Here is a 120,685-nt window from a genome sequence, read left to right as displayed (position 1 = left end):
AGAATATTACGTTACCTTTTTGAACTGGGCCTCGACATGTTTATTTTTCAAGATTGTTGAATTCACACATTTAAGTGAAGGAAGATTTAAAAGAAAATTTAGTGTATATTTTATAAAAACTCAACAAATTCCTTTCTTAGCCTATTAATGGTAAAGTGTTTTTATAGTATATAGTAAAACCAGAGCCAGTCCTAGAAATTTTGCCACCTGAGGTCCATAACTTTTTGCCGCCCTTTGGATATGACTATCTGAGAAGAGTTTAGTCTTCACGTCTATTACCCTAATACAATGTTTCCCAAAGTGTGGGTCGTGACCCTCTGGGGAAGGGCAGATTACACTGATGAGTTAGAGTTGTGGTTCTCAAACTTTGTTCACTTGTGGCTCCTTTGCCATGACAACGTTTATGCGCTGCTCCCCAGAATAGTCTAAAAAACATTTCAAAGCACTAAATAGGCAGCCGTAATCAATGTCAACAGCTTGCCGATATGTCCTTGACAAAGGTTGGAGACGCCTATTAGAGCAGCGTCATACACTTTGATAAACACTGGTCTAATCCTATAGGAAAGGCACAGACAATAAATAACCTGAAAATTTAAGGTGTTCTTTGTCGGAGACAAACTTGGCACTAATACTGTATAGAGTCGACGTTTCTGGCGATATTTTGGGCTGTCGAATTACAATATGGCAAAAAAAGTTTAATCAAAACAAGCAAAATATTATAATATATATCCTTTTTTTGAAGCATCGTGAAGACCGCCAGACAAATGATATAAAGCTAGCGGCTTCTCGTGGCACCTTATTTGCATAAAAAAGAGTCCATCAGACGATCCTGATAACAGACTGAAGGAGAACAGATATAGGTATAGGCTTCCCAGAAGCAGCCTAAAAAAGAACCACTTCGAAGCAACGGACAGGCACATATGAATATTGCAAGCTCAACTCGACGTCCCTAGGATCCGTGATGCTCACTTTCAGAATCACTGATATATAAAAACGAGCAGTCAAAACATTCGTGAGCCGAAACAGCACCACGTCGTGCCTATCTCTAGTATGGTGGTGGTCGAAAGAGAACAAGGAATTGAAACTTGTTGAGGTATTCGGCCAAAAAGAAAGTCAACTGGGAAAATTTTTGTATTTTTGATATAGTTAAATATGTATTCGACATCCATATTTTTCATATATGAGCATCTTTTTTTCAACCACCTCTTGGGAATTTTGTCTGTTGCGGCATTTGTATTTAAAAAGATCTTTTCAAAGAAGAGAAGGAAACTAATTTTTCAGAAACCAGCGAGAGACCTGAAGAACCTGATGCACTCAAGTTTCCATCACATGCGATTTTGAACCTTCCCAAAGAATCTATGCAACTAGGAAAGATATAGTGCGGCGGTGGCCGGCCTATGTGTGGAGACGGGGCACTTTTTGCAAGTGAAGGAAAGGAGGTATATCGAGATGAATTGGGCATTGAATAGCAAAGAATTGGATATCATTCCAAAAGTTCTTTGCTTGCGCTTATTTACCCACTCATGCTTTCCCCGCAAAATGGTTTTGATGTATTAAAATCTGCGAGAATGAAAACACCGTCATGAAGGGGCCCCACACACGTTACGGAAATCCTCTGAGGAAAAATTGATTCGGCCTGAATACTCTCTCCGCCACACACGCTCCGGAATACCTTTCAATTCACTGATGAGCATGTATGCGAGAAATTCCCAGCTCATGTTGACTGGACCGTAGCCTCAACCAAACTGAACTGAAGCAGCACTGCACACACTCCACTCAGCCTGTACAGTTCGAGAATGCAGACTGCGCAGTTATTCAGAATCACTTTTTTGATCAGACCATTGTTTTCTTATCAGGACACCTGAAAGTTCACCAAATCTGAGCAGTTTTCCATCACCTACGTTCCGGAAATACCTTGAGATACCCAGACTATTACACAGAGTGATTTAAGCACATTGTCCCATGGGAACTGGGGTGCCTCCGCAGATTTATTGAATATTAAAATTGCATCACTGGCAGCAAATACAAATTTCCAGAAATACCGAAGGCCAGGACTGCACAATTTTTTCTCAGAGGATTTCTGGATCGTGTATGGGCCCCCCTTAACAAACTGTCATAAAAAATGCCGCCCTAGGTGGCTGCCTCGTTGCTTCATACCTGGCGCCGGTCCCGAGTACAACCTCCCTATGTGAGCCGATCTACCTGTTGTCTTGCCACAGAAAGCCACAGGCCTTTACAACGAAAAAATTACTTAATCATTATATCATAGTTAAATTAATTTGATGGCAGATAGCAGCACTACACATAACAAGCAAACAAACTTCACGTTGGGTTCACAACACGTATACGCATATTCTAGCATGTACTAATTCGTTGGAAATTCCGTAGAGGAATGTGTACGAGGTGCATGTACGGTTAATAGTAGTCTATCTTGGGACAGAGTGGGAGCCATGTTCTGGTTTGGTGGTGGTTAATAGTAGTTGTAGAACCTCCCTTATCTGGAATAAAGGAACAAATAAAAAGGAATCTATAGAGCAGAACTGGACAAATCTATTGCCCGACATGCCGGGGCATGTACTTTTGGTGGATTCGAATGATGATTACGTTCGCAATAGGTTATGAAAATATGAAATATTGGGAAATTATCTATGATTTCCGAAAGCCAAAAGTGTATGAAAATTGGAAGGCCTTATCCTTCTGGTACTTGCAATGGAATGAGGTAGTAGAGGGGCCTCCCCTCCCCCGTTAAGTTTTAAAGACATAGTATATTGAAAGATCAGACTAGACGGAAGGCCTGAAGGTTATTTATCACAGGGTTGTTTTCTTTTGTGGGGGCCACACCGGCGGATTGAAGGTTTGGGGGTGGAGAAGGGCAAATGTTCAATGAAGTTTTTAGTTACTAGCATTCAAAAAAATTTCGAATTAAAAGAAATTTATTAAAACAACATATAAAGGAATTTTTTGTTTGACAATACTTTTACAATTTTTTTTATGCAATAATATTTTAATTTTTTTTGTTTTTTTGGGGGGGGGGGGGGCAACTGTCTCCCAGATAGGGACCAGTAAAAGTCTCGGAGGCTTTAATAAGGCTTTTTGAATCGAGGTCATAATCATCATTACTTTGAGGGACAAATTACTCGGGATGATCCCAATAGTAATCAATGTTAAAATTTATGATTAATTACTGTATTATGATTCCCCATTACTGTAGAAATGGGGAAATTCGGTGGGGTTTTCCGCCACATCAATAATCACAAAAATTGAAATATTAATTTTTGTAATATTAAGTTCGCTTATAGATGTACGAAGCTGATAAAACAAAAAAAAATGATAATAATTAGCCGGAACTAATTCCCCGTTCGGCAGTTTTAGGTAGGAACAAAGAACACCGTTGTAAAATTATCGAATTTTAAAGTTGCGGAGGACATGAATGAATGAACGCCAGGGTCTCTGCCACCGGACTTATCCCGTTGCCGAGATCTCTTCCAGCCCAGTTTCGTGGCAGAGTCTGGAACAAAGTGAGTGCAGCTAACAATCTGAGTGTGTAGCTAGCGTTGTGTATGATATTTCAGTGCTACCATCTATACTTCAAATTGTGAGTGAAGTGTAATGATTGAATATTTGTAACGTTGTAGGCCTGTTGCTCTCTGTGGCGAGACTTTTTAACGGGGAGATCGGCTCGCATTCGCGCCTTGAAGTTGGGAACCACAGAAAACCAACTTCAGCCGACCACCACTGTGGCGCCGGTGGGGTTCGAACCCGGATCCTCGCATCGCGAGTCCGTCACTATGACCACTCGACCACCACAGCGGCAGTTGCGGAGGACAGCAAAATCGTTTGCCCCGAGTGGCAAAAATCCTAGTTACGGCCAGTGGTGGTAACTAGGTATACTTTGAGTATACATATACAGTGAAACCTGTACAAAACGGAACGTCAAGAGACTGAAATAATATTACGTTTTAGACAAATTTCCGTTTTCTAAAGGAGCAAATCAAAACACTAATCGTTTAACAGACTATATTTTGATTCCGTTTAAGATGAGTTTCAGACAGTGTCCGTCTTAGGTTTCACTGTATATACCGTAACATCTCAATACTTTTGAATCAGGGTTTAAGCTAGATAAAAAATTCCTTTAGCGAAAATGAAGGGAAAAGCTTTAGCAAAATGCTACAATGCTAATGATTAATGGTTGGATGCATTGGTGTACGCAAAGGGGGGGGGGGTTCTGACCCCTCTTCAAGCCGAGATTATGGTGTTATTTTGCAGGGAAAAATGTAAACTCCATCCCCTTCCTTGAGAAGAAAAAAAAATTGAAAGCCCCGGAAATTCTTCGTATGCCTATGGTTGGATGTCTACTCGTTTTGTACCTCCTGTACGCATTTTTGCGAAAGTGGCTATTACTTCTTTCGAATTCTACGATTTTCTTTCGCATTTTTCGCAAAATGCGACCGTAGCTTAAACCCAGTTTTGAGTAGTAACATATCCATGCAATAACATTGTGATTTAAACTTTTTATTTATATTTTCTCGAACACGAAAATGAAAATTAATGTCTCCGTATTGTCTTTCAATATCTGACTGCTAAAATCCATATAGTTTAGGATGTTTTAGAATTGTTTATGGGTCCATAAAGTACATTGAAGAAATTCTACAGATTTCACTAAGCATTTTTTGGAGCAAAAACAGGCAGATCAATGACTGAAAAACAATTTTCAAGGTATCTAGCGCTCATCAAAAAGAAAAAAAAAATTCATTTCCACTGTTCCTTGATCTACATTTGCTTCTTTCATGAGCCGCGTAGGAAGTCGCCAAGTCGCCATATTGGTTACCTTGGATTCATGTCCCCTCAAAGAATAAGGGAGATATCATGTGACCAAAAAAAACCTCATTTCGCTGACAAAAGAGAGATTCAGTCATCGAGCTCGATGGGGTCAGTGCTTTTCTTACTTTTGCTGACGGAGAAAGAGAAGGGGGGAGGGGTGTCAAAAATAACCGCAATTCTGCTGACGTGCTTGCATGAACCCGAAATATGTGAAAAGAATGGGGACTTTTTACAAGAAAGTCGGGATGATGAAAGTTACCGTGATGTCCTGGGAAATACTGCATTTATGGTCACGGGACGTCGACACCCCACGATTATTTCATAATCGAAACCATTAAAATAACGGTCCTAGTCATCGAGCTTATATTACGGGATTGTGTATGACGTCTGCAGTCCCTGTCTTGGCAGTGCCGAGAGAGAGATATTACCTTCTGTATATCTCTAGGAGATAATGACTGAGAATGGTGTCGCCACCATCATTCGTCGGAAGATCACATGACAACATACACAATCCCCGTTATTTTCTAATGGCATAAATAGGAGTTTAAAACGATAAACGAAAGAAATAATTTCAGCATCGATGAGATAATTCCAAAATCAATGAAATACATAATTTCAGTATTAATGAAAGATAATTCCAAAAGTAAGGAAAGAGATAATTCCGAAATTAATGAAAGAGATAATTCCGAAATTAATGAAAGAGATAATTCCGAAATTAATGAAAGAGATAATTTCAGAACTAATGAGAAAGAATTCCAGAATCAATGAAAGAAATAATTTCAGCATTAATGAAAGAAACAAATCCAGAAGTAATGAAAGAAATAATAATTAAGGAAATAATTACAGAATTAATGAAGGATAATTCCAGAATTGAAAGAAATTTTTCAGCATTAACGAAAGAAATTATTCCAGTATTAAGAAAATAAATAACTTAATCTTTTGTTTATCTTTTTTAGAAGAGTTCTCTTTTTTTTTAAAAAATCTTTAAAACGCTTAATATAATATCTTTAAACGTTTAGAGACTGAACTGTACATTTCAATGGGGAAATTGCCAGGCAGGAACTGTGTTTTCACTGAGTCACGTGATTTCTTTGCATTCGATGTTAACCTCGTCGCAGCGTCTCTCCACAGCTCGATGGTCCTAGTGCTTTAATAATTATAGAATTAATGAAAGAAATAATTCTAACATTAATGAAAAAGTGATACTTCCAAAATTAATGAAAGAGATAATGCCAGAATTAATGAGATATAATTTCAGAATCAATGAGATATAATTTCAGAATCAATGAGATATAATTTCAGACAATGAGATATAATTTCAGAATCAATGAGATATAATTTCAGAATCAATGAGATATAATTTCAGAATCAATGAGATATAATTTCAGAATCAATGAAATATAATTTCAGAAATAATGAAGGAAACAAATCCAGAATTGATTAAAGCAATTACTCCATAAGTAATGAAAGAAATAATAATTAATGAAGAAATAATTCCATAATTAATTTCAGAACATCCTAAACTATACGAATTGATGCAATTGGATAATATAAGACAATACGGAGACATTAATTTTCATTTTCGTGCTTGAGATATAAATAAAAAGCTGAAATTAATGTCATTGCATGGATATCAACCTCAAAAGGGGGTCTGGCTAATTAATTTATATTTAATTTTCTGGGCTTCGTATCTCTAAGCGAACTCAATATTTCGAAAATCGAGAATTCAATTCAATTTTTAAAATTATTGATGCGGCGGAAAACCTTACTAAATTTCCGCAATTCTATGTTAAAATCGGCAATTTTAACATTGATCTCTATGGGAGAACGTGTTTGTTTTCACCGGATCACGTGGTCTTCTGACGAAAGATGTTGGGGGACACCTTTCTCACCACTGCCAAGGCGGAGACCGCTGACGTCATGCTCCCTCCAGCAATATAAGCTCGATGGCTTTAATACATATATAGAGGACACTAATCATTCAAGTCAAGTTTAATACATACCTAGATTTTTAAATCCGTACGTCTGGTAACAGTTTTCTCCGTACCAGACTAGCCATTACAAAGGCATTACGCCCTTAAAACTTTCAAACTTTCGCAACGATTGGAACGCGCGCTGCCGGATGGGCCAATCGGGAGAAAACAATCGAAAATAGCGAAACTGCGAGTCAAAGTTCTTTTTTTTTCCCCCCTCTTATATTTAAATTACATTTTACGAAATTTTAGGTTCCGTCGTCGATATTACGGTACGTGTATCACTTTTATGGAACTCCTGTGATTTGTGTTTATATATAACAATTAAGAGAAATTTAGTTTCATTCAAATGAACGAAAACACATGGTGTTTCTCTATCTCGCGTTAACTTCAATATGTTGATATTTCCATTCGCAAATGCCGTTACAGGTTTATGCTGATTGATATTTTGTGACTGATTGCGGTACATTGCGATTTCTTTTGAGTACGTGCTGGAATTGAGCCCTTGGTAGCCAGGGCCTGTAGTGCAGGCCGTCTTAAGAGGCCATCATCATGGGCCCCTGGGACAAGATTTTTCCGAGGCCCTACCTCGGAAAATTAAACTACTCTTCTCTTGAGGCCTTCGGGTGGGCCCGTACGTTAAGACGGCATTGAGGGCCTGTTTCTCATTAGTCCGGGCCTTTGGCATGTGTGGATTTTCAGCCTCCGCCCCATGTCTGCGGAGACGCCGGAAGTGGGAGGACGCCCGCGGTTATAAGGGCAACAAAAATCGATTAAAATACAAGAAAGACAGCAGACAACTTCGGGGCATTGAAAATATGTGGGGGGGGGGGGGGGGTGTGCCCCGTTTGCCCATGCGGAGAATAGCCCCACTGGTAGCCCGATGGGAAAATATTTCCCTGCCCTCATCAGTATGGCTCCCACAAGGGGAGGCTGACAGGGCCCGGGACGATTCTCATTTTTTGTTTTTTCAAGCCATAAATTCACTATAAAGGGGCCCGTGAAAGGTCTCATTCTGAGGGCCCCGCATCAGGATGTCGGGGCCATGCTCGTGTGTTCCAAGTACGTTCGTTACCCAACAGGAATCTCCCGGGTAAATCGAATTTTCAAAAATCATACCGAAATTGAGCCATTGGTAGCTCATTGGTTGGGGGAAGGCCCTAAAAGAGGCAGCCAATTTCGTGGCACTGAAAATTTGTGGGCACGCGGCCCCGTTGGTTGCCTGATGCGAAAATATTTTGATATATCTCAAGTACGTTGACCGCTGAGCCCCCGGGCAAATCGAATTTTCAATACTGTTATGCATATGGCAGGAATTGAGTCATTGGTAGTTAGGGCAGGCCCGTAGCCACAAATTTTGTTCGGGGGGGGGGGGGGGAGAACCAAAGTGATAGTGCAGTAGATTTGGCCATCGTTTTCGGTCATTTTCTCACATTCCCCCCCCCCCCCGCTACGGCCTTGAGTCAGGGCCTGTTTGTCATTATGTCCGAGCAATGGGCATATGTCCCACCTCAGTTAGTGTTCTTTGAGGCAGAGACCTGGGGAGGGGCTTGCCTATAACACAAGAGGCAACCAATTTTTGGGGCATTGATAATTTGTGCGGCTCTTGGAGATGTTCCGTTTGCCCGTGCGAGAGAAAGGCACCGTTGTTGGTCTTCTGCGGAAGTATTTTACGGTCCTCGTCAACATCTCAAGCACATTGCCCGACCAGGGTTGTATTCCAAATAGGGCATCCTGGGCCCTAACCCTGGTACACGGAATTTTCAAGGTTATATTATACGGCCGGAATTGAGAGAATGGTAGCTAAGGCCTGTTTCTCGTAAGTTCGCGCCCTGGGCGAATATAAATTTTTGCCCCCCCCCAAGAATATAGTGTCCTTGCCGCAGAGGCGTGGGGGAGGGGGGGGCATGCCTATAATTAAATAAGCAGCCAGTTTCGGGCATCATAGGCGGAGATAGACGTCAAAGAAAGACGGGGGCGCATGAGGATGATGTCAATTCATATATATGCATAAAAATTATATTAGTCGACTCCGCCATTGACGTTGGGCCTCCGAATCTGCGCCAGTTATTTCGGGGCACCGAAAATTCGTGGGGCACGTGAACGAGAAACCAGGGAACCTGATGGGCACCTGTGGGCACGTGTCCCGTTTACATGAAATCAGGTCCTTGTAGCCCGACGCGAAAAATATTTTGCGGTTCTCGTCAATATTTTATGTATTATTATACATTGCCCAACAGGGCTCTGTTCCAAGTAGGGCCGTCTTAAGGACATCATGTCCCCACCCCCGGGAAAATAGATTTTTCTGAGGGTCCCCTTCAGGGGACTACAAATGCTTCCCCAATAGTTCGCATGCTCAATATCGGAAATCTCATTAACCAGAACCAGGGCCGCAACTAGGGGGGGGGGGGCCGGCGGGTCTTGTGCCTCAGGCGCTGGACCAGAGGGAGGCGCAAATTTTATTCTCAAACCTCTCCTTCAACATTACAAGGGGGCGCCAAAATGCGCATTTGCCCCGAGTGACCAAGCATCTAGTTGCGGCTCTGACCAGGACTCATTATCTTGAGGGGCCCAGAGCAGAGGCGCATTTATGGTCTCTTGTGTCGCCCTTCTCCAATTCTCTAATTTTCTTGACTACGCTTTCCTTGAATTCGTCACCCTGGGCTATATAACCCACTTGGCAACACTTCCCCCCCATCCTGCAAGTACACATGTACTTGGGAGTGACCTATATTTTGGTCACTTTCATGCTCACACGCTTCATAATTTTCTAGGCTAACATTCCCCTCAAATTTGCCGCCCTGGGCCCGCTAAACCCTCCCCCCCCACTTAAATACGCCACTGCCCCAGAGCCATTTCCGGTCGGATTTGCTGACTTTTGATGACAAGGGGAAGGGGGGGGGGGTTGAAGGTTGCTTACGTCACCAACCACGAAAGCAGCTGACGAAATTTTGCTTGGGGGTCAAAAATGGCTGAAATTCTGCTTACGTAATACTTCAATGGCCCCTTACAGGGAATAACAAAAAAGTGTCGTTATATCGAAGGTGGTTTTCATTGACGTTATAAGCAGAGTTCATTAACATTAGGTTCGTTATTCTGTTTGGGAATTAGAATCGCCAGTTACAACCGAGTTCAACTAGAAATTTACCGAAGTAGGGCCCCCCCCCCCCTCTACAGTGACTGATTATTTTTACCGTTTTTCAATACTTGAAATTGCGCCGATTAGGGGCCATTCAAGTATAACGTAAGCAAACTTTTAGCCATTTTTGACCCCATCCCCCCCCCCCTTGTCAGCAAAATTTCGTCATCAGCTCTGCCCCTCTAAAACAACGCATATTGGTGGGATCAGAGACGTACACGGGGGGGGGGGGGCGGCGGCATCTGCTTCTCACGATCAAAACTTTATTTTCTTTAATGCAAAAAAATATATTTTTTTAAATTTAAATTTCGGAAGAAAACAACAATTATTTAAATACACTGGTGAAATAAATTAAGAGCATTTGCATAGTTTATCGAATTTCATGAAAAGAACTGAACTGAATGTAAAACCACTGCTTCTAGACAAAAATGCAAATCTTGTACATCAAATACTTAAGCGTACATGTGTGTGTGGGCGGAGCCAGTAGAGAAACAGGCTTTATAAGCGAGCGTAAGTTAAGACGCATTTCGTTCGCTAGCACACCTTGGCGAACTTCTTGGTGTTATTTTGCATCAATCGGTTAATTTCAAATTGTAACAGTAAAAATGAGGTGGCGAATTGTGGGGAGGCTAGAAGCAGGTCAATCTCAAGTCCACATTTGTAGAGAGTTCAATTTAACTCCCAGCGCCGTGTGTAACTTATGGAAACAGTTCCAGGATACCGGATCCATCAAGAGAAAGCCTGGGCAAGATCGCCATTTGTCGATTATAGCGAGGCGTAACAGGAGTGCTACAGCTTCTCAGCTCTCTCGTGACTTGTATGCAGCCACAGAAACCCGTGTATCAAGGGTGACTGTTTCCAAAAGACTTCACGAGAGAGGGTTGTTTGCAAGAAGACCTGCTGTTTGCGTCCTGCTCACTTCTACGTACAGGAGAATCCGTTTATCATGGTGCAGAGAGCATAGAGATTGGAGTATGGATCAATGGGCGACCGTTCTCTTCACTGATGAGTCCCGGTTCAGTCTAAGCACCGATTCTCGCCGTACATTCATATGGAGAGAACCAGGGACCCGCTACCTACTCTCCAATGTCCGCGAAATCTATTATTATGGCGGAGGAGGTTTAATGGTCTGGGCAGGCATCATGTTGGATGGCCGCACACCTCGCCATGTCTTTGAAAGAGGCACTGTGACTGGTGTGAGGTATAGGGATGAGGTTTTGGAGCCCTATGTTCGCCTTTTCAGGGGTGCAGTTGGCCCCGAGTTCATTTTAATGGACGATAACGCGGGGCGACATAGAGCTCTTCTGCTCGACGTTTTTCTAGAGAGTGAGGATATTCGCCGGATGGATTGGCCAGCCAGATCTCCAGACCTTAACCCTATAGAGCATGTCTGGGACGCTCTGGGGAAGGCAATTGCAACTCGCAACCCCCCTCCGGGAACCATCCAGGGAATGAAAACAGCGTTGCTGAACGAGTGGGACCAATTGCCACAGGAAATGATAAACTGCCTTATTTCAAGTATGAAATCACGCAGCGAGACCTGTATACCATATCAAATTTCATTAAAATCGGTACAGTAGTTCTATAGATAATCGACAAAGTCTGCAAATTCTCTTAATTTCTTACACCAGTGTATGTTATTATAATCAATTTTTGTTAATTTCAATGTTATGTGAAGGCAATGTGAAAGCAAAATTTATCTTTAATAAATTCATTGCGACCCACCCTCTAAGCCATACAATGATAAATCGCATAAAGGCCCAAATATGGCCCCAGGGGGTTATCTGATGCGACCTGCCCTCCTCAAACCTAATTTTGTAAAAAAAAAATGAACTAAGCGGCACATCTACAGATCACTTAAGTGTCCCGTGGTACAATGCCAGAACATTTAAGCGGCCCGTGGCATATTTTCAGATGTGAACAATGATCACATCAACGTGATCACACGTGACACAACGTGATCACATTTCTAGAACACTTAAGCGATCCGTGACACATTTAGAGATTCCATGTGACGTAGTATTAGAGCACTTAAGTGGCCCCCAGTGCAGTTCTACATCACTCATATTACCAGCGGCACATTCTCAGATGATTTAAGTGTGTGTGATCCGTGGCATATAATTATGGATCACTTGAGTGATGCGTGGTACAGTTCCAGATCACTTGAATCCGCGAAAAATTTAGAGATCATTGAAGTGGCTCTGTAGGGCACTTATCAATGGGGGGGGGGAGATGTCACTGTAAGTGGCCACAAACTATCGAATGGTGCACCGAGTAAGACTGTTAAAAATATTTCATATTTTCATAAAGGGTGGTTGATGACGTTAGCAAAATCCGAACACCCCCCCCATGTCATAAAAAGTCAGCAAATCGGGAAACCCCCCCCCCCATCGATGACGTAATACCTGAACGGCCCCTTAGTTTTGGATCATAGCCCTTCTTATCTTGGATTCGGTCTCCTAGGCTGAGATCTTTGGCGACCCCTTCATAGTCAATTTATATATAGTGTGGAAAAAAAATAAAAATGAGATTCATCCCGGGGAGGAGCCCTGTCGGCCCTACCCATGTTTTGGATTACTGATGTAACATACATACATACAACGATTGTTTTTCAGCATTTTCCTCAGGATGAGCTTCTATTTATTTATGAAATAAAAATTTAGATGTGGGAAATGTTTCAGATTCAACGCATGAACTAGCTGCTTACAAATTTATATACATCCATAGGTTCTGGGTTTGTATCAGGGGCCCTCGTGAAGCTTATTTAGTACCACCACACACACTGGAAAATCAAACAATAAGAGAGGCCCTGCTCAAGGATGGGGGGGAAGGGCGTCGTGCATGATTTAACTTCCTTGTGAAATATCTTATCGAAAATTATGAAATACTTTTGCTCCTCTTTTTTTTTTTTTCAAATTTTAAGCATACTTGGACCGCCCCCCCAAGACAGAAATCTCTGGCGGGGCTTCAGGTCAATTAATTTACAATATAGGGTTGGATAAAAAACACATCTCCCGTTGTTATCCTCTCATTGTAGAAACCAATGATTACTTAAATCAGTGGTTCTCAACCAGGGGTCGTTGGAGAGGTTTCGGGGGTCCATGAGTTTGGATGGAAAAACATTTGACTTGTTAACTTGTTATTTTTACATTATTTTGTGCTGAATGTCATTCAGTAAAGGTAAGACGCCTAGGAAGCATCGTGGCTTTCACCACATTGGAAGGAAGGGGTGGGGTGGAGGGCCCCGTGGCCTCCGCCTCATTGGCAGAAAGGGTCTATAGAACACAAGGTTCAGAACAGTTAATTTTTTTTATTTTAATAACTATATGATACCTAGCAACATGAATGATGTAACCAAAGTTCTGAAATTCCTGATTTCGCACATTTATAAATAAAACTTCCGCAAGAATGACTAATGTCTGTCATCTTTTTCTTGCTATCCCATTTCGGAAACTGTCAGTCAATTGTGGGACACTGTGGTTTAGTCATGAACTTTTATGACATACAGTCAGACCTTGGTATAACGTCACCCCTAGGGACCAAATGAAAATGACTTCATAAGCTTGTTGACTTAATAATGAATTATCATTGGAAGGGAAGGATAAAAAGAGATACAGGGGTTGTATATCTTTTTATGCAATGCACATATCAATGTATCATGAATATAATTCAATCTCATTTATCTTGAAAGCCTATGCAATTTTTTCCTATTTTACCTAATTCTTTCTCTTTGTTCTCTTTCATTCAACACATATTTCATATTCAAGTGGATTTAACAGAATTTTGTATATAATTTCAGTTTTATTTCCTAATAAGTCATGAAAAGAAAAAGGAAAAGCACTAAGGATGGCTCGAAGCGTTCCACTGATAGAGCCAAGAAAAATGACAAAAGCCAGCCACCAGATGAACCGGATACAACCACCTCAGATGTCAATAATCATGCATCTCACGAGCGTGCAGAAGATCCAGTGGTGCGAAATGAAGAAGCCAGTGAAGAGAACACTTTGCAACAATGTGCTTCAGCTACACCAATCACAGAGCCCAAAGAACCTACTTCTGGTGATGTGAAATCGTTGTCTACAATTAAAACTGAAGTGCCAGGTGCCTTTGCAACCGAAGTTACTTCCACTACAAAATTGTCTGACAAGGAAGAGAAAAAACCTGCAAGCGGTTCTGCTAAAGAAAAGGTCCAGCAGGAGAGAAAGAAAACTAACATGCATTCATGCTGCAGCTTGGACATGATGTTGGCAGAATCATCTAAACCTAAACGCAACATCATGATAGATCTTACCATTGGCGATGAGGATGATGACGAGTCAGATATTTTCGAGCCTCCATTGGAGAACAAAATTGCTGAAACACCAGCGCAGATCTCTGAAGATAAAGACGAAAAAGTGAAGATCAGTAGTGAAGTTGGTCCACAATCAGAAGTCTCGACCAAAGCTGCTGCTGTTGTTGCTAGAGTAAAATCTGAACCTCAAAACCATCAGGAAACAGTAAGCGAAAAGACACCAGTACCTAAGGCAAGTACTGAACAGGTTGAGTGTAAAGCTCAGGAGATAGATAAGGTACCTCTTGTAGCATCTAACAGCCATGAAGAAATCGAGGTAATTGATATCACAGATGATGACGACGACGACATAAAACCTGCAATGATACATGCAAATGAAACCAAAGATGAGACTGACATTTTATCTGCTGAACCCATGTTTCTGATTGACAAAGAAGTCAATCAAGAGCAGAAGCGTCAAATACTTTCAGAGAAATCACCCTCCACTTGTTTGGATGATGACAAAACTAACATTTGTCACACTGGTAACAGTAATGCATATGATCACAAAAAAACTGTTGGTTTCAATGAAAAAATAGCTATTGAGAATGAAAAAAAACCAGTGCAAAAGCATTTTGCATGTGATGTTCAAATAAAGCCTTCACTCGTCAATTACAAGAAAATGAGCTCAATCCCAGACATGACCAGAGCAGATGAACCGAATGACAAGAAACCTTCAATTAAAGAACTGGAGATTATAAGTCAACAGATTATGGAAGAATCCGAAGTAAATTTACAAAGTGAGAAATTAGGTAACAAACCACTTGCGGCAAAAGGGCAGACCCCGGAAAATGACAAACATGGAAGCTTACGATCAAAGATAATTTCAAAGGAAAAATCTCCATCAAGCCCAACAGTTGCATTTACAGCAGGTTCAGAGAAACTGGATGAAAAATTCATCTACTGTACTGGAATGGTGTCTGCCAAATATACCAGTGCTTCAACTTCGGTGCTATCACATGCTGATAACAACAGGATGAATCAACGAGTTTACTTGACGCCTTCCCCTAAGCAAGCACCTGAAAACACGCCATTGAAATACAACACCTATCCAGAACAGTATGAAAATTATGGTAAACAATCTAGCAGCGAAAAATCATATAGCAGTTTTTCAGGCACTGTCCATGCTGATGCACTATCCAAAGAATTTCTAAGAAATGTTCTCAACATTTGTAACACAGTTCCAATGGCACCTAATGTCAATCCTAACTATTGGGCATCACCAAAAAATATAGATACTTTTTGTGCTACACCAATTGAGAGGGATGTTCACTCCTCATGCACACTTGGAAGTGAAAATTATACTGAAACAAACTTACCTTCCACTACCCAATTGAGCAACGACACACTTGTCAAGGAATTTTATGCAACTAAAGATTCAACAAAGATCATCAATATTTCACAGGCTCAGGAACAGCCATTTGCAACCAAAGAAAATGAATTCCGGATTGAGTCCCAGCCAAGATTTGATCCAAGAAATGAGCTAGCACCATTTGCAAGAAACCAGGTAGAAAGAGAAGACTGTTTTGAATCAGCTGTTCAGAAAACAATCTCAACAAATTTGAAAGAATGTGAGCGATTCCCCATTCATCAAATAAATGAATTTCATGAGCAGACAAGTCAGAATCCATTCAAAGACATTGTATCAAAAGACGTTCCTTACACTGATCAAAACGATCTGATATTACATGAAGAAACAAACTGTACAAAGACTGACAGTGTGAAAGAAGACTCTTTCAATCTACCAGACCAAACAGCCCATAATGAAAATGCAACGACCTTTTCAAACGAAAATGAAGCAACCTTTTCAAACGATGAGAATGAAGCAATCTTTTCAAATGATGAGAATGAAGCAATCTTTTCAAATGATGAGAATGAAGCAATCTTTTCAAATGATGAGAATGAAGCAATCTTTTCAAATGATGAGAATGAAACTAATTTCTCAAGTGATGAGAATGGTGCTACGTTATCAAATGATGGAAATGAAGCTACTTTCTCAAATAATGAATGCAACATGTCCACTGAAATATGTGAAAGTAAATCGACTGTGCCTTCTGCCCAAGAAAAAACTTTGCCAAAGAGGAAATACGATATTATAAAGGAAAGGAAAAAAATCGAAGAAAAATCAAAAAAAGTTAAGACATTTGAGAAAAAGGCTATATTAGACCCGAATCTGAATGCCTTGGTTAAAAAAATATCTGAGAAACATGAAAAAAAGATCACTCCCGTAATTGATCCACTGCCAATTGCTGTACAACCTAGCAAAAAGAAAAAAAGATCTTCAATCTCTGAAGAAATGGAAGAAACACTTAGTGAAGTATCTAAAGAGCACAATGTATCTGATAATAACATACAGCCTCTAGCTGAGAATGATAACAAGAGAATTAAACAACGCAAATCATACAAGCGATTTCCATATCGGGGAGCTTTCCTAACTGAAGGTTGTATGAAGCACAGGACCAGGTCGCAAGCTGCTGCGCTAGGCAGCACCCACACTGTTGACTCATCTGAAGACTACATAAAAACAGTAGCAAAGTTTGATACAGACCTGAGACACCAGAAAAAAAAGATTACTTTCAAAGAGTACAAGAAATCCCACCCGAAATCAGTTTCACCTGATATCCCATCACCTAGTGACGTTGATTCGATTGTACCTAGTCAAGACATGGCCAGTACTTCCACAATTGGGAATTGGTCAGACACTACTATATCACATGATAGAACAAAATTACCATGGATGTTACAATCTTCTCTCGAAATGGATGACCTACATCACAACCATGATAAAGAATTGACCGACATTTTGTCATACACTACTTCATGGTTTGATGGAAACAAAAGAGTTCGTTTTAAACCACCTTCCTATCAGAAAAAAGTACTGAGTGCAAGTTACAGTAGTGGCAAAGAATATTTCGACAGTTTTTTCATTTACTTTGTGTTGGAGAACTGGGGAAAGATCACAGATAAGTGTAAAATAAACAAAGTGGAAGAGAGAAATTTCTACTTCTGCGAGATCAAAATCCTTCAAAAGATTGGGAATCTAATCGAAATGAAGTGCAGTGTTGAGAAGTACCAAGATAGACTTACTTTAGTTCCAACTACGGGCTTTATTGTTATTCTAAAATTCAATTCCAACAACTCGGCCACTTCATTCAATGTCTTTGGTTATGTTAGAAGACAGACATGCGAAATCACAGAAGGACCAAAGATCAAAATTGATTTCTTCATTGCAATGATGTGCGAAACAGAAAAATTTGATAAGAGTGCTCCGGTGAGACTCCTTCCTCTACTTGATATCAGAAGCTTCATAGCACAAGTGGAAACATTGAGAACCATTGACACATTACCTCTTGGTACAGCAATTATAAATCCTGATAAAAATTCGTGCATCCATGTGGTACAGAAATGGGGCCGAAGCATGAACGAGAACACATCTGCTGTTAATAAAGCAGTGAAATGCATAATGATGGCTCTCACAAATGAGGCTTCAAACTTGGTGGTAGTGGATACACCCGTTGGAACGGATGGATTGAGCACAATAATTTTATTGATCGAGTCAGCAATGAAGCATTTTGGTAAAAAATGTGCCATTGCAGTAAGCACAAAAACATTGCAGAAACTTGAAGGAATTGCTCTGCGGTTGACATCATCCAGCAACATCATTGGGATGAAACCAGATTCCTCGAACCTTGAGCTTGTTATAAACTCGCAATCTAAGTCTATCAGAGAGAAATTGCAAAAGTATGCGGTAGATAAACTCATTGAGAATGCTGAGAAGAAAATGCCTGGGTCCATTTTTGCAGGGGTTTCTGCAAAAGATCAAATTTTCAAACATGTCATCGAGAACTGTGATGTGATTCTGTCTACACATTCGGCCATATATGATGAAAAGATCCAGATCATTCTCACTCGATCCTCTACAAAGAAGTTGAATTTGTGCATCATAGATGAGGCATTCGCATGCACGGAAGCTGAAAGCATCGTACCGTTACTGTACGGCATCGAGAAGATGGTTCTTATTGGAGATCCAGCAGCTCGACCACAGGGTCTCATAGACGAGCTGAAAGAGACAAGTTATAATCAATCGCTTGCTCAACGCGTGAAGGATGCCATCGAACTTTCCATGGACACATGAAAGAAATCAGTATTTTTTCCCCTTCTTCGGGTTTTTACAATTTTCAATAATTCCAAATAACATAACTTTAATTACAATATTCATGTAGCATATATCAGTGATGGGGAGGGGTAGACCCTGAACTATTTTTTTATAAGTTTTTTTTTGGCAGTATTATAATAGATATTGTTGAAAATACAGAAATGCCATTAAAAAAAAGAATCCAAAGTTTTGTGACGCAGGTGGAAACTGAACTGCACATTCGTGAAAATATGAGTATACTGAGCTGGACATTTGTTTCTCTCTTCTGCTAATTATTTGGGTTAGATTAAAGGTTATGAATTTCTCTGGCTCCAAGTAAGGTGACTGATTGGCTCAACAAGAAAAATGTATCCTATGTATATAGGAATAATATATTATTGAGAATAACAAACTTTCTTTGGGCTTGACCACTTTGTTAAGCTTGTATGCATTCTCATAAGTGCTGGCTGACACACTTTTGAACTGTGGCAGTATAACTTCTCTTATCCGGCCACCCCCCTCCCCCATTAGTTATCAGGATCTTTTCCCCCAGCCAGCTTAAAAAAAAAAATCTTGTTTCTTGTGCAAAGAGAAGTGATTTTATCATATATGTACAGTAATTCGTAGAATGAAAGAGTCTACTGGCTCTATCAAACGTTATTTTGTAACTTTTAAATACTGTGATTCATTTGCCTAAATGGTACTTACGTATTATCAGTGCTAGGTTTGCATTTGTGGAAACAAAAAGTATTTACAACGATAATTTGATTTCTGGTGAGAATCAATCTGATCACAGTCCCCCCCCACTCTTAACTACATATTAAATTTTTTGGATAATTTTTGATTTATTTTTCACTAGTACTCAAAGCTTAGCATCCCGACATTCCCAAAGCTTCACCAGGTCATGATTTGCTTGCTGGCTGGGGTTGCAGACCAACGTGCGAAGCTAGTTATGACAGGATACAAGCAAAATCACCAGTGAAACAAAAATGTTTAGTGTATCATGAGCACACATATATGTGTGTGTGTGTGATGCTATTCTGCTTTTATTTTGTCATGATGGCTCACTTTGCATGCTTATCTGCCACCCCCACGCAGCGTGTGCATTGTGAACCCTGCACTACTTCGGGTGACCCTTTTGGGATGTTAACTATTGGTTTTGAGTACAAGTGAAAAACCTTGCGTCTTTTCACACACTGTGCCATTTTCTTTGCTCGTGAGAACGTTAGGGTTTTTTTTCTTTTACAGGCTCTTTTTTATGGAAGGTCCTTTTGAATATCAACAAAAATTCTCTTGCTACAAAGCACGATTCAATATGATTTTTATTGCATTTTGCATGGCTGTTTTTATATTTATTAGAGATGTCTGGAGGTATGAAATTTTATTTCAGGTATAATAGATGAGGAAAAAAATATGAATTCGGCAACCACACCATTTTAACTAGTAAGCTTTGCCCTATCAGGCGGTGCTGCTTCAGCATAGAGTGAATCATTTTACTTTCAACCCTTGTTTAAATGGCTGATCCTTGGTCCCGATTAGGCTGGTTAAGAAAGGTTTTACTGTAATTATAACCAATTCTGACTTATCTTGATCCAATTTGTTTTCTTTTCAATGTTTTTTCTGGTTTGTTGTATAAAATTTGATAATAAAAGTTTTCATCAAAAAGTCATTGAGATCAAAAGATTCATTCATGGTAACTAATGTTGCGAGTGATTCCATGCTATTTGAATGGAGTTGTGATGATCTTGGTTGTATGGTAATTTTTGTTGCATCAAATTCGCTCTATGCACATACCTTATTAAATGGGACCTACAATTTACTGCTCATTCTGAACAGCTTTCAGGCTTCTCACAGAGAAAATGCATTAACCAGAATGTGCACTACAGTAGCCGTGGAGGGTGTCATCTTACTAGTGCTTTCACATCAGCAGAAAAAAATTCTAAGACTGAGTGGGGGTTTTGAACTCATGAAACCTTTGAACATCTTTTGTAACAGTAAGTCAGTGGTTCCCAAACTTTTGTCATCAGCGGCTCGCATGTCCAATTCATGGTTTCATCTGCAACTCCTCAGAATAGTTTGCTATTTTAGCACATAAAAGAACCATTACAAAGCATTAAATAGGCACACAAATCAATATCTCCAGCTCACTGTGATGCCCACTTTGAGAAACACTGCAGTACGTGAATCAATATAGTCTCTGTGATGATATAAATTCGGGCACACGCATACCCAGTCATCAACGAGTAGCATATTTCATGGCACATTAGAAATTTTAAATAGGAATGTTTACGAGGGGCGTGCATGTATGGTTTATTAGTATTGATAGATACTTCAACTAAAAAATGTTTCAGCAGATGTGGGCTCACTCACTAACATGACGCAGCTACATTATGTGCTCAAATTTTGAGAAGACAGAAAATCTATACAAAAGCCATTCAGAGATTTTAAAAAAAAGAAAGATTTTTGTGAACAAAGTAGGGATTTTTTAAAAATGAAATTACAATAGAGTTCTCAACAGAACTACCACATGAAAGAATAACCAAAGATTCTGATGACAATCCAAAACTGCATCAAAAAGAATATTAAAAAAAAAAACCATATCTTATAATGAAAACCTCGTACATAAATTTCTTTTTCAAAATGACTTTTTGGCAGTTTTAGAATGAGAACACGACATCTCACCTATTACAGCTTCCATGAACGAGATTTTCATTATAATGTGACGGTATGCATAGGTACCAATGTTTCTGATTTACCTGGAAGCCTTCCAATATATTTTAGCCTTATTGAAATCTTCTGGTCGGAAACCAGATTCTTCCAAATTTTTTGTCTCTATAGAAAAATCCCAAAAGAAAACACCTTTTCAGTCCTTACAATCACATGCTGACTATATTTTTTCTGAGAAAATATGGGAAATTGGTAATAGTTACCCAATATGATGCTAGAATTGAGTGAAGTTGCTAATAATTGCTGAAATCAGCAATGGCAGTAAATGAAGTGTTACTTCAAATGCATTAAAATGAATTCTACGAAAAACGTTAATTGTGACAAATATGTATTACAATATTGTTATATAGTCTTATTATAAATTTACAATATTATAAAATTTTGATTTTAGTGAAGGATAAAAAATTTCAAATAGGCTTCATTGAAAATACGGAAAAAAGGAACATGTTTTAAAAAAGTCTGATCAAAAAATACAGAAACGTCTCGGGTAAAACGGGTCATACAGCCATCCTGTGTAATCCCAAAAAAATCATGTTTTCCCTCTTATTGGTATTACATGGTTTTCTTCTTCAATGTAATATTTCATCCTGTGATAAACTACAGATTTTTCAAATCTGGGAATTGGCACCTACGCATATTCAAAAAAATTGTCAAATGGGGGGGGGGGGGGTGAATCAGAGAGGCAACAGACATTCTTTCCCTGGTAAATTTCTTGGGGATTATTTTTCCCCCAATAATAATCTTATCCATTAGGCAGGGCTCCCACTCGTCCTACTTTTGTCTGATTTTTCCTACTTTTTTTTACCAAATCCTATCGACAAAATTTGTGTAATTGATTTTAATTGAGCAGAAAATCATTGATATATTGCCAAATATTACAAATGTTGAAGAATGCAATTAATGATTCTGCCAAAGCAGAAATTTTATCATTTTTAAGGTTATTTGGGGGGGGGGGGTGTATGTGGACCAGTTGGTTGATTAATTTTTCATTTGCTCAGTTTGAGGGTTCAACAAGTATAGTAGTAATTAAAAACTTCTGTCTGGATGGGAAAAATAATTTTGTATTTATTACTTCGTGGTCTTGGACAGTAACTAACATTCAAAATTACGGTGCAAATAGGTGAAACAACAGTTTGCATTTCAAAGCAGTTGGATACATAGGCCTATTCTAGGTTTGGTGATTCTGGTGCTACCCAATAGCATTCAGTTGTCTTCTGTATTTTTAAGGCATGAAAAGGCATAAACAATATTTACAATGCTCAGCAAAGAGCTAGAACTGGAAGTGCTTCGTTTGTCAAAAATGATTACACTGGCATTGAACAGGAAAATGTGAACAAATCCCTTTAAAAAATGATGGATAACGCAGTAAAACAGGTTCACCTTGGCTTATTTACATCAGATCTTGCAATCTACACATTTTGCACTGTGCTTTTGAAAGTGGTCTCGAAGGAGCGTCATTCTTAAAAAACGTACACCTTCAAAATTTGCTGTGCCTTGTCAAAGAGAGTTGACGAGCTCTGCACTTTGGAGACTCCAAAAAAAAAGAATTTAATATATATGAGGAGAGACAGCAAAGAATTATCTGCGGTTGCTAGTACACTGTTTTGGCCAAAAATTGGTTTTGTAACCAAGTCATTTATCATTTTGCTTTGGCTTGAGTCAATCTTATAGGAAACTGAAATAGTGCTATGAAAAAAAAGTTAATTCAAAATTTGAATTTTTTTTTTTTGCAAAAAAAAATTTTTTTTAGGGATTTTTTTCCATTATGCCATGATTATGTTGTCTAAGGGGGTTACCCTCTCCCATCCTACTTTTTATTCTTGCGTTTTCCTACTTTTTTTCATTTTTTGAGTGGGAGCCCTGCATTAGGGTAAAAATTCGAGAGATTGAGGAGAAATTTGGGGGGACTTCCTAGTTATGTCACTGTCCTCTAATTTTGATAGTCTAATTTCTTGAAAGTTGGCTATTCTGAAAGTTTTAAGAGAGGCCACTACTGCCTTTACTTTAGTGCCTCACACCACAGTGCGCAACATATGCAAGGCAGGGTTGTGTCTCCAGTAGTGTAGATGGTAGCATGCTCGCCCGGTATGCAAAGGACCTGAGTTTCGAGTCCCGGTGGAGACAAGACTTTAAAATTATGTTTTTGAAAACATAAATGCTGTGGCAGACAGATTAAGAAATATAGTAAAACTAGAATAAAATGTCAGCCTATTTTCTTCATGAAATATTCTCACAAATGTATTCACATAAACAAAAAAATTATTCATACATCAGAAAAAAAATTATTTCGTTGAAGAAGCCAACCTTATTGCGTTGCTTTTTTTTTCTGATATGCCATCTTTTTTTGATATGCTATTTTTTTTCTTTTGTTAATGCGGAACATCATTTTGCTTTTTCTTTTCCTATCTTCGGATAAAGTTTTTTCAACTTCAGAATCGCTGCCAGATGAATCATCCTTGTTTGGAACAAGTGTAATGTAACCGTTTGGATATACTTTGACCTTGGCTCCTGATAAAGTCGAAATTTCTTCAGGCTCTACACTTTCAGGTTCAGCTTCCTTCGGCAGTTTGACATCATTTCCACTCTCTGAAAAATAACATTATGGGATGAAAATAAAAATACATTACATAAAAACACATTAAATTAAAAATTTCAACCCCTTAATTGTAGGATATATTGGGAAAATGCAGAAAGAAACGGAAGCCCTTTTTCCCATTTAATTTTGGGCATCGATAAAAAAGCAAACAATTCGGCCTTGAAGATGAAAATAAAAACCAATTTTTCTCATCAAAATTTTTTTTTTTTGCCTAATCACTAAGATTGTACTCACAACACAATGTATATTGCACCACATATGCATGCGTGTAGCAGGCATTTTTTCGCGACTTTCACAGGAATTAAATCATTCAGTAAAATTGCTATAAATTGAGTACTTCGTTTTTTTAAAAAAAACTTTTTATATTTTACACTCTATGATTACCTCAAAAAAACATTTTTTAAATAGATAAATGTAGAATAGTGAAGTAAAAATAAAAAATAAAGGAAAATAAAATATAATAAAAAGAAAATAACACTTCGTTCATTATCTTCAATCAGCACGTCGCTCCAAACCTAATCTATTGTTCTGGAAATGCTTATATCTGCATAGTACTATCGATGTATAAGCGATACAAACAATATATGCACTTACAGTAACCCGTATTTATACCTTGCAGCTTCTTTTCGCAACCATAATCATTTTGTAGCTCTGATTCAAGAACCATGGGTCAGAAACGGGATGATTATGGGCCGTCTACCCAACTCCCAACTCTTCGTTAAGAAAGGAACGGGGTTTCATCCAAGAGCATGTGTATACCTTGCCAAAAGTATCCATGCCTGGGCACTGCCACAATTCACATCAGAAGACGTTGTTGCAGTTCTGATTAAGGGCAAGGGACTAAACAAGAATCGCCTTATTATGATCTGCTCAGTCTATATGGCCTATGATCTCAAAATTCCGCAAATGTTCTGTGAACTGGTGGAATACTGCGAACATCACAATATAAGTATGATATTTGGATGTGATGCCAATGCTCACCACACAGCGTGGGGCAGCTCAGACATAAATCAAAGAGGAGAAACATTACTGGAGCTCCTCATGAAAACCAATCTGGTTTGGGCTAACCAGGGGCACACACCGACTTTCCGTACATGTAATCGGGAAGAAGTTATTGATCTGACCCTGGTCTCAATAGATATTGCAAACACGATCAAGAGATGGAGGGTCAGTGATGAACCCTCCTTATCTGATCATATGTTCATAAACTTCTACTACGAAGCAACATTTACTCCCACTTTTTTTCGGAATTTTAAGAACACAAACTGGGATCTTTTTAATAGAAACCTGGAAAGCCAGCTCAACACTCTCGCCAACCCCTGTGACGAGATCTTAACAGTAGATGACTTGGATCACCATGCTGCCATTCTGACAGAGGTGATCAGGAACTCAGCGAATCAGGCGTGTCCACTCAAGCCTGACAAATCTAAAGTCTACTCAAAAAATTGGTGGACTAAAGATCTTGAACTCCTCCGTAAAGAAACGAGGAAGGCACACAGGAAGGCTGTTAGGACTAAACTTGAATCAAATTGGACTTACTATAAGGAAGTCCAACGAAAGTTCAAGAAAGAAATCAGAAAAGTGAAAAATAGTTCTTGGAAGAAGTTCTGTACAGAGATGAATTCACTGTCAGAAACTGCCAAGGTTACCAAATTGATCAAGAACAATTCCTATGATAAAATTAATGTTATAGAACGACCAGATGGTAACTATACTGCCAGCCCAGTGGAGACGCTGGAATGTCTTCTGGACTATCACCTAGGTGGACCAACGGAACCAGACTGTGGTGTACAGGCTACGCCCATCCTGGAACCAGTAGACACCTCAATAGCCAACATGATAGTTGAATATGACAAATGTACCGAAGCCTTGAGGGGATTTTCTCCCTTCAAGTCACCAGGCACAGATGGAATATATCCTATCTTTTTACAAAAAGGATGGAAAGTTATAGGCATTGAGCTGATTCGCCTCTTCAAAGCCAGCCTAGTTTTGGGATATATACCAAAAGTATGGAAGAGCTCCAGAGGTGTCTTCCTACCAAAACCAGGAAAAGACACCTATTATAAATCATCATCCTTCAGAATGATTACATTATCTTCTTTCCAGTTAAAGTTACTGGAAAAACTGATACTCTGGCATCTTCAAGAGATTCCTCTCTTAATGGGTAAGATTAATGTGAACCAGCATGGTTTTAATACAGGGTTTTCCACTGACTCTGCTCTTCATCAACTGATTTGGAGAATTGAAAACACAATTATCAATGGACAATTTGCTGTTGGTATTTTTCTGGACATCGTTGGAGCCTTTGACAACGTTACTTTTGACTCTGTATGTAAGGCACTAATAGATTTTAACATTCCACCTATGTTAACTAGATGGATTGATCATATGCTCAGGAACCGAACAATCACTGCTCATGTTCTTGATGCCCAAGCTGAAAGAGCTATCAGAAGAGGATGTCCGCAAGGAGGAATCCTTTCTCCCTTTCTATGGAACATGGTCTTCAGCTCCCTGATCTCTGATCTAATGAAAGGACCAGGGTATACACAGGCATATGCAGACGACTTAGTCGTGCTCATTCAAGGGCATGATTTATCCACAATGAGGATTCTTGCTCAACAAATTTTAAACTCTGTCAGCAGATGGGGTGACAAACACCAACTAACATTTTCCACGGAAAAAACCAGAATTGTGATTTTCACATGGAACAGAAAATGGGAAATTGGAAACTTAACCCTCAAGGGACAAGAATTAACCATATGTGACAGAGTGAAATACCTTGGATGTCACTTGGATTCTAAGCTCTCCTGGAAATCCCATATTCATGAACGAGCTAAACGGGCCACTAATATACTTATGCTGTGCAAAAGAATTATTGGTAAAGCCTGGGGTTTAAACCCTAAAACCACTCAGTGGATTTATACTGCCATAGCACGCCCAATGCTGAGCTATGGTTGTGTGGTATGGCACCAGGTGTTATCAAAGACCTCTTATGAAACTGTCTTGCAAAAAGTGCAAAGACTAGCTTGCATTCTTATCACGGGAGCCTTACCCAGCTCTCCCTCCATCGCCCTTGAAACTACTCTTAAGATACCACCTCTGAGATGGTACCTACAAGGAGAAGCGTTTAAAACTATGTATAGGATGGAAAGAAATGGTACATGGTGCAATCGACCATATATGGGATACAAACCTTCTTTCAAGAATCATCTTGACAGCTGTCTACTGGGAAAAGCGGAGATACCCTCTCTACTAATGCCAAAAGACTCCTGTTCCAAAACAAAAAATTTTACTAAATGCTTCACTATCCACATACTCAGGAGAAATGAAGTTGCCCACATAATTGATAGCATCTCAACAGGAGTTATTGAATGTTACACCGATGGCTCTAGGATTACTGATACTGGGGCTGGAGCAATTTTCCGCATCTTTGGAGTGGATCACGACTACCATAAGATACATTTGTATCTAGGCAAAACGTCGACGGTCTTTCAAGCTGAAGTATTAGCAATAGCCATACTGGCTGAAAGTCTGATTACCAAAGGGTATCATGGAAAACAAATTGTTATCTTCTCTGACAGCCAAGCAGCACTATTGGCTCTTGACAACTTCCTCAAGTTTCAACTGTGTGTAAAATACTGCACTGACATGCTGAATAACTTGGCCGCATTGAGCAACAACATCAACCTTTACTGGGTTCCTGGTCACGTAAATTTCCAGGGAAATGAACTCGCAGACCAGATAGCCAAAGAGGCAGCGAACATGAAGCTATCTGGTCCTGAACCTTTCTATCCTGTTTCGATGTCAACCATCAAAGGAGATGTCAAACAATGGATAGAAGACAAACACATGCGGCAATGGAACTCAAGGCAGGACTGCAGACAGGCCAAGCTGGCCTTGGGAACCCATCCGAATATTGCTAAAAAACTTATCTCATTGAACAGGAAACAAATTCGACAGGTTATACAGATCATCACTGGTCATGCTAACCTAGCGAAACACCTACACAACTGTAGTTATACAGATTCACCTATTTGTCCTGCGTGTGGAGAAGAAGACGAAACTCCACTCCACTATGTGGGACGATGTCCCGCCTTCTCCATCCCGAGAAGGAACTACTTCGGTGATCATCAGGTGACTCTAAGTGAAGTTGTGAATGCTCCCAGCATTTACAACTTGGTAAATTTTCTAAATTACACTAAACACCTAAATTCATGGTGAGTTTCAATTCTGCTTTAACTTGAACTTTCATGCATTACTATTTAATAACCTCATGTTGAGTTCTCAGCCATATCCCTGAGACCTTCTCTGCTCCTTTTCTAAAAGGGCACCGCAGACAGGAGCAGCCTCAAATTCTCTGACATGGCTTTACTGGTTGCGGTTCTCCTTAATGTCCCATACAGAGACCCAATACAATGTGGTAATAGACACCATAACTCTCGTCCCCGGAGCAGTCACCAAACTCTGGGTATTTCCACAGAATAATATCTTTCTTCATTCTTACATGACCTACAACTCATGTTGAACCACTTGGTGCTAGAGCAATGGGCAAAATTTGCCTAAGCTCTTCCCCTATGGGACGCCAAATGATGATGATGATGAACCCGTATTTATACAACACCAGCTCTCCACCGCAAGTCTGCTATATACATACTTTTATATGACCCCCGTGCCTAAGTGGCAGATTGTAAAAAAAAACCCCATAAATGTACCTAACAATGTTTTAACACACAGTCACCTCTATCTTTTAGGACCAAATAATTATTATCCCATAAAATAATTTTTTTTCTTCAAATCCCTGATTAACGGGGACATCCTTTCTTTAGGGACAATTTTTTTGTCCCATTGGTGTGTGTAAAAAAGAGGTTTTACTATACTATAATTACTCATTATGTAGGCTTCCCAGACCTACCAACGTCTAGGTGAAAATATTGTAACTTTCTTACAAAAGTCTGGCAGACGTACTTTTAAATGTTTTTTTATGGGCATAATAAAAATTAATACATATGTTGACCGCATTAACCATATTTTACGCTATTATTTTGCGACTAACAGTTCTGAAGAAACGTCCAGTCAATTCACAGATGCTTCCGTGAATTTCAGATATTTACTTGGAATTTCAGTTGTGTTGAAAATTTTTGTTTTCATGAAATCATTCTAATTAACAGATTCATAGAAACCTTCAATGGCCAGCCTATCCGCATTTTTAGCAATAAATTGTGAATTTTACCCACAAAAATTGATGCGCCACATTTTCCAGTATATAGATCTTGATTTTCTGGAATTTTTGCGATGAATATGGTCCAAGTTTTTATTCCTTTTATGTTGATGGCAATAATATTTAAAACTGGCTATATGAATTCATAATCTAACAAGAAAAGTGAATGTTGTGAAAACTGGCATTGCCAGGATAAATCCTGCAAGTTCACAGCTCTGGCTTCCATGCTATGGTGAAAGCTCGAAAAAAATTCAGGATTTACTATAGCAGGCAGTAAAAAGAAAGTACTGGGATATCCTGAGGGGGGGGGGGTGCACAGGGAAAATCAAATGGAAAGAATGGCAACAGAGCTATGAAAAAAAATTTAAATTTAGACGTGGAGTAATAAAGCTTTCAAGTGCAATATGGTGGCATTGGTGCAGATGCTTAAGATTTTTTAGCCTTATTAAAAATCTTCTAATCAGAGAAACCAGATTGTTCTAATTTTTTGTTTCTTTATTGAAAAATTCTCATTCATGCTTTCCTGGATAATAAATTCATAAAGAAAATACTTGTTCTCAGTCAATCTAAGGCACACTATTTTTTCTCAGAAAAATGTGGGAAATTAGGATTTTAAGTATGGGAGCAATTGACATTTGCTAAATATGATGCCTAAAAGTGAGCTAAGTTTCAAATATTGCTAAAATCACCAATGATGGGAAATGAATCACTAATGTGAATCACAGTGTGGATTAAAATGAAATGTTAAAATTAAATTAAAAACATTATTAAAAAATTAAATTAAAACAGAAATGTTAATGACTATGACTAATATGTAATACAATATTCATATATACAGTCATAATGTTCTTCACGGCTCCCACTCAAAAATGAGAAAAAGTAGGAAAACGCAGGAATAAAAAGTAAGATGGGGGATGGTAATCCCCTTAGACAACATAATCATGGCATAATGGAAAAAAATCCCTAAAAAAATTTTATTTTTGCAAAATAAAAAAAATTCAAATTTTGAATTAACTTTTTTTTTCATAGCACTATTTCAGTTTCCTATAAGATTGACTCAAGCCAAAGCAAAATGATAAATGACTTGGTTACAAAACCAATTTTCGGCTAAAACTGCACTAGCAACCACAGATAATTTGTTGCTCTCTCCCCTCACATATATTACATTCTTTTTGGAGTCTTCCAAAGTGTAGAGCTCGTCAACTCTCTTCGACAATGCACAGCAAAATAAAAGTAATAAATACAAAATTATTTTTCCATTCAGACAGAAGTTTTTAATGACTACTATACTTGTTGAACCCTCAAACTAAGCAAATGAAAACTTAATAAACCAAATGGTCCACATACAACCCCCAATTACCTGTGAAAGTGATAGAATTTTCTGCTTTGGCAGAATCATTAACTGCATCCTCCAACATTTGTAATATTTGGCAATATATCAATGATATCCTGCTCAATTAAAATCAATTACACAAATTTTGTCGATAGGATTTGGTAGAAAAGTAGGACATTTTACCAGAAAGTAGGAAAAGTAGGACGAGTGGGAGCCCTGGTTCTTTTATAAATAAATAATGTTATGTATTTCCAAGAGATCTGTGGAATTGACCAGTGAAAAAAATTTATCACCCACATCATTAGCCTTGAGAAGAAATATTTAAGTAATCTATATATAAAAAATAACATGCCCTGACTGACCGACTGATTTATTATCACAGAGCTGAAATCACTGAAACTATAAATGTGAAATTTGGCCAATTGTCTTTGACTTGCTAAGAAAGGGTTTTTCAAAATTGGACCCCCCTAAGAAGTCCATAAGGGGGGGGGGGGTGTTCAAAGGTTATGTATAGAAATCATGATGAGCCGAAACCACTCAAACTATATATATATGAAATCACAAATATTGTACACCCACGCTGAGTTGGCCTTTGGCTACATCATGAAACATCACGATGGGCGATTCCATTTATCTCCTTTTGGTAAAAAGGCCACAGGGAAAAGCAGCAGGTTGGTATTTTCCATTGGCATCTTCTGCGCTATTTTAGAGAGTTTTTCCCATTTTTCCCTCCTTGGAAAATGAACCCTTCCTTCACGTACCAAGGCCAGAGGCCAACTCAGTATGAGCATACAATAATTGAAATATTGAAACTGATATGAAATATTAGTGGTCTAATTTTATGATGTAAGTACTCACTAAGAAGTGGTTTTCAAAATTCAACTCCTAAGGAAGTTCACCCAAATATAGATTGCATTTATGATCACTGAGCCGAAACTGCTGAAGCTATAAATGTGAAATTTAATCTGTATTTTTATTTTGTAATTGAGACTCACTATGAAGGGATTTTTCAAAATTTAACATCTGGGGGGGGGGGGGGGTCATAAGGGGAGGGGCGTGTTCAAATGTTATATGTGGCAGTCATAGCTGAGCGCATACTGCTGAAGCTATAAGTACAAAATTTGGTGAGCTTTACATTGTATAGACACACTACGATAGGATTTTGTAAAATTTTTAACTCCCAAGGGGAACATGAGGGGCTTAAATGTTATATGTGTGTGTGTGTGTGGGGGGGGGGGGGGAGAGAATCATCACAGAGCAATTTTCAGATTACTAAATCCATGTGAGCAAAGCCGTGGGTAAAAGCTAGTCTGGCACTAGTTTGTATTCGAATCCTCAATAGGCTATGTTTTTGTTTGTTGAAGATGAAGCTTCTTCATTCTCTAGAATGATGTAAATGATTTTTGCTTTTCAGAAAACAAGCTGCACTTAAATATAATCACAACAAATATAATCAAGTTTTTCAAAAGAGAAAATGAAATGTTCACATATATAAGTATATTTTACGATTTATGTCTGAAGCCTGCAATGCCTGAAGTGACAGGCCTTGCAGTGAAGATGTTATAATTTAAAGACTTGGACTGTAACATATAATGCAACCACTACTATATAAAGAAAAGAAAATTCTCACCGAAAGACACATATAATGGCAGAGCCTTTGATTTTTCTGTTTTCAAATACAGACCATCAATGTTTGGAGTAGAACCTGGAAGCTTCTGATGAAGAACATTTATGGTTTTCATTATATTGTCTATGATATTTTCTGTTTCCCAATCAAGTTGCGCAACTTTCAAGCAACTAAACAGAAACAATAATGGTCAGTGAAATAACTATGAATGCTGCAGACTTTTTAAAATAAAGATCCAGATATTGACACAACATTACGTAAGATAATAAAATCAACATAAAATAAGTCGCCTTGTCCGGTAAAGACAAAAAGAACCTCACACCGGGGACACCTAATTTAATGGACTGATAAGGTCTGAAAAGAAGAAGGGCAAGGGCTGTGTCCCCGTTAAATTCTTAATTTTAATTCCGCTATAAACATTTTCATTTAGTTTTCATATCGATGGCACCACCTCTTTATATTCAATGGAACTTCAGATTGCGAGAATAATTTGTTCCGTAATCACACACACACACACATAGAAACACTCGCATATCCCCATGAGAAACATTCTGCTTCACATGATACGTTGTACAACTGTCTTCCTCACATCAGCTACGATTCTTTTCACAGATAAAGTGAAGGTTGATTTATTTTATATGATTGCATTTCTAAATATACAGTCAACTCCAGACTATCTGGCCTAATGTGGAAGAAGGGTGGGCATGATAACAGAAAAGCCAGGGATAGGCTGGAGCTCTATAAATGCAGTCTCCCCCCCCCCCCACCATAAAAATATATTTTTTATACCAAAGCCAGCTTTTATTCCTATTTTCTGACCTCAAACTACATGGGAGTATTTAATAAATGTTTGTTACGCACTTCAGAACTGTTCTGTTACAGAGAGACAGTCAATAACAACTACATCTGTTAGAAATTATCTTGCATACGCTTTATTTATAATTTGTTTCATTTACACGAGCATTATGTTTGCATCCATTTCCATAATACAGTAAGTCCAGTTTATTTCTAAATATTCTTATTCAATAATGAAATATGATTAAATTAGACCAACTTTTCAAATTTCTTCACCTTCAGTAATTTTAAATTTTTTACTAATCTTAATTTTTTCCTCATGCTGAAATAGGAATTTCCGATGAGTCAAACTAACACTAAAACTAAAAGTTTTTTGTTGGGTGCTGTACATTCAACTTATTGTGTTTTGACTGTATATTGTGATTTTTCATCACACGCTATTGCAGGGTTCCCAGCAAAATCTGCTTGATCATTTCCCTGAATAAAACTCTGAAAGAAACGTAATATGAAATCCTACTTTTCCAAATTTAAAATTTTTGTTTTTCTAGTTTGTATTTTTCCCTCCACTTAAATTTTTCCTGCATTTTATAAAATATTTGCATATCTCCGTTACTTTCGCCAAACATTTAACATTTCCCCCTGACTTTCTGGGTTGCTGGGAGCCCTGTATTGAGATTTTCATTGTCCAAAATGCCAATTCGGGAAGACCTCCTCTGATGTCAATCTGGTACACAGTAGCCTCCACAGTTAGAGGTTCAAAGTGCAAAATCATAAAATGATGAAATAGTAACGATATAATTCAACAACTGTGAGACGGGCAGAAAAAATTTTAACAACAGAATTTCTAACAGTTATTTACCATGTGTTGCCACGTCCTGTAACAAACAATCGGGTGTTTGATAAGGCATTTTGCAGTTCCTTCTTTAACTTTGTACTCTTCAAGTTGACTTGCTGGGGAAACCTGAAAATTACACGGAAAAAATAAATATAATAATGGAAATAAACTATTAATAATTCTTTTATACTGCAAGAGCAAACTAAATTTCTAGACACCTGTAGTATAATGGGAAAGGTTACACTCTGTAATTTAAAAAATGGGATCAACAATAGCAATATCACTCACCTTCGTTTCTTGAAAAATGATTTCCCAAGAACTTTAGGTAAATAAGCAGCTATTTTATCTTCAGCAAGAAAATAATCATAAGCAGCTGCCAACTGTCTCTTTGCTTCGTGAGGCTTATAATCTGTTCTAAGTTGTCTTAGAGGCACAACCTTCCAATACCAAAGAGAGAGGAAAAGGTAATATTAAAGATATGTGTAACATTTTCTCAGATGCATGATATCAATTTTTAATATTAAAATCACATACATTTTTTAACATTTTCGTTGTTTATATTAAAAAAAACTGTCTCTCCCATGGTCTCATATTAAGTTACAAATAATAAAAACATCAATTATGATAGTTGCAGAACACATAATTCAATACTACTACTACTAACCCGCACACAGAGTTGTAACTAGACACAAAGATTTACTCTGTCACCCAGGGGCCAGTATTAATTTTAGTGCCCTCCTCCACATAATTTTGAACAGAAACTCAGGGCACTTCCTGGTCCAGGGTCCGGAGCATCAGACCCTTCAGCCTTCCCCTAGTTGCAGCCCTGCATGCACACACGCACCACATAAAATGATACCTCTGCTAATGAATGGCTCGGTTTACAAAATTTTTTCCATGATTTTCCTGCTCAGGCTAGTGATTATTTTTGTTAGTATGGATGCATGCGCTTATAGAAAACAGTCACCCCATGAGCTGAATTTTAGCGTCAATCATCACACACACACACATCAGAATTACTGTCACTCGAGCCCAATTAATTCTTGTTTTCCTTGGAATCTTTGTCCAGATGTACCTACAGACAGACAGACAGACAGAGACATGACCGCCCAGAGAGACCAGATGTACCTACAGTTTTCTTTCCAGGGGGTCTGTCCAGACTTTTTTTGTAGGGTCCTGTTTTTGTAAAAAGGGTAATTAATTTTGAGGGAAGCAAAATAATCTAATTAAATAACCACAAAAGAAATGAAAGGCCAATTTTCTTAATTTGTATTTTGTGAAGGGTGGTTTTCTAGATTCAGAATTTCGCAAAAGGTCTTTTTCAGATCCAGAATTTTGTGAAGGGTCCAGAAAACTGACCCAAATTTTGGCTGGACAGAGACCCATGCTTTCTGAAATTTTTTGAAGCATTTCATGTAAAATGAAAGATTCAGCTAAATAGAAATACATTGAGAAAAAAAAGGAGCAAATGTTTTCAGAGCACGCATTATTTTAGTGCAAGACTCTGAGCATTGAACTGAATAGTCTGTACATTCTAGGAACCTATCTTTTTTTATCCGCAATATATCAGACACAGAAATGAGCTGACCAAATCACAAATGAATAGAGGATACCAACGAACACAATCGGGTTGTGTTAACACCATATTTGGTAGACTAAAGCTGGTGTTGAGGTACTGAAAAATACTGTGCTTGTACATTACTGGAAAATAAAAAGATCTTCAGAATCTCACCTTCCTGTAGATTCTCATTCATTCAATTTTAAAGCTGTTGATTTTAGCCTTCAATCAGTTTGTCTTTTTTATAGCATTCCTTGGTGTTTTAAAGAACTTATTTTTAAATTTTGAAATGGAACAAATCAAACAATTTTCTATAGAAAACTATAGGATATTACATTTTTGCTAACCAATGTGATTATGGAACAAATCATTTTCTTTAGCCGATCAAATATCGCTGTATTTATGATGTCTGAGGAATGTATTTCATGCGTTCATGTTTCTGTACATGAGATGAAATGGGAAATGCTAGAATTTTTGTGCTTTGTGAGAAGAGTCTGCTCCATGTAAAGATTTTTTGCAGGGAAGAATGGCTTGAAGTCCCAAAGCAGAATGTACTGAAAATTGCAGAACAATTTCAGGAAGGATCTTAAGAAAATGGAGAAAAAAAATGTGTTTTCTAGATTGTTATGAGAATTTCTAAAACTGCTTAACCGTATAAGCATCTCGTACACATTCTTCTGCTGAATCTCTAACGAATCGGTAAATGCCAGAATGCGAATGCATGACTATCACACATAGAAAATTGTAGGTGCCAATACCAATTTTTTAGTCACTATAGCAGATGTGCCAACTTTTGAAATCCAGAAATTGTCTCGAGGAGGGGTAAAAAAAGTTCATAAATTTTTTTTTTTTAAAATCAATTAAGAAAAAGTTACATTTCCCCTCTCCCAAGGCAGGTTCTGCATTGCCCCTAAGCAGAATATAATTCCATGTCAGTCTTTCCATGCAGAATAGAGAAATCACACCTACATACTGTTCATACAGTATAGGTGTTTCCTTTCGTAGATGCTATCAGTGATTGATAATCTTGGGTAAATGAACTCTTAAAAGCTTTATATTTAGCTTAAAGTTTTATATTTTCTTTCTGAATATGTTTAATCGGAATAAACAATTAAAAAAAATTCAAATTACAAAGCTGCCGACGAAAAAACGTGTTTACCGCACGGCTGTTAATGGAATACAATAATGATTATACAGGAATTTCGGCAACCAATGTCATGCCCCTGATAAATGATTGCCCATAAACGCTACGAAAATGAAGTCGCGTCTTTGCCAGTTGCTTAAATGCGGTCACAGAGACTTTTTTAAGGCTGCTCGATGGAAATGACTACGGCTGTCCTCTATGGGTGTTTTTCCTAATGAGGACGGTAATCATTGACGCCACGACAACGTGAAAGCTCGCGTAAAATCTAATTTTCTGCCAAAATCCGGAGAAATTTCAACAAATCCGGAAAGCGGGAGGAAGGATGAAAAATCCAGTTTCCCGCCTAAATCGGGAGAGTTGGCAAGTCTGCTATAGCAACTTGGTGCATAGGATTTGTCAAACCCTGATCTCATTCATTCAAAACTTCAACAATTCTCTCACTTCGGATATGAAGTTGATTCCATTCTTCCTAAGCAGCTCCTTGTAATGAAGAACAGTAGGCTCGATATCAGCTTTTCGGTCTTTTTTATCTAGATCTCCAGTGATAAGACAAACCTCGCTGGTGTCAGAGAGAAGGGAATGTGGCAAAGGACTGTTTCAGATGAAATAAAAAAAAATATCTTTACTAATAACACCATTTTATATGAATGATTGAATAAAGATAATATCAAAAATCTATATCAAAGCATTGAAACATATTCACATATACAGAATGAAATTATGCAAGTAAAATTTAAAACTTATTCATAGCTACCAACTTTGGAAGAGGGTGAATTAGGGATTAGGAATTAGGAGATTTTAGAATTAGGGAGGTTTTTGTGCTGATCCAAATTCCGTACAAAAATAAAAAATACAAAGGGATTTGTTTAAAAACAATGCTCAGAATTTAAAAAAAAAAAGGGAAATTGTAGGAACTTTTTTATAAAAAAGTAAAATTGTCTGGATTTTTCCCTTCGCAAAAACATGACATCATGCTTGCCATTGTCAAGTGCCACAAAGTTGCCAATTATCACCAACAAGTAGGTTAAATTACTTGTCATTACTACTCCCAGCATATCATGCCAAAAAAAAAATCGACATTAGGTCTAAAAAGGGACACATGGTCAAAGCAAATACAAATCATCTTGCCAATTTCAGATGTCGGAATAAATGCAAATTTTGTCTTTATTTTCCCTCGAAAATATTTTGCGATTTGATGCAATGGCTGCAATTCACATTATACCTATGCCATTTCTGGGATTAAAAACGAAAACGACAGTCTTTCTCAAGGAAAAATTCTTTGGTGATAATTCTTTCCCCCCAAAAGTAGGTTTTACAATCAAGGTCAAAATTCGGGAGATATAAGAATTTTTCGGGATCCTAGAGAAGTACTTCCAATCGAAAAAAAGGATCCAAATAATGTGTATATATGTCAGTTATGTCACTACACATGTTGCAAGGCGGTTTTGTATAGTTATTAAAATATTAATTTTTTAAACAGAGACACTGTGCTCAGTAACTCAATTAGAAAGTTGTTGCCCTGTCCCTCCTGAGGCCAACAAAAAAAGCTTCCATGTTTCTAGGTGCAATATTCACTGAGATATTCATTTTTACCAGCATTATGAGGTTTAATTGCGTTTACAACGCTATTTTTTCCCGAACTTTCCTTTGTTTTTCAAATTGGAATATTGCACTTGGAAAAATGGCAGGGTTCATACTCATTCTCCTAAAAAAATTTCCCTGACTTTTCCAGGTTTTCCAGTCAATTTTTCTAAAAATTCCAGGTTTTTTTTTAATCAAAAAGTTGATATAAATTAATAAAAATTTACAAAAAAAATAATTATAAAATTATTTATATTAATTATGAAATTAATAATTTTAATTACAATATCATAATGACATCATAATCATAGATTTTTTTACAAGCATTTATGCTTTTTCAAATACGCCTGATGGAGAAGAAAAATGGAACAAAATTAAGAAATGAAAGATTTTTCCTTTTTCTGCAATTTCAGTGCCCACAGCCTTTACAGTTGTTTCCTTTGTGACATAATTAGTCAAAGATGTAGTTGGTTTCACTGCAACAAAATTCTTTACAGTTGGCTTGCACTCGTGTAAGCGCTGGAACTGAGAAGTTTATCAATCGGGTGTTCACTGAACTCCTCTGATTTCACATGCTTGTCATGGTTCTGGATAACTTACCTGCCCATGTTACGAGTTTTGCCGCAAAGCTCTGCCACCATGCATTACACGGGTCGTTTTTGACTGCTTCGATCTCATCAGCCTACTGACAATCCGCCCACACAAGTTTTCTTACAACACAAAAAATCGTTTTCAAATAAAAATACTGAAGTGGAAATCAAAATATACACGTGCGTCATCCGCCGTTCCTAACTGAAGTCAACTTACAAAATTATTGCAACTCAGCTTTGTAATCATCGCTTTCTATGATGCGTAGTTATGATGTTTCTGGAAACACTAGAAAGAGTTACGATAAAGGTAGTAGCAATACGCTTTTCCAAGCGGACTTACAAAATCCTCGTTCCTCCTCGGCAGTATCTCTACTGTATAGTTTTTGCGATATATTGCGATATTTTACGGATTATAAATATTATATTTACGATGTTATCGGAATTCCCTTTTTTATCCCGACGGAATTTTTTCCCCCTATTTATTTATTTTTTTTTTGATCGATTTTTTTTCCGATCGAACGGCAATCATGACGATTTTCCAGGTTGTTGTCTGAAATTTCCAGGTTTTAAAACAAAAATGGGTCATTTTCCCTGTTTTCCCTGACTTTTTTTTGAGTAAAAAAATTTTTCCCTGACTTTTCCAGCTTTTCCCTGACCCGTACGAACCCTGGATGGATTATTTTGTTGTTATTGGCATTAGGAGAGACAGAGCAACAACTTTCTAATTGGGTTTTTGGGCAGAGGATGTCCATATAAGTCAATTTTTTTTATTTTAATAACTATACAACCCCTTGCAATATGAATAACGTATCTGAGTACTGCACGTTATTTGGGAAATTTTTTTAATTTGAAGTACGCCTATAGGATCAACTGTTTGCCAGTAAAATATCACGCATCCCATTACCTATGCATCCTGTATATAATAATAATACAGTAAAACCTCTCTTTGGTGGTCACCAGCGGGACAAAAGAAATTTCCTGTAAAAAGGAGGGGCATAGTTAAATAGGGGTTCGAAATATACATACTTTTATTACAAAAGGGGAAATTATTATTTGGCCATAAAAGAGGGGTGACCACACCTGAGAGGTCACTGTCCATTATAAGAGTGGTTTTGCTGTAATAATTAGGGCTAGGATTTTTATATGATCTGGGGAAACTGACAGAATATGATCCATAAAAAATATAGTCAAGCCCTAAAAAAAGCTAAAAATATACTTTTATGCACAGGCTGACTATATTTCCTCCAGAACAATACAGGAAAATCACCATTGTCAAAAACAATGTTAAAGGTATACATACAATTACCAATTATTGCTAAATTCATCAATTGTGGGAAATAAAGCTAGGGAACAGATAGCTTGGGTAAAAAATCCCTGCTCCTGAAATATTCAAAATAATGCATAGAAATCCTGGCCCTAATAATATGTGTGGGATGTTTCTCTTGATAAAAAGACCATATTATAAAAAAACTACTTGCATTGAAACGATTTTTGATTAACTACATTTTGGAATGGTTATTATTTTTTTTTTATAATGATCTTGATCTGTCCAGTCCAGGGAATTGCTAGTGTTGGTAGACATCCATGTCCAAACAGGGATTCAAACCAGCACCTCCTAGAGATAGAAGGCCTCTGCACTGTTTGAAATAAACATTATTTAGACTACCTAGAAAGTTTACCACATTTTAAAACAGAGCATCCTATTTCGTTTCTTCTTATTTTGGTGTAGAATCTTCCTGATTGGCTCACAAATACTGCTTTGTGATTGGATGTGGGGCATAGAAATCGTCAATTCTAAGCCCGATCATTTCTTTTCCCTCACAATGATGATACTGGCACGAGCAGGGAATTTTTTTTCCCTGAATATTCGTAGGAAAAATAGACTACTTACTGACGTCACAAGCAGAGTGCGGAAGCCTTCTATCTCTAGTAGGTGCTGTTCAAACCCAGACCTGCACAGTCAGAGGCTAGCTACCTAACCACTCCCATCACTTTAAATTCTCAAGATAAAATAACGTAAAGTGAAAATGAACTCGACTTACATCTTGATAATTTTAACATTTGCAAAGTCTGGAATTTTCTTCAGCTCAATCTGAAGTAGTAGCGCTGCTTCATCAACCTCTTCCAACAATGGCCTCTTTCCAGCATTTTCCTCCACATGCTTCTTGTGAAGAGACCGGACTGCTTCAATGGCTGATACAACCTAATATGAAAATTAAGAAATTACATTCAGCAATATTAAAAAGCTTGGGGTACTCAGAGAAATACAACTATATAAGCAAATTCATCACAAAAAATGACAAGGCCACAGGAGATCATTCAGATCACCAAGGCAGACATAATGGTGCCAGGTAGCAGTAACTTTTCTAGATCTTTCCATTCCAGGTGGTGGCAGTAACTCGAGCTCGTCAAACAGCATCTCGCTTTGTGTAATATATGAAATAGCGTCATTTTATTTTCCATTGTCTCGTCATTAGTATTATTTTGGATTATTTTTCCGTGCATCAGGTTGTATTTTCTTACAACTTGATTAATATATAATCTAAGATATATTTATTCTTATTAGTTTTCGTAACTTCTGCACTTTTGTCATGCCTTCAGTTTTCAGTCTCGTAAAGAAATATCATTATTTTAGTTTATTATTTAAAAGTGTGGATGCCCAGAGAGACTTACGCCCTGATCGGTATATTATTTCAAAGAGAATCCAGGTTTTACTGTTTGTACGAGAATCTTTATTTATACTATTATTATTGGTTTCACTTTTGTTATGTTTTGCACCACTATGTTGGAAATTTTTTTTCTTGGCGACTGTAGCATCTGTTTGGCTTTGGCCACTTTCGTCCAGGGCATTGGATGTGTTTGGCAGTGAAAAAAAAGGTAGCCAAAAATCTGGATTATACAGCATCTGTTCCACAATCAAAGCACATCTTTATGAACTCTTATGGACTACATTCAGCACTCCTGGTTTAAGTTATAGGTTGGACAAATCACAAAAAAAAATTAGAATCTAGCCAACTTTTTTAGGATTTTAGCAGTCAAAAGCATTTTCTTTTCTATTTTTCTGGAACTTTGGCTCCTTTTTATGACGGTGTTCTCAGAATTTTATTTAATTATTACACATAGAAAATACTAAGATTTATGTCATCATTACGTATCTCGATTTAAATCAAATATTTTTGATATATGTCAAGCAATTTTGAATACTATTTCTTTTCAACTTGAATGATGTAATAGAAGCTGTACCAATAGAAGTAAATAAGAGATAGATTCATATTTTAATTATTTAAGCATTAATATTTAAATAAATGTGATAAAGATACATGTTCTTTGGTGAAGAGGTTCTTCTCAGAAGATTTTAGTAACTAGGCTGGGGCAACCAGGGCATTGCCCCGGGGCCCCCAACAAATAATTTTAGCACATAATCACCCTTTCAAAGAGGGCGGCCCCAAAATAGTCTGCTCCGAGGGGGCACTTCAATAAATGCAAATGATCCCGATCTTGTGTTACTCTTTTAAATTTAAACTCAACACGTGGTCCTCCATTAGCGTATTTACATCGAAATTCCACATAAATGAATGAAAAACACTTATTCATAAAATACTAATGGGAAAACATTAAAACCTGATTTCGGTCAATTGAAATCTCATGCGTCATTGTAATTTTCTTTGTTGAAAGGTTTACGAGACAACGTGGTTTAAATTACTAGGATGCCACAATCGTAAACAAATTCTCCGATGCACTTGACTTGACTTGGTGGAAAGAAACTCTTATCAGTGAAAAAATTTATAAACTTTCAAATCATATGTTTCGTTTTTTTAAAGATATAAATTGATTTTCAATCAAAAAAAAATTATTGGACAGTTTTATTCATTAAAATACTTTATAGCTGAAACTTATCAAACAAAAATTAAAAAAATGAAAAAAAATGTTGAAAATTGATGAAAAGTCCAAAGTAGTTAACGTCGTCCGAATGAATGAACAGCGATTTTATTTCGCTCTGTTGATTTATGTAATAAGTGCGGAGGACGATGTATATTTGCAATTAGTGAAAGGGGAGTGCGATGATCTCACTGGTTTTTGAATGATCGGCTTCGAGAGTCTCTACCGGATGATAAGTAAATGATAACAACATAAAATGGATCCAGTGAAACACGCGGAAGAAATGCTGAGGGAAGCGGCGTGCTTCGGGGATGAAGAGGCTGCCAGAACTCTCCTCAAAACCGGCGTCAACGTCAACGTACAACACAGCATCAATGGATGGTAAAAATAAACATGTTTTTGATTTTAAATGTCTATTCCTCTCCAAAAAAAATGCACTTATTTATTTGTGTTTGATCGATTTGGGTCATTGAACATTGGGACACACCCCGCTACACATCGCAGAGAGACATGGAAGCGTTCCCAAAAAGGATGCGTGTATCTGGAAATTTATTAAATGATAACAAAAAACAAACACATGGTCACATTTATACCAGCACATCATTATGTAAGCATAAATTATAAATCACAAATATAGTGTAAAGGTCTCATGTTATAAAATGATATATATGTATAAAATAATATGTAATTAAATTTTTTTATAGTATAAAAGGTCTCTTCCGGTTCTCCTAAAGTCATTTTTCCACTTTTCTAAAGCTTAGTTCTTCCTGGACTGGAGTATGCTGCAAGGGTTTGGAGACCTTACCTACAGAGCGATATATCCTTGTTTCGGGGGAAGGGGTGCAGAGAAGAGCTAGGCATGCTCTTGTTGGCACACAAGAGGCGTGAGCTATGAAGAAAGGCTTGATTTCTTGAAGATATTTACATTGGAAGAATGCAGGTGTTTTGGAAGGGATGGGATCAAAGTGTTTTCAATGGTATGTATAGAATGGACCAGTGTTTCCCAAAGTGGGCAATATTCTCCCCCCCGGTGAGTGATGGGGTCGAGGGAAAAAGAAGCTATGGGTATAATATAGGATACTATGAGTTCACCTGAGTTAGGGGTAGTAAGAGAAAAAAATTTCTGAAGGAGGAGGCAATGGGATAGACCATAGTATAGGATGATTATTAAACCGTCAATCAACTGCTTCTCGATGGGGGGGATTCCCATTGATGGTTCCTAATCACACTCGTCTAGATGTCATAGCAGCACTTGTGGCGCTGATCTTTTATTATGTAGCAGGTGTATATTCTTAGGGAAGCGAATCTGTCTCTTGAGCCAAAGGTTGTTCAATGGATTCTCAAGAGTTTTTTTTTTTTTGCCAAGTCATTTCCTGCATAGGTCCAAAGTGGTACACCGTCCTCTCACAGTAAGTAACAGTTACCCACAGTTAATGTGTCCCAGTTATAGCGTAGCAAAACAGATTCCTCTGAATGGATTTTGGTCAATAACGTCCTTGCTGGGCCAATGCCAATTTGCTGATTCAAAGTGTTTCTAGTCAATAGAGAAGTATTAGGTACTTTTTTTAACAGGCTTGACAAATCTATTGCTGGACAAATTTGGGCATGTAGAAATTTTGACTGAGCACGAGTAGTTTTTCCAACTACTTGCCCAACATGGGCATATTAAATTTTTTTGAACACATTAATTTCTTTGATACCAGTGGCAAGATAAACTTGGGAGAGAAAAGTTGCATGTGCCTATCGGGAATCAAACACTGGTCATCTTGCAGTGAATGGAATGCGAGCCATCCTCTCATTTGAAAAAGTCTATTTGCAGAGAGTAGGCTGACCTACAACACAATACTTATATAGCATGTAAGTATCATGAAAATTCAAGCATTCACCATCTTGCATTGTCATCTTGACAAAATTTGCCACAACCCAAAATTGTAACAAGTTGCCAAACATTTGTGGGCCCTGTAACTGATAAGTACCAAATATTGTTGACGTTCATTCATTACGATTGCTTCTGCAGCTTACTGTGGCTTGGTTGAGATTCGTGTGCATGGGTGAAAAAAGCAAAATAATGCATGTAGCCTAGGAATAATTAATACCTGTTAATCTCAAAATTTTCTTTTACTAATAGGACTCCACTTCATTGGGCTGCTAAACGAGGTCATGTCACGATGGCCAGATATCTACTGTCCTGTGGAGCAGATCCACATCTAGCTGCTGCTGCTGGAGAGACAGCTATTGATGTTGCACATAATGAGGAAATGAAGCAAATGTTAAGTGGAGGTAAAATGATCATCAATTTTTCAGTTTTATTTTGTAGTTGCATGCTTAATTCGGTCGTAAAATGTATGTTTGATTACTAAATTGGACATAAAATTTCTAGAAATAATTTCAGTTTGTGTACCAACACAGAAGGTGAGGGGGGTAGTGCCAAGTCCTGGATGAATAGGAAGAAATTATTTCTGCCTTTTTTATTGAAAAAAATATGTTTGGCTCCTAAGAAATTTGCCTGTCGCCTAATTTTTTTGTTCGATTCATCAAGCTTTAGTACAGCACCAGAAACACTGTGCAAAGGAAGCATTGAGAAGAGGTTAGTAGAGAGTCAAGGTTCCCATACAACTGTGTACATACTGGATTTAAGGGCATGCACAGATGTAAGGAGGGGGATGGCAGGTATACATCATGGCAGTATGCTGAAATGACTGATTAATAAATCACTTAACTAGTTTACCTTAGAATAGCGTCAGATTTTCTCCTGTGCAAAATGTTTAGGGCATATCTGAGAATGAAAGAATTTCATGGATGAAGCAAAATGAGTATGTAATGAAATTTTCATATGAAACAGCTGCCTGGCAGTGCAGTGGTTAGGGAGCTAGTCTCTGACTGCAGGTTTGGGTTTGAATCTGGGTTTCGGATGTCTACTGGCACTAACCAATTTCCTGACAGATCTTGCGGATCTCTTGGGAATACATGAAGGTCACACACAATATTTATTTAATACTGTTTCATTTCGTACGAGTAGAAAGGTCATTGCCAAAATGACTCAAATCTAACGTGCATCTTTTGCTTCCATAATCAAATCTGTTGATCTCGGTTCATATCAGAATCATTGGCTGTACTTCATTGTCACTAATTGAAAAGAAAGTATAGATGTTTTCTGAGTAAATACGATATGTAAAATGAGATTTGAGTAAATACTGTGCTCTTTTTTGTGCCAATTCTTTTTATATGTTGTTTTGCTGGAGCATTTACATTTGTATTTCAGGCAAATTTGAAAGTGAAAACAATACCAATGAAAGGAGCTCTCAGCCTTCGTCTCCACTCCCGATAAAACCAAATTATCTGGTTAATCCTCCTCTTGCTTACAAAGTAGATGTGTCTGAATGTGCAACAACTTCAGCTGGGGAGACTAAAGTTTATGGCAGCTGTGAACAAGGCACGTGTTGTATTTTCTGCACAATGTCAATGGACAAATAATTTGTGAAAATTGTATGTGTATGTGTGTCTGTTTTTCAAATGCCCTGCACATTAACATTGCCAGTAAGTAGTTTTTCCCCCTAAAATATTTATTTTTTTCTAGAATTGGTGGTTAAAGTTAGGACATCAAATCCTCCGAACCAAGATTTCATTGAGGTAGAAATTCCAGTCAGGGACCTTACATTTTCGAATTTGCTGAAGACATGCTGTGCAGAACTAGAGGTCAACATGCAGAAAGTAATTCCATTTTCATCATTAACACATTCACATTAGGAAATGAAAATTCTAATTTTTTTAAAATAAGCTTTGCCGTCAGGAAATGGGAATTCTCATTTTACTTATGGGTTGAAATATCTTTACATCATTTTATATAAGTGAGACATTAAATAAGTACTATAGTTGAATACCGTTATAGTGAAAATCTCATTTAAATGAACACTTTTTCCAATCTCCAGATAAGTTTATATAGGAACAATGGAAAAACCTGGAATTCCTTTATAACGAAATTTTGTTAAAACAAAGTGATTTCTCCGGTCTCTTGGAGTTCGTTATAACGAGATTCGACTGTATAATATAATAATTATTAATAACATTAAGTATAAAACTTGCATAAGATTTAGAAAAAATAGCCCAATGCAAATGTGCTAATTGCTTGAAGTTTTTAATAAAAAGTTTCAATATTATGCACTCAGTTTGAAATACTAATGTTTCCCATGCGGTTCCAGGTTGTCAAGTTGCGGAAGCTTCCAAATACCATTTTGAGGAAAGACAAGGACGTCATGCGCTTGCATAACTTTGTGGAACTTGAGGTGGTTTTACTTCCTGATGAATATATTGACTTTTCCATGTCGAATGGGTATGCCTCAAAGTCTCATGCAGTTCCTGAGATTAACGGTTTCATCAAAACGGAGACGCTGCTCAATAAGAACTCAAAGACGACTCAGCCTACTCCGAACATGTTTCAGAAATCCAGTGTTTGCAAGGATGGTATAATTTTATATTAGAACCTTTTTTTTCCTCCCTGCTGCTGAGCTTTTGTTTTCCATGTGTAACATGTGGAGTTTTTTTTAATTTCATTCTACTCTTCCCGATGCCATTATTTGATTGCTGAAATTTCATGATTTGTTCTTGAACAAGCATTTTTTCTGTGATATTTTCCATTTGAATTGTACAGTTGATGTGAATATAGCTTCTCATATTTTTGTCAGAAATAAGTTACTGCACAACAAATATAGGCTTCCATTTGCTGACTTGTCTTCAAAGATATGTTTATTTGTTTTAATTAAAGAAGAACAACCTATTTATGGCGTTCGATCTCTTGATTCATTTGCCTGACTGGTCTAACTGAATTCTCACTGTAAAAATCATGCATTTATTCTATCGAAAACTATTTCTCTGTAATAAAGTTTTTGATAGAATGAAATTACTCAATTATATGGGGTAAATCCTGCTTAGATTGCTCTTATTTGTTTAGTAACAGATAGATTTTAATGTTGTCACAACAGTCATGAGTCACATGTCCTGCGAGAAAGGTGGGTGTCAGTGAGCCGCACTGCACAAAAACAGTAGCATTATAAATATGTTATGTTTTTTCATGGCCTCCCAAAGGGTGGGCTGACAGAGATCTAGCACTGGGGCCCAGGATGATTCTTATAATTTTTTTTGTTTTTCACACTAAATTCGCTTTAGAGGCACCAGTCAAAGATAGCCTAGAACCCGGATGGGAGGTATGATTGTTTATTATACCCTTCCTTTCTCTCAAAAATGTTTCCTCATCCTGTAAACTGGTGTGAAATTCAATTCTACCTCCATGGGCAGAGATGAATTTTCTTCCTAAAATCGTCTCTCAAAGTGTAACCATTTTTTTGAGGAATCTTGTATTATCAAGTGTGGAGAGGACATATTTCTCTGCATTGTCACTCTCTGTTGGCCTGTCATTCATGAGCTATTAGTTCTGGATGAAATCCTTACTTTTGTGGGAAGGAAATACAGACTTACCGCCTTTTGACATCCTAAATTGGTGAGATGATTTGTATTTGCTTTGATCATATGTCCTGTCAAGTCTGTATGTCTCATTTTGAATCTGATGGCAATTGTTTTTGTTAGCATGATTTGATTTGAGAGTAGTAATGACAGATAATTTAACCTACTGGGTGGTGACCATGGCGCTAATCGCGATGGCTTACAAGATGTTTTTTACAAAGAGGAAAAATCCCTACAATTTTATTTTTTAAATGAAAATTCCTTTTTATATTTGTTTTTGTATGAAATTTGGATCCAAGTGAAAACCCCCCCAAAGTCTCATTCTCCAAAGTTGGGAGCTATGTAACTATATTAGATAGTTTTTGAGATTGAATAAAAGCAGGGTTATCAATATCGAATCAAGTAATTAAAGAGTAGGGATTTCAAAGTCGAGCTTCTGCTCTTTTGTAATCCTTCCGAAAAATACCCAAGCCTTCAATACGAAATAAGTAAAAATACAATATCGTGAAATAAATCAACCTGCATTTTATCTTTGAAAAGAAGCGTAGATGGCTTGAGGGTTGTGGAACATATCATTTGAATTCCTATTATTTCTTATGGGGAACCTCGCTTAGATTTCTGGGTGTTTTATATTATGAGCACATTTACTGAACAAATTATATTAGTAAACTGAAGTTTCACTGTATTTTATTATTATTCACCAATTGTTTTGTAACTTATTAAACTAAATTGACACCGAAACCATGTAAAAATTTTTTTATTTATCACATATTTTTCGAGAAAAAAAAAATGCACACGCCACTATATTAATTTGAACAAACACAAAAAGCATCTTTCACAAATTCCACAATGTATAATGAATCGCAACACTAAAACATTCATATAAAAGCGTGCAATAATATGCAAGTAAAAATATTATTTTAAAAAACTAACGTGGGGGAAAAAAAATTAAATATGTATCTATGAAATATATAAAATTGTATATATATATATATATTCAAAAACATCACACAAATAGACAATAACCAGTTTCGTAGGAAACCCAAGTATGCCGATAAATTCATATAAAAAAATGGTCATATAGAAAACAATGGCTCTTTGGTGGAAATAACATTTTTTTTTACTCGAGATGACTATCTTCAACAGAAATCATGTAAAATGTTGCATTTTCATTGTATTAGTTTTGGTTTTATTTTTATTACGAAGCAAATTCAATTTTGGAGAGTTCGTGAAATTTCTTGTGCACATTTTTTTTTTGCGGGGGGAAAAATATACTAACTTGTGCGCACAGATCTCTCATGAAATATATACATTTTTAAAAAGTACCTCTAACCGTTTAACGAAATTTCCTTGTTGCCATTGTATTAGTTTCTCAACCCAAAGGAAAATTTCATGGACGGATTTATTGGCTTACTTCACCTAATACATGATGTCCCATAAATTTGTAAATAGTTTCATAAAATATAATATACATATATAATTCATAAAAATTGAAGGAATGGATTTTTTTTTCCGAATACGGTTTGCGAAAAAATTATTCTCACGAAGGGGGAGGGATTGGCATAGAAAACAAACAAGTGCTTAATTTTTGTCAATAGAGGGCGCTGCATAAAAACATCACTAGAAATATGCAAATCAGAGTCCTATAAAATTATGTGCGATTAACAGCTCATTTCTGAATTTTTTTGTTACTGGTGTTCGCATAATCAAATCATTTTCGCGCACACAAACTTTCACGCATGTTGATGATCGGTGGATAAAGCACTATTGGTGAAGTTTTTACCTAAGCCACGAATTGCTGGCTAAACTTTATAAATGTTTCAAACACAAAAGTTATTGGAGAAAGGTTCAGGTACAGTTACCCCCCCCCCCCGATTTGCTTATGTGCAGCGCCCTCTATTTACAAAAATTTGAACTAATTCTTTACCAAAAAAATTTCCTCTTTGTGAGAATAACTTTTTTGCAAACCGCATTCAAATATACTAATTTCTTCAATTTTTGTGAATTTTTAAACTATTTATAAATTTTGGGGACATCCTGTACATTTCAAAGCATTAGCGAGTGGCAAAAAAGTACATGGACTCGCACATTTTAAATTTTTATCGTACCATCTATACTGTAGAGTGTAGATTGATGTAATAAAGTTCTTTTTGATCGTTTGTTCGTTGACTCATGCACCATATGAACTTTGATGAATATTAGCAACATGAATGAAATGTCTTTTTGATTCGTGCTTAAATAATTCCGTCCCAATTCCAATTCCAAGTTTCATACCTACCTTACATACATAAAAATATTCATTTGAATATAATACTTACACCTCTTTTATAAAGACTGCATTTTATTTTGAGGAAACAATTTCTTCTGAACTGAAAAATTATTTCTTTCATTCAAATCAGCGTCCTTATGTGAGTGCCTGGGGTTATTCGATACATTGCTGAGGGTTTCGTGAAAAATAGTGATGGTTTAGGATACTTTCGCTATATTTATTCAGGGACAAAAAAGTTTGGAAAAAAACGCTGATTTGAAGAGTCAAAATGTTGAGAAAGGAAAGGGTAACGTTTTAGACGTTTGTATATTAGGACGAAAGCAGATTAACTTTTCAATTATAAGCGTTTGTTTCTCTCGCTAATATTCCCACCAGGTTGCCGTGTTGAAATCGCCTCCGTTAACTTTAAACGTGCCATTCTTGTCGGCCATGACGTAACTTCCGTGGGAGGTCTTTAGACAAAGCTTGGATGGTTCCCGGAGTTCAATGTAGAAACCTTGCCTCACATCCGCGTCAACTGATATGGTCCCGTCTTCCGATATATTCCAGTACTTTCCGTTAGAGCCTGATGGAAGAGAAAAGCTAATTATATATATATAAGAAAAAAAAAATAAAGATCGCAATTTGTGTGTAATTTGAAATTAACTCTGTTGAAAAATTAATTTTCAAATATCATTAGTTTCTGCAGACACGAGGGGAAAAAAATTTGTTTTTTTTTTCAATCAGTGGAACAAATGATTATCGACTGGTCGATTTTTTGTTGAGCTACACTGTGCATTGAAGGGTTAATCTATCTTTAGTATCTAGGAGGCTTTAGGTGTATACGGATAGCGTGCATGCCCGGTTTGCAAGAGGGCCGGGTTCGCTTTCCGGTGGAGACCGGTAGACGTTTTGTTCTGAGTTCACCTCGGCATAATATCCGAAAAAAGTCTTCCCCTTCACACATTGGGCTCGGGGGTGGTAGAAATATCATCTCGCACTCTAAGCAATGTTTACAAAAAGCATGCGCGATGATGAAAGATAGTATAACCCATGCTTTTAGTTCAATTTTTCAAGGAGGGGTTGAACATTTTGGAGAATTTTTTGACGTTGTAGTGAAGTGAAAGCTTTAGTTTTCAACTCGCTGTACAGGGTGTAGCTAAACTAATGATCAGAACTGTAAGGGGTCACTTTCACCAAACAATGAAGTGTCGGGAAGCAAGCGGCGAGTAGCGAGAGGGCATTTTCTCTGGAGTGGATGAAACGTCGTCTTCCGCAGAAGCAGTCATTCAGCTGCTACCCGTCACGGATGTGACGCCTGTATTGCAGCTGAAGGCCGCTCGTTTGAGCATTTGTTGCAAAGTTTTCTATAATAAAGATTCTTTATTAGTCCTTAGTACATAAGAAGGTACTTCTCAGCCCCTGTATACAGTGTTGTCACGCAGTGCCGTCTTAAGGCATGGACTCACTCGGGCACGGCCCAGGGGCCTCAAGAGAAGAGGGGCCTCACAAAAATGAGATCTGGTTGAAATTTTCGAGAATTTGCCTAGTAGGGCCTCAGAAAAATCACTTGGCCCGGGGGCCCATGATGCTCTAAAGACGGCCCTGTTGTCACACCAAGGCCTCTGTAATATTTGTGTCTATTTGCAAGGACGTATCCAGGATCTGAACTAGAGATGGGGGCAACTTACCGATACTAAATTGATACATCTGTGCTGTGTGTCAATTACTTTACTTTAATTTCTCTTCTCTTCGCTGGGTACGCCCAGTCTTTTGTGTTTTTTGTTTAGCACATGTTATTATGTGAAAGTGTTTACCACCACAGGAAAATTTATGTTTGTATACTTCTGGACATTTCAAGCGATTCCTTGAGTAGAATATTGTATGTATATATATTGTATTTTTTCTTTTCTTCCCTCAATAAATTATTATTATTCGTCTTTACTGTGTACATTTTACCGTTATATTTTCACCACGCAGGCACCCTCTTGCGGCTCGCCTCTTCCTTTTTCCGACCCCACGTTGTATGATGAAAGTTGTGTGTGTGTGTTTCTTTTGGCGATTTCTATCACCCCTTACAGTTCTGACAATCAGTTTAGTTACACCCTGTATAGAGTAGTTTTTGTATCTTTAACATTAGTTGTTTTTGACAATCACTCGTTATAAGCACTTCTCGTTCTAATGGGCTGGTTGTATTTTTCATTTTTAGTGTAAAAGCAGGCACGGTATTCAAGAACACCCATTATAATCATGATCGTTCGTACATCCCGGATTGAAAGCACCGTTAATGTGAGCCTGAACGGGTTGTTTCATGTGATTTATATTTTGTTTAAAAAAAGAGTATAAAATGCTTCAAAATACATTGCGCCACATTATAAAGGATTTTTTTTTCCATACATGCTTACAAAAATATAGTGCATTTCCGTGATGGCATGTAGATAAATAGTAGATGAATCTTTTATCCGTTATTTTTCCCACCGAAGGACTCGCGTTCTTACCTAATTCTAGACCATGATTACAATGACAAAGCACCCTTGGGATTTTTTTTTAACGAGTTTTAGAATGCATAAAAGCGTTGTATCTGGATTATAGTGAGAGATTGTAAGTTGATAAACGGATCGAAAAATGTGCTGTTTTTTGTACTCGAAGAGATTATACAACGTTTTCGTCACGTGCCGGATATTCTTTGATTAAATGCCGTATTATACGTAATGCTATATCTCAATTTCCGTGGAATTTTTTTGCTTTTGACGGGTTTTTTTGTAAGTGGAGGAAAAGAATACATGCAGTATATTCTCACATGAATGTCTATTTCAGAACGAAATAGCATGGACATTTTAAAATAAAGAGTAGTAACGGTGGTCAGCGCTAAACTTGAATCGGGGCTATCAAGTCGATGTGAACGCAATAATACTTGAATATGGAACGGAAACCTTCCGTGTCGAAATTCAGGTGTTTTTGTTTTTCAGACCTTTATTTCTCCAATTATAAAGGGTGTCTAAAATTAAAGTTACCTGTTCTGAGTTGCCGACAGCCGCAGTTATTCATCAGAAAGCTATGTAGGAACGTCTTAATGAAGAGATAGGAGTAGAATTCCCGAAGCTCACCGAAGACTAAAAATTTCCTGCAAATCGTAGGAGTTTCACTAACAGAACAAATTTTAGCAAACTCGGTTTCATTAATGAAATTGGAATGGACAGTGTTCTGCTGATGATGTTCAGATATCCAGCCATGAAGCTTGTAGTACCCCAACTGTGCTCAAGCTGTTCTAGAGGTACACACACCTCATACTTTTGATGCGTGTCTGTTATGCATATCTGGATGTGTTGGTAAGAGCAGCTTATTGTGTAGGTTTGTTGGATCATCTCGTGTTTTACGGGACAGACCGATTTCCCACGCATTATCTGGTTCTTGGAAAAGGCGATCGCCTCCCTCTGGAACCGTATTTATTATATAACAAAGTCTTTCTAGAGGTTCGAAGGCCTCCTATGCATTTCCACTTGATGCATGAAAGGTTAGGAACGTTATTGCGGTATCATAAAGAAATTCCTTCTAGTGACAGGTGAAGGTTCGAGGCGTGAATGCGAGTCGGTCTCTCATTTGAGAAAGTCTCCGCAGAGAACAGGTAAACGTTCAACACAATAGTTACATAACATGAAAAATTGTCATTTTCACTTCAAAATATGGATGACAGGTGGTACAACTAGAATAACACGGAACAAGCATAACTAACAATATAACTGCGCATATAAGCACACGCAACACGTTCCGGCATGTACCAATTCGTTAGAAGTTCTCCAGAGGAATGTTTACGAGATGCATGTACGATTAAGTAGTAATACTTGTGAATGTTTTCGAAAGCGATTTCTTTTCCCCCCCCCCCCTCCCAATTTCCTTTTCATCGCATCATTACAACGCTCCCGAATATTCATAGCTTTCTGATAAATAGGTACGGTTGTAGACAGCTCAGAACTTTAATTATTATATTGTAATTTTTTGAACGACCTGCTATTTGACTACGTACCTTTGAAAAAGCACAGGCCCTTTTCATCTCGTTCGACTATGATGGTTTCATAGGAAGCCTTGTTGCATTCGAGCTTCGGCGAAGCCTGGCTCTTTCGGCCCACGAAGCCCTGTTCGCACTTGAGAACGAGGCAGGGCCGATTAATCAGATAGAAATAGAATCGAGCGTTGTCACCTCCATCACCCGAGGCGCAATCCCCGTTGGCGTACAAGTGTCCGCTCTTCTTAGCACAGACGTATTTGCCGTTGTTTGCTACGAAGCTGACGCTGCCGTCTTCTTGCCATTCCAAGCGGAACAGGCTGTTAGCCGACCTGTGCATGAAATACGGACAAAAGGGTTTGTGTTATGAATAGTCAAGTAGCGTGCACTGTTGCATGTACTATACAGTAGTCATACATTTTGAAATGCACGGTCACGGAAAAGAAAGATCAGTGTTTAGGAATGTCATAAACCTTCTGGAAGCAAAATAATTTTTAGTTTTCAAGTGATTTCATTGATTGATATTTTTATTGCTTATACATACCCTTTGTCAGCATTAGCCTGTATCCCAGAACTGCTCTGCAGACTCCAGTATTTGTCTTGCATTGTTCGAACGTACCATCTGCCAGTGGCTATTTCGTGCTCAAGCTGGAATATTTCGTGATCAGATATTTCGTCTTGATTGGCTGTCACATCAACTCCTGTAACCGAATAAAATAGTTGTTAGAAACACAACATGCTCATGCGATGCACACGAAGTGTACGCTACTACTATACTGCACAAGTACCTCTTGAACATTTCGCTGAGGGACTTTTAACGAATTGCGGCATGTTGGAATGTGCTGTGTATTCGTTGTGTACATATCCTAAGCTGCTGACGAAATTTTGCGGGGAGGGGGGGGGCAGTGTTTTGCTGACTTTTGTTGACGAGGGGATCAAAAATGGCTGAAAATCTGCTTACGTAATACTTAAATAGCCCCTAATTGAATACTGCTCTATGATAAATTAGTTTAGTTTTTCAGCGGTATACATCTTTGACTTTAGATGACACCTCTTGATTTTACGCGTGTAAATTTTGATGATGGGTTTACTCTTTATATCATTTTTGTTATCGGAAAAAAACAATTCTCTCTCTCCCCCCCCCCCCCATTAATTTACAGGAGGACGCTTGGTCATTTTGATCAAGCACGTCACGCCCGCTTATTAAAAAAATCGGATACAGAGAATATCGGTTAATATAGGGGATGTCTTTTCTGCTTTTATGGGCCTTAACCACTGAAATAACGTTTTAAAATTTGGTGCCCGTTGCATATATTTCGTAGCGTATATACATATAGAGTAACGAAGGGCGAAAACGGAACCGTACATGGACGGTCGGACCTAACTCAGGCCAAAGCTCGCAACTTCTGACACTGCCACTAGAGGATGATGTCACGCTCTGCTATCCATACGATGGTTTTTACCTTCCATAACGACCGTCCATGTACGGTCCCGTATGATGTAGTAATGAAGATGAATGAAAACGCATTAATTTCTATGAAATAAGCATAAACTCCCAGGAAATTAAAAATATTTCGGACGAAATTAGTTTGGGGGGGGGGGGTCACTTTTGTACCTTTATCAACTGTCGCATATCATGATAGAAAAAAGAGGGATGAACGACGTTTCACTTGCTGTCCGACTAAGGATAATCTGTTTAACAATAATTTAGATCAGGGGTGTACAACCTTTCTCCAAGTTGTACCACAACTAAAATTATTTTCGATACGCGTGCCACTCTACAAATTTCATCATGCAGACTATAAATCCCGTTTTTTACGGGGCACGGACATTCTCTTGTTTCAGCAAAATATTGTTCAGTTGTCCTCTTATTTTCGAAAAAATCTTCAGTTCGTCACTCTCTCTTGTGAGTTCTAAATTGTTTTCATTTGTGAATGATGAATTCGATTATCGCAATGTAGGTACGTACAGTAAATCGGTATAGAAAAGTTCATATTAACTCTACTATGTTGAACATAGGCATCGGAAACAGGTTCAGGGCGCTTGCTTGGGCCCCTCCCCTCCAATTCGTGGATATGATTGGGGGGGGGGCATGCATTGAATGATACATTTACATTGTATCATGCGATGCATGTCACCCTTATGCAGACGATCCTGAATCTCGCACATATGGGACGTCCAGCAACTATGCCGAAAGACGAAAAATCGAACAAAAACGCATTGAATATAGACAGTCATCACATAGATATTATTCTAAGAGTGTCTACCATACTAAATATCGGTTCTGCAGCCTACACAGAACCATCATTCATCTATATATATAAAATTGATTTTCTGTGTGTGTGTATGTTCTCTATACGAATCTACAATTTTAGATCGATCGTAACCAAATTTTGCATATATACCAAATGGAACCCGACTTAAACGATAGGCTACTTTAAAATTTCGTCAGACCAGGGCAAATGCCCTAAATGGGCAAAAAACTGTCCGGCAACAATGGTTTTTGGGCCTCAACAATCACTTTCCGAACGTTTACTTTGGTTACCGTGGTTCCCTAGCAATGCGTTTCAGACGTGTATATGCCTTTACAACGGTTTGTCACTTCTTTAATGCTGTACGTATATGTATAATATTTATGCCTTTATAATGGTTTGCCACTTTATTCAATCCTCCCAGTAATGAGAGCCTTTTGAATAGACACCATCATCAGCATTACTTTGAGAGTAAGGCAAAGGATGATGCCCCATAGAAATCAGTGTTAAAATTGTCGATTTTACTGTAGAAATGCTGAAATTTTGTGGAGTTTTCTGTCACATACATAATTTTAAAAATTGTATTGAATTCTAGATTTCTGAAATATTGAGTTCGATTAGAGATATACGAAGCCCAGGAGATCAAATATGAAGTAATTAGCCGGACCTACTTTTGAGTTGGACATTCATGCAATAACATTGATTTCAACTTTTTATTTAGATCTTCTCAAGCATGAAAATTAATGTCTCCGTATTGTCTTTTGATATTCAACTGCATTAATTCATTGTTTAGGATGTTTTAAAATGAATTATGGGCCCGTAAAGTACATCGAAGAAATTCCACAGCTTCAATTAAGCATTTTTGAAAGCTGAAACAGGCAGAAATAGATAACTTGTTCAGGGGGGGGGGGGAGGGGGATCGAAATACCTAGCACCCCTTAAAAAAGAAAAAAATATATATTCGTTTCTATGTTCCTTTAAATCTAGATTTGTTTATTTCATGAAGTCGCGCAGGAAGTCGCCATATTGGTTAACTTAGACACGGTTTGCATGTCCCTCAAAGAAAGAGGGAGATATCACGTGATCCAAACAGCCTCATTGAAGAAAACCCGGGCAACGCCGGGTATTATAGCTAGTATATATATAAAAAGAATTGTTTAAAAGTTTAGAGAGAATTTCTTTGATTGAAAAATGTTATACAATTTCTTTACTTTTTCCACGTGCCACTCCTGACACCATGGCATGCCATTCGTGGCACAGCGCGCTGCGGGTTGGCCCCCCCATGATTTAGATGAAGGGTTTACCTGCCGTAATAAAAAATTAGGGGAAGAGAGCAAACGACCTGCCTTTCTCTGAATTCGGTGAGGGCACTCCACTCATTTTTTCTGAAAAACGATTCAGAGTGAGGACGATCGACCGACACCCATGCTATCCCTTAGTGGGCCGCAGGTTATACAACCCTGTTTTAAGGCTTGTCTTCTTTCACAAGGGGAAAAGCTGATAACATTCTAGCAGGGAATCGATCGAATTCATCATCATTAATTAACTTGATAGACCCGATTCTCACACACACAAAGTCCTGATAGTAGAGTTGCTCGCAAGTAGATTTAGGGGTCCCAAATACAGGTGTCGGTACTAGTACACTGATACAAAATGAAATCCTAATATCAAGAAGGAAAGAAATATCGAATTTAGAAGAGTCACGCCTTTCCCGTCGTTCTTTGTCGGTGTAACGATATCAATTTTTCCCACCAAAATCTTTGTTCAAAATTTAAACTCTCACTCACGGTATTGATTTCATCAACATTGTTTTATGCGGTAGAAAAATAATAATTAACGAGATTACATTCAGTGGAACCGCAGAGTCGGAAAAATGATCTTGACAGCATAAATAAGAATACTAAGTATAAAAAAAAAAAAAAACTCTTTTGTTTTCTCTTATATTTTCCCTTTGGTAGCTCAAAGACAGCAAAAGTTTTATCTGGCCTATTCATACAGTCACCATGAACTGCATACGATTGTAACAATTAACGCCACGCAATTAATCTCGAGATCTCTCGGCGATTTCTCTGACAAGCAAGTCTTCTTTTAGGATGGCACCTTTTCACAATGGTGAAATACTTCATGCCAGATTCATTCTACGCCTTAATAACCAGTCTGGTGCCTTGAACAAAATGATGACACAACAGCAATCAACAAAAACAACTCTTTTGTTTCCCGAGAGCTAATCACGCCATCAATTCGAAAAGGATCATTTTGGTGCATCAGAGAACGTAAGGAGTTGAAAACGTAAATCGACTGAAACCGGTCCGACCACCTTCTTCAAACACACATTAGTAGACTTTTTATATTTATTGTTATTATTATTATTTTTACCCTAGACTTGACCTAAATTTACGACAAAAAAAAAGTACGCAATTGTATGTAAATGTATTTCGTTAATTGGGGGATTTTATGATCTATTTTCGTAATTTTTTTTGTTTACTATCACAAAAATGGATATTTTTTGACAATTTATTTTAAATCTTTGTAGAAAATAGGGCAAGGATTAAATCTCTGATATTTTTACTTTTAAAAAATGAAGGGCAATTTATTCATTCTGCCCGTTATGACTGTAAAGCGAGTGACACACGTTTGTTCTCCGATTGTATGTTATATGGCGAAACAAAAGTTTGTGTTTACTTTGCCAACTTCTAAATTCAAATTATTTTAGAGGAAAAGATACGGACGATATATTATTTATATTTGTCTATATAAGCATTATCTGTGGATGTTTGCATAACATTGATTGCTTCATAAAGAACTAGCTGTAACCGGTGGCTTCGCCCGCGTGGATTTGGTAACCTGAAAACTCTTAATTAAGACTCCTTTGGGGTATAATTTTGAAAAATCCCTTCTCTCTCTCCCTCTTATATAGAGAGTTTCTACATTATAAAATAAAACAATCGACCAAATTTCATATTTATAGCTTCAGCGGTTCTGGGTTAGTAATGATTTCTATGTAACTTATATGAACTTTGAACCCTCTTATGACCTTCTCTTGGGGGGGGGGTTGAGTTTTTAAAACTACTTCTTAGTGAGTCTCTGCATTATAGAGAACTATAATAGAAGAGTATAATATAAATATAATAGAAGAGTATAATATAAATATAATAGAAGAGTATAATATAAATATAATAGAAGAGTATAATATAAATATAATAGAAGAGTATAATATAAATATAATAGAAGAGTATAATATAAATATAATAGAAGAGTATAATATAAATATAATAGAAGAATATAGAGAATATAATAGAACCACCGACCAAATTTCATGTTTATACTTTCAGTGGTTTCGGCTCGGCGAGGATGAATCAGCGAATCTGTGCAAGTCATCTGTGCACGTTATTTTTATATAAAGGGTGTCCTGCAAGTCCTAATGGGGCCGTTATCTCATCAACCATTTGTCGTAGAGGCATGGTCCTGATTCAAAAAATGCTCAAAATGTGTTCACAAATCACTCTGTATCAGTTTTAAGAATGAAAATACAGTGTGTCATAAAATAGAAAATCTGAATTTCTATACGGTCCCCTCCCCCGGTTCTCCAACTTCCAATTAAAAAGTTGCTGCCCTGTCTCTCCTGTGAGACAAACAAACAAAACTAAAGTCCATGTTGTAATAGTGGTGAGATATTTGAATTCGAAAATCAAAGAGAAGCTGGGAAATAACAGCATAAACGAGGAAAAGAAGCTCCGCCTGTTAGTTTATGCTGTTCTTCCCCGGCTTTTCTTTTCTGGTCACTCACGTGGTCACGGGCCAATTGAGTGATCTGAAAATGTGCCACGGGTCGCTGAAGTGAATTAAGAATGTGGCGCGGGTCACTTAAGCGGTCTGGGAATGTGCCGCAGGTCACGTAAGGAGTCGGATTACGCTTAGATCATTTTTACAAAATTAAGTTTGAGGTCGGGGGCCACATAAGATGATTCCGAGGGGCCACATTTGGCCCGCGGGCTATGGGTTGCGCACGTATGACGTAGATGGTGTGGCAAGTTTCAAAGTAGCCTGCGATAGAGTGATGTATAAATAGAATTAAAATAAAAATAACAATAATCCGACTAAAGAAAGCCGCTAGAAACAGAAAGAACAAGTGCTATAAAAGAAGAAATACTCGTCACCTACTTCGTATTATGCGCTTGTAAGAAGATAGGAAAGTTCATAAGTTTCTATACGAATAAGGGAGAAAGAGAGGAGCTTGTGATTAAATCTCCCTTAATTTATCTTGTCAATCTGCGGGGGGAAAGAAATCCATTTTCTCGGAAATTCTTATAGTGATGCATTTCAAGATTTTTGCTTTAAAAAAAGAAGAAGAAACTCGCAAGAAAAGGTTTATTATCCATGATAAACACTCACACGAGCACCAGCCAGGCTGGAAGATTACGAGCACAAAGACCCAAAAAAGGGGGGTATGGTGCGGCAGAATTATACAGTATATATAGGATAGAGAGAAAGACTTGTAATTTTCCGGTCATGAACAGGCAGCTCGGAACGGTATCGGATGTATCATAATATAAGTATGTATTATCGCTTGACAGGAGCTGTAATATTTACCTCACGAGAAGAAGTTCATACTGCTTATTTTTCTCCGTGTCTGGTTCCTCTTTTTATGTACGTATATGATCTATTTCTTTGAAGGTTTCAACCCTTGTTTTTTTCTTCAAAGTCATGATTCAAAAAAAGAAGATCGAGGGGGTCATTGTTAGTCCGTGAGAATATTTCGATTTATCAAGGACCGATAAAATGAAACTCGTTCGAAATGGATTTATTGAGACGAACGGAAAGGTATGAGCGGTGGCTCGCTCCGATGCGCGATCTATGAAGAAGGGATTCGAAAATGGACCGTGATATTTCCAGGGGCGGCTCTAGGACCGTGCGGCCGGACGCGGTGCCACTTCTACTGCCACTTAACCATCCATGCATCTCGTTACACATTCCTCTGCGGAATTTCTAACGAATCGGCGTATGCAAGGATGGGAGTTCTGAGTGTATGTGTGATTTTTAATGTATTTATGTTGTCAGAGTTGTGCTCGTGTCCTTACTGGTGCCACCATCTATCTCCCATATTTGTGAAGTGACGATGGTAAATGATTGAATTTTCTTTCAAACTGAACCGAAACTCCGGTTCATCGCCATGGGTACTTAATTATTAAAATATTATAAAATTATTAAAATCGCCATTACCGAATGAGTTGTGCTGAAAGAGTGTACTATCCAGTGTTGCGTGTGAATTTTTCAAACTATGAGTGAATATTTGTTCAGTTATAGGCATGGGTGGAGATACAGGAAGGGGGGGGGGCATAGGGGCACTGTCTCCCCCCCCCCCAAGCGTCAAAAGTGGAGTGGACAGATCTAATGTATATATGTATATATGAATTGACATCATCATCATCATCGTGTCCCCCCCCCCCCCAGCAATAATGACCGTGCCCACCCCAGACTTCCAAGTCTACTTCCGCCTAATTAACTACATAAGTATCGTGTCGAAGGCCTGCCTGCTCTTTGCGTAGAGGCTTTTTTAGAAATGGGAAACCGGCTCGCATTCACGACTCGAAGTTGGAAAACCGTTGAAAGCCAACTTCAGCCGACTACCATTTTCCCGCCTACGGTGTTCGAAACTGGACGCGGTTAACAGTAAACCTTAACTACAGGAGAGAAATTAAACCCGGGATAAGGGCAAAAAATAAATGTAGAAAGTTCAGGATGAAGTGTTTTGCCTACATAATTCAAGCTAGAAATATAATAGACGGAATAATTTGTATAGAATACTGTAATTTTTGATGCGTACGCATGGCGTACACGAATCTGTGAGTTTTCTGGGTCAAACGCCACGGCATTGTACAATCTGCGGCTTCGTATAAGGCGCAACAAAATAAGGATCTTTGAAATCAAATTTAATTATCATTGAGAATATAGTTATTTTCTCTTCTTTTTTTTTTCTTTACAATTTGTTAGGCATGGTTATAAAGTGATTAGTTTGGTATTCACCGAATTAAAGCGTCTGATGAAACGATTCAACACACATCGATTCTTAAGAGCAAAAATCTGAAAAACGAGAGATTTTTTCCCCTCCCCCTCATTTGCTCTCTGAAAATTTCCGACATCGTTCCGAAGAAGATTCGATGCGAATTATGTTAATAGCACAGTTCATATTTACGCACCAGACTGATCAGAAATGAAAGTGTTATAGAACGTAATTAGGGGAGGCGGGGGAATCACTCTGACTGGAAAAATAGTTCAAATTGGGGGGATTGGAGATGAAAATCAAGGTAAAACTATTCAACTTCGCTAGGTTTTATCTGTTTATACAGGGTGCATAGGCAACAGCACGCATGACATTTTACTGGTGAACCGTTGATCCTACAGGCATACTTCCAATTAGAAAAAAAGTATGCAAATAACGTGTTGAACTCAGATACGTTATCTATGTTGTAAGGGGTTGTATAGTTAGGGGTCATTCAAATATTACGTCAGCAGATTTTCAGCCATTTTTGACCCACCCCCCCTTGTCAGCAAAATTTCGTCAGCAACTTAGATTATTTCATATCTTCAAAAAGGCTGGTTGATGACGTAAGCAACTTTCAAACCCCTTCCCCCCCCTTGTCATCAAAAGTCAGCAAATCCGAAACCCCCTCCCCCCTCGATGCTGACGTAATACTTGAATGACACCTTATTAAAATTAAAAAAAAATAACTTTTTATAAGGACACCCTGTGCTCAAAAACCCAAATAGAAAATTGTTGCCCTGTCTCCCTTGACGAAAACAAAACAAAACAAAAAAAAGAAAGAAATTACATGCTTATAAGTGATATATTCACAGAGATATTCGAATTCGAAAAACGGAAAATTTGGGAAAGAACAGCGTTAAATGCGGAAAAACCGTTTCATTAAAAACCCTCATTCAACGTTGTCCTTTCCCAAATTTTCTCCGTTTTTCGAATTCGAATAGACTTAGAAACATGGAATTTTTTTTTCCGGTTGGCATAGACAGGGCAACTACTTTCTAATTGGAAGTTAGAGCACAGGGGGACCGTATACAAGTTTAGAATTTTTTTTATTTTGCCACACACTGTATTTTCACTCTCAAAACTGATACAGGGTAATTTTTGAAAGCCTGTTGAGCATTTTTTAAACTGGAACCATACCTCTACGACGGATGATTGGTGAGAAAAGGCCGTGCTAGCACTAACAGGACACCCGGTATATGGCAGCTGTATTGCATGAGCACCATGTGACGAGGGAAAAGAAAAGGTGAAGTTCGGGAGAAAAACTATAAAAATGATTATAAGAGCATATAGTGTTTTCTGTCAAATTTTGGAGAAAACAAATGATTACCACATATCGTAAGGGCGGTTTGATGCGTTTCCATAACTAATGTGGGCATAATTATCACGAAAAAAATACGCCTGCTTGACGATGGTCCCGAATCATGTCTTCTGTTATCGGACTTTGGCCGGCTAGTTCGCGAAGCGGCCGGTGATCCCTGGATAAAGTCCGAAGATCGGACCAATATATTACGAAACTGGTCAGTTCGCGACGGTGCCGGCCACTTCGCGAATTGGCCAAATTTGGGCTTTGGTAGTAACATATATATGAAAAATCAAAATGAAAAATAAAACGTTTTCAACTGTGACAACAAACAGCATTAAAATTCAAAATTCTTTCTTTGTTCGTCTTTGTTCTATTTTTTCACTAGTATATATATGTATATAAATATTCTATTTTATTTGTTATAGCCACATTTATTAAATGTTATTCGCTTATAAATAAGTGTAAAGAGGAAAAAAAAACCGTTCTTGGAATGTGCGTTTCAAAGCAGCTGCGCGCGGAGAAGGTCCACCTGCTACACAGGATGACGTTACCATTTTCCCAAAAGAGAAGAAAAAACAACAAACTGACGTTAAAAAATGAGGCAGAAGTTTAATTCTGCCATTCAATATGCTATAAAGTTTTATTTATTTATTCATATTATTAGTTTTTTTTTTGATTTTGTGCAGTGGTTTTAACATGTTTCCTGGTGAATTCAATGAGGTTAGAGGAAAACATGTTGGACACATTGTTCTATACATCGCGCGTTTAACTGTTCATTCTGTTCCTAGTTTTAAACTGGGTGATGTTTTCTATGAATGTGTTTGTGCAGTGCAAACTCATTTTCAACACGAAAATAGGATATTGTAGATTTGAGAAAAGCAGCTGAAATTAAATCATGAAACTGCTACGTGAAATTAGCATAGCATTTGTACCAACATAAGTGACACAATATCAAATGGTTTCGGATGGAGATTTAGATTTCTTGATGTTTATTGAGTTATGTGAGGGAACATGCAGCATGAATCAACGTCAAACACAATTTAGGTGAATCCCGCGATTTTTTTTTTTTCCAACGGAAAGAGGAGGGAAATTTTCACAGAAGCCATTTCGAAAAACCCTCCGGGAATTAGTTTCGAACCCAGCATTTCCCCCATTTTTCCAAGAAACAGTAAAAGCTTTGCAGCTAAATTTAACTTTTGTTTGTCGCCGTCTTCTTGATAGCAATATATACGGTTGTCACTCTCTCGGGAAAGAGACATCTTGTAGTTAGAAGCGCGACAAAAGCATGTATGTAGAATTTCGTTAAAAGACATGTGTGAGACGAATTTCCAACCGGAGTCGGCTGTAGACAACTTCAATTAATATTAGACAATGGAAGAAGGACCTTCTTCACAACATCATGGACCCCCCCCCCCCCCCCACCGGGCAAAGCGATTTTTTGAGTACCTGGCTAGAAGCAAGCACCTTTCAGTTAACATGAGCATTCTTGAAAATTATAGTGTAATATCTCTTTTTTTTATAGAGGCCTCTGGGTCAGCCCTTGCCTTAAGACGGTCCTGAATGGAAGATAGAAAAAAATTTAAAATGAAAAACATTAATGCATTGGGGTTCTTAACCACAGGTCCTTGGAGAAGTTTCAGGGAGTCCGTGAACATGAATGAGAAAACAACTGACATTGTTTTTACATCATTTTGTGACGAATTCGGTGGAGGGCGCTCTCATTCGGTAGGGGGGGGGGGGTCCTTGTTGTTCATTTAATTGGTAATGGGTGAAGGGGGGATTGGACTCCGTCTCATTGGTACATTTTGTGGTCCGCGGAACACAAAATGTTAAGAGCTCCTGAGTTTTTATGAAAGAAACAAGATGTGCATGCTATCATCTTCTGTAAATCAATATTTACATTACTATCACTAACTCCTTAATCACCGAAGTTTCTAATTGTAGATATCTGGGTGTAATTATTTCTGCCGACCTCCGTTGGAATCTTCATGTTGATTACAACTTTTTTCATAGGTGTCTCCAAAAACTCTTTTTACTTCTTCGAACCTCAAAAACTACACCCATCACCTCAGACATCTCTGCTCCCAAACTTGCATCCTTTCTGTACTCTCATATGCCTGTGAAATTTGAGACCCCCATACTCTTTCAAACATAGACAAATTAAAATCCATTCTAAATAAATCCGCCCGCTTCATTCTTAACTATTGGTCACCCTCTGCCTCCGTCACTGAAGTCAAGCGCGAACTCAATATGCAACCGCTTTTCACCTGTAGACATATCTCTCGATTAACTTTACTTTTCAAAATCCTTCATGGCCATTTTCATATCGACACTTCGAATTTTCTAACTCCAGCTTCATACTTTTAAGAAAGAATCAACCATTCACAAAAACTGAAACTCATCTTTTCATCCACAAATTGTTTCAAATTTAGTTTCTTTCCTCGAACGATAACCGACTGGAACAACCTTCCGTCAAACATTATTGATTGTACAAGTTTCTGATTTCCTTTGTAACATCAATCGTCGCTGTCAAACTTCACCACCGCATTCCCTTGTATATGACACGGAAAAGCAATATTGAATAAATAAAATAAACAAATAAATCTGTTGGAGGGGAAAATGCACTAGTATGGAGAAAGATGTATATAAAACAAAATCTATCGAAAATAGAGAGAGATGGCGTTTTTCCAAAAATCAATCATTTGTCCGCTAACGGGGCGTGTCCATAAATGCAGTGCTTCTGAAACTTTTGTGACCCAAGGCTCCCTTGCCCTAGTCATAGCTCAAAAGTGGCTCCCCAGAATAATCGAGTAGATATTCTGCATCCATAGAAGAACCCCTTCAGAGCACTGAGAACAAAAACACATCAATATCGCCAGCAAGCTGCGACGCCTCTGACAAAGGTTCGCGACGCCCACTTTGAAAACCATAGCGTTAATGGATAGTAAAATGCATTGGGTACCGTGTTGATGAAATTAAAAAAAAGGCGTCTGTTACCTGCGAGTGTTACTCGGTTATGAGAGGTTCCACTATAATAATGAATCGTTTTTATCCTCAAGCACTGCGATACCCAAACAGTGTGCGGAGCACCCGTAGATGCATATTTTTGGGGACACTTTTTTTTTAAAATTGATAGGTTCGTGAGATAGGCACTTTAGGCTGCCTACAAAGAGCTCCTTAAGATTAGACAGAGATGCAGCGAGACACTGGAAGTTCTGATCTTATTCCCAGAAACATTTTGGAATCTCTGCTCGAAGGCCGAGATTACACTATAAAGGTTTTTTTAAGAATTATTTTATAAAACTTATCAAATGCAACCAATAAGCTTATTAGTTGCATTTTGCAAGTTTTATAAAAGAATTTCATAAAACTTTTATAGTGGAATTCCGGCCTAAGATACAAGGTGCGTTTCGTAAGAAGTTAGAGTAAAATGATAAAAAAATCAAAAATATAGTTACAACAAAAAATAATTTATTCTTTTCCGTAGTGTCTTCCCTCAGATGACACAATGGTCTCACCGTTCAATCCACTTTTCAAAGAAGGCATTTTCTAAAGTAAAAAGGTGTCTCAATATAAACCCTACAAAGCTGAAATAACTAATAATTCTTCTACAGAGAGCTTCGTCTTCAAGTCGAAAACAGCCAGGAATCGCATGCTTCAAGATCCAGACTCTAAGGGGGTTGAGGAATGATTTTAATATTGTATTTACATATTATGGTTTCAGTTTTAAAAAAAGTTTGCGACAACACACATTCGAGAAACCGTCGTGAACAGATAGAAATTTCAGTTGTGTAGGATTCACTGAGGCCCGCTTCCAGAAAAAGCCTTCTAAGCTTTATTTAAAATGAGTGGATTGAACGTAAGATCATTGCATATCATCTGAGGGAAGATACTTTGAAAAAAGAGTAAATTATTTTTAGTTGTACCCAAGGCTAGAAGTGGAGTCAGGGGCAACTGTTCCGGGCGACAAAAATTTAGGATGCGGCAAATTTTAGATCGGAACAAAAAACGCCACTGTAAAATTTATTGAATTCCAAAGTGGTGAGGGGCAGCAAAATCATGTTTGCCCCGGGTGACAGAATAACACAATAACCCTGCTTACGGCCGTGACTGTACTCATATATCCCGATTTTTTATGACTCCAAGTTCTTATGGAACGCACCTTGTATAAGGAAACGTACATAAAAAAAAAAAATACCAGAACACACACACACACGAATAAAAGAGAAGAACCGCTAGAAGACAAAGAAATATGGATCATCGAATTCTCAAGTGATGTCGCGATTCGCATTATAACATCACCCGTTATCAATGGAACCTCCATGAGACTACAACAATTATCCGTCGCGATACAACTTGTAAGACCCTGTTTTCACGGGCTACCGAACTTACATCTCGCGGCTTTACGGAAGATGATTCCAGCCTAGAAAAGATCCACCTTGTGCTCTTGTACGTAGTATGGGAAAGGTGGGGGGGGGGGGGCATTACAGGACATACTTCGACAACTTCATTCTTTCCGAAAGAAGAATGAAAAAAGAATTTGACGCGCGCTGGATGTTTCACCCACATCGACATTATTTGAGAACTTATCAATGGACACGATATCAATTTTTTTTTCTACAAGCTTTAAAAAAAGCCACTAGAATAGAAGACTAAAATTGGAAAAGATGTGACTTCCATTTCGTCTTTTTTTTTCTCCGTTGAACCATTGATGTGATAGAACCAAATACAGTGATACCTCGGCTAACGAAGATAATTCGTTCCAGAATCACGTTCGTTATAGCAGAAATGCGATTTCCCTATGGGCGGAGATACGGGGGTCTCCCCCCCCCCCCCGTAAGGTGGAGTCGACTGATCTCTGATCTAATGGATATATGTATATATGAATTGACATCATCATCATCGTGCTTCCCCCCCCCCGCAGCATTAATGACCTCGCCCCCTCCCCCCCAGACTTCCAAGTCAATCTCCACCTATGGATTTCCCCTTAGGTTTCTATGGAAAATTGTTTGGTTCGTTCCAGGTACTGCCCAAAATTTAAAGATAAGGTTTTTTCAAACACCAAGGAGCGCTATGAAAGAGACAAAAAACTGACCGAAGGCTAAAATGAACTGCTTCGAAATTGTCTAAATGAGAATTTACAGGAAGATGCAACACTGAAGAGATCGTTTTATTTTACACTATGCACACATCCAACACCGTGTGCATATTGTCCAACCCAGCTTTAGTCTACTAAAGCTGGGTTGATTGTAGCTGGGTAGAACAACCCAGTCGAGTTGTTTGGTGTCCCCATTCATTTGTGATTTGGTCAGCTTATTTCTGTGTCTGATACATGCACATGGAATAGATATGCTTCTAGAATGTTTAGACAATTGTTTGGTGCTACCTACGACTCTTGCACTGAAAGAACGCGTGTTCTGAAAACATAGGCTCCTTTTTTTCCTCCAATGCATTTTCTATTTGAATCTTTCATTTTACATGAAATGGTTCAGAAACATTCAAAAAGGTAAGTGAAGGTACATCACAAAGATTTTGAGGTGGACATGAGTCATAATCGGGCTCGAATGACTCTGATGATGTGTGTGATTGGCGCTAAAATTCAACTCACGACGCGGCTGTTTCACGTTAGCGCTTAAGTCCATATTAACCAAAATGTTCGTTAGTCACTGTGCCGTCTTAATGCACGGGCCCTTTTTGAGAATTTTTCTGGTAGGGCCTCAGAAAAATCACTTGTCCCGGGGGCCCATGATGCTCTTAAGACGGGCACTGGTTAGCCGATTCCGTATTCGTTAGAAGAGGCAGAAAAATCGCAAAATAATCTTCGTCAGCCGAAAAATTCGTGATCAGAGACGTTCGTTAGCCGAGGTAGCACTGTAAGTTGTTCATCCTCCCATAACATTCGCATGACTTGAAAAGTTCCCTCGAGTGGGAAAAATTTGCTTTGTAACCCCTACTACTGCTTCCCTTTATATTGTAAGAGCTCTTATTTAAACGCTCAATTTACTCCATTCTTCTTAGACGCTGTTAGTTCCGGCGCAGTAGTATCAAAGTCAAAGATTTTCGAAGCGCGTAAAATAAAACCCGATCTTTTATGGTACACGCAACGTTCTACACTGTAGCTAGCATGACATTATAAAGTCGTATAGCTTGCTTATCATGGACGGCTCTGTACTGTCGCCATAAAAATAAGACATCTAATCATAAAATACAGTATATAATTTGTAAATATTTTTTTCAATCCTTTTCCACAAACTTGAAGGTGAAGAAAACCGTAATTAGATGCACGTGGTGTTTCTCCCCACCTATAGTATTGATTTACGCATTCCTTCTCGTTTTTCCTATAAATGTTTTAAAAAATTCATGACAAATTCGAGCGTTTTTTTAATTAGATGATTTTATTGTAGCCAACTCCAAATTTGACTTGAAGGGAGCCCTGAACGAAACAGACATTAGGGGGACTTCCATGAGTAAGATGAAATAGTTAGGTTGGTCCACGAGTTAATGTTAGTATTTATGACTTTCAAATTAGAGACCCCTGGGCTAATGTCCGACTTGCCCATGCTGAAATTAGATAGAGATTGTGCGTGCGTGCGTGCATAATACTTTATCTGAAACCGACTATAGCTCAGGCCTACCACAATGAAGTGATTTTCTGCCCTTTACCCAATTGGGTGAGCTATAGCGGTAGAATTCGTGCATAATACTGAATAATTCATCAGGGAAATTAAAGCAGCCGCAGAGAGTTTATCTCTCTGGAAAAGGATTTCATTTCATGAACTGAAATCTAACGGGTGTCCTGTAAGTGCTAATGCGGCCTTTATCTCATTAACTGTCTGTCGTAGAGATCTGTCGTTTTGTTGACATACGACAGTTTTGCGGAAGGGGGAGAAGAAAAAATTTAAAAATTAAATTTTCCTTTTTATTTTTAGTGGTTAATATGAGAAAAAAACCAAATGTCAAAACAAAACTTTCGCATGATTTGTAGTATTTTTGGCAACAGTAAGGACTGTGTGCAACAATATGAAATATGCATTTTTCGCATAATTTTCAGGTGAGTAAAAATAATAAAAATCAATATAATGTTGCAATGCGTAAGATCGAATAGATTCATAATTTAACTGAGCATAGAACAAATCAAAAGAAACTCTCGATCTCATTGACCGAAAAAAAGATATTGCTTTATGTGTCTTTTTTGAAAGGTTATAATTAAAGGTATTAATTTATATTAGTAATATTAAGAATATCAGGTGGTAAGAAGTTGCAAAATAATTTTGGAGTGAAGTAAGTATAAATGCGTATAATATATTGTTCAATGTATTTGAGAAACGGGAACTGTTTGAAGGCAAAGCAAATTGTCGTTTCTTTTTCTAAGACTCGAAAAATATGAATTTTATGATATTCAAAGAATTTACGAATATCCATACCAAACAATCGTAGCGACGTTTTCCAACAAGAATTAGATCAAGCCCCTTTTATTTATTTATTTATTTCAATCCATTCCGAATTCAAGCAGATTTAGATGAACTACATTCGACTCGCAAAAGGAAGATAAGAAGCGATCTCCAGCTTCTCATATAGAGACTAATCGACGTCTAAGATCGTGTTCATCGATGAATTATTTATGAAAGAGTCTCATCTCTCAAAAACGAATAAATACGTCCCACTTCGGATAACTCATCGTGAGCCAGTTGCATCTAAAATCACGCGTATTAATTGCATTTCTATCGGGACAACCCCGAAAGACAATAACTGACCGTGATCATCGAAATAAAGCACAATGCATTGACTCAAACAACACCTTTTCGATGTTGATTTGATTTTTTACACAATAGGGGTGACGATATGTATCAAAAACATGACTTCTTTTCTTCATCGAGGAACTATAGATATCTAATTCAGAAAGTCTTTTTTTTTTTTATGCATCACATGCAAAAGAAACAGTTCAGTATTCATACAGTGTTTTGCTTGCTATGTGCACGTGCTTTACTCGGAGGTAACGTTCGTAAGGTACGCATTTAAAGGCCATTTTTACTCTTTTCTGACCGAACGAGTTGCATTTCAGGAAAGCCTAATGTTTTACAGAAATTTCACCTCCGACATTTTGCCCCGATGTTTTGTCCCAGACATTTCGCCCCAGGAATTTCGGAAGACTGGTTATATCTGGAGATGATGATTTAGGAAAGAAAATTCATCTCTGCCTCCACGAACCCCGGTCTCCCGTTTTGCCGGAGGAGTGCTCTACCTCTAAGCTATGGAAACAGATAAAATATTTCCTCTCCTCCGGAGAGTGTACATACTGATAACTGCTGGTTACTAAGCAGGTCGCATTCCAATTTAAGGGGTCGGGTTTACACTATAAAAGTCTTGTAAAAGCTCTTTGATAAAACTGGAAAAATGGCTTATTGGTTGTTTTTCAAGTTTTGTTAAATATCTTTTATCAAACTTTTATAGCGTAATTCGAGCCGAACGAGGTGTAAAAGACGTATTCATGCTGAAACTCGTTACCGCGTCGCCGATATAGCCTCCAACTATTTTTCTTTAATAGCAACCAGCTGATAGTTTTCTATTTCTGAATACAATGTCTGAACTTGAATCCAATGAAATTGGTTGAGTTCATTCAAGCACGAAATCTGATTTAGTTTTTAACTGACTAGAAAAAGGCGAATAATAGTCCATGAAATTTTCCTCTGATGAACTATTTTTTCCAGTCGTAGTGATTGATTCCTCTCCCTCCGCCGCCGATTACGCTTTATAACACTTTCATTTCTGATCAATCTAGTGTGAAAATGTGAACTGGGTTATTAACATAATTGGCATCGAATCTTCTTCGGGAATGATTTCGGAAATTTTCAGAGAGTGAATAAGAGAGAAGGGGGGAAAAATTCTATTTTTCAAATATTTGCTGTTGAGCGTGAAAATTTCTACGAAGAATCCATGTTGAATCGTTTCATCACACGCTTCAGTGTTCGTTGAATACCGAACTAATCAATTTTACAACAATGCTTAACAAATTGTAAAAAAGAAAAAGAAAAAAGAGGAGAAAAATAATTCTATGATAATTTTTTAAATTTGATTTCGAAGATTCTGATTTCACCGCTGGAAGCTGTAAAAAAATTATGTTTATATGCATATTAATCGTACACATTGGTGTCTTAACGTGTGGGACTAATAATCCACCAATACTTTCATATCCTGAGATTTATACTTCATACTGTCATTGATTCTAGAATTATCACTTCCATTGATTCTGAAATTATCACTTCCATTGATTCTGAAATTATCACTTCCATTGATTCTGAAATTATTAATTTCATTGATTCTGAAATTATTAAATTCATCGATTCTGAAATTATTACTTTATTTTTTGATAATGAATAACTAAGTTTAATTATATACATAATACTATGTAATAAAATACATATTTTTTGCTTAGTAACATTAAAAAATATAGCTACACAAATTTGTCCGATTCTGTTGCACAACGACTTTGTGCAGGCACCTCAAGGAAAAAAGATGATTTCTTCACCAAAAATTTGAAGTCTCTCTGCAATTTGGTCCTTTGGTGGCAGTGTTGGGTTAGCAGGGTCGCTAGGAGGTTGCTTCTAAGACGACCCTGTGCCCAGCGTGAATATTCCTTTTAGAGGATACTCCTGGAATGTCAATCTGATCAAAGCATTTCTTGGAGGCACACTGAAGTTCCGACCGTCATATATTCTTAACGACGAGTGAGGCTGGATTTCCACGTGGGCAAGTATAGAATTTGCCCAAAGCAAGATGATTTCGGGCCCTCCCCCAGAAAAATTTAAATAATATATATTAATTGATGTACGAAACATCTTTGACGTTGGTAGCAGGGCTTTATAATTTCTGATCCCTTCATATCAATCAGGCCCAGATGAAGGGGAGAAAAAGAAAATCGTGAAATAAAAACTGCATATACGCTTTTTGCTTCCAGAAATGCTGAAAAATACCGACGCAAAAATACGCGCAAAACGTAAAAAAAAAATTTTAATTTACAATGAATGAAATTCTTTAATAACTTGAGGGCCCCTTCCCTTTTCGACCCGAGGCTCAACCATTTGATATGGATAAACCTTAATCTACGTACTGCATATATAAAATGCATTTCATATAAAGTATGCTATTCAGGGTGCATATGTAACAGGGCTACGACATTTTACTGGCGAACCGTTGATCCTAGAGGTATACTTCCAATTAGACAAAGTATCTAAATAACGTGCAGTACTCAGAAACGTCATGCAACATGAATAACATATCTGAGTACTGCACGTTATTAGGATACTTTTTCTAATTTGAAATATTCCTGTAGGATCTACGGTTTTGTCAATAAAAAGTGTCACACACCGTTAACTATACACTTCTTGTATTTATCTTATATCATCATTTTTTTTAAGAGACACACCTGCTTTCTTTTTAATTGAGTAATTCCCAACGTTAATAACCAGTAATTCCCAGAATGTTCCAGGGGGGCGGTAGAAGCTACGGGTATAACATAGGATCCTATGGATTACATTGCGTTGGGGGGCGATGGGAGAAAAACATTTCTGAAGAAGGGGGCGATGTGGGACAAAAAAGGTTGGGAAACTATGATTTAAACTATCTGGCATATATAGTGTGCTTTCCATTTCATATGGGCCGCATGTGTATTGCACTTTCATTAATTATGAAATTACTAATTTTTGATTGATTATGAAGTTACTCTCTCTCTCTCTACTGTCATTGATTCTAAATTTTCCATTGATACTGATATGATTATTTTTATTGATCCTGAAATTATCACTTTCATTGATTACAAATAAAAATACAAACACAAAAGCCACAACAGGCAAGTTGCCCGACGAGGTGACTGAAAAAAAGATTCCCATAAAAAATATGGATGAAACACACACAAATACAAGCAAAATACAGCAACCCAATATAAAATCATACGTCACCAAAGAAAAAAATAACAATTATTAGTAATTATATATACAGTCAAATCCTGTTATAACGAACTCCAAGAGAGGAGTTCGTTATAACGGGAGTTCTTTATAACGAAAAATTTCGTTATAAAGGAATTCCAAGTTTTTGCATTGTTCTTACGTACGCTTATCTGAGGGATTAGAAAAGTGTTCGTTAAAACGAGATTTTCGCTATAATGGTATTCGTTGAAACGAGATTCGACTGTAATACACTGGCCGTAAAAAAAGATTGTGGTTGCCTTAATCTAAGTACGGATAGCTTCTCGATTTATCCCATGTTTGTCGTAAGTTCTTTTCAAACTTGTCAATTGTGTGTGTTACAATTCAAGACCCCTAGAGGTAAGCTAGTCCATTTATTAACAACCCTATCAGAGAGAAATTCTCTTCGACACCATAACCCGGAATTGTCCCTTATCAATCGATAATGGCGTCCCTTTATCGAAGCAGTTGATTGACGGTGTATTAATAACTCATGTGTGGGCTATTTTATCCATCTCGTTGAAAATTTTAAACACTCCGATCACATCCATCTGACACCTGTGTTCCTCCAATGTAAACATATTCAAGAAATCAAGTCTTTTTTCGTAACTCAAGTCTTGTGTGCCAACAAAAGCACGCGTAGCTCTTCTCTGCGCCCTCTCAACCAAGTCTATGTCCTTCTGTAGGAAGGGTTTTAAAGTTTAGGGGTATGATCACCTAAACCTTACAGCATACTACTTGTCCGGGACGAATTAAGCCTCGGAGAAGCGAAAGAATGACTTAAGGAGAACGCGAAGAGACCTTTTAAGAATGAAACCGAGCATTATATTCGATTTTTAAAATTAACTTTTAAACAAAATTAACTTTTTATGAGGTCAGCTTGTCCTAAATAAAAAAGCAATCAGAGAGAGAAAGTTGTCTCTCTTAAAGTCCAACTAAACAAATTCCACTTTCCCAAGTGCAATATTATTCGCTTGCCAAATATATATATAGTGCCACATATTCGCTTGAATATTTGAATTCAAAAATAGCTGAAAATGAAGGAAAGAATCACATAAACTAACGGACAAACTCATTTTACATGCCTCATATACTATTTTTTCCCCTCATGTTCAGCTACTTTCGAATTCAAATATCTCAGCGAATTTTGCACTTTACTACGTATGTTAAGCATTAGTTTATCACGTTTTTTTTTAAATGTGAATTTTTCATTTTTATTTTTTGTTGTGCTTGGGAGAGACAGGGCAACAACTTTCCAATTTAGTTTTTGAGAACAGCCCTACAAAATACGAAGTTAATTGTTTTATTTCAATAACTGTACAACCCCCCATTGAGAATGACGTATCTGAGATTGGATCTTGAAAATAGTTCAAATTCTTGTTGAGACCGAAGGTGATGCACGAAAGCAAATAAGGAGAGAGTGGACCTGAACCTTTCTTCCATCTCTTTTGTGTCCGAAACATTTTTAAAGCTTTAGCCGGCGCGATTCGCGTCTGAGATGAAACAACTTCACCTATCGTACTTCATCCATCAATGCCAATATCATAATATAAACCTTATGTAAGTGCCGGTAAGTGAAGTGGTCGCCAGTGGCGACAAAAATTTGAACTAAATTTGTTTCTGTACAAATTTAGGTTCTGTACAAAAAAAAATCTTCACGAGAATATTTTTTTTTTCAAACCGCTCTTTCATTTTTATTCAAATATACCAATTCTTTCAATTTTTTATTAACTTTTAAACTATTTACGAATCTATGGGACACCCTGTATAGAAGTTTCTGGCCCGCGAGCGGCAGAAACACCTCCTAACCAAATCATGCCACACCGCTCTGTTTCAGAGAAGAGATTTTAGCAGGTGGTCGAAGAAGACCTGGGCCCAGCTGAAAAATGTTCTTGTACGTGTCGAGAACCCAAAGGGAAGTTTGTTTCTGTGCAATGCTTGTGCGGCCATCTGCCATCTATGTTTCGAACTATGAGTGAAGTGTAATGATTGAATAATTGTGCCGTTTTAGGCTTGTTGCTCTCTGCGGTGAGACTTTTCAACGGGGAGATCGGCAGAAACACCGCATATCTGGCCCGAAGACTCAAAAGGCTGAGCACTTCTGCCTTAAATGGTTATTATAAGGAAACTACAGATTCTCATTTTAATTCATGCACATAACACCTTTGAAAAAAACCTCATAAATAAAAAGTATATAATGTCGACCATATATAAATATACGCGGGGTCATGAATGGTTAGTTCGTAAAGTATTTCAAAAGCATCGTCTCTCATAAACTGTTTTAATTTCATTATATGGGAAAAACTTGTTTCTTTTCTGATATACATACATAATATGCTTATCTTTAAAGGTAGAGGAGACCCAGTTTTTATTCATCTATTTCTTTCTTACAAAGTCGAGAAAAAAAGTAGGACGTGGGTAAGAGAAATCAGTACGAGGAGCACTGAGAAAAAAAGATGCACATTTTTTATAAAAGGAAATGATGAGGCAATAAAAGAAGAATAACACAGAGGTGTGGTGTTATTTTCGCTGTGAGAAGTAGAAAAGAAAAAAAAGACGAAAGTGTAATGATGATAATGGCGTTATTTCAGCGCCATTTAACGAGAGCTCCGCGATGACCTCTGTTCCATTCATTTTTGAGAGGAAAGAGTGGAAAGAAACAAACCACCAACAACCTCTCTTGTGGAATTAAACCCAAGAATAATGATGATGATAAGAGGGAGAGAGAGAGAGAAATTCATTCAGCTTTTTAAAGTATCTCTCGAGCCTCCCGAAGCGAAATAATAAGCGAGAAAGGACTTTTCCTTTTATTTTCCTTATTCACTCCGATGTGTTGTATTGTTTGTCGAATCTTTGTCAGTTACGGTGTGACACGGTTTAGTTATGGGTTGTTGGCATCGTCTCCGGCGGACGGATACGATTAGGCACGCAGCATAGGCCTACATACAGACATACCCTGGGCAAACGACGTACCAGCGAACAACTCTCTGTACGCCCATGTTGATCTGAACCAATATCAAGAGTCTCCTTTTTTTTAGGAGATCCTTATGGTAGAGGAAGAGAAATTCTACCTACGCCCTCTCTCTCTCAGTGAATGAGTGCATAGTCGGTTGCGTCTTTTGTTTGAAATTTTTTTTGGAAAGGACATTAAGTCTAGTCTAATGCCTTGAAGTATGTTTGGCGTGGTGTGTCTGAGATCTGATGCCTCTACTAAAACCATATCACTTGTCTTTGGTGTATTTTGCGCTAACCTTCTGGTCCGGATAGGGAGGTCCTATTTTGAGATTTACTTGAAATCTCGAAATTTGTTCGTGGGGTTCATTATATAAAAAGAAAGAAATTAACTTTTCATATAGTCCCCATGTGCTATAACTTCTAATTATTGAAATGTAGATCCCGCTCTGTATTTGCAAAAAATTCCATATTTTTAAATGCAATATTTATCGAGATATTAAATTTATAAAAAACACTGTTTTGGCAACTTGTCACTGTGCTGGCAAGTATTCATCGGCTCTGAAGTTGCCATTTTCAGGGAGTGTACACTAATAGAATAATCTCAACGATTTTATTTATTCGCCAGAAATAGCAATTAATTTTTTTTTAAACAATTACAGAATTTTTACAACTTTACGTTTCGCAATTTGTGAATGTGAACCACACCCTCAATCATTATCGACAAATGCCGAAAACTTTGTCTTATATCTCCGTTGGTATTCGTCATTGCATTTAAAACTATGCAATTTTTTGAATTTTTTTTTCTTAGAACTACATTTACTTTTCACTAATTGGACGTTTTAACGCATTGGGCCTACATGGAAGGCAAATTTTTCAATTTTTTTTATGTATGCGGTCACTTAGGAAATTTTGAGTTTTGAGGAAAAAAAGACATTTTGAGTGATCGGTATATTGCTGAAAAATCGGAGAGAAGTACAGTCGCTCCCCCTTTATCGGATAAACTACTCAGGCAACAAAATTTTTCCCATGTAGACAATGTTGAAATTCCCTCTTGACATAATTTTAACGACTTTTTCCCCACTTAATCAAAAATATTACGCTTCACACGTCAACTGTTAATACATATCACCCACTAATGTCAATAATGTTTTTATTGAATAAAACATCTGGAATTAATGGGAAAATATGTTACTAGGTTAAGATAAATGCATTTGAGAGTAAGTTCTGTGGCCTCCAAGTATTCAAGTTGTCTTCTATACGTAAATTTAATTGTTTTTTTTTGTTCTCTGTTGAGCTAATAGGGGGCGCTAAATTTCCTAATGAAAAGTAAAAGTCTTAGGTATTGATGATTTGGTATTGTTATAATTAAATATAATTTTCATTTCATTTTTGATGTCTGATTTATTTGAGAACCTTTATTGATATTGATTCTTCATCAGTTTTCAATATACTAACTATAATAACGTTGTAAAATGGCAATTGAGTTGTTCTTCGCATAAACGGATACCCCGCTTATTCGGATATTGCGTGCTGGAATCGTTGATATCCGATTAAGCGGGGGCCGAAATTCACACCAAATACTATATAGGGATGATTATTCCTAAAATTTTCTTATTCAACTACGAACTCAGAATTACGCTACGAATCCATTAAATTTGGCCTTTGCATTTTTTTTTGAGAGCTAAGCTGGAAAACCAACATTCGTAAAGATATCCTAAATGCAGTTCATCAAAAACATTTTGCGGGCTATAAAAATAAAAAATAAAAATTTTCCAGACACATTCGGAGTAGATAATGTATTATATAATGTGAGAGAATCGAAATGTTTCGTTTACCATCGCGGTCAGAGCACACAGTACGTCACTCAGCTATTGACCTCAGCCAGCATCCTTCTATCGAGTCGTGCCGCCATTGCAAAAAAAGCAAGGTCAAAAATTGCATGCTTCGACTGTGATTACACCCCCCCCCCTTTAAAAAAAAAGGGTTTGGTTCAGGTGAGGGGGGGGGGGAAGAAGTGTATCCATTCTTTCGGACATTACGCATCTATCAATTGACCAACTACATCCTATTCCTCTCTTTATAGGAATTTTCTTTTTTTCGGTATCATTTGTACCGACGTAACGCATTTCATGCCATACAGAATGTAAAAAAAAAAATAAAGAGTGGACAAACGATTACGTCACTTCCGGCTTCTTTTTTGTTTTGTTTTTCCTCTTATCATTCATACTTTCAAACACACGTGTATGCATGCATGCAAACAGATCGTGTGCAGCAAGAAGTAGTGGTGGTGATGGTAGGTATGGTCCTCGGAATGTTGGTATTCGAAAAAATAAAATAAAGGTCGGTTATTACGGTCCAGTGAACAGCGATCGGTCTTCCTTCCAGCAATAAGTGGTCGCATATTATGTACCGTGAGCACTTTGTGCAAAAAAAAAAGAAAAGAAAAGGCCGTCAATGGTTCGGACCGAATCGCTATTTGTCCGTGCCTACGAAAAGGTCACTAACTCCTCATCGGAGTCGGGCAATGGACATGGGCGTCATTTGAAATGGTAAATCTGAATTAAATTTAGCCCGAAAGCTGATAATAATAATTTTTTTTAGTCTGTTATATCATCGGGATTGCGTGTTATCAGTTATCAGAAATGTGTGAAATTCCAATATCAGGTGAAATATTTCTCGAGTACTACTGAAAGAGTTTCCGGTGTACTACTAAGTTGAAACTCTGAAAAGGATTTAAGAAGCTTTATATCTGCTATTTTCGTTGTTTATAGAGCATAGAACGTTCTAAGAGTATACCTAAAGGTTGAAGAAAATTTAAAACTTGAGCGAATTTATCCTACTACAGTCGACGCCACTTATTATAATCACGGATAATGTTATCATTTGGTTACTGTTATCACTTTTGCATGTACGGAACGGAACAGACCAGTACCATAACATCGGCTTCCGAGTGGCGCATATAGTGGTAAGATGCTCGTCTTCCACTATGAAGGTTACCATCAAGGTCCATGGGTTCGAATCCGGGCAGAAGTTCAATACAGTATTTTGTCATTCACAATTTCATTTGAAAGTCTCAAAATAAATAAACAAATCATACGAGCTATAGTTACCAAAGGAAAATAAAAAAATAGCTCCAATTACTGAATTTAATTCAATTTCTCCGGGAGACTAGGAGATTATTTCAAAATACGGGACAACCACGTATGCACGGTGGACGTCTGTTACCCTCAATGAACAATGATAAAATATGAATAGCACCCGTAAACGTTTTTATGTTCGAGAAAGACGTGGGTAAAATTTTTAATCTTGATATAGCGGCATGATTAGGAAAAAGTTGGCCATAACTGGAGTAAGGTACGAGAGATTATAAAGATAGAGGTAGTATGAGAATATATATTATATTTCATAAGAGTAACGCAATATTGTGACCTATGTAGTACTTCGGTGTAGGTCAAGACGGCAATTCAATTTAGGAAATTGAATGAGGAGAAATTCATAAATTATGAGAGATTACTCTAACTCGAACCAGTCACACAAAAATACGTGATAATAAAGTTATTTATAGATGAGTTTCCGTAACAGAAAAATACACATTTTTAGATGGTTGAACCTCCATAAAGATAGATTTTTTTTGCTTCTCTAAGTGACTTTTTTCTTTTCTAAGAAGAAAACTCAAAGCCGAGTTCTTTTGTGAAACGTAATTTGGTTCCAATAATGATAGTAATAATTAGAAGGAGGGGGCTTCGTACCAGCGAAATGCTCCCCGAACTAGTTAAAACTTATTTATTTTCTTTTTAGCAATACTGTACTCGTGCTTAATGATATACGATGTAGCGCGATAACGATGTTCATTCAATTCAGAAAGGCATATTGACGGGGAGAGAAAAGGAAAAGAAAATTAAAAGAGAGGGAACGTCCCGCTAATAAAAGATGCGTATTTTGTTTTTTCTCAAACTTATTTTCGAATAAAGAGTTAATGAATGAAGAAAAGAATCTTTATTAAGATTAAAAAACTGGAACGTATACAAGGAAAAAAAAAAAAGAGAAGGATCGCAAATTCTTCAGGAATGTATGGGATTAGAGCTCTGTATATTAGCTCTCTGTATATAATCCGAGATGCGACCGAACAAACGGAGCATGGATACACATTTTGGATTAAAGATTAATTATTTTAATTTTTCTCTTATTTTGTTTTTCACGTTCAAGTGGTTTTGACCTAATGTCCTACAAAGTTGCTGTATTCCTTGCGAGAAAAACAACAGGAAAAAATGTACGTGGAGGTGATAAAAAATTTTTTTCTGACTTTAAAACAACTATACATTGTGGACGAGAAGTCCTGAACACATTTTAAAAGTTAATAAAAAAACCAATCAATTGGCATAAAAAAAGGTGTGATTTACACTAAAATACTTATCATGGCAAAGAATTTGTTTTGATAAATTAAAAAAGAAATAAATAAAACTTTACTCACAGATGGCTCTGTAAAACGAAAGACACCAAATCTATATATAGTATATAAAATTGATTTTCTGTCAGTCTGTGTGTATGTTCTCTATACAAATCCACAATTTTAGATCTATCATCGTCCGATTTTGCATATATATACCAAACGGAACTCGACTTGAACGACAGGCTACTTTAAAAGTTTGTCAGAGCTGGGCAAATGCCCGAAATGGGCGTTCAAGCACAGTCGTCTTTCGCATCAAACTTTGAGAAATTGGACACTTACTGCCAAGTTTTGTATTTGTTATCCTCCTTATGGCTGCTCTCTTATAAGGAAGTGGCTGTACCATCTTTGAAATGAAATAATCCATCATTGGAGTGCCTATGACGGTGAAGATTAGACCACGGAGTACTTGGTACTTCGAATAATGGCAACGGCAAAATTGATGGTACTTGTCGCTTATGTGAACAGCTTCGTGTCATTCTTAACTAAATTGTACGAAACCAAAATGGATGATGTTAAAAAAAGGTGGTCTCAAATTAGACTTGAAATTTTTCGCTTACACTATAGACCAGGGGCTCTTCAACATTTTAGTCATTGCTGGCTACATCGAAGCTTACTATAAAACCCGCGGGCCACCAAGTCATAAAGCGCTATAGGATGCATCCGAATCACCAATGCTTTATTCAGTGATGTAATGAAGTTGTACAGTGGGGTGCCTTTACGAACGGACCAACTGGCCCTAGCAGCCCGAAATTATTCTTTTTGCGTGTGATTTTGCGTGTGCGTTCTGGCTTCTAATTGTTCTGAGGGACTTCTATTTATTCTGAGAAATTATTATTAAATACGGTTTCTTGAGTACAATACTTTTTTTATTTGAAAAAAAAACAAACAAATTGATTCCTTTTTAGTACTTTTTATTTATTTATTTTTTTGTGAGCTGCTAAAGTTTTCCGTGTTCGGAGATGTATAAAATCGCACCAAATCGGCGAATCAAAAATGAAATTCAAGGTAAAAAATATTAAACTTTTCAAAGCCAGATTTGATCTGATTGTAGATAATATTAAAATCAAGGGGCGAGACCAATGTTTTACCTTCAATTAACCATTTTAGCTAATTAAAAATCTACTCTTCTTACTAATTAATTAATTTCTGTGCTGATGTTTCCATTAAAAATATGCCAACAATATCAGTTTATATCCGTTTTTGAAATTAAAAAAACAATTCAACACGCTTTTTACCAGTACAAATACAAATACAACGCCACAACAGGCAAAATGCCCAACGAGGTGGCTGAGAAAAAGATGCCCATAAAAATATGGATGTCATATATTTAAAAAATATAGCAACCCAATTAAAAATGCAATTAACAAAAATTGTAAACAATATAGTGATGATGAGTTGCAACTTAAACCTGTCATTTCATAACGTTTCATTTTCACATAAAACTTCACATTAGTTCTCGCAGTTTTCATGAGAAGTGCTCGCCTGTATTTAGTGAATGTAAACATTCGGAAAATTTCACTGACAATTACTAAGCTATAAGTATATACTACTCCTCTGAAGATGATGATGATGAGGAGAGCAGTATTGTGTAGAATGATACTTTTAGCGTCAGTATTTTCTGGAAACGAACAAGAATGAAACAAAACGGAGAAGAAGAGAGTAAAAAGAAAACTTGAGCAGTCGGCTTTACGACCGTTACCGTCACGGGTCAGAAGCCTTGAGAGAAACGGAATCTGGGCCTCCTACAAGAAGTAACAGCAATCATGCGACGCAGCGCATCAATTTCAAACATCATTCCCGAGGTCAATGTCGAGAGACAAAAGGATGGTATGCGACTGTAGTAAGCACGTTTCCACTTTTTTTTTTTTTTTTGATGCAGCTTTGCAGAAAGAATGGAGAAGCCGTCGTTCTTCGTTTCGTTTTCTTCTTATATATTTTTTGAATTTAAAATTTCGTTCGCTTGCATTATATACTTTTTAAACGGTCGCTTCTTGTTTTTGCTTTTCTTTATGGTAATGTAGAAGAAGAACAATATGGATTGCTGCACTTCACAAAGCGCTCTTATGCAAGTCACATATTATGGTTATTTTTTTTCGCGTGTATTCTTAAAAGACTTTAAAGTTCGGTAAACTTTGGAAACCCAAACGCCTTATTTTCTTTTACCAGATAGGCATAGTCAAGATATTTTCTAAAAAAAGACTTAAAGACATTTATATCCGTTGAATGGTGGGTACCTGATACGGTGACCTACTTCGAATATTTCGGGGGTGTCCGGCAAAATCTATTCGATCATTTCTTATTTCTCTCTGACTTTCACTGACCACAACTCCTGAAGAAAGTACATTCAGTGATACTTCAGCTAACAAAGATGATTCGTTCCGCAATGATGTTCGTTAGCCGGAATCTTCGTAAGCCGAAACGTGATTTTCCATAGGTTTCTATAAAAAACCGTTTGATTCGTTTCAGGTTCTGCTCAAAATTTAAAGATACGTTTTTAACACACCGAGAAACGCTATAAAAAAAAGACAAAAACTGACAGAAGGCTAAAATTAACAACTTCAAAATTTGATAAATGAGAAAAATGATAAAGATAAAGATGATAAAGATGATAAAATAATGATAAAGATGAGAGATATTAATTATCTTTTTATTGTACACTAATGTATACGCACACGCAACTAGTTTTAGTTTACTTAAAGCTGGTGTTGACACAACCTAGTCGATAAGTGTCATCGTCCATTTGTGATTTGGTGAGCTCATTTCTGTGTCTGATACATGCAGATGGAAAAGATAAGCTCCTAGAATGTCCAGACTGTTCAGTTTCACGCTTAAGAGTCTTGCACTGAAGAAAAGCGTGTTCCGAAAATATAGGCTCCCGTTTCCCCAATGCGTTTTATCTTCGCTGAATCTTTTATTTTACATGAAATGATTCAAAAACTTCCAGAAAAAGTGTAGGTAAATCTGGTAAAAGATTCCGAAGTGGACATGAGTTAATCGGACTCATTTAGAGTAATTCTGATGATGACTGGCACCGAAATTCAACTCTCGACGCTGATGTTTTAAGTGTAGCACATGCATCCATATAAACGAAAATGTCCGTTAGCAGAGGCAGAAAAATCACGAAAAAAATTCTTCGTTAGCCGGAAAATTCGTAAGACGAGGCATTCGTTTGCCGAGGTATCATTTGTACTGTGATATAATCAAAAATCTTAACTTCCCAAATGTTCTTTGAATTTCAGCTTCCACCTTTCACAGAATTTTTCTCTGTCTTTTATCAAATATTTGCATATTTCTGACTTTTGTTACATATTTTACACAAATTTCCCTGACTTTCCAGGTTACTAGGAACTTTGTATTTGTTCACGGGGTACGAATGAATTTGTTTTCTTTTAAACTTTTTAAAATGAATGATGAGGGAATAGAGGGTGTTTTAAATTAAATCTTTAGAACGGACGAAAATCGTATAATGCGTGTGATCATGGATCACACTGTAAATTGTAATTCATTGAGTAATTGTGTTCATTGTAATTCTGGAGCAGGGGTTCTTAACCCCTTTTTCAGCCGTGACTCGAAATCCAACAGCACAATCAACTAAGCGATCCATCGGTCTATTTTAAACTTGAAAATTATTATCCAAAATATCTCTGCTTAACAAAATGTTAATTTTTCGAAATTAGGGAAGCTAGTCCATGGCGGCTTAACAGGTGGGCCAACACGGCCCGAGGCCAAGTCTCAAACTCAAAGGAGGGGAGGGATGTCCAAATTACTGGAAGCTTTCACTGATTCTGGAATTATTTCGCTTGTCTCAATTGTGGAATTATTTCATTATTCATTAATTTGAAATTCTCATCACGTCTGAATTTTCATTAATGTTAAGGGGTAATTTGATGTGACGGTGCTCGACACTGGACTAGATGCACCCTTATCCGACGGGATAATTATTTTCTCACCAGGTTCCCCCCCCCCCCCGGGCTGATGAGAAAATAATAGCGGGTACTCTTAGACTCGATTTTTTTCTTCTGTGAGAGAGAGGAATCAAAAAAAAAAAAAAAGAAAGTAAAAATCATGAAAATTCATAATAAATGAAAGAAATAATTTTAGAATTGATGAAAATTCATAATAAATGAAAGAAATAATTTTAGAATTGATGAAAATTCAGAATTGCAGAATTGATGAAAATTTAGAATTTATTAGAAAAAAAATTCCAGAGACATGGTGAAAATTCAGACTTCATGAAATTCACAATTCCAGAACTATTCCCACTTAGATTAAAATGCAGAAAAAATCCCGGAATTATTTTTTTCTAGATGAAAATGCATTTTGTACAGAATTGATGAAGATGCAGATTTACAGAGTTGATAAAAAATTCAGACTTTACGAAAAAAAATATTGTAAATGCGGCCGCACCTGTCTCACAACCCCCCCCCCCCCCCCATCCCCAAGGGTGGCTGGCACTGGAAAACAATCATGCTACGATTTGAACCTAGAAATATCTGGATCATAAATGAAAGAAACTTTTTTGAAATCCCAGGTAGGTTCGTTTTTTTAAAAACCAAAAAAAAAGTAAGGAAAAATTAATTATTTTTTTAAATCAATAAAAATGAATATACGAAACGCAGAATCGTCGCAAAGTTGTGCGTTTTACTTACTGTGCAGTGTTATGTGTGGTAGCAGAATGCAAAATTTGACGTTGAGAGAAAAATAAAAAGTCACACAAACACTCATGCCAGGCACAGAAAGAGTCGAGATCATTAAACGGTCCATTAAATTCATGTGCGTTGCCATGAGAACTTCTTCGCCTTTTTTTTTTCTCCCTTATACCTCACATTGGCTGCAAGTGATCTAAAGAAAATAAAAGAATGGAACACACACATGGCTTCTCTTTTCATGCTCTGGTTCTCAAGACTGTCTTCTCGACCCATTCATTATAAGCAGGTAGAAAAAAGGAAGCGAAAAAAAAAAAAAAACACCGCAGACAAACAATTTCGAAAGGAAAAAAAGTGGCAAAAAAAATCAACAGTGACATCGACAAACGAACAAAAATGACCGATCACGCATACAAAAAATAAGTAAGGAAAATGAAAAGTTTAAAGGTAGGTACGTTAGGACATCTATAGCACTAATTTTCTTCTTTCCACGAAGAGGGGAAAAAATGACTTGTTCAAAAATAGAAAAATTCTTCTCCACTTAAAACGCAATCACATATTATATGTTTCGATATAATCATTTCGTCACAGTGTAACGGAATCAGCGAATCAAGTTGCCAAATTGCTTGGGGGGGTTGACAAACTAAATGATTAATGTCCCAGATTGGCAAGCGAACAATTCACTACATTGGACAAAGGCGATAACAAAAACCTTATTCATTGGAATCGGCCGCAGACGCGGTCAATCAATATTTCGTGCTCCTTAAATTGCATCCGTTTTGAATCATCTCTTTTTTTTTTTTGCCAAATCTTTCCCCATTTATCAATTGACGTGCTCTGAATACACCCACGAACTGCTCAGTCGAAACGAAATTACAAGTTGTGGTTATAAATCATAAATGATGAATTGTGCCTTTCAGCATTTTCCATTATTTTCAAATTCAGTTCTCTCTACTGCTATTTTCTTAAATTTCAACAAAGTTTCATTCGACTGAATATATAATCAAAACCAAAAAAACCGGCTTTTTAACACTTCGACCTCAGGCCGTGAAGCGATTGAAGAATCCGTGGAGGAAGAGAGAGAGATATAAACGTGATTCACTGTTCTACAATACTGTATACCAGAAAAACGGTATGTATTCAATTCCTTGAATAAGAGAGCAACAGGTCTACAACGGTGCAGAAAATATTGAATCATCACACTTCACTCATAATTTTTAAAATAGATAGCAGCACTAAAATTTCACGTGCAACAGTAGATATTCGCTCAAACCAATAGGTACACATGCGCACATCCGGCACAACTCCTTCACAACTGCCATGGCGACAGAGTTGCGCTCGGTGTGAAAGAAAGAACTTCTGGAATGGAGAGGAGAAGTACCAACCATTGGAGTGCCTCACCACCGTCAGCGTGGCTTATTTCTACGATAAGAATTATTTTTGTCAGCTCATAGAACAGTTGGTGCTCCGTTCTCGTCGTATACGTATTATTTCTGTGCTCAGATGGCAAAATGTTGTGTCACTTTTCCCAAAAAAATTGAGTTTTTCACATTCCGGAAGCTAGCTCCTAATGTTTAGAACACACGTGCTCAACCTATGACCCCCGAAATCATATGATGTGACCCACGACCTCAAACCTAATTCAGTGAACCAAGCGGTACATTACCAGATTACTTAAATGATCCGCGGCACATTTACATATCACTTAAGTAGCCCGCTGCACATTCTCACATCGTTTGAGTGGTACGCGGCATATTTCCAGATAACTCAAGGGACCCGTGACACATTTAAATATCTGGGATACAATTACAGATCACTTAAGTAGCCCGCGGCATATTTATAGATAACTTAAATGACCTGAGTCACATTTGCAGATCACTTAAGTGGCCAGCAGCACAATCTCACTTCAATCAGTTGGTCCGTGGCATAATTCCAGGTAACTCAAGTAGCCCAGGAGGGACCTCGGACACAGTTCCAGATCACTTAAGCAGCCCTCGGCCCATTTCCAGGCAATAATGTGGCCCGTGACACGTTTTCAATGAATGGCCCACATCCTCCAAAAGGTTGAGTACCTTTGGTTTAGAAAGGTGGCAAAATATCGTCTTTCTCTTTCAGTTCGTGAGAAAACAACAGAGAGAGACTAATTGTAACAAGTCAAAAGCCACAGAATCGCATGTTGGCAAAATGTTATTCACTACTGTCTATTTTGAAATTTTTAGAAAGTGACTTATATATAACATTTTGCCATCCGACCACAGTTTTTTCTTCTCAAATTTGATTCATTGCGTATCCATACACAAATTTGTCTGCACGCGATTATTACGTTTATTATTATTATTATAACACATGTATTGGAGCATAACCGATTTAACTGCGGTCGGGATTCAGGAATTTACGGTCCAGTGTGAAACTAACGTTATGGATCTTTACGATATCACGACCAGAGCCTCGATTAGGCGATTAGGAGGATGCAAGCGGGCGCTGTTGAAACTTTAAAAAGCCTTACCTTGTTTGACGGAGACGTATTTCCCATTGAAAGCTACGAAGGCGGCCTGGGGGACGGAGTCTTCCAGGAAGAACAGTTCGTCTTTGGTGACTGTAGGCGACCTCGTCCTGAGCACGGCTTTGCTGCCCAGTGGAGCCATGTATCTGCCAAGGTTATCTCTGAGTGCCAAGTAGCCTGAGTGGAACTCCAGTGTGAACAGGGTCTCGGGATCAAGATTGTCGGACAGCTTTCCATCATGTTTCAAGTATTTGTCGTTGCAGGCATGAAGTGCGTACCTCCCGTCGTGGAATTCCAGGGTGAACAGGGTATCCTCTCCCCATGGCGTATTAGCGTCGACGTGCACCTCTTCCTGGTTTGCCGACAGTCGGGCATATCGGCGGCGACCGACGCTGCGGATATTTACTTGAGGTCTTGCCGCCAAGTGAACTGTCCAAAGCTCTGAAGGCCCTGGCACCTATTAAAAACAAATTATTTAATTCTTTTTGTATTAAATATTTGATAGACATTAAATAAATATATAGAAATTATTTAGAGGTCTTTGACTCGAATCCTCACCTTTGCAGAACACAGCAGTTTATCGTTGGCAGCTCCAAGGAAATATCCCCTGACAGCATTCCTGAGAGCCCACCTGCCAGTGCCGTCGTTCGCCACGGCCACGTAGAACTTGGCTCCTTCTGTCTTCTCTTCGTCCTCGCAAGTGACGTTGCCGAAATGGTCCACGCTCAGGTAGCGGTCTAGGTGACTCCTCAGGCAGACAGCGTCATCCTCTCCGAAGGGCTCCAAAGTCCAGAGCTGTTTTTTCTTGAGACCGACCCCGTTTGCGTTCACTTTAAAACCGAAAGATTCCGCTGTCAGGTACCTGCAGTGGCTGTTGAGCAGGCCAACCCGCCAGTGTTGGGCCACCGGATCAGGACAGCTGCCTCCGTTCAGACTTCCGTTGAGACCGTTCGTTCCATTCATGTACTCCGACATCTCTGACAGCCCGTGAATCTGCCCCTGCAAATAAAATTATTGCGGGTTAGGTTCGCTAGATGCATGACAGTTATACGAAGAACACAGGTTGACGCAACAGTGAACACATGTAACTATCAGAGAAACAGGTTACGCATCCAGAGGATTTAACGACACGCAGAACCTATTTATCAACTCCATCATTATCTTAATCCGTTTTAATTTTTCCGCATTCATGTATTTCTAATGAATATGGAAGTACATACTATAGATCTTAAAATACATTGCATATAAGGGAGAAACGATACTGCATAAGGGAATGCAGTTTCTTCTTCAAGGAATAAAGGTGTTAAACTTTACTGGTGATAGGTAAAGCTACTGATGGTGTAGATTTGTAGATTTCTACTGGAAATATAAATGTGTGTGGATCCAAGGAACCTATAGCTCAGAGTGCTAGATTTTAATTAATGTTCCCGTTCTTTTGAAGTGATCCTTCCGCTTTTCCGAGGTTTAGTTCTTGGTGTGGAGCAGCGGTCTTCAACCCACGGCCCACCGATCATTCTTAGAAAATTACTACTTTACATAGGAAAACGATTAAATTCCAAAAAATAAATAAATAGCTCTGGCCACTGAAATCTGTACTGCTGTATATTTAGAATTTCGAAATATTTTTCTAGATTCAATAGAGTAGTAATGCTGTGCATTTGATACATTGAAAGGGCCGTCGTAATGGATTCGGTGGCCAAATTCGGCTAAATCCAAAAGTATAGGCGGAGATAGATTTGGACGTCTGGGGGGGGGGGCATGGCCATTATTGCTGGGGGGGGGGCAAGATGATGATGATGTCAATTCATATATACATATATACATTAGATCTGTCCACTCCACTTTTGACGCTTGGGCCCCCCCCCCCCCATATCTCCACCCATGTCTAAAAGCTATACATAATATTACAGGATTTAAAAAATGCTGAAAAAAACTTTAAAGAAAAAATTTTAGAGGTATTAAAAAACACTCATTTCCTTAATTGATGAAAATTTATAACTGTTCTGCAATTATTTCTTTCAGTAATTCTGTAATGAAAGAATAGTTACAGAATTACTGGAAGAAATAATTGCAGAACACGCTACTGATAGAAATAATTTCAAAATTGTTAATTGTAATAAATCAGAGAAATAATTTTATGATCAATGAGAGAGAAAATTTAAAATTATGAAAAAGCAATTTATCAGAATTATTGGGACAAATTTCAGATTTAACAAAAGAAATAATTGATTTTAAAAAATTAATTAATTAAAGAAAAGGAAGTTATTTGAAAATAAATAAAAATTCAAATTTAACGAAAGAAATAAATTTAGAGTAAATTAAAAGTGTTCAATAAATTTGGGGAACCTCCCGTTTAATAACCGAAAATACCACGATATGACTACGACATGGTGCAAAGTATAATTTGGCTCGCAATGTCTGAAAGGCTGAAGTATCCTGGTGTAAAGTATGCCGTATATGGTTTTAAAGACTGTACCTACAGAAGAGTTTAGACTTGGTCTCTCGAGGGGATGCGGCGGAGAAGATATGCACGCAGTGCCGTCTTAACGCATGGGCCCACCCGGGGTCCTCAGAAAAACGAGTAGTGGAATTTTTCGAGAATTTGACAGGTAGGGTCTCAGAAAAATCACTAGGCCCGAGGGCCCATGATGCTTTTAAGACAGCTCCGTCTACACTGGCTCTTATTGGTACAAGGGGCTTGAGCTACAGCGGGAAACTCAATTTTTTGAATAATTTTCATTGGAAGAGCGTAGGTGGATGATTGAAGTGTTTGAGACTTACAACAAGGAGAGAAGGATAGGCTATGAAATATTGTTACATCGTCACCCAAATGCTTCGATTAAGGAACATCGGTATCGCTTGGTTAGAGGAACAATTCCAGGTTATGGGGTCTTAGAGAGTTTTTTCCCCAAAAGGGGTTGCCAATAAATGTGATAACTTACCATCTGTTGTCGTAAATTCATTCACAACCAGCACGTTTAATAAAAAAGAAAAAGAGGAATGCGCGGATATTTTCTCATGTTGGGAATAATCGAGAGGCCACACATTCTTAATTCATGGCAACCATATTTAAAAAATCATTCCCATCCATATTTGTTATGCGCATTTTTCCCCTAGTCACCTCGTTGAAGAATTTGCCTGTTGTGGCTATCAAGGCTCTAGCGTGCGGGAGTGTAGGAGGGGGTGCTAAATGCAAGAAAATGATAGATACATATGGAATCACGTGGATAAATTTATGTTCACAGCACTTTCAGTTTAGTTCCTCCCCTTCCGAAATACCAGTTGTCCCCCTTTGAAAGATATTTCTGGCTAAGGCCTTTATGACCACTGAATTTGTACATATCTGTATTTATATAAAGTATATATAAGCTCGTAACCTGAAATACCTGCCTCTAACCTTATGGAGTATAATATTGTTGCTCGGAGTCAACATCTACGGAGATAAGGATACTTGGTGTTAAGTGGGTGTTGCCTGTGCTTTCCCCTTTTCTATTCTGGAAGTATCAGTCTAACGATTTGAATATTCTCGAACATACCAACATAGTATATTACATTGGTTCCCAAACTTTTTGAAGCGCTACTCCCTTTAGAAAAGAATTTTACTGGCGACTCCCCCCCCCCCCTTCACTTTTTAACTTCAGTTAAAATTCTATCGATAGGTGGCACTGCACCGATACCATCCGTAGTTATGCGCATAATAAACTCTACATTTTTCGATTTTTTTAGAAAACTGACAGTCTGATCGGGATACGTCAGTGCTCGTGCTTGTATGTGTGTATGCAGTGGATACATCAACCTGTGTTGGCTAACCAATGAAAGTTGAATGATTGTAGGGCTGCCTATCATTAAAATCTGTAACTACATGATTTCGTGAAACCCGATACTTAAAATTTTACAAGGCTGTCTGCAAACATGAAAAAAATTTCTTTTTCCAGACATCCTAGTCTCTTATTTATTAGTTGTGTTCTTCACTTTTTGACTAGTGAATGTGTCACGGATAATAAGTAGCTCAGCTAAGAGTTAAGGCGTGTTTTGGGTTTGAAATATATTCGTTTACGTTGTGAAGGAATACAAAATAAATTTATTTTAAGGCATTTAATTTTTAAAAAAATATTTCGTAACCCCCCCCTACCCCAGCTCATTTAAGTACCCCTTCCGGGGGGTCGCGACCCACAGTTTGGGAGCCACTTGTATATAATAATAATAATGTATGTATTTAATAATAATGTTTATTTATTTGCCTTGTTACAAATCCGATCTCTTACAATCCGGTAGACACAAAAGAAAAGAAAAATTCTTGAATCTTTCTGCATACAATACAAATTGGAAATTAACACTGGCATATAATCCCACATAGTATTATCGAATATGACCCATGCGTTAAAACAGCTTTGAAAGTAACTCCTCTTTTTCTTCCAGATTTATGTTAGAAGGCATACCTTTTATCATACGAGATATCGCTTCACCATAAAAGCGTGAAGAACGATATTTTATAATTAAGCGTGACTGAAGAGATGAATATAGAAAAGAGAAAGATGTAGCTTTGAGCCTTCGTTTTATCGTGAAACAGGATTGTGTTGTGAGACATCCCCCGTGCGTTCACATCCGTGTTCTACGAGCCCAGCCAGTGTTTGTTCGGGATTCCGTATAAAAGTCCATCAGTAATGACGTGCTTTAATCTACAGGATAATTAAAAAAGGTTTTTGAAGGAGGAAAAATGCTTAATGCTATAGCCCTACCGGATGGTCCAGTGAGCAAAGCCAATGGAAATAAGAAGAGAGTTTTTTTTTAAAAAAAGTGTTTCGTGTGTGACGACATCAAAGGCTGATGATATGGATGGTATATATATACATACACACACACACATCCGTGATGGCTGGCGTCGGCTTCGTGGTCAACGATCTCATCACCACACGAATAAAAAGAAATGTGACATATAAACTAAGTAGCGAAAAAGGAAAAAAAAAAAGAATAGATGATGTGGCGCTTTGGTGGGAGTGCGTAGGACGGCGGAACAGAATGTCCGACAGAACTTCCCGCCTTTCTATTATCATCCTCTGAACCGTATAGAAAAACATAAATAAATAAATAAACCAGTAAAAAGAGATAAGACTTGTTGAGATATACATGCATATAACAGGTAAGGTAACAAAACATGAAAGTTCTAGCCTGGAAGATGTTTGCTGACGACTCAGTGATGAGTGCTAATGCCACGCGTTTTCTCTTCTCTTTGATGTTTCTCAGTTTCCCCCCTTCATTTTATGGGCATGAGAATTCATTTTTTTCCCTCTATTGTATGTATGTAATAAAACTAAAACCCATTTCTATATAGCTGGCAAGTCATTTATGCGTAACTACAAAATTCCTCAGAATGTAAGAAACTGCGTTATTGAGGGATGATATCACGTTCTCACGTGCGTATTATAAATTATTTCTTCTCTACTTTTCCAACACCTCATAATGGAACGAAGAAAAGTACACATTTTTTTCAAAGATAAAAATTAAAAACTTCTGTACACACACACCACACATATATATAATAAGTGCAGTTTAAATAATAATGCAACATATATATACAGTCCCAAATGTTTGCACACGGTCCCAGGCTTAAAGAAGAAATGTACATAGATCCCGCTATAAAATGTCATTTGCAAAAGATTTCATATTCTTAAATGCAATATTTATCGAGATATAAAATATATAATATCACTATGTTTTGGCAACTTAATTATTACTGTGTTGGCAAGTTTTCACTGGGTCGAAAGTTGTCATTTTTAGGGACTGTACACAAATAGAATTAACTCAATGATTTCATTTCTTTTTATTCAAAATAAATAACAATTACATTTCTTTTTACAATTATTGTGACAATTACAGAAGTTTTACAACTTTGAATGAAATTCACGTTTCACAATTTATAAACTCAATCGCTGGTGAAAAATGCTGAAAAATTCAGTCAAATATCGCCGTTAATATTGCATTTAGTTAAAAATATTAAATTTTTTTGTAAATGACTTCTCAGAGCCGCATTTACATTTCACTAATTGGAAGTTTTAGCTCACAGGATCTACATATACAGGTAATTTTTCTACTTTTTTATGTATACGGTCCCTTGAGAAATTCAAGGCAATTTTGAGTAACCACGGTAATTTGAAAACCTTTTGAAGAAAAAGTATCATTCTAAAATCAACGGTTGCAGAGATATCCGCTGTATAAACAATTTGGGACCACCTGTATATTCGCATATAACATTTCAATACATTGAAACCTTGCATACAAACGATATTAAATATAACGATAAATACCTCTATAACTGCATTTTATTTAAATCGTATTTGGAATCGCCTATACTACTTCTCTCCATACAACGATATCCTCTACTATGATAAATTCCTCTATAGCGATATCTTTTTTGGGAGATTTCGAAACAGTGCTACAGCGATATTTTTTTACATTCCCCTCAAAATTACCTTTTTTGTATTTTTAAATTCACCACCAGTTTTTGTTCTTTCGAGGGTGTGTAATATCATCGGTATTTTGCGCTATCTACTCCTCCGAAAATGTTAATAAAGTTTCCACGAGGCTGCTCTCTGTGTAGTATACAAAAGTTAAGCGGTAAACTACTTTACAGGGTGAAACAACCAACCGAGTTTCAGTCATCAGCTGATCAATTACACAATTTTTGCTGTGAATAAACATTTGTAAATGCCTTTCATGGCAGTACTAACAATGCCAATTCAGAAGAGACGCCGGTAATCCGGCCGTGCCAACACCAGCTATAGAAAGTTTCTGCTACAGCTGATGTTGGCCGTGCGCTAGTCCTGCCCGTCCAGTAATCCTGTGTTTTTAGGCGGGTGTTCGAGCCATACGATAGGAACACATGTCACTACACGTCTGTGGGCAGAAGTTTATGTTTTTCAAATGGGCGTTATCAATTGATTTCCAGTAATCCGGTGGTTTCGGTAATCCAGCACAACCTGGTCTGATTCTGTAGATTCGCATACTCAAGTTCAGGCGGTGGTCTGATAACCTGCGGCACGCTAAGAAGTTGTTAAGAATTGTCTCACGAAGGTTTACGACAAAACAAATTCAAAATGCAGTAGTAAAAAAATGTTAGAAAATGGAGGGTTTCCTCTTGTATCATATATTGCTCTATTACAGTAGAATAGTTTTTTTTTTTTTATCGTAAATGAAATTTTTTTGTGGCAACAATTCACAGGTTTGAGGTGAATTCTACCCTACAATGTGACATTTTTGCGTATAAATGTTTTTGGCAAAGTAAAATCATAGGCGTGAATATAAATTATATTATTTAAAAACATATAAATTTAAAAAAAAGACATAATTGAAAATACTAGGAGGGAAGGGGAGTATTTGGAGAGAGAAGGAATATTTGGGGGAAGGAGAGGCTCTAACACAATATTTTTCCATAAGTATTATGGGCAGTGGGTAGGGAGGGCCCTGAGACCCCAGGACCGTCATTTCAACTTTTTATAGGGTGGGGGCGGGGCGCGCAAAGCATATGTACTCAATGTATGTATAAATAAATAAATAAATAAATAAATATAAATATATATATATATATATATATATATACCATTTTTATTGCCCCCCCCCCCCCTAAAAGACGGGCCTGGCTGAGACCCAATACAAGTTTGCACCTGTAAATTAGAATTCTAGGAATGTTCTTTGTTCTTCATCTTTTTTTTTTTTTGCTTTTCTCATAATTTTGGAAATATTTCTTTTAAATCTCCGAATACAGTGGATAACATACGATGCATTTCAAGTGGAAGTCATGAAAATGATGTTGTTGCGTCATTTTAATAGTTATCGGAAATACGTGTTTTTGTAGATATCGTGGCCTATAATTCTTTCATCATGTAGGAATTCATACAAAATATGAATATCAGTCCACCTTCAAAATCTTTGAAAAATTAGTGAAAATAATTTCTTACACTAACTATATTCGTGTTTTTGTTTTGTTAATTCCGATGATTTTTTCAGTTAATCACTAATATTCAATCAATTTAATCTTGACTTATCTAATGAATATTTTGTTACTAGCAGACATGAGACATTTTGCCTAAAAACTACAAAGTTTTATTTGTGTTGAAACGACTCTATCTCGGAGAAGTATCGAAGCTTTTCATCTTGGGAATACGCGGATTAATGTTCCAACAGTACAGGAATTTCGAATGATATACTAAAGAAAAAAGAACGCAAAAATTTAAGCTATATGTTGAAGAATGTCACACGATTTTCTATAAGATTTCTATAAGTTCGATAATATTTATGGCTTTAACACTGGTTAGCATTTCAGGAAATTGTTGGCCTCTTTATTGCTCTGGTTTTTTTTTTTTCAACAGCACTTGTATCACTGAATAGTAGCAATAAATAACACTGAAAAGACAGATCGAAACTCCCCAAATTAGGATTTTTTTTCTCTGTTCAAAATTAACGACACCCTGGACTCGATTTCTTTCGAATGTTTCCCTTTTTTTTTAAAAGGGCTTAAATGTTTGCAAATTTTTTACAAAAATACATATTGAGAGAGACTCGTAGCGCTTTCCTCTTTTACATAACAAATAGACACGCTTTATAAAAATCGTAATGACTTTAACAAATAACGCATTCGACTTGTGATCCTATTTAACCCCCTGGAGGTGGATTAGGTAATGCCTTCATTCATGACTGTTACACCATGATCATAATTTCATGTCACGGCCTATTATCAGAGGTAATTTCAATTTCGGCATTGTTATAATCGTTTATCACAAATGCCAAAATTATGAACACAAATATCCACACATGACTAAATTATCTTACAAATAAAATGACTAATCCCCAAACACTAAATTTTTTTAGACGTACATAAACGAAATATCCTTCAACCAGATGCTTATCAGTTATGACATAATACATTGTAACACAATACGTAATAAGGTTTTTTTCTAATGTATTCAGTTATAAACGAGAAATAGAATAATAGCATAATAAACTAGAAAAGTTTCAATGGGATGTAAGGTTTCCCAGCCTTTTTACTCCGGGGTAGGAAAATAAAAATGTAGAGCAGTCGTCTCATGAAAAGCTACATGTTCTTGATGTATGACATCATAATTATCATAATTATCTATTCCGAGGATCAATGCTACATCAATAAGAATTTCCCAATAACCACGAAAAGCAATCAGGCATCCATGATGATGCGGTCCACTGATTACATTTCGCAGATTTATTTTTATGATCATTTTCGAAAACAATACCATTTTCATGAAAATCATACGTTCATGAAAATTCAGTGGAAAGTTTTTGATGGAACTTTTTGTTTGAATATTAGTTCTCTATTTTCTGTGATTTCTTTCTAAAAGTTTCCCCGTGAAATTTTTTTTTTTTGATTTTGAAGAAAACTTCCTCCCCCATAAAATAACAGAGATTATTTAATTCTTTCAATATCATACATATTGATATTCGTACAAAAATCAATTCCAGTCGTGTTGCCAACAAAACAAATATAGTAGTCATCGCAAACCGGCAACGATTACCAGACTGCACTGGGCACTCACCGAATGGAAAATTCATCGCTGCGAAAATTCACCAACATCAGTTCGACGTGAGTGAATGAACGATCGAGTGAGTAAGTGAATGAACTAGTCTAGTGACAGCGAAACCTGCCAGTCACTAGAGCTAGCTAACTCTCGCTCACTCACTCACAAGGTCATTCAATCACTAAGTAACCCATTCTATCACTCGCTCACGGGGTCTGCTCCCTCTGTCACTCTCTCACTAGGTTACTCATTATATCATTCACTCACTTGGTCACTCACTTCTTACTCCCTAGGTCGCTTACTTGCTGACCTGGCACTCACTTACTCACCAGGTCAATCACTCATAATGTCACTCACTATACAACTTGATCACTATCTCAGTGGGCCGGTCGCTCACTTGATCTCTAGGTCGGTAATTTACTCCCTAGGTCACTCACTTTGTCATTCACTCACTAAATAACTCATTCTATCATCAACTCACTAGGTTGCTCATTCTGTTATACACTCAATCACCTGGTCGCTCATTCTGTTATACACTCAATCACCTGGTCACTCACTCTGTCACTCGCTCACTCACTAAGTCACTCACTTTGTTGCTCCCTGACTAGGTTGCTCATTTTATCACTAGGTCGCTCCCTCTCACTCGCTTACACTAACCAGGTCGCTCACTCTGTCAAACGCGCTCAATCACCAGGTCGTTCACTTACTAAGTCACTCATTCTGTTACTCGCTCATTCATTAGATCCCTCTCTCTACTACTGGGTCGCTCATCATGACACTCACTCCCTCATTAAGTCACTTACTCTATCTCTAGGTCACTCATTCATTCGTTTGCTCACTCACCAACACTAACCACTTTGTCACTCACTGACTATTATATCATTCACTGATTCACTCACTCGATCATTCCTCGCTCACTTACTGACTCACTGACTCGAGTTGAACTGTTGTCTGTGAATTTTTAATCGGTGAATTTTTCGTAAACTCGTTTTACGGTAGTAAATCATCACTTTCGCGATAGACCCGATCATGCTTGGTTCAGCTGTAAATGTGCGTATCGAAAATACAACTTAATCGTACACGAACCTCGTAAATATTCATTTCTAACGAATTGGTACATGACGGAATGTGTGTTCCGAGTTTGTTGAGGTACCGTAATTTTTCCTGCGTATAATTCCCAAAGAAAAAAATATCGAAATTTAAATTTCATTAATGAAATTGTTAGAAATATACGGGGGAGGGGTGATTACTAAGTTTTTCTAGAAGAAAAATGCCGATTTTTCCATTCGAATTTGTATACGCCATCTATACCGTAAAAAAATTATAAACTTATTTTTTTATATATTTATTTCTATTCCGAATTGCCAGAAGTGCAAATAATACACAGCGGCATATAATCCACACACAAAAAAATGGTAATTTCTTGATAAGCAAAAAACAAAGCCCTCTCGAAACATTGTTCTGATTTAAAACAGCATTTCTCAACCTTCACGAACGAAAGGACTATTAAAATTTCTGAAACAATACGACGGACCCACTTGTGTCCCGTATTACGGGACATTCCAATATTTTCAGTTGCTCGGAATTGTTTTTTATACGATGAAACACCATTTAAGTTTAATTCCTTTCTCTCATCCCCCAATCCAGTTTTCTGAATACTTCTTCTAAAACAGTGAAGTAAAGTGTTTTGGTGAGATAGTACAAAAACCCTGTCGCGAACTCATTTTCCAAGTTTAATCTTTTCTTTTTCTTTATCCGAGCGAATAGTTGCAGTTGCTCTGTCATATATTTTCTTAATGATATTGATGTATGGTTTCTCTATCCCAATTACTTCTCGAGCTTTAACAACAGCAGATGTGAAGACAGAGTCAAACGCTTTCTCAAAATCAATGAATGGTAGATGTATACTGTATACTGTTCGAAATTAAATAAAAAAATTCCATTATACTCTTTAGCTTTTAGTTGCAGCTGTGGTGGTCGTGTGGTCATAGTGACGGACTCGCATCGTTAGGTCCGGGTTCGAACCCCACCGTCGCCACAGTGGTGGTCGGCTGAAGTTAGTTTTCTGTAGTTCCCAACTTCGAGGCGCGAATGCGAGCCAGTCTCGACACAGAGAGGTAACAGAGGTAAACAAACGGTACAAATGTAATTCAGTCATTGCACTTCACCCCACTTCTTAAACATAGATAGCAGCACTGAAAAATCAGATACAACACTAGGTACGCACTCAGACTGTTAGGTACACACATTTAAACTTCCAGCACAACTCACTAGGTAGTAAATTGCCCATAGATGGCGATAGACGTGAGTTATGCTCGGTTTGAGAGAAAGTAGCTTTTAGTTTATTGTATGGTCAAGATGGTTTTTCCTAGATGCAAAGAATTATTATTATCGAGCAAAATTTTTCAACACATTCATTTGAAGCCATTATTAGGACATTAAATAATGAATTTTAAGTTCTTAATCAACAAGATAATTTCCTTCCGATTACTGTCCCGATTTCGAGAAACTGGAAATCTAGGAGACTGGAGGAGGGGGGGGGGGTCCAGTTAATCTCTTCTTGACCAGCAAGAAATGTTCTAAGTGAAAAAACCTTTGAACTAACTTTCAAAGAGTGTGAGAAAGCTGACATCACAGATGGATTTGTCATATGGTGACTTGCTCACAGAGCTTTGAGAAAATTGGAGTTTAACTCTTTTAGTGTTCATGTTGTGCCGGAATTGAGAGCGAATTTTAGTTATTATCGATGGCTAAGATCTTGCTCTTTACAGATGAAGTCTGGGTTCATTAATAGGATATGTTAATGGTTAACCTCTTCGCTCCAGAAGTACACATATGTGTACCTAACTCAAATACAAAAATAAAATATTTCATATCGACTTGCGTCACTTTTGTATCTATCACCCTGCAGTAGGCTGAAAAATGTATGCATTCCTGAAGTTTCGTTGCACTGTGTACTGTAAAAGTTCATGGTGTTATTCGTGATTTCCACGGTATTTGTTTTATGTGCTTCGTAACTCTTTGGCATAAGTTTATTCGTGTTTTTTTCAAGACGGAAGTAAAAAAAAAATTTTTTCTCTCTCTCCCTTATACGTAAATTATAATTATAAACAGATCGATCTGCTTCATGAACGATTTTTCCATATGAACAATTTAACAAATACACAGCATCACAACAAAACAAAAGTCAAAGTAAACAACCGAGTACTCTAATTGTTCAAATACAGCATTTCGCTGTTATATATCACGGAAATACCTCATACGCTCTTGAAACAAAAGCTTTTGTTTTGACCCTTGTAATGTTTGTGACTCTTCACTAACATAGGGGAAAAAAAACATTTTCCAAGCTTAACAAGTTTGACCTGGATTTCTTTTTTTAACCATTTCGAACATAATGGTTTTTGTCAGCGTGCAAATTGCCGACCGTTAAAAATGCAGATGAGGACCCCGACTCTGGTGCAATATTCAACGGGTTCAAGACCGAAAAAGACAAAAAAACAGAGACAGACTCGGTCTAGCGTGTAATTCGTTCAAGTTCTGTGTCCGTGATCATATTATTATTTCTACCCGCTTGGTTCACATCGTTTTTCCTCCCCACGACTCCAATAACCTCTTTCTTCTTGCTATCTCGCATCCTATACCATCTTCAAAGAGAACATGCGATTTACTGCCCGAGGGCCTCATATTCTGCTTCAAATGCACGCCATCATGAATAAAAAGATTTAAATTATTATTAGTCACAGGATAATTTTTTTGGTTAAGTGCTCTATTCTCTGAGGAGGGGAACGTAATAAGGAAATCATAGAATACTTTTCATGAGTGTTATGGGGGGACCTCTTTGTCTCAGGCGTAATTGGATTTTCCAAAAATAGGAATATTTACATTCATTCGTTTTGATTCATTTCGCATTATTGGGATTAAGTATTCGATTAGACATAAACAAAACGATTTATAAACTTTGATTGTGTGTGCAGCTAGAATTATTATTATTATTAGCATTTTGGTAAATCACGCTTTATAGAAATCTGTTTTCTGATTGCTTCACAAGTTTTCATTTCGATAGTCGTTTGACGAAATTCGTTGACTTTTATATTGAAAACATCCCAATAAATGAAAAAAATTTTAAGATATTCACTTATTTCATGAAATTATTAATGATTTTCGTGAATTTATTTTTTATTTTATTTTTTTTATAATAGATTTTTCAAATTTTGCCTTGGTTACCTATTTATATTTTCAATAAACTTTTCAAAATTCGTTATAGAGTTTGAAAATGTGAAAATTTCTTCTTGAGATGTTTATTTATTCTAAGGTCTGATAATTTTTTCCATATACTTTTTTGAACAAGGTATTTATTTGTTTTTGGAGTTGAATACAAGAAATTATATCTATTTGAGGTTCTATCGTTGTTAGTTTTGTAAAATAGATTATGGTTTTTAGTCATGAAAATGATCATTTTATACACATAAATTTGCCTTAGATCAAGTATTAAAATTTCTGATTTCAGTAGATCTGGATTATTAAATGTTATTACCTTATGTTTTATGCGATCATAGATGTTAATTAAGTTCTTGATGTTAACGTGGTAGGCACCTCCCCACACTGTAATAGCGTAAGTTACTCTTGATTGGATCCAAGCATGGGAAAACTGTTTTAAGGAGTTCCGGACTTACAATGTTTCTTAATATAAATGTATATAAAGCTGCAATTTGTTTTCTTAACGTATTACAGACATTTTTAGAATGGCTATTCCATTTTAGATCGTCTTGTATAACTACAACTAAATAGTTATATTCTCTTACTCTTTCTATGTGACTGCCAGAACAGATTTGGGAGGGGTATTTACAAACGGGCAATATTAGTGATATTGGAGTTTCTGGTTTTATATCTCTAATTTTTTTTTAGACATATGAATTTTGTTTTTTCTACGTTTGGAAGAAAAAACAAAACTTTCTTAGAATTATTCAAACCTGCTTCAAAGTAAATTCACCGAAGTATGATAAGGCCATATTACACTAAGGCACCTTATTTATACCGTTCAGAGCCGAGCATTCATTTTTTTGGAATTTTCAAATTTGTTTTTGCATTTTTGATATTCAAAAATCTTCATTTTTTCAGTTTTTTTCCCAAATGATCAATTATTATTATTTTTTGTGAAGATATAATTCATTTCATTCAAATTAGTTTTAGCCAAGATGATACAAAATATGACTGTCTTTGCATACAATTTTTTCCAAAATTTTATGTAATAAATCGCACTTTTCCCGAGGGCACTTCCGCCTGGCAGCCATCTTAAAAACCCCCTGAAAATTCAACTTTAAGTGCTGCTCTCTGATGAAAGCCCCCAAAGTTCACACTCATCATATTTCTAACTCAAAACCTACACAATGTTTTAAGTCATGGCGCTTAACTCCTCGAGGTTAGATGGAAAAATTGTACAGTGAGGAAAAAGCAACCCACACATTTGCGGCACCAGGGTCTGAAAGGGTAATAGAGGAGCTGCAACTGCCATCAGCCTCTTTGATTTCTCTCATTGTGAAACATACAGTAATAAATTCCCTGAATTCAATTTATTCGAAAGTCATAAAATCTGCTATACGCTAATTATCTCTTCTATTTTTTTTTTCAGGTGTCTCAAGTTTGAAATCAACTGATTTTATCACTTTCTCTGATTTAAGGGAGAGAAATGAAAATGGAAATCACCTACAACACTGAATTACACATTCCAAGTATAAGATATCTTTGTGTATCCTAATAAATGAAAGGCATTCAATCATGTTTCTTTCGAAAAAAACAGATAAAAAAGCTCTGATAACAATGGAGCGTGAAGACTAAAACACAAACGATTAAAAGAAAAGCCTTTCATTATTTTTAATAATTGGATTTTTCATATTCCTCCTCCGTTTCCCTGGCCATTACATTATTCTTTCAGGACATCTTTTTAATTAATGAGAGCGGAGAAAAAAACGGAAACAAAAGGAAATAGACTTGTCTCGCTCGTCTTTATTAAACTTCCTCTCCTTCGTTTATTTGTTGTACTTTAGGAAGGGATAGTCTTTCTCAGAGATGTCATTGACTAGCAAACTTACTGAAGCATGTTGAATATTCAAATACTGTACTTGTATCCATCTACTGACAGCTTCCGTAACAGAAAATAATGACTTTTTTTTTTCTTCGTCTTCCAAATAATTTTTTCTTTCTCATTCGCGCGAAACAAAAGCAAAAAGCGTACAAACAAACAACAAATTGAGACCTAACAGTATTTAAATTCAGGATGAACGTTAAGCTTTTAGATGGGATTGGAGGAAAAATAAATATCCACGATAAAAAGGAAGGGAGAGAAAGTCCAACTATAACAGAGTTTCAAACTATTTGCTGTAGTGAATCCTTTCACCATGATGTTTAAAATTCACTCGAGCTTCTTAATACCCAGTTTCTATAAGGACAGTACTTAAAAATAAAAATGAAAACTTATTAAATAATTCTGAAATTACTTTTTGGGAGTTTCTATATATTTAATAACCCTTCAATTGGCAAGCATTGAAATATTCAGAGAAAAAAAAAAATTGACGCGTCAATATTAAGCAAATAAGATACCCTGGATGCTATGACAAAAAATACATGACCACATGCTACCCTAATACATAAAAAATTTATTGTCAATACTTAAAAAATTATGGGATGTTGCACTTCAGTGAACACACTGCTATTTGTATGATTTACATAGATTTGAATAGTTTAAAAACATCATTTATTATTTACTTTTCTGTCATTGTTGAAGAATGCACAGCAATAAGTCTCCTCCACTCATGGTATTTCCCCTCCCCCAAAGTGCATGAGTCAAAAATCGTTTTTGCTTGGCTTGTAAAGAAATAGGAGACTTGTAACTCTTGGAGACATTCTGCTGGTAATTATAGATATTTCATGAACAGCTAAGTAAAAATCGAATTTTTAGGAGCTTCTTAGAAGCATAAATGCCGAAATGAGCTCAAAATATACTTTATTATTTGAAAAATATAAGAAATTCATGTTGCTTGAGAGCAAAAGGACCAAATAAAGGGTTAAGCTACTGGAGGGGGGGGGGGGGCACACGAGAATTTCCAAAGTAACTACCAGATTTCCCTTTGGAGGCATATTTCACACTTAGAAAATCTGTTTTTAAAATGGATAGGGCGTTTTTAAATGGATGGCATTTATATACATTTTCCGTGTTCGGTTTTACAACTTTAATTCAATATTAATAATATTATAATAATCCCATAATAAAAGGCAAGAGAAAAAGATCAGCAAAAACGATATTCAGATTTATATAAAAAAACTATAAGGTGCCCAAAACTTTATCAAACTTATCTTTGCTAAAGTTAGATACAACCAATAACTACTATTGAAACAAAAACTTCTGCCGAAGTCGACGGTGAACCGATAGCACATAATATGTTCGCGTCGACAAAATTCGCAACTCCAAGAGTGATGGTAGTATCGATCAGCTGTAAAGCTGATTTTTAGTATACGAAATAATAACAACGTCATTGTATACAACTGAATAAAACCATCGTTAACCAACCATAATTTAAAATCATCGTTGAATTAGACATTGAAAAAAAAAATCGTTTTTCCTTCTGCAGATTTTCTCGAATAATTTACGAAAAAAAAATTGAACGAATTATGAGAAAGTATTTTCTCACATACAATCTAATTTTATACCAATATTAATGAGACAAAAAATATAGCCGATATAATTGAAGCCGATATAATATAAGAATAGCATAAGATAATAAATTTAATTTGTGTGATGAGATGCTTGAAAAATACATTAAACAATGTTTTATATAAAAGTGCATATGGTAGGTATTTAGATCAGAGTAAAAAACTAAAAAGAATATATTAAATGTATTACTTTTTCCATTGTTCAGAATTTTTATTTTGATTAATACAATTAATATAACTGTATGACAAAGTAGTAAAGTACGCGTTTCCTTTACCTTTTCAAAAATTTTGGAAAATATATGGGAATGATTTTTTCACTTACTAAAATACTATTTATATTTTTCATGTTTCGAACAAAAAAATATTAAATAAAGTTATTCACTTTTAATTTTAATAACCAAAATTATCATTTATTGTAATTTTTTTTAATCTGACGTAAATATAATTTAAATTAAAATACAATAAATTTGACAAAATTCAATTATTATTCCTTATTAACTGATTGATATACTAGTATTTAGTCCACGCAAGAAAAAGACTGGCTGTTGCTTGAAAATATTTTCTGTGCTAAAAATGAAGTTAAAAATTGAGTTCTGAAGAAAAGTTAGAAAGGCTTTTATTTGAGTTTAAATGAATATTTTTTATGATTGATTTGTTTGTCATTTAACTCTACAATTAGATAATTACTACCCAAACTCAATGTTGATAATCGGAATTGATTTTTATTATTTGCTCAATTGAAATTTTTTTCTAATATTGATAACTAAAATATAATTCTCATCTAAAATCAATCCTTTTTATCTGAATTTTTACTGCTCTTTTTCTAAGTATAAAAATATTTTTTTTAATTAAAAAAAGAAAGGGTTTTTAAAAGTTTATAGAAAACTTTTATTCTTGAAAACAAAACACACACATAGCTATAGATATATTAAAACATCAATTATAATTATCATTTAGGTATCGGACCACCTTTCTCGTCACTTTTATGTAAAATGGTACTGGAGCGAACTTTAATAACATTTATTGGTCGAAATTGTCTCAAAAATGGTGAAAACAATAATAAGTTTTGAACTACTTATGCCATTTTCTACGAAAAGAAGTCATTTTTGTGTCAAATTTTAACACGATTGCAAAAAAATTCCACGTGAATCAAATCAAATATTTTGTTATTTTCCTAGTAGATTCAGCTAGTGATGATGCAGGTTATGAACCAAAATTTAAAGAATTGTATGGTATGCTCATAAGTTGCACCCAAACATGTTGATGTACGTGCGAATTTTTTGAAATCTTATTTAACATATCATGTATTTGTAATTGGACAAATACATGTGATTTACTATTATACATGTGATTAATACATTAGATTTCGGTTCATAACCATAGCAATTTGAGGCAAAATACCATATTAAAATTTTGTAACGATACAATACATTTTTTAAATTGAGTTCCTTTTTTAACATTCATGGAAATAATCGCTTTTATAAAATAATAAAAAATATTATATAATTATAATTATCTTTATTATTGTCTATTTGAAATAAAATGAGTTTGACTTACCTCAATTGAAAAAAAATTGACAAGAATATTTACACCAATGAAATCCTTTTCACGCCACACACCAAGTATGCGATATAAAAACTGAAACTTATTTAAAATCAATCTCTCTGTCGAATTGAACGGAGAAGGACGTGTTGCCAAACGGCCGCCGTGAAATCTTTTGATCGTCTGTGGTATGTGGTGGGAGTTACTTGCCCCTATTCATAACTGCGTTCTTCCCCGCGTGACACGTGACGAGAAAACAACCAATCACCGGCCGCAGAATACAGACTTTTTCTTTTTTTTTCTACAATAGCTTTGTCTCTACGGTCATCACAATTCCTCCACCGGCAATACCTGATTCTTTTATTATCATTATTATATTTTTTTTCACCTCTATTTCATCTCCTTCTCCGTAATAAAGAGCTTTTTTTCGTTCTTTTTTGCTTGTTTTGCGGGCATTTCCGGAAGTTTTGACCGTAGAATTTTTATATTTATTTATTTTTTTTTATTTATTTATTCAATTCTTTTTCCCCCCGTTTCGCAACCTTTCACCTCATAATGTATTAACAGTTTTTTTTTTCAACTCCATTTTTCGTTGAATAATATGCCAGCAAATCACTCTTCCGTTCGTAGAAATTTGTTCTCATTGTATTTTATGTACTTGCCTTTTATCTTTCTATGCATCACATTTAGTCCACTTTTTGACACATGAAAGAAGAAGAAAAACTTTTTCCATGAAACTATAATTAAATAGCAATGATTTCTATATCTCTTTTGTCAAGTGATGTAATTGTTTAGACTTCTAAGAGCTTACTTGTTGTCGAGATCTATTTTATGCCTTTCCTTTTTTTCGAAAATAATTAACACGTCACATATTTCTCACAGCATTTAGACCAGGCATGTTCTACCCGTTGTTCGTGAGCACCACGGTGCTCCCTGAATCACTCGGAGTGCTCGACGCTTGTGTCCGATATCTTGATCAACGTTCTAATTAAACTTTTTGTGCCAAATCGCATTCAAGTATTGAAATCATCTTGATCTCATGCATTCGTATGTCAAACATTCCTTATGGGATGTTACTTCTTTTTTTTACTACGGGTGCAGACAGTGACCGCGACTAGAAAAAGGTTGAAGACCTCTGATTTACACTTTTCGTATCAGCATCATGCATTTTATAATTTAAAACTAAAACTTTTAAATTCTTTTACAAGTATAGTTTTATTTGTGAATTATAACCTTGTATTTCTTCTTTCAAATAATTTATAAAAGAAATTTTTCCCTTCTCTCAATATAAAAGCTGAATTAGACTGATATAAATAATTTTTTTGATTTAATACTTTCTGTATGTTTTAATACTGAAAGATCACATTCATTCATGTTACCTGGTATGAAATATGGGAAACTTTTTATGAGATAAAGGATTAGAAATTAGAGCTAACGTTTTGTGAATGTATTTAAATTGAGATGATTTCTAACTCTCAATTATTTGAATTCATTTAAAAAAAATTGACATGAAAGTTAGCAAAAAATTTTGTTTTATGTGTTTTTTTATTCTTTTTACAAAATTCGGATTCATGAAAACAAAGAAGATTGAAATAATTTGAACAAAAATAAGAAACAAAATTGAAAAATTCAGTATAACTTGAATTGATTGAATGTTATATTGTGTGTGTGTTTATCAAAATTTTCTATATTTTGATGCGTAAAATGGCAAATCCTGTAAATTAAAATGTTATTATTAGCGTTGTCTCGTCATGGGCGGAGATACGGCCCCCCCCCCCCAGCGTGAAAGGTGGAGTCGACTGATCTAATGTATATATATGAATTGAAATCATCGTCATCATCATCATCACCATGCCCCCCCCAGCAATAATGACCGCCCCCCCCCCCACAGACTTCCAAGTCTATCTCCACCTATGTTTCTCATATTCGTGAAATTATAAATAACTCATTTCTCTGAAGAGCAATTAAGCTGTATAGAAGATAAGTTTTTCTTTGTTTTGCAAATATTTAATTACATATATACAGGGTGAGCTGTAACTGCCAGAAGAAGTTGGGAGCCACACAGAACCAACTTCAGCCGACCAGCACTGTGGTGACGGTGAGGTTCTTTGTGACACAATGTATGTTCACTTTCAAAACTGGCACCGGGTAATGTTTTAACGCCTTTTGAGCATTTTTTAAATTGGAATCATACCTCTACGACGGACTGTAGGTGAAGTAAAGGCCTCATCAGCTCTTATAGGATACCCTTCACACAGGGTGATTATGATTAAAGTTCCCGTGCACTCTAGAGTAGTTTTTCTCAAAAACAGTTTTCCCGACTGCAGCCAAGTTTTTTAGGATATGTTAATGAAACCATGGGAGAGAGATGCATTAAATAAAAAACAATATTCCAATGTTCTACTACCAAATGAAAAAGTGGCGCTTTTTCATTGCATTTTACTTTCCGATGGGCCATATAGCGTATATACCGATGATTCCCAACGTGTGGCCCCACGCCCCACAAGAGGGCAATTTAATCAGATTTTTAGGGGGGGAGGGGTAATTTTAATTCTTCTATGAAGGCTTTGAACTTTCCGAACACCATTTTTTTATATTAGTTTGATTTTTTAATTTTTAAACAATTTTTTCGTGACTTTTTTCTTTCAGAAGGGGTTTGATTAAGGTTTCTTAATGTTTGTGGGAAATTAGCGCCCGAGTGGTGCAGTGGTAAGATGCTCACCTTCCACTGTGAAGGTTCGAATCCGGGCACGGAACATCAGAAACAAGTCCTTTACCTACCGAGCCTGGGATGACCACCGATAGATGGCTCCTTCATTTTCCACCCTCCACTTGTTGGAAATTGCCGTATGGCGATATATAGCCGGAGTTGATGTGAGTTATAAAGTAGTAGTGGGACAAAGTCTACACGGACCCCCAACCCGTGCCAATAAAATGATTAATGGAGGCCACACTTATTTCTTTAAAAATTAATAGTCTGTGTATAGGAATGTAAAAACAATGAGTTAATTGTTTTCTCATCCAAGCTCATGGACGCCCTGAAGTCTCTCCTAGGAGCCCCTGATTAAAAGAACCACTGCTTTTGACTTTGTAAAAGTAGACAGAATTTTTTTTGTATAGGTGGGAAGGGGGACAAAGATTCCTGGTTTAAAGTTTGACGAGGAAAAGCAAAAAATAATGGTTTTTATATTAAAAAAAAAAAAATGCATAAGAAACTTATGAAATTTTACCGGGGGGGGGGGGATACTCCCCTGGACAAAAATACGGGGGCGGGAACATCAGGATTTCAGAGATGCTTTGCATGGCCTAAAAAGGGTTGGGAACCACTGGTATATACCAAGTTTCAATGGAATACGTGTACCAGAGTGGGCGCTGTATAGGTCTGAGTAGTTTCAGTAGCTGACATTAGTCCGACCTATGTAGCGCCCGTTCTGGCGGACGTATTTCATTGAAACTTGGTATATATACGCTATATGGTGCATGGGAAGAAGCAAAATTCAATATAAAAGCGCCACTTTTTCACCTGGTAGTGAAAAATTGATGACTATCTAATACTGAAACTATTTTTTTTATTTCATAAATTTTTCCACCAGGGGCAAACATGATTTTGCCACCCCACAACTTTAAAGTTCGATAATTTTATACCAGTGTTCTTTTTTCACACCTAAAAAAGTGCCGTCCCCTAAATTTTCCGCCCGGGGCAGTTCCCCCCCCCCCCCCCAGTTCCTGCCCTGGTCATGGCCTCATTAAGATATCATAAAAATTGGCCATATTCGGATAAGCAGTTTTTAGGGAGAAACTACTGAGTACGGGAACTTTAATTATAATCACTCTGCATATAACGCAGCACGTGCATTTAAAACTAATTGAAGGCATCATTTTCCCATCGAATTAAAAAGAAAAAGACTCATTACACATCTAATTACATCCACTTAATGAGAAGAGCAAAAAATAAAATTTGAATAAAGATCCGTAATTAATAAGAAGTCAACAGCGCAGTCTTTCAGTTGCACAGATAGATTCCATAAAATACATACGGTCAGGTGAACATGAAACATTCTATATCAGACTATTATCATATTTATTTTAGGAGTGTATTATCATTGTATTGTCGGAGCATTTTTGTTCTCAGGATGCTATTTTTAGAAAACCATCAAATTTTCCTCATTAATTTCGAATCCATCTCCTCGCACATTAAATTAAATTTTTTTACAGGGCTTTTTTAATTCATCCTCCAGTAAATAAGCCTTAAAAAAACTAATCCTACGTTCTTTTCTTCTTTTAGGCGAATTAGATATGATTATAATTTGCGATAATTTAACGAAAATTTCTCTACACCTTTCTTTTCAGGTCGTATGAAATAAAAATTCGATAATGATGTCCAGAACGAAATACGTACACAACTAAATAAGAAGAAGAAAAAAGTAATTATAGTTCTTCGTTAATTATTTACAGCGTAACAAGTGTTATTTTCCAATTTGAAAGGATTGGAAAATGTATCGATTCACACACGCAACTAAATTCATTTCTCGCAATTGCAGTTCATAAGAACCCGAACTAACGAAAAAAAAAAAGGGTAATTGCGTCTCGATTGTTCTGTCAAACAAAAAAGAAAAAAAGTCGATTCATCGAGAAAATAATTCGACGAACAATCAAATCAAAATCGATGTGAACACAAATGACGAGAGGATGATGACGACGACAAATAAGAGCACGAAAGCAATTAGAGAGTCGTAGGGATAACGTTTAAAAAGGCACGTAATTTATGTCATCCGTATCATGCAATTATTCACTGGAACAAACTCTGCAAGTTGAATTGCCTGAGATTCTCTCACGCGCGTGTCTTCACAATACATCAGTCTTAGAAACTAGACATGACATATATAACAGTAATCACAAGACTCGATAATACAAATAAATAAATAAGTAAGGGGGAAAGATGTAATAATAATACTGCTTAAGCCTCTTTTGCCGTTAATAACCGCATTTTTGTATTTTTTTTCCCTTTGGTTTTTCGTGATTTCTACTTTTCAGTCTTTCACGTCACGTAGCAATAAGTGTTTTTTCTTCCTTCTTTTCGGATTTTGTATGTAAATTTATTTTCCAGGGAATAGAGATTGAAGTTGGGAGAAGATTTTTCGAACAACCCAGTTTCGGACACTTCTCTAAAATACTCAAGAAAAGGGAAGAGAAGAGAACTTTTACACGCATCCCGAACTTTTCTCCTCAATTATTTTTACACATTTCGACGAACACGAGAAGTTGAGCCCCCCCCCCCCCCTCCCAAAAGAGGCCTTGGGACGATTTTTGGAGAGAAAAAAAGCCTTTGAGAGATGTTTTGATGCATTTGGAGCAAATGCTTCTCTCTCTCTCCTCGGAAGATGATGCGAAAAATCGGATGATCTATTTTCAGTCACTATCAGTGTAGTTCGGCTTGCAACGTGCAACGAATTGTCTCCCAGATATTAGAAGGAAACACAAACTTCTATTAAATAACATTATTAGCCATAACTAATTTGGCACACTTGATATCTGTTATGGAAGTTTAGAAAGAATAGAAACATTAAAATCTTCTTGATATGTATCAGAGGGAGATTTACGATTTTTCCACCTGTAGGCTACACGAATTTCATTGCCATTCTCCCATTCCAATTTAATTTTTATTTACCTTTCATTTCCTGAATTCGATGCTTCGTGCTATAACCCACTTGGTCCCCATTCCTATATACACGTCTCTGTTTCTAAGTCACTCTTTTGGTCATTCACATGCTTGCCTACTCTTTTGGTCACCCCCATGCTCGCTTACTCTTTTGGTCATTCATATGCTTGCGTATTCTTTTGCTCACTCCCATGTTCACACACCCTCTAGGTCACTCTTTTGGTCATTCACATGCTTGCACACACTCTAGGCCACTCTTTTGGTGGCTCACTCATCTACTCCTTTTCATTCTAGGGCACTCGTTTGGTCATTCACATGTTTGCACACTCTTTTTTTCACTCACATGCTTGCAAACTCTATAGGTCACTCGTTTGGTCATTCGCTGACCTGGTCCCTCCCGATTCTCTCGGCAGAGGTTCACTTATAGTTTTACCACCCTTTTCACATTTTACTAATTTTCTCAGCCACTCATTCTTCAAATTTGCCGCCACTTTGAACTTGCCGCCCCGGGCTATAGCCCACTAAGCCTTTTCCGTAAATACGCCACTGTGTATAATTGTAGTACAGTCAACGTTCGTTATAAAAATCCGTTTTGTTCCACGGAAAACGGACGTTATATTTGAGGTCGTATTATTTACTTTGTTATAATGTAAATAGTGGGTGAGAAATTGCGTCAGGTTGTAAAAAAATGATAAAATCGTAATAATTAATTACACGCTTACACCTATGTCAACCAAATTATCCCGTATGATTGGCTTTAATTGTCAAGATCAAGCACAATTTTTGCAAACGAAAAACACGGATTTTGTACATTTCTTTGCAAAAAAAAGATGAAGAGATGATGTTGGACGTTGTATTGAATTGGGTGGTCTTTGTAGGTTGTTACATTGGACGAAAAATGGTGGATGAAATGAATAGGAAAAAAATTTTGGACAGGGGTGCACTACCTCCTGCTTGCGGGTAACATGCGGACTGCTAATGGGTTCCCTCCGGCTCGCGAAAGATTTTCCGGTGGAAAAGTATCAATACACACAACATGATAACTAAGTTTACCATATTTCCTTCATAAAAATACGGCAAATCGCGAAATCCAATCACGTCATATCACCAATTATTGAAAAAATAAAAAAAATAAATCTCAAAGTCAGGTAAATTTGTCAATTAAAGCCAAAAAAATCATCAAATGCAAGTAAAGTTGCCAATAACAGCCAGAAAATTCATCGAAAGCAAGTAAAGCTGTCAATTAAGACTAAAAAATTGTCAAAGGCAAGTAAAATGGCCAATTACATCCAAAAAATTGTCAAAGGCAAGTAAAATGGCCAACTACATCCAAAAAATTGTCAAAGGCAAGTAAAATGGCCAACTACATCCAAAAAATTGTCAAAGGCAAGTAAAGTAGCTGAATGGCCAAAATTGCTGAAAAATTGGCAATGGCGGAAAATAAAGGGGGTCCAAATCACAATGGGGAAAAATTTAATCAACCAAAAAACCGTATACATTATATGTTCGACAAATATGTAAGATGAATACATATATATTTATATAACTATCACTAATTATGATGGTCATAATTATTATAATATAATTTTTATCATGAAAATAATTTTAATTCTTGATTAGAAAAATTAATTATTAATGATTCTTAACTCTCAAGCAAGCCTTGTTGAACATAATGATAACAAACGGGACATTCACAAAAAAAAAAGGGTGAGATAGCCAAAACAACGGGAATGTCCCATGATATACGAGTCATAGATGATGGTTTCCCTACATATACAAGTTACTGGTCCGCGAGCAGCAGAAATAACGCATATGTGGCCCGCGGACTGAAACTGTGCACCCATGATTATTGTATTACTATATAGTAACTTATTGTACCGGTCGTTAGTTATAATGGAGTGGTTGCAATAACACATGGTTATTATAACGAGTGTTGACTGTATGTACAATATATGGTAGCAGTAAAAGTGATAAATACGGTTATTATGCATAATTGACAAGCATTTTGGTGAATTTGCTAAATTTATAACCTTTACCGGTGGTTAGTAACGATGGAGGTTGGTAACGATGCATAGTACCCTAGCATCGTTGGTAAACTTGATAAATTTCCCTAAACTTATCGCTATACCAGCGATTATGCATAGTGTCCAAGCGTCGTTGGTAAATTTAACAAGTACTAAAAACATTATCACCTTCACCGGCGATTATGCATAATACCCAAGCGTCACGTCGTTAGTAAAATCAGTATATCGGGGTTATGATCGCAAAATTCATTATCGTTATATCGGGGTCAGACACATACTAGACTGTAGTATATAGTCATCATACATACTAGACTCGTGTTTGGAATTTTTTTCATATGTATCAAATTCACCAATATCACTGGGGGGGGGGGGGGGCATTATGCATAATCACAGGTAATGGCAATAAATTTCAAGTATTATTTACCAATTTGACAACGAAACACTTGGTTGTTATGCATAATCGTCGGTTGATAAATCTGTCAAACTTACCAAGACGATTGATACGTATGCATAACAACCGATTTTATCACATTTACCTTAACATTGCATTCATGACTTGTACGAGCGAGAGCGGCGGATAACGAAATAAGACAGACATCTTCGACCCGTTGCTCGCGAGCACCACGGTGCTCCCCTGAAGCACTTTCGTGCTCGCGAGCACTTGTGTGATCAACGTTCCTATTAAACACCTGGTACAAATTACAGTCAAGGACCCAAATCATCTGATTTCATGCATTTGCACGTCAAACTTGCAGTAAGGGTGTCCTTTGTTTTTATTGGGTGGGGGGGGGGGGGGTTGCAGGCGGGTCTCGCGACTAGAAAAAGGTTGAAGACCTCTGAAGTAAGAGGATAATAAAGAAATTGATTTAAAATTGGGAGCAAAACAGTAGAAATTCGAATGAATTTTCGCAATGAAAAAGTATCCATTGAGCTGTTATTTTTAAATACAGCACATTACACTGAAGTTAAAAAAAAAAAATGCTTATCTACATTATATATATCTTAATTTAATTTCGAAGAAATTGTAATCTATCTAGAGATATCGCTATTTCTTGCGATGAACTGGTTCAAAATATGCGCATCATCAAAATGGGTCATTTCCATCACTAAAAATATAGATCTTGATAATTACATTTATCAGTTATGATGGATATTTTATTGGGATTTCCATCGATTTCTGTGAGATTAAAAATCGCTATCGATAAAAATTGGTCGTTTGTGCGCGTCTTTGATATTTTTTTAATTGGTGATGAAAGGAATGTTTGGGACATTCAGGACATCTTCATATTAGAACGGCCCCAATAATTTTATTTATAAATTATTAGAAAATTATATTTTTTGGGGCCAATAATTCATCTAATTATTGTGACAAGAAGACATGATAAGCATGAATATGCAGGGTAGGGGTCATTCAAATATTACGTCAGCATCGATGGGGGGGGAGGGTTTTTTTTCCGATTTGCTGACTTTTGATGACAAGGGGAGGGGGGGGGGTTTGGATGATGCTTACGTCATCAACCACCCTTCATGAAAATATGAAATATTCTTAATGGAATCTTACTCGGTGCGCCAAAAACGAGAAAAATCTTTCGCCTCTGGGCACCTGAGCTAACATCCTTCCTAATGATAAATCCCTTACAGAGCCACTTTAGCGATCTCTAAATGTTTCACGGATCCTTCAAGTACTCTGGAAATGTGTATGGGCCGCTTAAGTGCTCTGGGACTATGGGACAACGCATCACTCAAGTGATCCGTAATTATATCACGGATCACTGAAGTAATCTGGGAATGTTCCCCGGGTAACTTTGAGTGATGTGGAACGGCACTGGGGGGCCGCTTAAGTGCTCTAAAATTGTGTCACATGTCACTCAAGGGATCTCTAAATGTGTCGCGGGTTACTTAAATGATCTTTGAATGTGCCACGGGTCTACTTCAGTGATCTGAAAATGTGCCACGGGCCACTTAAATGCTCTGGAATTGTGCCTCGGGTTATTTAAGCGATCTTTAAACGCGCCACTTAGTTATTTTTACATAATTGGGTTTGAGGCAAGCCACATCAGATACTCTTCAAGCCGCATTTGTTCCGCGGGTGAAGGGTTTACCATGTATGGATTAAAGGGTGGGTCGCAATAAATTTCTTAAAGAGAAGTTTTGAGTGCTCACCCTTCAAATAGCATTGAAATTAACAGAAATCGTTTATAATCACCGTTATAATATAATAACCGTAATAATATAATAATATATAATCGTTATAATATAATAACATATAAAAGTATTTTCTTTCGAAATTTTAATTTTTTTTTAATGTAAACGACGTATGTAATTAAATGTATTTATGTATATTAAATGTATTTTTTAGGGCGCACGAGCCCCCTGTCTCCTCCTGCGCACGTTTCTGATCCCACCAATATGCGTTAAGAGGGGGAGTTATGGAGGCGTGCGTTATCAATATGCGTTATGGAGGTGGGGGCAGTGCTGACTGCTGACGGGGAGGGAGGTCAGAGTTTTGCTGACGGGGGAGGGGGGGTCAAAAATGGCTAAAAATTTGCTGACTTAATACTTGAGTTGCCCCGTAGTAAGGAAAAGTCCCTGGGCCACATTTTACTGGTGAACCGTTGATCCTAGAACAAAGGTCTTCAACCTTTTACCAGTCGCGCGATCACTGCCTGTACCCAATAGAAGCCCTGTACATCAAAAGAAGAGCACCCTTATGGCAAGTTTATCATACGAATGCATGAAATGACGATGATTTCAATCCTTGAATGCAATTCCTCCAAGGTGCATAATTTCAACGTTGATCAAGTGCTCGCAAGCATGAAATCGGATACGAGCATCGAGCACTTCTAGGCACTTCCGGGAGCCTCGTGGAGCTTCCTCAAAACACCGTTTTTGAGGAGTTTATCGTAGTTTCGAGAGGAGTTTAACATTAGATCAGTGATTCCCAAACTTTTTAAAGCACGACCTTCCCCCCCCCCCCCCCACTCTTTTGACAAAAATTTTAACGGTGACCCCTTTTCATGTGGTGACCATATGTCCCGGTTTTCTAGGACATTCCTTATTTTCTATTTTTTTGTAAGTAAATGTGTTCCAAATTCCGTAATCAGTGATGAATGAAATAAAATTATTGTTCAATGTTTTTGGTTGAGGGAACTGTTTTATTATGAAATTTCAAACTACACGTGCTTTTTTTCAGCTTTGAATCGTGCGGACGGTGCCATCAACACAATCGCAAGTTAGAACGGAATTCGTATCTTGCGTGTCATATTACTACAGTGAAACATTGCATTGCAACTAAACTCAGAGTCACCATTACCAAACGTAGGGACCAATGTTAAAATACTGTAGAATCTGGACTATCCGGCCTAATGTGGCGGAAGGGTGGGCCGGAAACAGAAAAGCCGGATGGGCTGGAGTTCTATTAATGTTCTCTCTCTCTCACTTCCTACTCTCCCCATACCATCGAAAACACCATTTTAATACAAAAACCGTTCCTATTCATATTTTGTGACCTCTTGGTGCAGGTCAGTACTTTGTACATAAGTGTATACATAATGTAAATTTTTGTTATGCATTTTACTGTACATTTTAAAAATTCATTACAGAAAAAGGAAGTCCAAAGATATAAATATAGTGTACATAAATAGTTCTTGTTCATTATTTATTATGACATTTTTTTCCCCCTGTAAATATCACCAAACTGGCAACAAACTTAGCGTAGTTTGGCGGTGATTTGGCGACGTCATGGCGCCAAGAGACTAGCCCGGATAGTACGGAGGCTTGATAGTCGCGAGCCAGATAGTAGAGATTCTACTGCATTCTCGAGCTGAAATTGTAGACTTCCCCCCGTACATCCATTTTAATACTCATTTTTTGTTTTTAATTTTTAAAACTATACATTGAACATTGAAGGACCGGACGCACCCCGCTTCCCATCTCAAGGAGATATAAAAACGTTCCCGAAAGATGGGTGCATCCGGAATTTTATTAAATATGTATATATATATATATCTATATAAATTTGTATAACAGAATAACAAGTCCAATTACAGAAGTATAAATCAACGGAATAATTATGATAAATCGTGATCTAAGAATCGATACCTAAATTGATATTATAACGTTCTTGGCACGTCCGGACTCGATAATCAAATTCCGTTGGTGACGGCCCGTCCGCGTTCGTTGGATGTCACTAGTCGTGTAGGCCGTACAACGACGAATCGATGTCATGTTTGCGTCACATGTCATGGTCCAAGTGTCCAAGTCAGCCAATGTCGGACACCCAGATGTTTTAGCTCATTCTAGGCAGACATTCCTGTTCCATAAGCATCCTACGTCTTAATTCTCCTGGGCAATTAGGAGATTTTCATTATTCCCGAAGCTACATCGGCTGGCTAGCTGGATTATGGGTGGCATTGATTCACCTCATTAGCATGTTAACGATGTCATTAGCATGTTTAGCGCTTAACGTTGTTAAGCGATTTATCGTTATATCGAGTATTGTTATAGCGAGGTTTCGTTATACATATTTTCACACGCACACACACACACACACACACACACCCCACCTAGAACCTTTCAAGTCCAGAAATTTATTCTTAGGTGCATATTAAATTTACGTAATAAATCATTCACATTTGAATATTTTACTCGACCTGTCAATGTTATGACTTCAATATCAGATGAATTTTACCCTGAAGGGTAATCACGGTTCATTGATACGGAGGGGAAAAAAAAATATATAACAGTTGTTATTATTATTATTATGTTATTAATAACCATGAAGCTCACTCTAAACTGACTGATTTATAGATTTCTTCGAAAATAAGAACATCGATTAACCATGTACTAAATCATTAACATGGTGATAGATTAGCCGAAACTGTGTAGAGCGCGATAAAATCAGCAGATAGCCCGACACGCATCGAAACATTTCGGTTCTCAAAACGGTGTCGGAAAGAGAACATTGATGAAGAGCTTCAAATCAAAAAAACCAGCGACATCTCCACCTCGAAGAGGTTCAAGGAATAGGAAAAAAATGTAGAGAGAAAGAGCGAGAGAGAGAGATGCAAGAAGATTTCAAAAACCGATCCATATTACAAATATGGG

The 120,685-nt window shown here is 37.0% G+C and overlaps 3 protein-coding genes across 3 annotated transcripts; 1 reads left to right on the top strand and 2 right to left on the bottom strand.

Annotated features, from left to right (window-relative positions):
• Positions 1-21,419: 21,419 nt before the first annotated feature.
• LOC149090250 (ribosomal L1 domain-containing protein 1-like) lies at positions 21,420-42,152 on the bottom strand. Its single transcript, XM_089233366.1, has 7 exons — positions 42,024-42,152; positions 40,445-40,605; positions 36,673-36,823; positions 33,818-33,966; positions 33,554-33,655; positions 31,903-32,069; positions 21,420-23,711 (listed from the first exon to the last, which is right to left on the bottom strand). The coding sequence occupies exons 1-7, from the start codon at positions 42,054-42,056 to the stop codon at positions 23,431-23,433; spliced, it is 1,044 nt and encodes a 347-aa protein (XP_089089492.1). The 5' UTR covers positions 42,057-42,152; the 3' UTR covers positions 21,420-23,430.
• Positions 42,153-42,354: 202 nt separating this feature from the next.
• Positions 42,355-47,055, top strand: LOC149090249 (ankyrin repeat domain-containing protein 40-like). Its single transcript, XM_089233354.1, has 5 exons — positions 42,355-42,662; positions 44,410-44,561; positions 45,544-45,714; positions 45,859-45,992; positions 46,481-47,055. Exons 1-5 carry the CDS (start codon positions 42,538-42,540, stop codon positions 46,757-46,759), a joined length of 861 nt encoding a protein of 286 aa, XP_089089480.1. The 5' UTR covers positions 42,355-42,537; the 3' UTR covers positions 46,760-47,055.
• Positions 47,056-49,097: 2,042 nt separating this feature from the next.
• Positions 49,098-108,077, bottom strand: LOC149090248 (protein singed-like). The gene is made up of 6 exons (XM_089233340.1): positions 107,912-108,077; positions 89,661-90,101; positions 89,106-89,559; positions 54,534-54,690; positions 54,011-54,321; positions 49,098-50,572 (listed from the first exon to the last, which is right to left on the bottom strand). The coding sequence occupies exons 2-6, from the start codon at positions 90,075-90,077 to the stop codon at positions 50,367-50,369; spliced, it is 1,545 nt and encodes a 514-aa protein (XP_089089466.1). The 5' UTR covers positions 90,078-90,101; positions 107,912-108,077; the 3' UTR covers positions 49,098-50,366.
• Positions 108,078-120,685: the final 12,608 nt, after the last annotated feature.

Source organism: Pholcus phalangioides, unplaced genomic scaffold (genome assembly GCF_987345545.1).
Source record: "Pholcus phalangioides strain wild (caught in Gottingen) unplaced genomic scaffold, Ppha-v1.0 ptg000001l_1, whole genome shotgun sequence".
In the NCBI taxonomy this organism is placed as follows: domain Eukaryota; kingdom Metazoa; phylum Arthropoda; class Arachnida; order Araneae; family Pholcidae; genus Pholcus; species Pholcus phalangioides.
Note: the sequence above shows the minus strand (reverse complement) of the source record. Positions and strands in the feature narration are given on the sequence as shown.

Bases quoted from the DNA above. Each gene is read 5' to 3' on its own strand.
- LOC149090250 (XM_089233366.1), bottom strand. From the start codon at position 42,056: ATGACGCATGAGATTTCAATTGACCGAAATCAG. The intron at 40,606-42,023 runs GTTTTAATGTTT...TTTTCATATTAG, and splicing joins TTTCAATTGACCGAAATCAG to GTTGTATCAGCCATTGAAGC. The intron at 33,656-33,817 runs GTGAGTGATATT...TGTAATTTTCAG, and splicing joins TCATTTTTCAAGAAACGAAG to GTTTCCCCAGCAAGTCAACT.
- LOC149090249 (XM_089233354.1), top strand. From the start codon at position 42,538: ATGGATCCAGTGAAACACGCGGAAGAAATGCTGAGGGAAGCGGCGTGC. The intron at 42,663-44,409 runs GTAAAAATAAAC...TTTTACTAATAG, and splicing joins CAACACAGCATCAATGGATG to GACTCCACTTCATTGGGCTG. The intron at 44,562-45,543 runs GTAAAATGATCA...TTTGTATTTCAG, and splicing joins GAAGCAAATGTTAAGTGGAG to GCAAATTTGAAAGTGAAAAC.
- LOC149090248 (XM_089233340.1), bottom strand. From the start codon at position 90,077: ATGTCGGAGTACATGAATGGAACGAACGGTCTCAACGGAAGTCTGAAC. The intron at 89,560-89,660 runs GTGAGGATTCGA...TGTTTTTAATAG, and splicing joins AACTGCTGTGTTCTGCAAAG to GTGCCAGGGCCTTCAGAGCT. The intron at 54,322-54,533 runs GTATGTATAAGC...TTTCATGCACAG, and splicing joins CAGGCTAATGCTGACAAAGG to GTCGGCTAACAGCCTGTTCC.